General features: G+C 36.0%; 12 protein-coding genes and 1 non-coding gene across 18 annotated transcripts in view; 9 read left to right on the plus strand and 4 right to left on the minus strand.

Annotated features, from left to right (window-relative positions):
- Positions 1-4,867: 4,867 nt before the first annotated feature.
- Positions 4,868-6,460, minus strand: LOC121259523 (geranylgeranyl diphosphate reductase-like). The gene has a single exon (XM_041161139.1). The coding sequence runs from the start codon at positions 6,300-6,302 to the stop codon at positions 4,884-4,886; it is 1,419 nt and encodes a 472-aa protein (XP_041017073.1). The 5' UTR covers positions 6,303-6,460; the 3' UTR covers positions 4,868-4,883.
- A 34-nt stretch (positions 6,461-6,494) lies between these two features.
- Positions 6,495-19,086, plus strand: LOC121259058 (DNA repair protein RadA). Of its 3 annotated transcripts, none has more exons than XM_041160541.1 (15): positions 6,498-7,156; positions 7,434-7,489; positions 8,180-8,238; positions 8,424-8,495; positions 8,907-8,990; positions 10,258-10,365; positions 10,764-10,832; positions 12,157-12,237; positions 12,593-12,658; positions 13,332-13,487; positions 14,613-14,690; positions 16,403-16,441; positions 17,596-17,678; positions 17,917-17,989; positions 18,688-19,086. In XM_041160541.1, the coding sequence occupies exons 1-15, from the start codon at positions 6,648-6,650 to the stop codon at positions 18,856-18,858; spliced, it is 1,704 nt and encodes a 567-aa protein (XP_041016475.1). In that variant the 5' UTR covers positions 6,498-6,647; the 3' UTR covers positions 18,859-19,086. The 3 variants fall into 3 exon arrangements, with proteins under 3 accessions (XP_041016492.1, XP_041016475.1, XP_041016484.1); XM_041160550.1 differs by having other exon boundaries at positions 6,500-7,156; positions 10,764-10,826; XM_041160558.1 differs by lacking the exon at positions 18,688-19,086 and having other exon boundaries at positions 6,495-7,156; positions 17,596-17,723; positions 17,811-17,940.
- A 3,525-nt stretch (positions 19,087-22,611) lies between these two features.
- LOC121259336 (mitochondrial-processing peptidase subunit alpha-like) lies at positions 22,612-28,605 on the plus strand. Its single transcript, XM_041160887.1, is given in 14 exon segments — positions 22,612-22,806; positions 23,633-23,716; positions 23,719-23,871; positions 23,996-24,292; positions 24,891-25,058; positions 25,209-25,376; positions 25,535-25,615; positions 25,800-25,866; positions 26,060-26,157; positions 27,006-27,078; positions 27,190-27,260; positions 27,484-27,533; positions 27,929-28,041; positions 28,125-28,605. Coding segments are annotated over 14 exon segments (1,515 nt in total). The 5' UTR covers positions 22,612-22,767; the 3' UTR covers positions 28,178-28,605.
- A 6,393-nt stretch (positions 28,606-34,998) lies between these two features.
- Positions 34,999-61,972, plus strand: LOC121260740 (stem 28 kDa glycoprotein-like). Its single transcript, XM_041162740.1, has 4 exons — positions 34,999-35,017; positions 60,286-60,707; positions 61,272-61,481; positions 61,641-61,972. Exons 2-4 carry the CDS (start codon positions 60,304-60,306, stop codon positions 61,816-61,818), a joined length of 792 nt encoding a protein of 263 aa, XP_041018674.1. The 5' UTR covers positions 34,999-35,017; positions 60,286-60,303; the 3' UTR covers positions 61,819-61,972.
- Positions 35,006-36,374, plus strand: LOC121260879 (stem 28 kDa glycoprotein-like). Its single transcript, XM_041162945.1, has 3 exons — positions 35,006-35,425; positions 35,582-35,791; positions 35,962-36,374. Exons 1-3 carry the CDS (start codon positions 35,037-35,039, stop codon positions 36,137-36,139), a joined length of 777 nt encoding a protein of 258 aa, XP_041018879.1. The 5' UTR covers positions 35,006-35,036; the 3' UTR covers positions 36,140-36,374.
- LOC121247718 lies at positions 40,410-41,149 on the plus strand. The gene is made up of 2 exons (XM_041146137.1): positions 40,410-40,619; positions 40,760-41,149. The coding sequence occupies exons 1-2, from the start codon at positions 40,539-40,541 to the stop codon at positions 41,147-41,149; spliced, it is 471 nt and encodes a 156-aa protein (XP_041002071.1). The 5' UTR covers positions 40,410-40,538.
- On the plus strand, positions 41,511-43,048 carry LOC121247726. Its single transcript, XM_041146149.1, has 5 exons — positions 41,511-42,247; positions 42,362-42,560; positions 42,693-42,757; positions 42,845-42,866; positions 43,005-43,048. Exons 1-5 carry the CDS (start codon positions 41,582-41,584, stop codon positions 43,046-43,048), a joined length of 996 nt encoding a protein of 331 aa, XP_041002083.1. The 5' UTR covers positions 41,511-41,581.
- Positions 61,973-63,087: 1,115 nt separating the features above from the next.
- LOC121259567 (UDP-glycosyltransferase 74F2-like) lies at positions 63,088-65,433 on the minus strand. Its single transcript, XM_041161201.1, has 2 exons — positions 64,753-65,433; positions 63,088-63,869 (listed from the first exon to the last, which is right to left on the minus strand). Exons 1-2 carry the CDS (start codon positions 65,401-65,403, stop codon positions 63,141-63,143), a joined length of 1,380 nt encoding a protein of 459 aa, XP_041017135.1. The 5' UTR covers positions 65,404-65,433; the 3' UTR covers positions 63,088-63,140.
- A 6,107-nt stretch (positions 65,434-71,540) lies between these two features.
- On the plus strand, positions 71,541-75,591 carry LOC121261671 (profilin-3). Of its 2 annotated transcripts, XR_005939943.1 has the most exons (4): positions 71,541-71,801; positions 72,989-73,126; positions 75,142-75,367; positions 75,451-75,591. XR_005939943.1 is itself a non-coding variant. In XM_041164149.1 (3 exons), the coding sequence occupies exons 1-3, from the start codon at positions 71,679-71,681 to the stop codon at positions 75,274-75,276; spliced, it is 396 nt and encodes a 131-aa protein (XP_041020083.1). In that variant the 5' UTR covers positions 71,541-71,678; the 3' UTR covers positions 75,277-75,420. The 2 variants fall into 2 exon arrangements, 1 of the variants encoding a protein (XP_041020083.1); XM_041164149.1 differs by lacking the exon at positions 75,451-75,591 and having other exon boundaries at positions 75,142-75,420.
- A 946-nt stretch (positions 75,592-76,537) lies between these two features.
- On the plus strand, positions 76,538-76,685 carry LOC121243586. The gene has a single exon (XR_005936190.1). It is a non-coding gene; the product is annotated as a small nucleolar RNA snoR135 (small nucleolar RNA).
- Positions 76,686-82,331: 5,646 nt separating this feature from the next.
- On the plus strand, positions 82,332-83,613 carry LOC121261192. Its single transcript, XM_041163434.1, has 2 exons — positions 82,332-82,774; positions 83,170-83,613. The coding sequence occupies exons 1-2, from the start codon at positions 82,461-82,463 to the stop codon at positions 83,474-83,476; spliced, it is 621 nt and encodes a 206-aa protein (XP_041019368.1). The 5' UTR covers positions 82,332-82,460; the 3' UTR covers positions 83,477-83,613.
- Positions 83,614-104,350: 20,737 nt separating this feature from the next.
- LOC121261112 lies at positions 104,351-105,995 on the minus strand. Its single transcript, XM_041163292.1, has 2 exons — positions 105,768-105,995; positions 104,351-105,554 (listed from the first exon to the last, which is right to left on the minus strand). Exon 2 carries the CDS (start codon positions 105,123-105,125, stop codon positions 104,496-104,498), a length of 630 nt encoding a protein of 209 aa, XP_041019226.1. The 5' UTR covers positions 105,126-105,554; positions 105,768-105,995; the 3' UTR covers positions 104,351-104,495.
- A 5,530-nt stretch (positions 105,996-111,525) lies between these two features.
- The window catches only part of LOC121259916 (protein IQ-DOMAIN 14-like), a 4,107-nt gene continuing 1,850 nt past the window's right edge, over positions 111,526-113,782 (minus strand). For all 3 annotated transcript variants that reach the window (XM_041161727.1, XM_041161743.1, XM_041161735.1), the window contains 3 exons: positions 113,773-113,782; positions 112,364-112,570; positions 111,526-112,289 (listed from right to left, as the gene is read on the minus strand). The exon at positions 113,773-113,782 is cut by the window's right edge. In XM_041161727.1, coding sequence (XP_041017661.1) covers positions 111,723-112,289; positions 112,364-112,570; positions 113,773-113,782 — 784 coding nt within the window. In that variant the 3' untranslated portion in view covers positions 111,526-111,722. The remainder of the gene's footprint in view (positions 112,290-112,363; positions 112,571-113,772) is intronic.

Raw genomic sequence — 113,782 nt, forward strand, 5'->3', positions numbered from 1 at the left:
CACTACAAAGAGCGAAAAGTTGAAAAAGTACCTCCAACAACCAGGGATAGAACGGGAACAAGAGCCCCCTGCCTTGCTCCCGGATGCCCCACGAACGTTGTCGCGGCCCTTCCTGACGCCATTTTTCCTTATCATTGGCCACGAGAAGGCTGGAATTGCGTTTCCGACCCTGAGGCGATGATGAATCCTTTAAGAAATCTCGACCCAACGCATAGGAACGATCGAGGAAGATAGGAACTTCACGATGTTGGCTTTGGTCAACACCACGTTAATCTCAGTGTCGATAGGGTGGGCTGCCACCCAAGCTTGCACGACTGCCAGCTTGGCTTCATCCCTTTGGTTCAGCGTGATGGACAAGCTCTTACTGTTGGGCACATACTGTGAGATCCCTATTTTTTTTATGGGTTTTTAATTATTTATTTAAATATGTTATTGTGTTATTTTATTTATGTTATTTTTAAGTGTATTATTTTATTGTTAATTATTTTGGTATGTTGGTTTTTTTTAATTTCCTTATTATTATTTTTTTTCTTTTATATATATATGTGTTAGTATTTTTTTGTGTAATTTTTTTGTAGTGATTATTTATTGTGGGCTGTGTGTGAGTGTTTGTTTTTGGGCTTGGTGTTGTGTGAAGCCCGAAGCCCAACTCAGCCTTGTGTGTGTGTGTGATTGAGCCGAAACCCATCCCAGCAGGGCCTAGCCCGTGCGGCCTGTGAGAACCCAGCTCCCACTTATCAATACGGTGCCGTTTTGGTCAGGAGCTAGGGCTCCATCTCTTTCCCCCTTGCGCCGTGCTCCTTCTTCTTCCTTTCTTCTAGTTTCTTCTGCAATCTTCTTCTTCTTCCTTCTTCCAGCAGCTGCTGCCAGCACCGTGCGGTCCTTTAGTCACGCATTTTCACCCGCTGCCGCCACCTCTTTCTCCCACTTTCGTCTCGGTGTCGTGTGGTAAGGGGACTCCTAAATGCTCACTGTCCAGCTGCCGCTCCATGCGGCCCCCACCTCCATCTTCCATGGCTTTTCTCGTGTTGATCTGCAGTGCTTTCCGCAACATGCACCATCACACGTCCCTCCTCCACGGCTTGCTGCCCTTTTTGTTCTTCTTCCGCCCGTGCGACACGCGGCTCCTCCCACCGCCATACTTGGCCTATAAATAGGCCACGGGTTCTTCAATTAAAACCTTCCGAGTTCATCATCTTCCTCTCTTGTCTTGGCCATCTTCTATTCTTGTTGATTTGTGTCTTGTTCTGTATTTGTTGGTGAGCTTGTGAAGCATTGCCGAGCTCTGTTTTATTCTAAAATTGTGTAATTTCAAACGGTTTTTGGTGAATTGTTGGTAATTGTTGTGTGCCGCCGTTGAGCCGCCACATTGAGCAACGCCCTTTCGAGTGATCTTTCAGAAATACCCATCTTCATGTGTATGTAATTTCTCAGTTTTTAATAATAAAGTTGTCGTAATTGTATTTTGTAAACTGTCATTTTTGTTGTAACTGTTGATTATAATGATCTGTTGGATTTGGGCCATGGGCCATTAAAGCGTTTGGTTGTAACTGTTGTAATTGTTGGAATTGGACCTTGGGCCGGTTTGGAAGACGGGATATGACGTGTATTATGGAAATGGTGAAATTGTAAATAAATAATTAATTTTATAAATGAATTATATATTCCTATTAAACGATTGAACTGTATATTTATGGTTTTATTAAAATGTGCTGTGATGTTATGTGGTCTGTTGCATTGGTTACTGAATATGTGGGTGCTTGTGTATCACGACCCCAAGCCGAGATGGGGTATTATCTCGGTAGAGCTCCTCTGGTCACTCGGGAGCGTAACAGACTGACGTGACATCTCCTGAGTTGTCGCAGGGCGACAACGGGAACGGACGAGACGGTAACGCTCTCATACCGATTCCGTGACCTTTTGGCTGGCGAGGTTAGGGGATACTTGGCCATGTACGCGCTGGGCGCGGAACTGGGCATCACTTGTTACAAAGTCTCATGCACGAACGTTACCCGTGATGTGACGAAGAGAGCCAAGGTGTGCGGACGGTCCATAGGGGAGACAATGGTGCATGCGTAATTTCATAATAAATATATGATTGGGACCAAAAAATTTTTGGTGTAAGTATAAAAATGGTATTTTTGGAAAGTTGAATGTGGGTTATTATTCTGTCTGTATGGGGACGCGTATTTATATGAATGTGTTTTAAATCTCTTGGATGTTGTTTTGGTTAATTACTTGCTGAGATGTCATAATCTCATAGTAGTGTTTTACCCTACGGTTCCATTTTATGGTGCCGTAGAGTTTGACGCAGAGCCCGAGTATGAACCTGAAGGACCGACTCCGCCAGAAGCTTAAGTTGCTGATATGTTGTTCAGCATTTTGGGATTTGTTTCCCTTATGTTATTTGTTTTCTTTAAATTATCTGTTGGAAGACTGTAAAGTTCTTGTAAAGTTATTTTACTGTTTTTTGTACAATTATGGTACTTAATAAAGAAAAACCTTTTATTTTCTCCGCTGCGAATATTATGTTGTACATTTATTGTATGTTGTACACACTTTGAGCACTGGTTGTTGGGGTGCGTGATCCGTGTGGTCATCATCCCGGTGTCACGAACTCCACACAAATAATACGTGGGGGTCGAGGGCGCCACACATACGACCATATGGCTCGGACTGGGAATTCCTGGTGAACCTCTTCCCCCTTTAGGTACTCTCATCCCGAGTCGAAGACGAAAAAGAATCGCTGATACCAGTCTTTGATGTGGGAGTGCCGTTTTTCCAGTTGGCGATGCGCTTCTCGGATGAGTGCGTCTGGAAGCTACACAAGCTCTCGTCAAAATGCAGCACTCGATGCACCGACAAAAACTCCCGAGCTGTAAAATTGGGGTACTCCTCCGAACCGGAACTAAGCACCCTACGGAAGATCACGCAGTTGACAACTAGAAGTCGCTAGGCGTTCGGATGGAGCTGTGTCGGCGCCAACCCTAGTAAGTTGAGAACGTCCTGAATGGGACGGCAGAACAAAAGATGAAAACCGTTAGTAAACATCAAGGGACAGAGCGCAACCCAAGACGCCATCCCGTTATAGTCCACCGTGGCTACGTGGCGCCCAGGGATCTCTAGAACCACCGACTTTGGAATGTTGTACGCCCTCCTCAACGTGTGGAGGTCATCGGCAGAGACCAATGACTCCTTGCTCTGCCCAACGAAGTATACATAGCAAGTGTTGGAAGATTCTTTGGGAGCCATTCGAACCTGAAAGGAAGAATAAATGAAGTAAGAGAGTGAAGGGGGAAGAACTAGGAAAATAGGCTTGAAGGAAAGTGCAGAAGAATGAGAAGTAGAGATGGCAGAAAATGGGAGAAATGGGGGCTTTATATAGAGAAGGATGCAACGGTTGGCATTCTGCAGACAACGAAACAACCCCAAGGCAGGAACCCAAGGGACGTGCCAGGTCTCGAGAACGCGTAGAGTGGCATCGTGGAATCTAACCGATGTGAACCCACGAAAGCATAAGGAGCAAGTGACGGGCGCATGGGAAGCACTGTCCAACAATATGCAGATCAGTGCGTGGGTGGACTTCCCTTGCCTCGAATCATCAGATAACAAAGGGGTGGGAAGAACCCGAGGCATAGTCAAGTTATAGATGATGCAACTGAACAGTCGCAGGGTGTCAAACGTGCATCAAGGGGAATTGACCTGAGAAAGGCAGAATGAAACGTTTTGAATTCTCACCACGTGTGTTTGGTGGGAATTTCTGGGATACTGTGAGGGAGGCATTTCCTAGGGTTGGGTCAAACCACACGAGCCCAGCCCACGAGACACCAACGGGTCTAAAGGTAGCTTGACAGTAAGAAAACAGTATGAAAAGATAGCATAGGCCAGGTCTAGAAGGGCAAGGTCCACCCATGAAGAAACCCAGAAAGGAGCAGTAAAGTCGCACGCGCGGAACGTGGATCCTTAAGTCAGGAGGCCTGACACCACTATTGGCCGACAATCCACATACACAGTGTCAGGAACAACCCTGGCCCCTAAACATCGACGAATAGACAAACCTAGAAGGTAGATGCACTAAACTGAGACCACGTCTCATTTAATGAAGGTCGAGGACAGACACGCCACAACGTGAACCCAAGACTGTTAGCGGTTGCCACAATCAGGCATGGATGACCTGTAATGTGGCAGAATATCGGGAGAGGGCACGACCTGAATACGGAATAACATCACCACGATCGGATTGCTAGGAGACCACCCAGAACTAAGTATATATACCCCTCCTTACGGGAGAAAAAGATTTTTTGAATACTTTCATCTGAACTTCCTTAAATTATAGACTAATAATCTAAGCTGATTCAGACAACAAATGTATTTCTCATTACCTCTAACCCTTATTTCTCCATATTTGCAGGAATGGATTGACCAATCACGAAGTTCCTCAAACTACAAAACATGACATCACGTTAAAGATGCCCATTATTTAAACTTTATTATTTTCTTATTTGTCTATTTCCTTTTCCAATTGGAATCCCATTTTAATACTTGATGGATATTTGTCAATATATATATATATATATGACCTTCTTTCATATCTGGCAAGTGTATAATATAATATATATTATATATATTATATTACAATATTATAATGAGTTATTTAATGTTTTAAAGTATTATATTATATATATTATATTATACACTTGCCAGATATGAAAGAAGGTCCCTACGAAAACCAGTTCGAAGGAAAAGACAAACGACGAAGGCTGAAATTTATTTTTTCTCGATTGCTGAAAAACTCGATTCCTTCATTTTTTTTCTTGAAAATAGCTGAAAACTACCTAAAAAAACTCGAGTCCCTCCTTTTCCTTTCTGAAAATAGCTGAAAACTACCTTCCAACAATGTTACACCTCGTCAAGCTCCCAATGGTATTACACACCATCTTCACATCTTCCCACCTATCCCCTTCCGCTAATCTCTTGTACAAATAACTGTCAAACGTCATCCGCTGCACGTACTCGTCCCCGCACAGCTCCACCAACGCCTCCCTCGCTGCGTTGCTCCCGTAAAACACCCTCTGCAGCAGGTCCATAAACCTAAATGTGCTTATGTATTTGGCATCCCATGCTTTCAGATACTCCCTCTTCAAGTCCTTCTCCTCGATCATTCTGTCCCCTCCTTCCGATGCCTTCACAATTCCTTCCCCGCACATCCTCCCCGATTTCGCCGCAAAATAGATCCCTTCACCTGAGCATTTGGTTACGTACCCGGCTGCGTCACCCACCAGCGCCACCCGCCCCCGGACCCGTATCGGACGCGGATGTTCTGGTATTGGGTGGGCCTCCACTTTGATCACTTTCCCACCGGCTATCTTTGGCTTCACTCTTTCTCTGATTCCCCTCTGGTAAGCTTTAATATCCTGCTTGGCACGCACCGTGCCCGTGCCCACTGCCACGTGGTCGCATTTGGGAAAGACCCACGCGTAGAAATCGGGCGACACGTCGTTCCCAACGTACATCTCGGCCATGTTCTCGTAGTATGCCATTTTCTCGTCCGGCAGTTTGATCCTCTCCTGGAAAGCGATGGCACAGGCGTAGTCGCCGGCCTTTATGGACTTGGCGACTCGGCTGTTGGCGCCGTCAGCTCCGACCACCACGTCAACGGACAGAGCGTGCCGGGAGTTGTTGGCCGTGTAGTGCACGACGTACGGCGCTGTCGAAGAGGTGTTGGGGACCTCGATATCCGTGACGAGGCCGGAGACAAGGTTAGCTCCACGGGACACGGCGCGGGAGCGGAGGAAGGAGTCCAGTACCTCACGGCGGAGCATGGCGATGAACTCGTTTGCCCGGAGGGTCTTCCCGAAGTCCACGGTGAGATTAGAGGGGGATATGATCCGCATCTGAGTGACTTGGCGGTCGATGAGGTGGGAAGGGATGTCAAACTCGTGGAGCATGCAGAGAGGGATGGCACCACCACAGGGCTTGGCGACCGTGGGTGGGCTGCGCTCGAAGAGGAAGGTCTCGACGCCGCCTGAAGCCAAGGCTTCTGCGGCGGACGAGCCAGCGGGACCGGCGCCTATCACCGCGGCGCGGAGCTTGCGTCCGGGGAGGGGTGCGTTGGTGGACAGGGAGGCCTTGATGCTCAGAGTGTGAGGGTGGGAAATCTCAGTTCTGATTGGGAGGGGAAGTTTGAAGGTGCTGGTGTGTAACGGGTGGGTTACTGTAGCCATCGGTGGCGGGTATTGACTTCTAGGGTTTAGAGAAGAGGAGAGATGAGAAGTGGTTCTTCGTTCCTTTCGCTTGTGCATTGGCTTTAGTAAAGGGACGGAACATTGATGGACTTATTTTGTTTTTTTTAATCCATGAACATTGATTGATTCATTTGAATATTTTATTTTTGGCTTTAGTTTCTTTGTTACAGTAAATATGCTATCTTAATACAATATCAATAAATAAAAATATGTTATTTTATTTTTTGCTAATGCTTTCGGAGCACTCTCGACGGACAAAGACAAGCTGACAAACACCTATTCCGCCTCGATCCTCGGACAAATGTTCAGCACTGTTGTTTTGAAATTGGCGGGTTCCTTGCTTGAAGCAAAACCTTCTTCCAAACAAACCCTAGGAAGCCACAAGCACACTCTATCTCTCGCATGCAAGGCTCGGATATGAGGGCTCTGAGAATCTTCTACCCCTACAAGCACTTCCTCAATCCCTCCCTCCCCAAATCCCTCTCTATTCCCCGCCATGTCCACTCCGTTTTTCCTCTCGCCGCGGAACAATCCAGTACCCTATCCGATCCCGAACCCGAACCCACCGGAACTGCCCCTCGCGTTTGGTCTACTTACAGTAACGACCGGAATGGGGGTCAGAAGAAGCCTACTGGGGTGCTCGTGGACATAGCTCGGAGTAAGAAAAAAGGGAAGGAAAAAGTTTCCTGGGTATGCACCGATTGCGGGCACTCCGATGGGCAGTGGTGGGGCTCGTGCCGCCAGTGCAACACCGTCGGTACGCTTAAGCGGTTTTCTGAAGGGGAGTCTGAGGCTTCGGTTTCGGAGGCTGCATCGCGGTTGTGGCTTCCACAGCAAACCGGAGACGTGCGGCCGTTGCGGTTGACGGATGTGAACAGAGGGATTAATCAGCTGAAATGGCGAATTCCGCTGTAAGCTCTATTTGGATTCTAAGAAAGTATTTAATTTCCTGACAAAAATGTGTGGTCACCTTGGTGTAAATTGAAAAATTAAAGCGAGATAGAGTTGAGTATGAGGTTTTTGTTTTAATTACTTAGAACTAGGAATCAATCACTTGTATTGGCTCTGGTTCTGTAGTCTTTTATTTTTGATAAGTCACTTGCTCTTTTTTTTTTATTATTATTTTTTAATGGTGGAGTGTATATTTCCTTAAAAATATATGAGTTCGTTTCTGTGATTGATACTTAGGTATGGACCTTTCGGAGAAGAAGTCTCTAGGGTGCTCGGTGGTGGTCTTGTACCCGGTTTGTCTCGATTTTTCTCTATTTTTATTATTACAAATGACTTTGAGATCATTCTGCTTTGGTTCTCTCTCCTTTCTTTGTGTGAGAAGAGCTTTGTCCGCTAAAAGTGGATCATTGCTTTTGTTCCCTCTACTGTATGCCATCCACCCAATATGGGACTTGGCAAGGCTTTGCAAAGTGGATACATTGAAGTCCCAGATCTAGTGTTCTATTATCCAACTTTTTTAACTTGTTTATTAAAATATGCATTTCCATATCTAAATTTCAGTTAGCAAACTTTAGAAATACCAGGCACACCATTTCTAAAAGCGAAAAATCACATGTGGCAATGCTTGTGATTTTGGTTTGAACACAGAAATCCATTCTTGGAGATTTGTCTTGTCTTGCTTTGTAGAATTACCGTCTGATGGCTACTTACTTATAAACAAAAAAAAACCATCTGATGGCTAATTTTGGTTTTTCCGTTAAAAGGAGCAGTTTATATACAAGCCCACCTATAAAAAAAATAGTTTATACGCAAGCCTGTTGCATGGTTATTTGGCGCCAACATGAAATCCTGCTTTTCTATCTTCTGGTCTGTGATAAAATATTTGTCATTTATAAAGTCTTTTAGATAACTTAGTTCTTGCTCTTTGTGAAATAGAAATTTCAGTGCTTATTTTAGCTGTGTTTTTCTTTTTGGTTTTGAAGGTTCTTTGGTTTTAGTTGGTGGTGATCCTGGTGTTGGCAAGAGTACACTCTTGTTGCAGGTATACATTTTGTTTTAAGGATCAATTTTCATCTTAATAGCTTTACATTGTAGTTATACTTGTGAGTATTTCTTTTCTTTCATAAATTTGCCAAGGGTACCGGATTTTTCCATACCATTGGTTTCACCTGTAGTCATCTTTTCTCGTTAAAAATTCTGATTTCACTTCTTACTTTTGATTGGAAGATTGCTGCATTAATAGCTGAAGGGCATGATCTTGGTCGACCAGCACCAGTTGTGTACGTTTCTGGTGAAGAGGTCATTTTCTGCATTCTAATTCTTGTTAGGCATATTCTTGTATTTTTAATAAAGCACATGAAAGTGAAATCATAATGGTTGATAGGAATTTTTAGTGATAGCTATTCTGAAAAGCTTAATTTTGTTATATCTAGTTGAAATAAGGGAAGTTTCTAACTATTGCTTTAATTTTTGCTCCATTTAGTTGGGGGGAATGTGGCTTGAAATGTTCCAAAACGGAGCTTAACTTTGCTTATTCTGGAATAGTTCCCATAAGCTTTTGGTGTGTAGACTCTGAACTCTTCAGCGAGTGTAACAAAAAAGTGGAATTTGTGATTTCACCATCTTTGTGTTGCACGATATTTTCACTCCCTTAGAAGTTAGTTACTTTGTTTGTTGCAAGTTTCAAACTGTTGTTTCTTCCCTATGCAGAGTGTGGAGCAAATTGGAAACAGAGCTGATCGAATGACGATTGGAGGAGATGAACTTTTCTTATATTCTGGTACCAATGTTGAGGTGCGTGATTCTGGACTTGACAGTTTTAGTTATAATGTATTTTTAATGATTGCTTTGATCTCTGCTTATCATGTTACACTTACTTATATTGTGTTTATATAATTAACTTATTTTTGCTCAATTTGAAAATTGTCTTGCAATATTTGTTAGTCACATGTTGATGTGCTTGGTTGTTGGCTCCTTTGTGTCTCTGGTTGTTTTTCTCTAACTTCTGTCATTGTTTGTATATTGGACCGTCATAGTGTGTGTTGTGTATGGTGTGGACATGCATGCGTGCTTCCTTACAACTCTTACTTTTAAGTATCAAGTTCTATATATTCGGTTTCTCATTTGGTAATTAGGTGATGTGCCCTAGAAGATATGAGCATTTTGTTGCAGCAAAAGAAAAACAATTACAATAGCCAATATACACAATTATATTAGTAAATAAATGTTTAAAGAAAACACTGATGCATGCCAGATACTCGTGTTTCAAGATATAGGGATCTATATGTAGTATGTTATGCTTAGAAACTCCTAGTAGTAAATCCTTGTCAAGTGCTTTTCTAATTAATGGTGACCGAATCTGGACTTTCGTTAGATGTATGCTAGGGCTCTCACACAAGGACCCAATATTCATTTCCCGTGGAGGAGGCTTTGGAGAGATAAGGCGCCCCCCAAAGCAGCTTTTATTGTGTGGACAGCCTCATTGGGGAAGATTCTCACAACTGATAACCTGAGGAAACAAAGGGTAATCATTGCAGATTGGTGTTGTATGTGTAGAGAAGAGGGCGAGTCTGTAAATCATCTTTTACTTCATTGTGAGACAGCTAGGGTATTATGGTATGAGGTGTTCAGTAGATTAAACTTGGCTTGGGTTATGCCGGAGACGGTGGTGGCAATGCTGGCCAGCTGGACAAATGTAGGAGGTGTTCAACAGATTAAAGCTGTTTGGAAGATGATCCCTATATGCATTATGTGGTGTTTGTGGCAGGAGCACAATGACCAGATGTTTAAAGACAAGGAGAAATCGCTGGAGGAGCTTAAAGTTTTATTTTTTAGAACACTATGTACATGGGCCATTGCTGTTGATTTCAATGGCATGGACCTACATGATTTTCTTCTCTATAATGCGCATACCTAGCCTAGGGGCTGCTTTTTGTATTCTTTTCTAGAATTCTGTACATGGCTTTGCCCATTCTTTGATCAATATAATTTGTTTACTTATCAAAAAAAAAAAAAAAAAAAGATTTATGCTAAAATAATTGCTGTTTTTGCCTTCCTTCAGGATATATTGAACAAAATTCAGCCTCTCTCCCCTCGGGTTCTTATTGTTGATTCAATTCAAACAGTTTATTTGAACGGAGTGGCTGGAAGCGCTGGAGGGTTCTCACAGGTTAGAATGTTACTCTTATACTCTACCAGAAAGGGAAAAAAGTCTGGTTTTAGCTTAAGATGTTTGATATTTATGATCTGCTTCTGAAAATGCTTACCATGGCACAATTTTGTTTGAATATCTTATGTGTACATGGTAATGTTTACACCTAAGGCATTTCTTCCATGCATTTAAATTCGCTTATTGGTCTCGTTAACAACCCAAAAGGTGTTCGATATAAAATTGGTTTCTTTTTCTGTTTATGTGCTCATTTTTTTTTTCTCAGTTTGTAAACATATAGGCTCGCTTTGTACCAGAATAATATTTTTACTGGCCATTAAGTGCACATTTTTTATGTGATTTTATATGTGGGTTTCTGGACAGTATGTGCATGCTGATACTGTTCTGATCTGTGACAGGTGAAGGAATGCACATCAGCATTGCTATGTTTTGCTAAGAAGACTAAAATCCCTGTTCTTTTGGTGAGGATACGTCGTCTAAAATCTGACCGTGTCTGTTTATATTGTTCCTTATTTCATAACTTGATATACATTTGTTACTTATAAAAAAAGGACTTACATTTGCTGAATACTAGGACTTCTTTCCATTAATGCAGTTAGATTTAGGCCTTGTTTGTTTTCACAGTTCATCTCAATTCTTCTCATCTAATCATTACAATTTTTCCAAATTCCCACACAAAATAAAATAAACATTTCGACTTTTTCAAATCTCAAAACAAAAATAATATTAAAAAATATATTCTAACAATATTTTATTCAACTTTTTAACTTTAATCTTAACTCATCTCATCTCATTTGCGAAAACAAACGAGGCATTAATATGTCTATAATACTAGTTCTGCCCCTTTTGGTACTCTAGAATAAGAAAATAAACCGAACTTTTGAATTCTTGGGATACATGTTATCTTTATTTTTCACATCTAGGTTGAAAGTTTAAAGCACATCAGTTCAATGTTTCTGTTAAATCCTTCAAGTTGCATTTTACCGGTTGCTGCAATCGAAGTTTCTTTTGGCTTGTATAGTGCTTTGAAATGGCCATTTTTTGTTGTTTTGAATGATAAGTGCTTCATAATGGACTGGAAGTTAGCAAGATAATTTGTGTGGGTGCTAATGATTTAGTGTTACCATTTGAAGTGAACCCCTCTCTATTTGAGGCCAGAATAATTGTAATAAGAAGACAGCTTTAAATGTTAATATTCACATCATGTTTGTAATCATCTCCTGGTTCTTGTGTTCTTTGACTCTGTCTTGCCAGTTATCAGCTCCTATGTCCTAGTATGAATTAAAAATTATATATGCAACCCTGAATATAACCTTTTTTTTAAAAGAACACAGAGAGGGGAGAGAGAGAGAGAGAGAGAGAGAGAGAGGAGTAATTTTCTCAAGTGTTCAACTTTCTTACTTGTCTTCCTGACTTTTATACAAGCATTTTAAGTGTACCTTCTTTCAGTATGATCAGTTGATAATAATTTCAATTGCGGCTGCTGGTAGGGGAGAGAGAGAGAGAGAGAGAGAGAGAGAGAGAGAGAGAGAGAGAGAGAGAGAGAGAGAGAGAGAGAGAGAGGAGTAATTTTCTCAAGTGTTCAACTTTCTTACTTGTCGTCCTGACTTTTACACAAGCATTTTAAGTGTAACTTCTTTCAGTATGATCAGTTGATAATAATTTCAATTGCGGCCGCTGGTAGGATGTATAGATCTTTCTTGAAATATCGTCTACCAATTTGTTTACATTTCAACTTCCATGATTATTGAGTTTTACTCTTATTTTTGCTCTTCTTGTTGTGCCTTTCAGATTGGACATGTGACAAAATCGGGAGAGATAGCAGGGCCTCGTGTCTTGGAGCACATTGTTGATGTTGTTTTATATATGGAAGTTGGTACCTTGTTACCTTTTCTTTTCCTGGATAGTTGGTAAAGCTGGTACTTGGTCACATTTTAGTCTGCCTTTTTATTTTCTTTTATCAGCATGTAGTCTAGGTTTGGGTCCTTTTGATCCGGCATCATTAAATTCGAAGCACACCCATACTTATCCAAGACTTCATCAAGTTAGCTTGTTGAAGATAAGATATTCCTTACATTGGCAGGCATCATGACTTTTATTTTATTGTCAGCCGAGTGGCTTTTGTCATATATCGTGAATGGATTGCACAATTATGCCTGAAATTGATTGCGCATATTATGGTTATGATGCCAGAAACTGACCACTGATATCTTACATAAATGTTTAGGGGGAGAGGTATTCATCACATCGTTTGCTTCGGTCTGTGAAGAACCGTTTTGGATCCACTGATGAGGTATTTCATGGGTATATGCTATTGCTTCAATCCTATTTACTATATGCATTATACATAATTATAATTTTGTCAAATTCTCTTTCTTTGAGCTCCAACTTGACATTTTCGTTGCATTGTACTCAAATATTAAATGCAGAACTGTGAAGCATTAACTTTATTGTCATATTGTCCTTCTATCCTAATCTTAACCTCTGTTGGTTGGTAGTTTTGATTGTGATGATTGTTATGACATCAAAAAAACTATTTTAGGTTCAACTTTGTGTCTGAAGATATTCTTAATGTATTTTTACTCTTATAAAAAAAGTATTCGAGTCCATCTCCCATGATCCAGCATCTTCAAGTCATAAAAAAATATTTTGAATTGGTAATATGGTAATGAAGTTTAATTTTAAATCCTGTCTTACAGATCTCTGTGCAATCTAAATGGATGATTATCTCTTACTTCCTGAAGTTTTTTTCCCAGAGTGTAATGTTTATATTGCTCTCTGCAATTGTGCATTTTTTGAGCCATGAAGTGTTTTAGAATAGGGCCAAAGGTTGAATATTATCGTCATTTTTCTGAATTGTATTTGCCTACAAATCGATCAGAGTTCCTTACTCATTACTAAATATAACAATTGGAAAAATGTTTTATTCTATCCGTGCTGATGGTAGGCTTAACTCTTGCTCTCAGCTTGGAGTACTTGAAATGTCACAGTCAGGGTTGCAAGCCGTTTCGAACCCCAGTGAGATGTTTTTAAGTGAGCAATACTCAGATTCAGACTTCTTAGCTGGACTAGCTGTTGCTGTAATTATGGATGGATCTCGAACTTTCCTTATTGAAATTCAGGTAGCTATTCTGTAGTTATTTTATTTTTTTTGAATCCTTTGTTGCATTGTGCAATTGACTGCATCTTTCTGTGATATTGGAGTATTTACTTTTTGAGGGTTTTTTTTTTTTATTTTATATTTTTTATATTAGGACTTCCTTTTTGACGAATCTGGAGAGTTTAATGATATGGATTGATAATGGTACTGGGGAACTCTTTTTATGCTTGTCTGTGGATTATTGATGCTGGAGTTATATATGAAATCTACAGATTTCTTTAGTTATATGTGTCTTAGACGTTTACTGCAGTGTGTTGCCTTCCAAATCCATTATTTCATGGTTGTCATAGGGAACACATTTTACACTCCTTAGATTTAATCCTTATGCTGTCATGGCTTCAAAACTATTTAACACTGTAAATAGGTGTTACTTTATTCTAGGTGTGCCTTTGGGTCGGAACAATATTATGGTGTGAAGGCCCTTTGATTTCCCTCTGAAACAGAGGTTTTGAATTTTATCAGGATTAAACCTTGGAGCAACCATATATATATATATTTTTTGATGTCGGGGAACCTCTCCAAGGCAAGGCCCTTCGGACCCACCCTTGCAGAGCAAACCCTGGTCCCGTGTACCGCATTCTTGAAAGTTTCCCTACACGGAATTGATTAAATCGTTGGCTTTTCACCTGGGGGTGTGGTCCCAAATGATTGTTTGCACCCATGAGGTGTTGAACCTTGGACCTTGAAGGGAGTGATACCCCAAGACCAAGGCCTTCACCACTTGGGCCAACCCCTTGGGGTTAGCAACCATATTTTTAATCATGGTTAGTCACTAATCTTTGGTGTTCATTGCATTAGCCTCATCCCGTGTGACATTAGTAGGTCCCTCTTTGTGTAAATACTAAACAAGATGGTGAAGTTTTCAGTGAAACTCTGGAAGGTCGATGAAGATTCCCAAGTTATATAGGTGAACCGTGAATGTTATGGGGGTTTTTTTTTTTTGGTAAATATTGAAGCGCTTACAAGGACATTTTGAACCATATTCATTATGAAGAGAAAATTTTCGAAGCACCTTTTTACACTCTTAATTGCTTGACATCTACACTTCATTTGTCTGAAAAATACTGACTTTTGAATATTTGTGTAGGCATTATGTGCATCTGGGTCGATTGATTCAAGGCAAGTTAATGGCATTCAAGCAAGCAGAGCTGACATGATCATTTCTGTAAGTAAGCTGAAGTTCTTTTAACACTTCATGCTCGTGCAATCATTGCTATGTGGGTCTTTATTCTTTTTATATTCAATATTTCACCAAAATCCCCTTGAATGCTGAGTAATAATTAAGTTGAGAGAATAACTTAGAACCGGTTCGTCTGTCTTATTATAAAAAACAACCCACCAATAAGTGATCGCCACGTAGGCAGTCCATTGAAAAACATCAAAAGCCCTCATCTCCTTTGCTCAAACCCCTCATCCCTGTCTCCTTCGCTCAAACCCTTCATAGCCTCCAGCGTCGCAGCCCCTCAAAGCCTCGGACCCGTCGAAGCCCCTCGAAGCCTCCAGCCTTTCGCAGCCCCCCTCTCAAAGCCTCCAGCCCGTCGCAACCCCTCGAAGCCTCCAGCCGGTTGTTTGTGGTGCCGTACGTCGCCTCCCATTCCAAGACGTCGACGTCTTGATAACCATCAAAAGCAATTATGTCCTCTAATTCATTTTTTCTCAAAACAGGTATTTCTATGTGCGTTGATTCCCTTTCAATTCAATTTGATCCCAATCCTCTTTCCTTCAAGACACAAGTTCATGTGAATCTCATATGCTCTACTCATTCAAGAGCCGTGTTCTCCTAAACGTGCCGCTTTTGTTCTTTGTATAATGTATGTGATTATTGTTTCAACTTCTTTTCTTGGGCTGCGATCAAACCTGGCTCTTCGAGTTGCTGGTTGTTCATGATTTAATTCTTTATTGTGTAATTTTTTATTATCGAGGTGAAACTTAGTGCTTGGGTTCTCTGCCATTGGATGGTGGGTGCGGCGGAGATAGTGGAAACTGGTGGCCGACGGAACTGTTGGGGCTTTGACTGAGGGCACTGGAGTGGGGCGTTCGACGGATCTAAGTTTGTGAAGGGGGCGTTCCTTCGACCGGGTTGAGTTTCAAGAGATGTTTTGGCAGGGGCGTTCGACTGGGGCGTTTGGGAATGTGATGATCCTCATGTTAATTGTGTTGAATCGCTGATGTGGCAGCGTACAATTGGTGGTTGATATTCCCTTAAAAACAGCCGGACCTCTCCAAAGTGGCTCGCTCTGTTAAGTTGAAGGTCCTTTGAGCTATAAAATCCACCTTATCAAATTTTAGTTTTCAAATGCTCAGTGTCACCCTGCTGTTCTAGTCTCACAATACCAAGCTTCGCAGGTTCTGCTTTGTTCCTGTTATCTCAATGATATGTTGAACCTGGTAGCTGCATTCAGCAATCAGATTAGTCCAACCTTTGATTTGTTTATACGATCAAATAGGCCAAAGTGGTTGTCCATCTCCTGACCCTTGGAAAACTAGGAACATAAAGTGGGATTACGATGGCCATGATAAATTTTTAAACTATACAAATTGAAGAAGAAAATTTTTATTGCTATTTTTTCAGAAATTAGAGGAAGATTTAAAACATCCTGTACTGCAAGAAGAGATACGACAAGACCGGAACCTTCAATCCTTCTTTCTAAACTGGGGTGCCCGTTTGGCCGTTTCCATCACTTTGAATCTGAGGAATGAGATCTTTCCTCAAATCTAAGAAAAACTGTTTGGCTCAACTTTCATATAATTTGAAAATCCCAAAAAAAAAAAAGTGGTTCTTATGTTTCTTAAAATATATTTTATCGCATATTTTTAAGCAACCAGAGAGTGGGGCCCAATTTGTGAACTGAGCATATTGAGTCTCTTAAATTGTAGGTTCTTATGAAGCAAGCTGGTCTAAAGCTTCAAGAACATGTAAGTTGCGTCTTCCATAGTACTTATGCTTTGCAATTAAGTTTTCTTCTCTGTATTTGTGGCTTATAATTGGCTTCCGTCAATTAAGTTTAAAATGTTTAAAGTTCTTTCAGGATTTTGGCTTAGAAATGGAAGAGAGAGAGAGTAGTAAAATCTTCCAAATGCTCCAAGGATGTTGAAAAAAGCGAAAACCTTGATTTGTTTTAAAGAAATTAATGTGGAACTATTTTTCTAAGTTTATGAAGTGAGATGAGGGAAACACATCATGATTTTAGGAATGGTTTGGATTCAAAGATGAGTTGAGATGATTTGTGAATAGTAGAATAAAAGTTGAATTAGTTATTATATTTTGTGTGGAAATTTGGTAAAGTTGTTTGAGATTTGAAAAAGTTGAATTGTTTATTATATTTTATGTGGAAATTTGGGAAAGTTGTAATGATAAGATGAGATGAGTTTGAATTCAAATGAGGCGCTGTCATCTTTATCACCAATAGTACACTAATGTGAGAAGGCACGGTAGCTTGTAGCAGATTTTTCAATGAAACTATTTGAATCTTGATCGATTGTCAAATTTGGCACATGGTTCTAAGATGCTAGTCTCCTAGATGAGTCAGATGTAATGGATATTGGGGGTATATAGGACAAAAGAATCCATAAAGAATCTTGTCTATGGAATAACTTAAAAGTAATTTTAAAATGGCATAAATTTAAATTCGTTGTAACAGTATCAGACTATGGATATTGTCAATTGTGATTTTTTTTTTTTCTATATTTTATGTGTTTGTCTATAACTTAATTGTAAAAGCTGTTTTATTATAATTTTACATAATAAAACAGATGATGCAGCTAATGGTGATAATTAGTGCAAAGAAATATGTTAAACCTGTTATGCTATCTTTAAAGAAATTTTAAGGACCTACTTGGCCCATTATTGGTCTTTTTTCTTCATCTAGTTATATATATATATATATATATATATATATATATATATATATATTTATAAGAAGATATTTTATTGATATTGAAATTCTTCATCCAGTTATATTACAAATGGTACTTTCAATTGCTAGATTTTATTGTCTGCTGTACCTGTGTTCATTTTACTTCTGATTCCCTAGTTCTTTTCTATTTTGGTGGGGGGTCTTTTTTGATAGGCAATCTTCTTAAATGTTGTGAGCGGGGTGAAACTGACTGAAACTGCTGGTGATCTTGCAATAGCGGCAGCAATTTGCAGCAGGCATGTGTTTTATGATCTAGTTCACCTTGTTACCTTTTTACAACTATTATACTCTATATCTTGTAAAGTATATATGGGGCTTTACATACTTTATGATAATTTTCGTAGAATTTTTCAAACATTCCACAGCTGATATAACATGTTTTCAAAGCATTACCAGCTTTGAAAGGTGTGGAAAGGATTTTTCTTTTTCTCTCCTTGGAGTTGACTTCACGTGTTTGTGTTGTCCCGTCTTCAGTTTTTTGGAGTTTCCCATTCCCAACAGTACTGCATTCATTGGTGAAGTTGGCCTTGGTGGTGAGCTTCGCACGGTAAGCAGATATTTGATTATCCTTTTCCAGTTATGGAAGCTTCTTTACATTCCATTAGTGGTATTGTTACTTTCAGTGCTTAACATAGCTTTCATGCATAAATTTCCTATGCCCAACCTCTGCCATTCCCTTTTTTTTTTTTTTTTTTTTTTTTGCTGCTGCACTACTGGAAAATAAATTACATAAGGCAGGGAAAGTATTATTTACTGAAGTGAGTAAGTTTGGCAAAGCCAACCCCCAAGGTTGGCTCAAGTGGTAAAGGCCTTGGTCTTGGCAGTATGCTCCCTCCAAGGTCTAAGGTTCTTATCCTCTTGGGTGCAAACAATCTCTAGTGCTCTCGGACTGGGGGATTTTCTCCTTGAATTACCCTAGATGCACTTGCAGAAAATTCCTTGCCGAGGACCTGTGCACCCCCGGAATTAGTTGAACATTTTTTTTGGACACCTGGTACCAACAAAAAAAAAAAGTTTGGCAAAGCCCAAGGACGTTTCTAATGGCCAATTTTAGAGCAAGGCAAAGGACCTAATTCTGATTGCAGACGTTATACCCTTGAAAAACACTTCAGATTGTTGTGGTGCTTAGAATTTCTTTGAGCGATGTGAAGTTAAAGTTACAGGTTGACATCAGCAGTTATTTATTTATTTATTTATTTACTACGTCTTAACAGTTCTATAAACTTTTTTATTTTGACATTTTAGGTAACTAGAATGGAGAAAAGGGTAAACACAGTGGCAAAACTGGGGTATAAAATATGTATTGTTCCCCAGTCAGCTGTGGAATCATTAGGATCTCAAGGTTTTGAGGGAATGGAAGTCATAGGCTGCAGGAATCTGAAAGAGGTTATCAACAGTGTGTTCAGGACGCACTGAAATGAAGCTGTAGATCAGTTTTATTCCCTTTGTCGCATTAAATTTCGTAGATATAAATACTACAGAAGCACCAAAATGTACATACAAATCAGTTTGTTGCCCTTTTCTCAGCCCCATTCTGTTTTTTGGGGTTTTCTTTCATATGATTTGATGTGCTCCATCAGTGATCGCCACCAGCCCATAGGTTACGATCAACATATTTTTAAAGATATAATATCTTTATTAACACCAAGGACCCCAAGATACTTTGTCGTTTTGAACTTTGTCAGAAGAATTTAATGCCAAAAATGTTGTTGCCATGGAAATAAGAGATGAAGCATCTCTCGCCCAGTGCATGATTCAGAAATCTACAATGAAGTGGGGACACGCAGACTCGTGTAAAGCACATCTGTTAGTGCTTGAACCACTCAGATTCTTATATTATGTATTTATCGTATGGTATTTTCACAACCACAGTAAAACCTTATGAATCACTACTTGGCGCAGTGATCACTCGGGTAGGAACTACATGCTATCAAGCAGCCTAAAAAATGAATAAAAAAAAAAAATGATACCCGAAAAGAGCACAACATTCCAAATAAGGAGCCGCTCAAATTCGGAATCTGCTGCTAGCCACTTCGCAAAGCTGTGGTTGCTTCTATGGCATATTGTCCCAAGCAAATTGGAATGCATGTTATTCGTAAGACTTGAGACACAACTGGTTGCCATCTTCGAGTACCTCAATTCCATCGCTAATGTGCTCGCAATATGACAACGTATAGCAAACAACAACGAAGCGGGATAATACAACCAAGCATCTATAGTGCAAGGTCTCGTTTGTTTTCAGGAAACATTTCATCTCATCTCATCTCACTTCATCATTACAACTTTTTCAAATCTCCACACAAAATAAAATAAACAATTTAACTTTTTCAAATCTCAAAACAAAAATAATATTAAAAAATATATTCTAACAATATTTTATTCAACTTTTTAACTTTAATCTCATTTCATCTCATCTCTTATCTGAATACAAACCAGCCCTAAATCTTCTGAGATATCCAGAAACCCACGTCCTGTAGTAGCCTATTTCCAGAACGATTCTGCTAGTCGGGTTCGCATGCGGTCAGAAAAAAAGCTCTTGTCCTGTACCTTAGGTTATTTACTATAACCATGTGCCCATTTTCTTTTGAGTCTTTTCTCAATGTATTCAAATAGTCCACCAACTCCTTCAAGATAAAAGGGCGACTCCGGAATCAACAGTCCACATCTCGGCTAGCAAGAGTCTCATAGATTGCTATGAATCCTGTATGGAAATATCTCAGATACAAGAACTATGCGAAGCTGGTTCAATAAACATTTATTATTATTATTATTATTATTATTATTATATGACTAAGAACTATCGCAAGAGAAATATTCAGTTCTCCTTTCAATGTAAACTCCTTTCACAGGAACATAAAAAAGCACATGTTCAGGCCCAACCCAACAATTTCTTAACAATGGCTATTGAAGGAATGAAGGTTATCAGTGTAGCGGCCCATTAATTTGACGATACCGATACCATTCTCAATGCTTTCTGATTCTATATGGGCTGGCACTAATAGCTCGTTGTGCCTCTTCAACAGCAGTGTTAAAGCCGAAGGACTTGTCGATGACCTGAACCAGAAAGAGTGCAAAAGATCCAAATTCCAATATACAGACATTTTCAGTATCAAATGAAAGTTTTGCATTTAGAAGATGGGTATATGCATGGCTGTCAAATCCCAGAAGTTGATCATGGCTTGAAGAGTACCAGAATGTCATATTATCAATCGTCTTGGGTATTCCTGCCACTGCAACTTTAAGGCCACGCCTTCTAATTTCCTGCATTATACGCTGCTTTATAAATAACTAAACGATATCACCTGCTAACATTTCTAACTCATTGTCAATCCACCGACATAGAAGAGGGCCTCCCTTGTGAAGCCTACGTTTGGGTTTGGAGGATGCTCTCTACAAAGTTAAGACAACAGCATTACCCTCATCCAAAATCATTAACCTTTTTATTTTCTTAGTCGGCTCAATTTCTTCCTGCTATTATTTACCTGCACTGACGAACAATCTCTAATACGGGATGGCTGGAGACTGCCCAACGAGAGTCATCAGTATTTTTAATTTCCTGCATTTTGTTTTTTGTTTTTCTTCTAAATATTTTTTAAACATTTTTAAACATTTTAAAAAATATCAATACAATAATAGTAACTTTCTTAAACATTAAGCAACAAATATTAAAAGTAAAATAAAATATATTAACGATCAAAATGAGGAGATAAAATCATGAGGCATACTATTAGTCTATCATTTTCCAAAAAAAAAAAAAAAAATTATTGAGAAAGTAGTATAAAGGATGAGAGAGCAGCACCAAGAGAAGATATGTGTTCTAATATATCGGGCTTGGATAATCTTGGTGGGCCTGTAGAAGATTGGGTTCGATAAATTTATGCCCAACAGGAATAATGGACTTGCAAAATTTTTTCTATAATAAAACAGTTCTTCTACGTATAGACGGGAGATGTAACCACAGGAGAGTTGTCTGCTAAGTTTGCCAGCCATATAAAAAAAAATTAGATGAAAACAAGTGCGCTCTTCATCTTCGAAGGGAGGGGTGATCTTTGTGGGTCTTGTCTTCGTTTTCGAAGGGAGTGGTGATCTTCCTTACCCTTAGCACATGCACAAACCCTCCTATAACAATATAAGAACAATAACCCCACGAGGCAAATGCCAATTACATCACTCATCACAATCGCAATTAGAGTGCTCTTACTTAACTCTCTTATTTTTTGACTCTTTTCAGCACTATCATCAGGATTATCAAGTACATTCTCTGGCAAAAATGAAATGAAAGAATAGGAACTCACACCAAGTGTATTTGAAGAACAAGTATTCTTCAATGGAGGGGCACACAACCTAGGAATCCCAATAAAAGTTGTTGGCCCTCTGTTCATTAGAGCACCATTTTGGGGTATAGGCCCGCTCAAATTGTTATATGTAAGATCAATATAAACCTTCTCAAGAAAGTTTTCGAGGCTGGCTGAGATTGAACCAGAGAAAAGATTGTGAGACAAATCAACAATACCTTGCAAGGTGGACAAATTTTCCAAGTCACTAGGAATGGAACCATTGAATTTATTGAATGAAAGATCAAGTTTTTCTAGAAAAACTAAATCAGTTCCAAATCCTTCTCGTAGAGTATCAGTGAGATTATTTTGACTGAAATTAAGGATTTTGAGTCTCTTGCATTGAATAATTGAATTGGGTAAAGACCCATTGAAGAAATTATGAAATAAATCTAAGGTTGAGAGATATCTGAGCTTCCCAATCTCACTTGGCACAGACCCAAATAATGGGGAGAAATCGAATGGAGGGAGAGGTGGAGATGAAGGGAGACAAAGGGAGATGATGGGAGGGAGATGTGGAGACGAAGGGAGGGAGACATGGGTATTGGTTTTGATATGAAACACATCGTTTTACAGTAAATACAAAATGGTACATTTCATTTTTCACATCAGCCGTGATTCTCCCGCGCTTAAGCAACCCGGTTGTATTTAGCTTTTTGCATAACAGATATGTCGATCTTGTACATATGGAAAAAAAAAAAAAAAAAAACAAAATGAAGAAAATATATTCATTTCTTCATGAAATTAGTACCCTTAATTATGGTCAAAACAATGCTGACGTGGCCAAATCACGTTGAAAGCCAAAATCCACCGCAGCCATGCTAGCCGCAGCGGATCCAACTCCCCGAAAACCAAACACAAGCCTGTTCTCTTCTATAGAACCGTTCCTTCTCTCTACTCGCCACTCGCCACCTGACTAGAGAGAACCTCAAAAAACCCCTCAGAAAGACCCTGACGTTGTCTGCGAGACTTAACTGTAATCTACATCGTCATGTACCGGGCCGCGGCTTCACGTCTTAGGTCTCTCAAGGTCAGTGCCGCCATCAAACTCTGTCCCCTTAAAAACCCTAACTTTCCGTTTGTTTCTCTGAAAATGCTTGAGAAAAAATTCGTTAAAAAGATTCTGAATCTTCATTACCTGAACGTAAACTATTGCATCTCGAAGTGAAAAGGCCGAGAAGCTATTTTTTCTTCTCGAAAACTTTGACTTGTTCTCGGTTAGATCTGACTTTGGTATTATAGTTTATTCACGTTATTACTGGTTTTGTGATGAGTGGATGTGATTTTTATTTTTTATTTTATCTTTGTTTCTTAAGAGTTTGTGTCGGATGGAGAGCTTAATAAGCGATTTAATTTTGTTTAGTTTAGTCTATAAACGTATAGGATTGGATTACCATTGCGGGACTAAGAGTATAATTCTGCCACAATGTTCTTTCCTATCTGCTTGGTTGCTGGGAGAAGAAAGGAATATAAAGAAAATCAAGTCATGGGCCGTACATTACATGTATATTTTACGTTTGGAGGATTTTTCTAAGCAACACCAAATTCAGCCTTAGGTTCAAATTTTAAATAAGCTTTATTTCTTTTATATGTCTTTTTTTTTTTTTCATATTGGTTTTTGGGCCTTAAAATGTGGGGGGCTATTTTGTGGAAAAAACTTAACAGTTATTTCTGGATTCTGATGGTGGCTTATTTGATAGTGACCCTTCCTTTTCATTTTGTATCCAATTAATTTTTTTGTTCAAGTATTAAAATATGAATGTTGCTAAAGAAAATTCGTTGCTACTGGGCCTTTCTACATTGATGTTTTACTAACTGGCAATTCACCATGCTGTATAACGAAACCGCTTGAGTAGGGTTATGCAGGCACTTTTGGGACCACTAGGTTTGCGACTTCAAGTGCAGTTGCTGAAAAGCAATCTTCAGGGGGTCTCTTTAGCTTTCTCGAGGGGGAAGGTCTGGAACTCTACCTTCCCTGGATATCCCATTTGCAGGCGTGCCCCTCCCTCCTCCACTACCTGATTATGTCGAACCGAGTAAAACTAAGATTACAATTCTCCCTAATGGTGTCAAAATAGCTTCAGAAACAACGCCGGTATGGAAGAAGTGTTGCATCTTCTGTATTCTTTGATTTATTTAACTCCATTCTCATTTTAAATTTCAGTCCTATTATGTTGTTTATAATCCTGATTAACCCCTGGCTGGTTGGTCTTAATCAGAATCCTGCAGCATCCATAGGGTTGTACCTTGATTGTGGTTCTATTTATGAGACACCAGAATCATTTGGGGCTTCACACTTGCTAGAACGAATGGCCTTCAAGAGCACAAGAAACAGAAGCCACTTACGCGTTGTGAGGGAAGTGGAAGCAATCGGCAGTAACATAGGAGCCTCAGCTTCTCGGGAGCAAATGGGGTACACTGCTGATGCTATAAAAACGTATCTTCCACAAATGGTAGAGTTGCTTGTTGACTCTGTGAGGAACCCAGCCTTCCTGGATTGGGAAGTCATTGAAGAGGTAAGAATTGTTATTTCCTCATTATAGATACTCAGAATACAGAACCCCCAATTTACACCAACCCTTGTGGCCTACCGGTACTTCTCCTGAAATCTGGAGGGGGGAGGGAGTTGGTGGGTTGGAGAAGGGTATGGCTTTTATGTAGCCCACCATCAGCAGTTTAAACGATGAAATAATAAAAGGTTTTGGTCTACGTGCAGGTTGGACAATTCTTTCCCAAGTGACATATTGAACTCTGGATGTTATGTAACTGCATTTTCCATTGCATGAAACCAGTTTGGACACTTTGGGAGTTTTATTCTATTTTTCATAGATTAGGTTCAGAAGAAGTACTCTATCGTGCTCCGTTTCCTATATATTTTAAAAAAATGAATTTATCAACCTTTTCCCCCATTGCTTTTTTCATTTCAACATATGCATGAGTTTAGAGACATTTATTTTACCTATAAAAAAAGTTGAGACATAAATATGTATATATGTTTGGAGTTTTCCATGCGTTGTAGCCTTATTGATTTACTGTCCATCTGTTATAGCCAATCCTTTTGTCTATTCTTTGGGTGCAAATGTTCTGATCATAGTATAATGTATGTTCATATAGCTGCAAAAGCTGAAAGCAGATCTCGGAGAACTTTCTAACAATCCTCAAGGCTTACTATTAGAGGCTATTCACTCTGCCGGTTACTCTGGTGCATTGGCAAATCCTCTTTTGGCTCCTGAAGCTGCGCTAAATAGATTGGATGGTACCATTTTGAAGGAATTTGTTGCTGTAAGACCGAGAAACTTTGCGGATAGTGCTTGTTAACTGTTAATTCTTCGTCATTGAAATGGTGTTTGATGCTTCATTTTATTATTTTATTTCCTATCTTTCTTCTGTGTGTTTCTGTTTAATAAATGGTGTTTGATTCTGGTATTTCAGGAGAATTATACAGCTCCTCGGATGGTTCTTGCAGCATCTGGTGTTGAACACGAGGAGTTTCTTTCCATTGCAGAACCACTCCTCTCTGACTTACCAAGCACACACCGTTTTGAAGAACCAAGATCTGTATATGTTGGAGGGGATTATCGTCGTCAAGCTGATATAGGGGTGTGTATCACTCATCATCCTTGGCCATTTTCTTTAGTTTCACCATCCCAGGCCACCTGTTTGTTTTCTCTATTTTCTTTATGGATTGACTGCCTGAGTAAGAAACGTTATTCTGTTTGTCATATTGTTACTTATCCATCAACCCCCCTTGACAGCAGAACACGCACATTGCTCTAGCTTTTGAAGTTCCTGGTGGCTGGCGTAAAGAGAAAGAAGCTGTTCTTGTGACTGTTCTTCAGGTGCTAGATTTTAACATTGACATTTGAATGAGATTTTATGGTTGTGATTATATATTCACCACATAACAATTTATGTCATAACTAGTTCCCCCTCTCCCCCACCTTCCTGTTGGGGCACTGCATGGGCGGGGAATAAAAAATCTGGGCTTAAATGGCTTTGAATTAATCAGTATGAGTGCTGCAGATGCTTATGGGAGGAGGTGGTTCATTCTCTGCTGGGGGCCCTGGAAAAGGGATGCACTCACGACTATGTAAGTTTTAACCCAGGTCTTCTGAGTCAATTTAACTTGAATATATTTTGCTTTTATTCTGGTTTTGTTTTCTTGTCCTTTATGCTTAGACTGTCCTTCTATCGGTTCATTTCTTGTTGAATTTCACTTGCTTTTTATGTATATACAATATCAGATTTTTCTAACATTTAGAATTTGTCTGTATTTAACCCAGATCTCAATGTCTTGAATGAGTACCAGCAGATCCAATCATTTTCTGCATTCAACAGTATCTTCAATCAAACAGGATTGTTTGGAATTTATGCTAGCACTGTAAGGCACAGACTATCTAAACTTGCCATGATTGTAATCAAAATGTTTATTGCATATACACAATCACTGTAGTGTGAATGTGGGTGTGGTTTTGTACGTATGTGTTTATTTCCAAATATCCAATGTTCCTAATTGACGATAAATTAAACTTACCTAATTTTTTTCCGTATAAATTAAACTTACCTAATTGAGTTGGCTAGGATGGTCATTTTATTGTTTATCTTAATTTAAGGTCGCACAATCTCTGTAGTGTGAATGTGGGTGTGGTTCTGTACGTATATGTTTATTTCAAATATCCAATGATCCTGATCGACGATAAATTAAACTTACCTAATTGAGTTGGCTAGGATGGTCATTTGATTTTTATTTTTATTTTTATTTTTATTTTTATTTTTTCTTAATTTAAGGTCCTTCAATGGTGTTGGTGTGATTCTATTCAATGATGTTGGAAATTATGTTCGTCTGCTATTTGCCCATTGTTTTCTTTTAACTAGAATTTGAGGGGTGATGAGGAAAAATCTGACAGATACGAGCTGTTTTTTCACATATTTTTTTCTAGAACATAGCCTTGTGTGTATGCCACACTCATATAAATTCTTCTTATAGATGGATTATTTACAAGACCTTTTTTTTTTGTTTGACTGGATATTGTATTTTGATGTATTGATACATGTTATTAATTTGCTGTATCTTCAGATATTGCATTTTTCTTAGGCCATAATTGGGGTTCAGTTTTAGATTTGCTGACATTATTTAATGAATTTTTGATGATTAGTTCTGTATACAATTTCTTATTGCCACCATTTAATTCTCTACTAAACTTGAGTATGTTCAATTTGTGGACTCAGAGCCCTGACTTTGCATCAAAAGCAGTTGATATAGCAGCTGGAGAATTAATCTCAATTGCAACACCTGGACAAGGTTTGCTTTGCATCCCTCTCATTCTGTGCTTTCTTAGTGAGGTTTTTGTTATTTAAATCCTCTCCATTGTCTTTGCATTTTTTTTTTTATTCTTCTATACCTGTGTGGCAGTTAGCGAGGTGCAGCTTAAGCGTGCCAAAGAGTCCACAAAATCTGCAGTCCTGATGAATCTGGAATCTAGAGTATGAAGATCCTGCCACCCCCTCTCTCTCTCACACATATACGATTTATCCTGTTTGTGTTTTGTGCCATGTCTTGGCATTCTGTTCCCCTGTGCCTAGGGGGGTTATATTGATAGCAGAACATCATTCTTGCGGTTTTCTATTTTATTAGCTTTTTTTTTAATGGATTTGTTGTTTGGTGCTTCTTTATCTGTTATGGGCTTATAATTGCTGTATATTGCAGATGATTGTATCAGAGGATATAGGGAGGCAGATCTTGACTTATGGAAAGAGGTATGCCATGAGTTGTTGGATTCTTTTTCTTTTCTTCTATGCATTCGTGCACAAACTTTTTCATTGTGCAATTTCTTTGCTTCTGTTTTGCTCACATTATAGGGAGGCAATGGGTATGTGAGATTTAAGGAAAACTCATAACCTAGCTGTAGCATCATATAACTTTTTTATTACATGAGATTTTTTTGCGACAGCGGGAGAACTTAATGAAGAAATGGAAGATTCTTGTTTGTGACTATTTCCATATAAAATATTACTATATTTCTTGCGATATTCTCAACAATGGCGGTAATTGTTTCCTATGGGCAAATTACAACCATTCTCTGTACTTCATTAATCTTGCCATCTCAAAATGATTGTAGAATTAGTTGTTATGACATGTTTATACCTTGCAGGTTGCCTGTCGAGCATTTCTTGAAAGCTGTAGATGAAATCACTTTGAAGGATATTACTACCATATCACAAAAGATAATTTCTTCACCTCTAACAATGGCATCATATGGGGATGGTAATTTTCTATTCTTCAAATAATATCTGATCTTTTTCTTTACCTTTTGGTATTGTTAATAAATAAAGTTTCCTTTTGTGCAGTTCTCAATGTCCCAAGCTACGAATCAGTTAGCAGCAAGTTTCATGCGAAATGAGTTCTCTTCGTTTCAAGCATTTTTTAAATAAAATTTTGAAGAAGTGATTTTTGGTGAATATAACAGTTCAGCTGTTCAACAAGTGAATGTTTTTTCACCTAGTTTTTGTCTTTCATGACAATACCAAAATGTCGTACCATTTTTTTTTCGTTCATGCTGTAGAAGAATGCAAACAACCACTATTAATTATGTGGACAAGAGCAAGAGATCAAACCAGCAGGGGAAATGGTTTTGTAATTTTGATGGTTTTGATGTTTCAGACAGTCTTCTCTTGGGCTTGGCCTTTAATTCAGCCACAGATCCTCAGACAAGGTTGTGAAGGGTTTTGTGCATGTGTAAACAGATCGAAGTAGATACAATCAGCCACTATTTTAGCTTTAACGAGGTTAAAATATTGTATACCTCACTCTCTCAGCGTTATTATCGACGGTTTGTGTTGTCACTTCTTCAAGTAAGATCTTCCTTTATTGGGAGAGAAACACATCATGTAAACATGAGTATCATATTCTATCTTTATTGTAGATGATAATACCACATCAGTACAGTGTGAAAGAGGTGGAATGGGAGTGTGGTACATAAAGTAGCACTAAAATAAATGCAAAAACCACCATTCAACCCACGTTAACCCGTTTCTCCTCTTAAATTTAAAACATGCAACCATGGAACATGCTACCTCTCCTGAATGAATGAAAAGGGTTGTCTTTAAGCCCAAAATTTAAATTTGAACCACCATTCAACCGTGATTTCCTGCCCGAGATTAAATTTAAAACACGCAACCATGAAAGTCTCCATGCCAGCGATCTGCAATCCAATATTTTGTGCTTCGATTATATCGGATTTCCTCATGGAATTGTATCCATCTCTTAAATATCGTTGAATTAGAAGGACAATTCAAACAGCCTCCCGGATTGCAGGTACCTTGGGTTTATATTTTTTAGTTGTTTATTCGAGCAGAGAAGAAAAATAAGGATGCATGTATACTTTTCCTTGGGTCGTACCTTTTTTTTTTTTTTTCCCTAACGTGTGGAGCATATTAACAAAAGAGAAATACGAGTTTGCACGTAAGTGTACTCGTAAATTGAGGTGGATTGATATGATGTATTAGATTGTAAAATTATTTTTATTGTAAACAAGGATATGGTAAAAGAGTCATGATAGATTATATTATGTTACGGAATGATGCAGCTGCATTGCCAAACGTCTCACAGCATACACCAGCTGATGCACTACCAAACACCTCCAACAAGATGCAACAGAATTCCCAACAAACTCCCAGCAAATAATTATGTTATCTGTATATTCGTTTAGGGATTGTTCAGTATTTTTACATTACATAATTTTTTCTATAAATAGTAAACTGTACAGCTTAGAAATCATGAGAAATATATATGCAGTATGAATTTTCTTCCCTTCCAATACTCTGTTTTTTAGCTTTCCTTTTTTGCATTTTAGCTAAAGGACTGTCCAGCCTCATCTTTGCCAATTCTGACATGGTATCAGAGCGGTGAAAATGGCCACCATCGATCCTCCTCCTCCTCCTCCTATTACCAAATATACCAACGTTGCAGACCCAACCAACCCTTATAGACTTGAAACATTAGATAATCCTGGCACTGTGCTAGTCACATAACTCCTTACTGTCGAAAATTTTTCTACATGGTCTCGATCTATCCATCGTGTTCTACGAGCCAAGAACAAACTCGGATTCCTAAATGGAACCCTCACCAAACCATCTGACCCTCATAATCCACTTTTTGAGCTGTGGGAAAGATGCAACGATATGGTTGTGTCTTGGCTGCAAAACTCAATTAGCCTACCTCTTCGATCTTCTGTAACATTTGTAGATGACGCCCATCTTATATGGACTGAATAACAGGAACGTTTTTCACCACAAAATGGCCCACGCATCTATGAACTCAAGAAGACCTTGGCAACTCTTACCCAAGATGAAGATTCAGTAAACACATACTACGGTAAACTCAAATCTCTTTGGGATGAATTATGTGTTTATGACCCTTTACCTGTTTGTTCTTGTGGCTCAACCAAGCTTCTTACAGACCGATACCAACGGGATTGCGTCATTCATTTCCTAATGGGACTACGTGACTCCTTCAACAACGTCCGCGACCAGATCATGCTAATCGATCCTCTTCCACCAGTTAACAAAGTCTTTTCATACATCCAACAACAAGAACACCATCGCTTGTTTACATCCTCAGCTCCATCCATTGATTCCATAGCTCTTGCTAGTCGAAAAATATTTTCCACTCCTCCACCACATCCTAGCCGTAAAGAAAAACCATATTGTACACATTGCAGAATCACGAGTCATACATTAGCAAATTGTTATTTTTCATTTCCCGTAATGTTATTTTTCATGAAACACTCTTCCCTTTTAAAACTCCCTCACTTCTTCCCACAACAAATACACTTTCTACCCCTACATTATCACCTAACTTTTCCTTACCTGACCCAAATTCCACATACACGATTCTGCCACCTCCAGAAAATCTTCACACTGAATCACATCGGCACTCATCATATCACGAAATCCCAACAGCACCCTCCCCACCTCCACTTCCGCCACTTCGACGATCCACACGCATACGTAAAAATCCTACCCACCTCAATAGCTACATCTGCCCCTCTCTACCCGTTCCATCTACTTTACAAACAATGAATTCTTCTCATTTGCAGGTGGCTCATGTTCCTAGTGATCCTTCTTCCTCATTGTCTGCGGCAGCACCATGTTCACCTGGTAAAGCTTTCCCTTTATCTTCCACTCTTTCTTTTCACAAATTATCTCCCTCTTATTTTTCCTTTGCCTCTGCCATTTCATCTCCCATTGAACCTTCTACATATGGTGAAGCTCTTAAAAATCCTAACTGGTGTGAGGCTATGAGATTCGAAATAGATGCACTTAAACTCAACAACACTTGGTCTCTCGCTGACTTGCCCCCTGGAAAACGTGCTATTGGTTGCAAATGGATATTCAAGATCAAATATCGTTCTAATGGTAGCATCGAGCACTACAAGGCGCGCTTAGTCGCCAAAGGTTTTACCCAACAAGAAGGGCTCGATTACACCGAAACCTTCTCACCCGTGGCAAAATTAGCTACTGTCCAAACATTATTAGCTGCTGCATCCATTCAAGGCTGGTACCTCAAGCAATTTGACGTTCAAAACGCCTTTCTTCACGACGATTTAGATGAAGAAATATTCATGCGCAAACCTCCTGGTTTCTTAAAGGGATCGTCATCCCAAGTTTGCCGTCTCAACAAGAGTATTTACGGCCTGAAACAAGCCTTAAGACAATGGTACCAGAAATTTTCTAATGCTTTACTTCTCTTTGGTTTTCAGCAGTCCAAAGCCGACTACAGTCTTTTTACTCAACTCAAAGATGGATCATTCACTGCCCTCCTTATCTATGTCGACGATATTATCGTCGCCAGCTCTCACATGGATTCTATTGAAATACTTCAACAATTTCTCAAAGATCATTTCAGAATTAAATCTCTCGGCAATCTCCGTTACTTCCTTGGCATTGAAGTTGCCCGCTCCTCCAAAGGAATTTCCATCTGCTAGCGTAAGTATGCACTCGATATCTTAGCTGATGCTGGTACACTCGGTTCTCGACCCCTCAAACTACCAATGGATCAGAACCTCAAACTTCACAAAGATGAGGGTGATCCTCTTTCGAATCCACTTCCCTATCGGCGCTTAGTTGGTAGACTTCTCTACCTCACTATCACTTGGCCCGATCTCTGCTATTCAGTCCAGCACTTGAGCCAATTCATGACAGCCTCTACGACGACACATCTACATGCTGCTCATCAAGTTTTACGGTACATTAAAAATGCTCCTAGGCAAGGTCTTCTTTTCTCTTCCAGTTCTTCACTTAATCTCCATGCATACTCAGACTCGGATTGGGCATCTTGCCCAGACTCACGTCGCTCAGTTACGGGATTTTGTACTTTACTTGGCCAATCACTCATTTCATGGCGCTCAAAGAAGCATGCAGTTGTCTCTCGCTCCTCTGCTGAAGCCGAGTATAGGGCCATGGCAACAACTTCATGTGAATTACAGTGGTTATCTTATATACTCCATGATTTGCGCCTCTCCATCTCTCTTCCAATAGATTTATACTGTGACAATCAAGCCGCACTCCATATTGCCAAGAATCCAGTCTTTCACGAGCGCACCAAACACATCGAAATGGATTGTCATCTCATCCGCGACAAAATACAAGCTGGTTTCCTGCGGACTTGTTTTATTCGATCTTCTTCTCAGCTTGCGGATGCTTTCACAAAAGCACTTCCATCTTCACAATTTGTTTTTTTTGCTATCCAAGATGGGAATAGAAAATATCTATTCTCCACCTTGCGAGGGGATGTTACGGAATGATACAGCAGCTGCATTGCCAAACGTCTCACAGCATACACCAGCTGATGCACTACCAAACGCCTCCAACAAGATGCAACAGAATTCCCAACAAACTCCCAGCAAATAATTATGTTATCTGTATATTTGTTTAGGGCTAGTTCAGTATTTTTACATTACATAATTCTTTCTATAAATAGTAAACTGTACAGCTTAAAAATCACGGGAAATATATATGCAGTCTGAATTTTCTTCCCTTCCAATACTCTGTTTTTTTGCTTTCCTTTTTAGCATTTTAGCTAAAGAACTGTCCAGCCTCATCTTTGCCAATTCTGACATAGTCGCTGCATCTCCACAAGCATGTTCATGCAGCTGCCTACTAATTAAAACGAATGCTGACATGATTACGTTTCTGCTTTTATATATGTATATGCTTCTCGTTTATTATCGTTTTAAAAAATATATATTGCAGATTTCCATTCAATTTCATATCCACTAAATGTTAAAATTGACAATTATGTTGAATATTTTGACATGAATAATAAACTGGAAATCTCATCATATTCTTGTTCACATGGATTGGATAGATTTAGGAGGAGATCAAATAAAACCGACCATAAAGAGAAATAATTAGTGTGTACACGTGACCATGTGACTTATATTTTATCGTTGGCCTCATCCACTTGAGCATTTGAAAAATTAAAATACTCAAAACGGATGGATAGGCTATTATACGTAAATAAATAAAGTGAGAGAATACCTGTGGCCTTGTGGGACTACTTATCGTTCTGAAATTAATGTATCGTATTTTATGTCTTTGATTACAGAATACTTCTCGTGACCCTTGAAAGAAGAAGAGAAGAGTGAAGAGTTATTGTAAAGCACCATGTATTATCTAATTCATTTGTGTGTTTCATGCTTAGGAAAAAAAAAATGATGTCTTTGATCACGTTGTAAAACTAATTAAAGTTCCTATTTATAATTGATTTCATGATTATTGTTACTTTTCTTTCTTTATTTTATCATTCATAATCATACTGATTAATGTGACATATTTCAAATAACTAAGCAAGTCAATCATTTAAATAAAAAATCTGTTTATTATTAAATATAACAAAATTCAAATGAAGAATTACAAAAATCTGTCTATAGCTGATTTTATGAGATTGATTTGATGCATAGCAGAATTATGTTTTGGGACTGATAGCATTAGCTCCTTCAATTCTTTTAATGGCGATGAAAGAGCATGTAATTGCGGCAATAGATTCCAAAATTTCCAAAAAAAAAAAAAACCCTCAAATATGCTGGTCGATTGCATTGGTTATTGACTATTAGATATCTTCAAGCTGTGAATGCTACCATTCAACTTATGACATCCAACCATGCAGCTAGGAAATGGGTTTCGATCATGTGATCCCTAGAGGCTCTTGTTTCCATCTCTTTTTTTATAAACTATCACATGTTTCGTCGATATTATTTTAAATTACCACATGTTTGGAGTGTATAGTTTGGAGCGTATATATATATATATTAAATTAGCACATGTTTCGTCGATATTATTTATATATCGAAAAAACTAATATAGATGCACTTTATGCCCACTAGACGATCTGTCCCAAGAGCATCTTTTACGTGTGTCAGCATGCAACAGCTACCTACTGTATATACTAAGTGCTTATTCTGTATCTATTTCTTTTTCTTTATGCATGTTTCCTCCAAATTAAACCACGGTTTCTTAGGAAAACACTAGAAAATTCATGAGGTTGTTATTGAATGCTTTTGTCAAACTCCCATCATCCTAGCTAGTTCTACGAGGTAATGAAGTAGTAGTAGTAGTACTAGTCATGTGATCAGTGAGTTTGTGATGGGCTTTCGATTCTACAATAATGGAATTAACAGGTGTCTGAGAATTATTGGTTGCCCCAGACAATGCAGAATAACAATAACAGTCTTTACAGATACGGCCGAAACATTGCATCTGGCCAAAAAAAAAGTTAGTAAATTAATTAAAAAGGAAAAATTATTTGAGTGTCTCAGATTAATCAAGAACAATTGTTCGGCCTAGGTAAATTCCAGACAATATTGAAATCAGGCACAGAAGGTGCCATATACTTTAATGAACAGTAATTCCACCGTCCACCACTTGATTGCATGGTACCTTAGAAGAATGGGGGAAATGACATGAAAGAGTCCACACTATACACTTAATTCCCTTTTGGAGAATATAATAAGAAGAACCAAAGTTTCAACTTCAATCTCAGTAGATTCATGGCACATTCCATGGTCATAATATAATATTGGACCAAAAAGGGTTCCGGGTTAAGCGTACTCGATCAGTGGGTCCACCAAAACAAAGGGCACAATGGTAGTTTAAGAAGGGAAACGAGGTTTCTGATGATCAAGATCAGAGCTAGCCTATTTAAATGGAAGCAATCGGGCATGCTTAATATCACGTAGCAAATAATTAATCAGAGGCAAAATGTGGGCAGTACTCTTCTTTCTTGTTACATTAATGGTGGTGATCTCCCAAGGGTCAGCACTGGGTCTGAACCACCAGATTCACCTTCTCCAGCCAAAATCTGGTTCTTGGGGTCTCCATGTTCCGAATATTTCATGTCTAAGTTGGCGACTTGGGGTGGAAACTCACAATATTATTGGTTGGTCAACGGTTCCGAAAGAGTGCGAAGGCTATGTGGGGCACTACATGCTGGGCAATCAGTACAGGAGGGACTCCAAAGTGGTTGCTTACCAGGCTTTACTCTACGCTCAGAGCCTCAACCTCACCGGAGATGGCAAAGATGTTTGGATCTTTGACGTAGACGAGACTTCGCTCTCTAATCTACCTTATTATGCGGAAAATGGATTTGGGTACGTACATATATACATAGTAAAACAAAACAAAGGTCATCAGGTTTTTTTTTTTTTTTTTCCTTGGCGGGATGAATTAAGCATTGTTTTTTCGGCCCAGGTTATGTGAAATTCATTGCCACGGCCCACGTACTAAGGATTAGATTGAAATTTCAGGGCGGAGCCCTATAATTCTACGCTATTCAACGCATGGGTCCTGAAAGGCACACAACCGGCATTGCCGGAGTCTCTGAATCTGTACAAGAAACTGTTATCTCTTGGGATCAGGGTTGTATTCATAACGGGAAGAGGAGAAAGCCAAAGAAATGTCACGACAACCAATCTAAAGAATGTTGGATACCACACTTGGGAGAAGCTTATACTCAAGTATGCAATTAATCTAGTCAACAATAAATGTTAATTGTGGAATATTATTAATTGCAGTTCTTGTTCACTTTTGTTTCAATATATATATATATATATATATATATATATATATATATATATATATATATTAGAAAATTGACATATATATGTGTGGGGATGTCTGGTTGCAGGTCCTCATCTTATACGGGCGTGACAGCCTTGGTGTACAAATCAAGTGAGAGGAAGAATTTGGAGAAGAAGGGGTATAGAATCGTGGGGAACATTGGTGACCAGTGGACTGATATCTTGGGGCATCATGCTGGCAATCGGACTTTCAAGTTACCCGATCCAATGTACTACATTAGTTGATGCATGGATTACGTACTTTGCAGTATTTGCCATTTGGGACTAAAAGTACAAGCTCATCAGTGCATGCAATAAGATCATTAAAGATTCAAGAGATCTCTATTAATTACCTTTATATATATTATATTCCATGCATACTAAATTGTTAGATTATTGAGCCTAGCTCTCGCTCTTCATGTGATAAATAATTTTATTTTAAACGTACGTACACCATATTTTATCCTCTTATATATATGAGTCCAATTAATTTATTTAATGCGAAGAAAAATGGTATGTTTGGTGCAACTTTCAAATTGGATTGTTCTCGCAATGGGTGAAAATTAATTAAATTTCTATCCCATTGAAATGCCTTTTCTCAATTAATTAACTAAGTGATCACTGTTAATTAAATGACAGGTAAGGTATACATGATGTGAATAAGCACCATTATTGGGCATTAGAGTAATGTTAATTATAAGTTTCAAATAGACAAACTCCTTGTAAGCTCTTTGTAAAAAAAAAAAAATAGGTCCCACTAAAAAAATAGTTTTTTTTATACTTTTTCAAAGTATAATCTATTTTTTTACAAAAATTTATATTAAATTTGTCTATTTAGAACTTTTTCAATTCATTTCTCTTGACATTAATGTTGCTTCATTGATCTCCGTAATCCATGCATCCCTCAAGATTCATGCATGAAGTGTCATTGATCCATGATTCCATACGTGCCATTTTTCTTCGTACCTAGCTAGCTTGCTAATTGTGCTACTTTGCAATTACAAGCTAGTTAGGTCAAATCAAAGGGCCAACGTACACCACTTTCACCTTTTTTTAAAAAAATATAATATTCTAAATCATGCATCTTAGCACATGATGTTAATTAATATAAAAACAGAATTAACACCAAGCATAACTTAAATGTGGAAGAAGACTCGCAATTCGTTCACTTGTATATATTGAGCATTTTTAAGGTTAATGCATGAAGTTTATAACTCGAAGGATCTTTAATAATGATGTTTTTTTTATTTACTTTCTAAAATATAGTTGAACATACTTTTTAGAGGAGTACTACTTCTACAAAAAAAATTACACAAAAGTAATCTCACAAATCGATACGATTTCATCTGATCCGTTAGATCTATTTTATAATAAAAGTAATTTTATAATTAGACGAACCACATCAAGTTATGTCAGTTTGTGAGATTGCTTTTATGTAATCACTTTATTGACTAGAGTATTTTCCTACTTTTTAACATGCAGGACAGCGGATACTTAGGGAATGATCATATGAGATTAAAATTTTGTAAATAGTAGTAAGATATTTTATGAATATTAGTAAGATAGTTTTAGTTAAATATTTATTAGATTTTGGGAAATGAGAGAGAAAAAATTGAATAAAAAATATTATAAAGTTAAAATTTTGTTATAATATTATTTTTTAATATTATTTTTGTTTTGAGATTTAAAAATGTTGAATTATTTTTTGTATTTTATTTAAAAGTTTAGAAAAGTTGAAATGATTAGTTTGGAAAAGTTATAATAATAAGTTTGAAACTGTTTGTATTTAAATCATATTTGAGAATGAAATAAGATGAGATGAGATGAGATGAAAATTATTTACAAACAACCTCTAAGTTTTGAAATGATACAAATTTATATCCTTAAATTTATTTTTAAAAAAGGAGTAAAAAAAAACCCAATTTTTTTTGGGAGCACACCCAATATTCACTATGCTTAGAGCACTTTCATTGGATTAGTTAAAAGTTAAATCCATTGAAAATTTAGCTATTAAACCATAAAATGTGATCACATTGGAATGGCTAAATTTCAAATAATTAGAATTTAGCTACAGTCACTTCTAAAATTATTTTCAAATTTGAAAGGAACTATTCATTCATCAAATACATTTTATATTAATTATTTCTCTCTCCCTTTTAAATGACAATTGAAAAAATATAATTAGAATATGATTACTAATTAATATATAATATTATGAATAGTAAAATATGATAAAATAAAATAAATTCATAATTACAAAAATTAAAATATTTTTGAAATTATTAATTACTCATTATTATATAATGAATAAATGGATAATCTAATGTGGAGATTTGATGTGAATAACCAAAGCTAAATTTATCTTATATTATTTTATTGTCATATAATGAAAAATGACTATTCCAATATAGAGATTTATATGAATAAAATAGTTAAAAGTTAAATTTATCTTATATTCATAAAAAAAAAATATTTTAATTTTAACTAATACAAGAAGAGTGATCTTAGATCGCATCTTTTAGCATGATCAATGGGGCCATTGAGAAAGTTTAATTTGGAAGTCAAAAGCATCTCAGCTCAGTTCAAATTTGAGCTGAGCTTGCCATCCAAACGTATTTGAACCGAGTTTTGTCATTTAACTTAGTTTAAACTGTAGATGGACATAACATGTCTTTCTTTACAGAGATTCCTGACTCTGCATTTAACCCAGCTTTTAATTTTTTTTTACCGGACCGTTATAACTCCTCCCTCTCTCTCTCTCTCTCCCCGTCTCTTTTCCCATCCTTCTTCTTCCCCAACCCATCGACTAGGAAAATAAACCCATTTCCGTAAAATCAAATCCCTCTCCACAGCGACTGCAATTTTGGCACCAAAAATTGTTTAAAATATTTCCCAATTGCAACCTTGAGCTTCAAATTTAGAAAGCTACCGAACCCATAATCGACAGGTTGGAGAAGGAGATGTTTTGTTTCAACGGAAAAGCTTCCACCGTCAACTCCTCCAACGTCTGCAGCCCTCGTGCTCCAACAGTGATTGAAGTTTGAAAATGGGTTGTCCTTCCCTACTGTAAACCCGCTGCAGCCTATGGCTTACATCCTTTTGGCGTGATAAATAAACAATGCCGATTAGAGTGAGCTTGTTCCTTTTTACAAACTGAACTCTGGATCTGCTAAAAACTTTCTTTCCAATCTCTCAACTCATAGGTGCTACTGTAAACCCGTGTGAGTATCTTCTCTGGTCACCTATTTGTTTCTTTGCGTATTGAGGTTCCTATATAATTCCCATGCAGATATCAACCCAAACCACCACCAATTTACTACGGAAGCAAAGGTCCTCCAAGGTCAAGCGGATCAACCGAAGGGTTACCTTGAAGAGATCAGCAATCAGGGTCCTAGGACTCACTCGTATCTGGTAAGCAACAAACTAAACTTTTTGGAAAGCATTTGACTACATGCATTTCAGAATAATTCACTCAAACACGTGGAGTGCAATTTTCCCTAGTCTTATGCAAGATTGGTATCACTGAATCTATGAACAAGTAAACCCTTACATATGTTAATCTGAATGGAAGATTTTGTTTTTATAATATTTGGATTTTTGTTTAGGAACAAGATTTGAACATTCGGCTGGATATTGAATAATTGTGGAAAATATATGTTTTATTATTCTGTTCTTTTTTTTTTTTCAGCTGGGTAGTGAGTTTTCTCGACTAAAAGAGAGAGTTTTGCAACTTTTGTTTTTTTTTTCTTGGAATTAGTTTCAGATTAGTACTTTGGTTTTAATGTAGATTGAGAGTGAATTTACTAATAGATATATTTTAGTTTTATTGGTTTATTGGAGTCAACAGAAAGTTATTATTATTGTTTTTTTACATTTTCTGTAATGAAATCATAGGAAAATTATTAGATTAACAAGTTTAGAAAGGAGTTCAAAACCGACACATTACACCCTCAAATTATTAAAAATAAAATAGTTTCACACCTTCATTTTATATAATATATATATATATATATTTATATATTAGGCTGGGTAGTATTTGTTTCATTTGTGGGTTTTACACCTTCATTCTAATTGCTATGTATGACTTGCAGCCCTACTTTCTATGCTCATCCGGCAGCTCCTCGTACAAGGCATTAAAATATTTTCAGTACAAATACTTTGATATTTATCTTACTCGTAATAGGCCTCGATTCCTTGAACGATATATTACATGCATTTGACTTAAAACACAAAAATAACATTGCTATGCATTTAATATAGTGAAATTTACTAGTTTTGGACTTGATGCATGTACCATGTTTATGATGCATAGCAATACGAAAAAATATGGATTTAAGTGCATTGTCTATTGTTTGCATTGTCTATTTTTTGGATTGTCATTGTTCGCCATTAGCAGCATACCATGGATGACGTAGAGGTTATACGTGATCGTGAACTGTGGTCTGATGGGTTGGAGGAGATGTTGGTTGATATTTTGTATCAAGAAACATTTGAGAGTAAATTGGTGGGGTCCAGAATTACAAACCGTGACACAGACTGACTTGTCACGCGCCTCAATTAACTTGGAATTAGGCCAGTTAATGCATTACAAGTGAAGGGGAAAATTTCCCGTCTTAAGAAGACGCAACGCGAGTTTACAGATTTAATGGGCCAAACGGGGATGGGTTGGAACCCCATCACAAAAACTGTTGTTGCTACGGAAGAACATTGGGCAAACGCGATCCGGGTAAACACCGTCTTCATTTGGCTTAACCGTCATGCATTTGAAATTTCTTGCATTTTTTTATATAATTTATGGCTAAATTTATGATTAAATGCTTTTATCAATTTGTTTCAACTTGTGTAATTATTTTTACCATTTCTTAGGTCCGATCCCAGTGGAAAAAGTACAAGACCAACGGTTGTTCCAACTACGACATCCTCTGCACGATTTTTGGTCAAGCCGTCGCAACAGGGGTCTTGCATTATACTTCAACGCAGGAACCCCCTTCTAGAGAGGAGGAGCAGCACCTGGAGGAGGAATTGAGGGCCCGAGGTCCCGTGTTGGGTAGTGGCATTGGATTAGACTCGACCATTGATTTGGATGACATTTCCATGACTCCATCGACGCAAGGAAGGGTCTCACAGCGAAGGACTCCTCGTAGGCGACGTAGGGACGCAACCGGACCAACATTCTTACCAAAGCTTAGTGCTGCCATACAGACACTTGATGCCACTTCTAAACAACGGGTAGAGTTGGATGCAAAGATGTTTTAACTTTGCAGCTCCAAGCGCAGTAGAGGCGAGGGATTGAATAGTGCGTCGGATGCATGCTTTAGTAGTGTATCACAGTGTATGCAGTTTTTGCAGGATATCACCCCTCCCCTACCACCGGACGTTCATCTTCGTGCAGTAAAAACGTTTATGGATCCTCATGTCCTAACTGTCTTCCAGAACATGACCCCATCGATGAGAATAGATTGGGTTTGGTCACTAGGCTGACCATACCCACTCCGGCCTTGCTATGTTTTTCTAAACTAATGAGACTTTATTTTTATGTTTAACTTTATTAGATGGTGTATGATTTCTAACAATCTTATTCGTGTTGTCTAATTTAAGTTCAAACTTAGTATTTGGTTTTAAATAATTTTGCATTGCTAAGTTCCTGCTCTATATGAATTCCTTTTATTCTTTGGATGACAAATTCATATGCAATATGTAATGTTTAATGTTTGTGTGAACATCTTTTTTTCAAAGGAAGGCATGGACAATGATAGCGATGCGTGGAATGATGACGACAATATCGAGGAGAATGACACGAGTGAGGAGGGATCTAGTAGTAATGCGTCAAGTACATTTGATTTTGATACATGGGCGGAATGGTACGCATGGTCTAGCCGTAACGATGGTATAGAAGAAGCGGTTCTTCTTTTGAGCATGTTGATGGAGGAGCAGCAATCCCATGCCCAACGTTGTATGCCCAGGCCACAACATAACATTGGCTTGCGTGGTTATCTGTACATCATCGCAGTACTTAATGGACATCCTGACACCTGTTACGAGATGTTCCGAATGGAGGTATATGCATTCCGGGCCTTATGTAATCGTTTACGTAGAGATGCTAGCTTGCGTGATTCGTCACGAGAGGTCACGGTTGAGGAACCCTTAGTAATGTTTTGCTACACTGTGGGACATGGTGTCGTTCAACGGAATGCAGCTAACTTGTTTCAACATTCGGTTGAAACTATAAATCGATATGTGTACAACGTAATGCGTGCATTATGTCGCCTATCGCGCCGTGTGATTAAACCGAGCCAGACAACTGGGGTGATGCCTTATATTGAAGGAAATCCAAGACTTTATCCATGGTTCGAGGTAAATATTGGCCATTACGTGATCTACTTTCGTAGCTTAAAATTTTACAAATGTTAAAAACTGTTTGCAATACGATATTTTGGAATTTATGAGAATTTAAAACGAAATCTGCAGAAATGTCATGGTGCAATGGATGGGGTCATGATCGACGCAGCTGCGCCGGCTTCCATAGCAAATGCATATTTAAATCGGTATCACAGGATTACCCAGAATGTCTTGTATGTATGTGATTTCGATATGAAATTCACATTCGTATACGCCGGGTGGGAGGGTACAGCCTATGATGCTCGTGTTTTAATTGATGCGTTGAGGCGTCTGGAGAACCATTTTCCATGGCTTGAAGAGGATAATTTTTACACATTATTTTATTTGTACCTTCAAATTTTGCGAGAATTTGGATTCTTCAAACATTATAAATGATTAATGTTGTATTCTAAATTTTCAGGTAATTATTATCTAGTAGATTCGGCATTTCCCTGTGTCGAAGGATTTATGCCACCGTATCTGAGGGTAAGGTACCACAGATTTGAACGAAGATGCTCTTGTACCTTCCAAGGATATAAAGATCTGTTTAATTATCAACATTCATCCCTTCAGAATGTCATTGAACGAACTTTTGGTATGTTGAAGAAGCGTTTTCGAATTTTAAATTTAATGCCCCCATACCTTCTAACTCGACAACGATATCTTATTATTGCATGTTGTACGATCCATAACTTCATTCGCACAGTTATACCTAATGATTGAAATTTTCTAGTATATAGCAATCCCGATGATTATCCAGGAATGGATGCGGATTAGAGCACCAATGAAGAATCTCATGTTTCTGACATGTCGACTGCATCAACACAAGCGATGGCCGCAACTAGAGATGCTATGGCATTACCTATGTAGGAGCATACTTATGGTCAACAAGGAAACATCTAATTGCTAGTATGGTGTTGTAATCTTTTTTGTTACGTCAGTATGAAACAATAGATTGTCAATTCGGGACCCTTTATTTATATATATCGATGTTTAATATGTAAATAAATTATTAAATAAAATGTGGCCATGCTCCTGGTAGTATTTTTTCCTACTAATTCATTTTTTTTTCTTTTTTTTCTTTTTTTTTAACATTTCAAGAAGGAATTTACATACAGAATGTAGTGAAAATTCCGTTTTTACATGCATTGACTCATTTAAATAATAAAGTGATATTCTTTATTAATTTTGTTATTTGTAAAAAATTAAAAATAACAAAATCAATAAATATTTTATACAATAAAATAAAAACTTTAGGAAAGATGTATAATGGTACTTGGCACTACTAATTTTTCTCAAATCATAAATAACAAATAATAGAAATAATGAAATAAAAGTGATGAAAAATGAAAATAGTGAAATGGTAATATGAAAAATGATATGAAAGGAAACGGATAAAAAAAAATTAAAGAAAAAGTAATATAAAAAATAACAACTTCAAAGAGTACGGAATTGTGAATAATAAATACTATTATAAAAATAAAAAATAAATAAAATAAAACCGGATGGCATCTTTCCATTTTGCATGGTCAAATTTGGCGTTTTAGCTACAGTACCAAGTGCGATAGTATTTTTCCTTTGCTGCATTTTGCCCCAGCTACGAAAAGCATTTCCATTTTGAGCGTTGCTATTCATAAGCTTATACATCACACATCATAATTTTTTTTTATTTTTTTTATTTTTATAAAAATTTTTTAAAATTTTTTTTGATTTTATTATTCTTAAAATAATTGAATTATTTTACTTATAATTCATATACCATACATTTAATAAGAGAATAAAATTTAAAAAATCATAAAAATGATAGTGTGTGGTGTATGTGGCTTAAGAATAGAATTTTTCTTCCATTTTTACTGTAACGTAAACAGTATAAAATAATAAAAATAATAAAAAATTTATTTTTTTTATAAATTTATTTAAATATATTTTAAACTTATTTTAAATAAGATCTATCAAATTTATTCAACAATTTTAATTTATTATTATTTATAAAAAATTTAATAAAATTTAATTGATGTCAACTCATTTCAATATTTAAATATAATCTTATTTTCCCGACGTTAAAAAGTTTTAGGCGGCAAAGATCACGTGCAAGGGATAATTTTAAGTAGATGGCAGACAATATGACATGACGTGAAATGTAATTAATTAGCACGTTTTCACTGATCACTGATCAGTATATTCCTCGCATCGCACATTAATTCGTCGGTTTCCAGGCCTAGACTCATCATTCCATGCAGCATAGCTGGCATTGACATAGTTAGATGCCTCGCTAGCTTAGCCGAGACTGATCACGTGTTAAGCACATTGCAATGGCAGGCGATTGCAAAGTTTAAAATTTAGCTAAAATCTTAATTTTTTTATTATAATTTTAGATTTGGATTAAGTTAATTTATATTGGATTAATTATTTTAAAGTAAAAATAATAATATAATATTATATATTTTAATAATATTTAATTTTTTTAAAAATTTTATAAATATATTTTATATATTTTAATAATATTTGATAAAATTAATCAAAATCACTTAATTAGCAAGATACGGCAAAAAATAATATATATTACAGATATAATAGATATGATAAAATTAATCAAAGTAATTAGAAATGATAGATATCACAGATAATCGAACTAATTGAAGGGCAACTAATAAATAGCAAAATGTAAGAACTTCACCAGATTGCAAAATGTAAGGCACCATGGAGATTCTACTGCTCTTCCCTGCCTTTAAGAAATGTAATCCTTCACTAAGCTCCTTAAATGAAAATGAAAAATCTCAAAATGGTTCATGAGTTTTGAACAAAAAAAAATGTTCATGAAGTAAAAAAACAAAATAGCCCCCAAGTAGGCTACTCTTATTAGTTTTGTAGGCTACTCTTATTACTTCTAGAATGCCAAAATGCAGTACTACTATAATCCACCTGCAAAAGAGAAGAATTCTGTTAAAATAGATTTATCAAAATATTTTTAGGATATTTATAAATGCTCAAGTCAACTCATCAGGTTGTTTAGTCATCTAGTCATGCCAATTCTCGCTCTGATGGAAATTGACAAATAAAATATGCAAGGATAAAGGTAAAGTAGTTTTTTTTTTTTTTTTGTAAGCGGAAACTCACCAAGATAGGCCCTTCAAACTCACCCGGAGGAATAAACACTAGATATATGACTCTACTTTCCATCACTGTATATCAAGTATTTCAAGTGAACTCCTAGTGCAGAACACACCAAATAGCATACCAAATAGTATCATATATATGACTCTACTTTTCCACTTAGCGATGCCATAACATACCAAATAGCAACTAGCATACATACACTCCTTACCAATAAACAAAGACAAGTATAACATTCTGACCCCACCAATCTAGCAAAATGCTACAAAGTAGTTCTCACATGCATAAAAGATAATGCGTGGTACTTAGTCTCCAACATACATAAAGGGGCAGCTAGATACCATAAAGTAGCATGGCACAACTATAAAATGGCAGCTAAATCATGAAAATTGAAACAGCTTATAAACTGCATATGAATAATCTAATGGGGTAGCTAAACAGCGAGCTTAGTACTTGCAAGAAGAGGATTTGCAAACAAACCTGCTATAGTACTTGTTTTTCATGGCACAACTATAGTACTTGTTTTTCATCTATATTTTCAAACAAACCAACCACAACTTACAGAAGATTTGCTTTACAAGAGTCAATTAGAAGATGAACAACTAACCAAACTTTTGCTTCAGCCACTAACTCAATCAATGTAAAGGGTAAAATGAACTCATGAGATTATCCATAAATCTCCACAACTTTGACGCTTGAGGATCCAAGGCATCAAGAGTACTCTCTAAACCAATTAAAAAACTCCGCTTTTGAATTAGCCAAGTAAACAATTTTCACTTTAAAACATGCAAGTTACTTGATCTACTTGATCCAATAGAAAACCTCTTTGAATAGAAATCTCAATCCAAATTCAATTTCCATAGAATAAATTAATAGATAAATAGATAATCCAAGTTACTAACTCATTGAACTCTTCAGCTAAACCAAATATGCATAATCTAGATCTTTAACATGAAACTTATGTGCATCAACAAGTAGATATTTGGAGAAATGTAGATTGTATTGTAGGCCTTGTATAGGACAGAGACGTGCATAGTTTTTGATCAGTTGTTCAACTTTTTCAAGACGACGAAAAACAAAACAATAAAAGAAAACCCAACTCAATAAAAGAATAAATTCCACATCGTATGAGAGTATAAATCGAAACCCAAATCGGAAATCAATTTGTAAGAAATACTCAAATGGTGATTTTGTTGTGACAGATTTGGGGAGGAAATGCGCAGGTCTCTTGTGGGCTGGAAGATGACGGCTTGAACGTTCGATAGAGAGAATAGGGTGTGGACTATAGAAAAAGATGTAGGTCTCTGTATTTTACACGTTTCAAGATGAAGAAAAAGAAAAACGAGGGAAATAGGATGAAGAAAGAGAAAGAACGAGAGAAAGAGAGAGGGCATATGAAATAATAAAATATACTTTTCAATAGTAAACAATACCTCACCAGATATGGAGAGTAGCTAAGATATATTGTAGTAGATATGTCAAACTTGAGAAGTTTAGCTAGGCCAATGCATATATTTTTTCCCCTATTTGCTTTCAATTTGGACTTGCATAGTATTCATATCGTATCAAAACATGTATATTATACTATACGAGTCAAACTACTAACACGATCCGTTAAACTTATCGTGTCAAAATCTCAAACACTAACACAACCTATTAACATAACGAGTCAGGTCGGGTCGGGTCGGGTCGAACCGTTAGTAAATACTACGAAATATATTAGCACGACATAATCTGACCCATTTCAACCCATTTATGTAAAGGGGTTGAACAGATCAGAAATTAACCTGTTTGACCAGATTAAGTTTAGCATAATTTTATATAAATATTAAAACCAAAATACTTATAAAAAATATGAAACTAACTACAAGTCCAAAATTACAATCTAAATAATAAAAATATCAAAATTAAAATTCTAACAATTTTATTTTTAGATATAAGGTTATAATTGTAATTTTAAATTTCTTAACGAGTCATAACGGATTGACCCATTATCAACTCGTTAAGCAATCATGTTTTAACGGTTCAACCCATTAAGATTAAATCTAAACTCATTATTATCATATCGTGTTCGTGTTGGGTTAACGGGTCGTGTTACATATTGTCACACCTACCCAATGGGTGGATTGGGGTCCTTTCAAAAAGTTAACTATCCTACAATATCCACTTTGTGAAAACTATGTAGCACTCTGGGACACTTCATGCATGCTCCACCAACAATGCCTAGAGCCTCAAACTCGACGGGTCAGTTTGGATGATTAGTTGGTGATCGTTTTCCTTAAAATACTTTTTAAAGAAAGCTTTCGTTAAACAATTCTTCTACATACAACCGCGGTGGGGAACTGCGGTGTAATTGGCTAATGCCATGTTAGAGGGTATATTAAAAAAAAAATGAAGAAGAAGATAATGCATGAAAGAAAAGAAACCAACAGATGCCCAAACTTTGTTAGGAGAAAAAGCATAGCAGAGTGGTCATCTTCTACAACTCAGATATGTGGTTGTCTTCGTGATAGGAGAAAAAACAGAGGATTCGATCTCAAATCTGTGCTTCTTCGTGAGTAGGAGAAAAATCAGAGATTGCTTGTTAATCTTCGATCTCAGATCTACCAAATCAAAAAATAAAGAGCGATGCTTTCAGATCCAAATGGACTAACAAAATTTGGATAGCTATGCAAGTCGTCGTGGGTAGGAGAAATTTGGACAACTACAGATTTGCTTTCCAAGATGCATCCCATCTAGATCTGCAAATTTGGACAGCTGCATTTTTTGCTTTCTAACAATTTTCTGCAAATCCAAGGTTCACTAAAAAGGGGCCAATCTGATCGCATCGATTTGCAAGGAATTTGTTAGAAGGATTTGTTAATTCAATTTGGATTATGTTGTCAAGAAGATTGCACCATGTTGTACTATGAAATCCCATGAATTTTTGAACCATTTCCCAGGATCAATTGACTTTTGTAGGTTCTTAGAATATAGATTTGTAAGTTGATAGCTTTTTGTAATAGTTGTTTGACAAAGAAAACATGCTCATGCTTTTCATGGTTTTTATCTTTCCTAAATAATGACTTGCTATGGTGGGCTTTCTATACTTTTCCACCTTTTCTTTCGAAGGGAAATTTGGGTGATATTCTTGCAAAGAAGAATAGGATGAAAAAGGAGAAAGGAGATAATGAAAAGACGGGGACGAAGACGAGGCATTTTGACAAATTGAATGAAATGGTGCCGTTTCATTTATTTCCCATGGGATGCGGTTCCTTAGCATTTCCTCTAGCCGGTTACAAATAGCATTTTTCTTCCTTAAAATACTTTTTGGCCACATCAATATGGATGATTAGTTGGTGATCACACCAAGTTAAGTTAAAGTAAAATGATATTTGGTCTTATAATTTGATCTCTTTAAGATTATTGTTTGGATATTTTATTTTTGTTGATAATTAAAAATAATAATTATTAATGAAATGATGTATTTTTAAAAAATATTTAAATATTTAAAAAAAATACAATTACGCTGTTGATAAGTTAAGAGGTCAAACTCATTGAGCAGCAGCCTAAGCTCAAAATAACCACTCAAGATATAATGAAGCGCATAAAGTGCAAGCTCTGAGGTTATTCATGAAGAAAATAAGGAGCTCGAAGTTGGAGGATTAGAGGATCGTTTAGCAACATTGCACGTACCGTTGAACGGTCGAATGTACGTACGTACATGCAACTCGTGATACAATAATAGTAATTCCAAAAAGCTGGACAAATTAACATGCAAAATGCTAGATCTCCCGCTGGGGTCTAGCAGTATTTCTATGTGTTTTTTTTTTTTAAGTTTTTTTTTTTTATATAAATTTTTTTAATAATTTTAAATATTTTAAAAAAATAAAAAATCATAATATTATTAAAAAATATTTTCTTAATCACGAAATAAAATAAAAAAATCATAATTTTTTATTTTACTTCGTGATTAAAGAAGTATTTTTTAATAATTTTTTACTTTCTGATTAAAGAAATTTTTTTTTAATAATATTCTAACTTTATTTTATTTTTTAAAAATATTAAAAAATTTATATAAAAAATAAGATTAAATAAAATACATATAAAATAATACTATACGAGCTCCCAGCGGGGCTGCAGCATTATCCAATTAACATCATCATTCTGTAGATAAGCTTCAGCTACCTACGTCTTGACCATTGGAATAGAGACATAATGTAGGTTCCGGGCAGTGGGCAGCGTCAGGCTATTTATTACCTTCCCTTAATTCCTATGTACAATTAAGATAGTGTTCGCACAACCTTAATTAGCACCTAAAGGCTAAACGAGCGGGTGGACCTTATATACTCATCTCATCTCTTACGTACATAATAGCATTATTCACAGTACAAAGGAGTCGTGGACCGTGGTGTTGAAACTTTTTTAGAAGAAGAGAATGAATGCAAGGTATTTGAGAAAAGTTCAGACTTCAGACTCAACGCAAACAATCAATACTCACTGAAATTCACACTTTCTCATTACATTTAATCTGCAACAGAATGTCTATATCTAGAAGACTGTATAACAAACTTTACAGTATGTGCCACTCATGTGATGACAGGTGGCTTGAGAGGAAGCGTCATTCGGTTATGAAGGCAGGTTCCAAAATATGCTATGTGCCTTCTGCTGGTGCATGGCTGCTTGAATGTTTATGCGACTGAGTTGGTTGTTGCTGGTGCAGTATGTTGAGCTGCCTTAATACCTTCCCGCAAGTCAAGTGGCACTAAAGTCAAAGTGAGGCTTGATCGTAATAGATGAAAACGTGCAGATGATAATGGTTTGGTCAGAATATCCACAATTTGATCCTTGCTAAACATGAAGGACACTTGGAGTGTCTTGACTTCAACTCGTTATCGAACAAAGTGGTAATCAAACTCAACATGCTTGGTCCAAGAGTGAAACACAGGGTTGACAGACAAGTAGATAGCTCCTAGATTATCACACCACAATATAGAAGAGTGAGTGAGAAAAATACCAAGTTCTTTGACTAAGGATTACAACCAAAGAATTTCACATATTGTGTTCAGGGGTATAACCGGTCTGATCTGGTCTAGTTTTGGACAAAATTTAGGATCGAATCGGTACATACTAGTTTTACATTTTTCAAAACTAATTACGCATCGGTTACCCTCCTAAACCAGTACCTCTAATTTTACCGATTTCCGATCCGGTCCGGTTTTCCATTTATTTAAATGTTATGTACTAATATGTTATAATATATCCTATATACTATGTACTAATATACTATATACTAATTATGATATATTATACTATATACTATAATATATACTACAATATAAGTATAATAATAATATGAGAATAAGAATAATATAAGTATTATATAAGTATTATATAGTATAATATAAGTATAACATAAAGTCTAACACACTAATGTATTTATCAAATTATTTATCAAAATTATAATAGTAACCGTATTATCATACATATATATGATATATTATATTAGTACTATATATTATACTATTAGTCAATAGTATATAGTAATACTATTATTGCTAATATATACTAGTACTATATATTATACTATTATAGTGTTACTACTATATATAGTTATACATTAAAGATATACATTAAAGAATATAATAATACATTAATACTAAATATATATAGTTATAGTGATTTAGTATAACTATATTAGTATAAGTATAACTATAGTCTATATTAGACTATTAGTATTAGTATATATATTAGTATTAGTTATAATGATTATAATAACTATTCATTAGTATTTGTTATAGTGAATTTAATTTATTATAACTAGTAGTATATAGTAATACTATTGGTATTGGTAATACTATACTAATACTAAATAACTATAGACTATACCAATACTAATATAATAATACATTGATATTAAATTATTACTAATACTATATACTATAGTAATAGTGATATTAATACTAAAATATTAAGTTAACTATATTATTATACATATATTATGCTATAACTTTTATCATATATATTATATATCTAAAATATTAAGTTAACTATACTATTATACATATATTATGCTATAACTTTTATCATATATATTATATATTAATATATCATAGTATTATAGTGGTACTACTATAAATTATAATATTATGCTATAACTCTTATAATATATTAATATATACTAATACTATATATTATGTTTAGAATTTATAAAGTCATAAAATGTAATTAATATGATAATATATATTTTTTATATTAATAACATATAATCAAACAAATTACAAATGTTCATATTTAAGATTAGCATTTTATGTTATAAATTATAACATGAAAATATATATAATTATATATATTATATATAAAAATTTCATATATAATTATATATTATATATAAAACTTATATATAAAAAATATTTTGTGTAATATATAAAATTAATTTTTATATATTCTTATTTTTCCCAATCGGTCCGGTCCCAGAAACTATGGAACCAAAACCAAACATGGGTATAGTGACTAGCTTGGAAATATGCATGTTAGTGCGGTGTAACAGATTTAAAATATACTTAGATTAGGAAAGATACAACCCTAAGGAATCCCAAGTAACCTCAATACTTAGAAAATAGTGAAGCATGCCCAAATCTTTAACAAGAAAGTGTAAACTCAAGGAATCAATGAAGTAAAAAATAATCTTAGAGTTTGACCCAGTGACAATCAGATCATGAACATATATCAGTATGTAAAGGCAGCCAAAAGCAATTTTTAACACAAATAAGGGGGAATCAAATCGAGATGCAACAAAACTCAGAGAAAGTAATTTATCAGATAATTTAGAGAACCAAGCCCTAGGAGCTTGTTTCAACCCATACAGTGATTTTCTTAACTTACACACGTGTGGAGGGCAGTCTGGATTCATGAAACCAGGCGGCTGATGCATGAACACGACTTCGTCTAGGTCTACGTGTAAAAATGCGTTCTGCACATTAAGTTGATGAAGGGGCCAGTTCGAGGTCACTGCAATGGAGAGGATGAGACGGATTGTAACAAGCTTAACAACAGGGCTATAGGTTTTGGTGTAATCCAAACCGAGTTGTTGATGGAATCCCTTGGCCACAAGTCGCACTTTGCAGCGTTCAAGGGTTTCATCAGCTCTCCTCTTGGTTTTCAAAACCCATTTGGACCCTAAGATTTTGAGATTGGGGTAGAGGGAACCAAATCCCAAGTCTGGTTAAGGAGAAGGGCTTGGAATTCATCAGACATGGTAGAGAGCCATTCAGGATATTTGTTAGCTTCAGTCATCGAGGAAGGTTCCTCCGGAATAGAGGAAGTGGGGGGAGATGGTGGGGGGCGGGGGGTGGGGGGGAGGTGGTGAGAGACACATAGGGTTTTTTTGAAAGCCATGGGATAGTGCCATCGGTCCTCACATGAGGACACAAGGTATGAGTCTGAAACCGAGTGGTCATAGGGTGGCGAGGAAGGGGTTGGACAGGGTAAGTGGAAGGAGATGAAGCTCTGGTGGGACTGGGTATCGAAGAGGGGATTGAAGGAGTGGGAGAGGTAGTGTTGGCAGAGGTAGGAGACGATGGATTAGGGTTTGAAGGAAAAGATGAACTTGAGATGGGTTGGGGTGGGTCACTTGGATTGGATGATTGAGGAGCTGGGCCATTGGGCTTGGCCGTGTATGGTGAAAGTGGAAAAATGGGGGAACATTTGAAGGAGGCAAGGGAGGATATGTTATTGGGTCAGTGGGTTTGGGCTTAAAGGGAAAGAGTAGCTCATTGAAGAAAATATCTCTTGAGATGTATACCCGGCCCGAGAGAAGGTGGAGGCACTTTTAGCCTTTATGGTTTGCGTTGTAGCCCAGAAAGACACATCTTGGAGTGAAGGTCCAACTTGTGGCGATTGAACGACCTTAGGTTGGGCCAACAAGTGGTCCCAAACACACGGAGGAAAAGATAATCGGTTGCATGGCCCATCAAAATTTTGAATGAAGATTTATTTTGTAGGATTGGAGTAAGCATCTGATTAATTAAATATGTGGCAATTAGGAATGATTCAGCCCAATATTTTTGGGGCATGAAAGCGTGAGAGAGTAATGATAAATCGGTTTCCAAGATGTGTCTATGGTGTCTCTCAATACTTCCATTTTGTGGATGAGAATGAGGGCAAGTGATTCGATGGGAGATGCCACATGAGTGAAAAATAGATTGAAGTGGGCGAAATTCCCCACCCCATCGGTTTGGACCAAAATAATATTGTGTGAAAAAGAATTACTAAAAAATTGGAGAAAATCAATAATAAATAGGAAGAAACATCAAATTTAGCATTCATTGGAAAGAGCCAAACATATTTGGAGAAATCATCTAGTATAGAAAGGTAAAACTGACAACCCATAGTGGATAAAACTGGGGCTGGGCCCCAAACATATAAGAAAATAAGATTAAAGGGCCTAGTGGACCGTGAGGGGGAGGGGGTGTGGGAGTACATCGGCCTTAGCTTGAAAGTAGGTCGAGCAGAAGAAAGGCCCAAAACTGGGCGTGGAAGGGAGCTAAAATCTTTGATGTGTGAGTCGAGTGATGCAGAAGGAGAGATGGCCTAAGCGTTGGTGCCAAGGGAGAGAAGAGGTCCTGGTGCCAAGATGGGCTTATGGAGATAAGGGAGAAGGTGGGACAGAGGGCTCGGATGGCAGAACATAGAGACCATTCTCAATTGGATCTCGAAGGAGCACCGCTTGGAAATGTAAATCCTTCACGAGAAAAAAACTAGAGTGAAACTCAAAGAAAACATCATTATTAAGACAAAATTGTCTAGCAGAAAGTAAATTGCGAGAAAACATGGGAACATGAAGAAGATTAGTCAAGAGAAATTTGCCAGAGGGAGCAGCCGAGACAACATTTTGAATGGGAAGGGTAGACCCATCACCAATTGTCACTTGGTCCGACCCCTGGTAAGACATAGAATCGAGATTGAGGGAAAATGGATAAGAGGTGAAGTGATTTGTCGCAGCCGTGTTAGGAAACTAGTTAGAAGTATGGAAATTTTAGGGTGGGAGATGAGTGCAGTTGGCAGTCAAGAGGAGGGTGCAGGGGACTGAAAGGCATGGTTGAACCTATGGTAGCACGAAATGACAGAGTGGCCTGGTTTGTGACAAAGCTAACAAACTAGGCGAGGATTAGATCGATTGTTGAAATAGTTTGAGGATGGAGGATTACGGCCACCATTACGGCCGCCAAGACGACCACGAATGGCCCATCTGAGAGAACACAGCACGGCCACGAGGGGAGGCCAAGCAGAGAGGGTGGGCGAGTTACTGTATTATTTACAAAGAAAGAAGAACCGTGAGCAAAGATTGGTTCTGATGATAAAGATGAGACTCATGGTTGAGGAGATAGCTATAGATTTGGTGAGGGGATAGAGGATCAGGTCGAGTAGTTAGAGAGGTAGCCATGAACTCATACTCAACACCAAGTTCGACAAGAAGGTAGATGGAGAACTTTTGATCGGTGAGGGTATGACATGCAGCACTAAGGGAAGATGTAAGAGTTTTGGCTTTGTTATAATACTCTGAGATGGATTCAGCTCCTTTTTTTAGAGTAGCAAGCTGATATTGAGTTTGGATGACATGAGCAGAAGATTGGGCTTGGAAAATATTCTGAAGGGTCGTCCATACCTCATGAAAGGTAGTGCAGTCCAAGACCTAAGCAAGAACCGACTCAAGCAAGGAAAAATTAAGGGTAGAAATGAAGAGATGGTCTTGTAAGAGCCAACGAGTATGCTCAGGGTTGGTTTTACCATCGACAAACGCATTGGGTGAAGAAGTAGAACCATCAACATAACCAAGTAGTTGATGGCCCTTGAGGAAAGACACAATTTATGCCTTCCACAGTGAAAATTTATGGATGGTAAGTTTAATGTTAACAAAGTGAGCGGTGGAGTTGAGGATGGAAGAGGAAGGAGATGGGTGGGAGGTATTTTCAGGAGAGGCCATGGAGGAGATGCGACTCTTAGGCTCTATATACCATGTTAAAACTTTAGAAGAAGAGAATGCAGGCAAGGTATTTGAGAAAAGTTCAGACTCAACACAAATAATCAATACTCAATTAAATTCAAACTTTCACCTCATATTTCTTGTACAACAGTGTCTATTTATAGAAGATTGTATAACAAATTTTACAATATGTGCCACTCATGTGATGACAGGTGGCTTGAGAGGAAGCATCATTCAGTTATGAAGGCAGGTTCTAGAATATGCCATTTGCCTTCTGCTGGTGTATAATTGCTTGAATGTTTATGCGACTGAGTTGGTTGTTGCTGGTGCAGTATGCTAAGCTACCTTAATACGTGGTGCATGGAATGTTGGTCCTATTTTCAAGAGCATGTTCATGCAATTACTAGGGCTGAAGAATTTTGACCAAAAGACAGACATTCGGTCTGGACCACAAAGATTCTTGTGGTCGGTTTCAGTCCATTATTTATGGGGCCAAAGGGATTCGGTCTGATCTCAGGATTTGTGATTTTTAGATCGGATCGGATCGAAACCACCGAATTAATATATATTATTTAATATAATAGTTATATAAGTTAATTATATAATTTCTATTTAATTTATTATTATTAATTATATAAAATGTTAAATAATATATACTATCAATTAATAATATATCATAAATCATATGATAATATATGTAGATACATAATACATTCATATATACTCTACTATTTATACTTAATTAAATTAATTAGATAATTGTTTTTTAAATACCTAAGTTGCAAACAATCGTGAATAATTTATGTACAATGAAATTATTTGATATTCATTAATAATATATAAAATGTTAGAATTTTAATTTTTAATATAGGCCATTATTAATAAATATTATACATACTAAAATTTAAGTTAGTAAATAGCAACTATCAACAATATCATAAATATAATTACAGTTAAATATTTATTTAATGAGTTAGTTACAGAATCTACATTAATAATTTACTTAATTTCACTTTTAGTAATTTAAATAATTTTTTATTAATTTATTTAAATAAAAAAAAAATTAAGCCGGACAGATAGCTACCGGTCAAGTCGTTATGAATATTCGATCTAATGCAGGGGAAAAAAATCCTGGACTGGAGGAGTTTGGTCCGGTCTCAAAAATTCTCTCGGGACCAATCGCACTGAACCAAATTCACCCGTAGCAATTGCCTACTCACTAAAATTCAGATTAAAGTATAATGATTTATATATATATGTACTATGTGTGTATTATACATTTTATTTATATGTATTTATTGAAAGGACTCTTTTGTTAACTCAAACGTGAAAAAAAAAGCTCAATTGCAGATGACAGTTTTAATATAATATGATATAATTATAATGTAATCAAATTTTATTAACTCTTTACAGACATAATTTTAAAGCAAACACAATATAATCACGGTGAAAATGGACCATAAAGAGAAATAATTAATAAGTCTGCACACCTGACTATGTGACATATTTATATATTTCATATGGTTGTACCAAACGCTTAAAATAAGTAGGGCCTTATCCACGGACCAGGCGAGTATTTAACATAATAAAACGTACGGATGGACAGGCTGTGACGCTTTGAATACTTGCGAAATTAATATATACTATGCTATCTATTCAGTATCTATCAACTAAGACGTATCGGAAAGCACCATGTATTATCTAATGGAAAATGCTGCATATAGGAAAAGCTTGTGATTTTTTTTTAATTTAAAAAATAATTAAAATACAAAATAAAAAAGTGCATTTTACTGTCGGTAGGAATCATAGGATGCCACACTCGGTGGCCCTAACATCATCAATTATCTAACATGAAAAAATGGTGTGTTTTACGTGCTAAAACTACAGGGGTCGTCGGGCCTGTTGCCCGGAAAAGACCCCAACTGTCCTGAATTTGAAATGCTGCTACCAACCTGGAAAGCATGTCCGGCATACTCTCATGGCTGCAACTGTAAAGTAAAAAGAAAAGGCCAACGTACACGATTTTTTTTTTTTTTTTCTGTAGATATTTTTAACTAGCTGAGCACATGCTAAATTCCAAAACAGAATAAACGCAAGGATTTTCCTAAATATTTTAGAAAGTCGCAATACATTCATGATCATTTAAAAGTACTTTATATAGTTTAATTAAAAATATTATTCAATAAAGTATCTTTATAAGCGATTATTAATATGCAGTTTAATACAATATTAAAAACCTTAAAGAGTTAAAAGAAAATGAATGACTCAAAAGCGGACCCAAATTGTTTGGGGAAACACCCAAAAGAAAAAATAAATCTTCAGTCAGCATATATTTATTGCTCGATCGTTTCTTGGGCGAGAGCAATGGCCCATGGCAGGGCCCTTGAAAAAGTCTGATGGCTATCGCGATACGCAAAGATCGCCTGCTGACAATAATTGAATGAGGATAAATTCTATTTGCAGATCAAGACTGTGTATACAGGCTTTTTATTAAATAAAAAAAAAAAAATATGAACGCCAGAAACGATAGATGGCTGAGATGACATTTTTTTTCATTTGTATTGAGAAAATATTTGGTTTTACCTTGTCATCTTATTTTTATAATTTTTTAAATTTTTATATAAAATATAATAAATAATTAATTTTTTTAAATTTTAATTTAATTTTTTTTAAATCTTAAAATAATAATGATATTAAAAATAATATTTTAATAATATTTTTTTTAATTTTTATCTTTCATCTAAATTATTTCATCTCATCTCTAAATCTAAATTAATCTTTAGAGCGGCTCTATAGCCGAAATTCCGACCGAGATTGCAATTGTATTTTTTAATATTTTTAAGTATTTTTTTAAATTACAATATTATTAAAAATTATTTTCTTAATTATTAAATAAAAAATATTATCAAAACTCTATCGATAAAAGTAATATATTTAAAAAATTGATAAGATTACTTTCTTCTTACTACTTATTTACTATTTTTTTTATTTATTTTTTTAGTTTTTTTATTTTATTTAATGGTTAAATAAATAATTATTAATAAAATTATATATTTTTTTAATTTTTTTAAATGATTAAAAATGGTAAAAAAAATACTTTAAAAAAATGATAAAAAAGTAAATATATTTTAAGTAATAAATTAATAATAAAAAATAATAACCTTATCACTACCCTCTCTTTTATTTAAGCACGTTAATTTCGCTGCTCTTCACACCGCGTAGTACTCCAGCACGGCAGTGACGTGCGGGGACCCTTCAAAACAAATCCCATCCCCGACATATTTGTTGGATTGTATTGGTTAATGAATTATTGACCACTAGATATCTTCGAGTTCTGAAATGCTGCTCGTTCCACCACGCGGTGGAAGTGTTCAATTATTTTTAAGTGGAAGTGTTCAATTATTTTTAAAAAAAATTATAAACATTAAAAAAAAATTAAAATTTTAATGATAAATTTTATTATTTTTTTAAAAAAATACGCAATACTTACCCAGTTCATGATTATTTCTAATATTTTTTTATACTAATCTTGAAAACTTGTGTTTTCCATGTTTTTCTTTTTAAATTTAATTTTAAATTACCACATGTTTCATCGATTTTATGTACAGTTAAAAAAATAATACTTAACCTTTTTAGGCCCTCTAGATGATCTCTATAATTTAGAGCATCTTTTTATGTAAGTCAACATGCAATAGATTAATTAGTGCTTATTCTGTATCCATTTTATATATGTTTTCAAACCATGGTTACTTAGGAAATTAAACACAATTAATAAAATTGAGGCTGTTAGTATTGCATGCTTTTGTCAAATTCCCATTATCCTGGTTCAGCCGTGACTTTTCATGTCAAAATAGACAAGTACTACTGCATGTAAGCTTGATATGAGTTTTTTTTTATTGTAAAATAATGGTAACACTTGTCTGGGTGAATAATTTGTACCCTCGCACAACGTAGATAACATGAATCTAGCATATACAAAAATTATACTTATCATCTTATATGCTACACATCAATATATAATTTATTATTTTTATCATTTTATTTAAACATACGCATATTGATGTGTTAATATATGTATTTAAATAAAAAAATAAAAATGATAAATTATATTTTAATGTATAATATGAGAATAATAAGTAGTATTTCTCATAATAGATATGGCCAAAACATTGCATGGCAGATTAATGATCGATGAAATATTTAATTTTCGGCTTAGGTATATAAATTGCAAATAATATAGAGAAATCAGGAACAGAAGACGCCGTACAGTTATTTATGAACAATGATCATAACGCCGGTACAGTCGACCACTTGATCATTGGTTACTTTGAAGACTGAAGGAAATGATATGGAAGTACTGTCCAAACTATGTATTTCTCTTTCAGAGATTAAGGGATTTTTTGGATATATTGTTCATCTCAACTGATACTATCTAATTATTATATTTTTTTAAAACTCTCAAATAAAATATATAGTAAATAATTTAATTTTTTTAAATTTTAAAATAAAAATAATATTTTATTTTATTTTTAAATTTCATCTTATCTCATGTTAATTCAAGTAATGTAAGTGAATTGAAGACCAAAGTTACCACTGCTTTTGGTATATTGTACGGTCACAGACAGATTTGATCAGAATAAATTTATTCGATTAGATTAATTTTATAACAAAGAATAATTTTATAATCGAAAGAATCACGTCACATCACATTATCAATTTGTAAAGTTAAATTTATTTATTTATTTATTTATTTTTGCTAGAGCATTTTTCCGTATATAATATTGGACACAAAGTGTTCCGGTCGGGTTAAGCGTACACGATCAGTGGTCCACCAAAACAAAGGGCACAATGGTAGTTTAAGAAGGGAAGCGAGGTTTCTGATCGAGATCAGAGCCTATTTAAATGGAAGCAATCGGGCATTAAAATTTAATATCACGTAGTAAAGTTTTCGTTTATGCAGAAAAGGCAAATGTGTCAATCACTAGTCTTCTTTCTGGCCACAATTGTAGTGGTCTCCCAAGGGTCAGAACTGGGTCTGAGCCACCAAATTCACCTTCTCCGGCCAAAATCTGGTTCTGGGGGTGACATTCTTCCTAATGTTTCATGCCTGAGTTGGCGAGTTGGGGTGGAAGCTCATAACATTATTGGCTGGTCAACGGTTCCGAAAGAGTGCGAAGGCTACGTGGGGCATTACATGCTGGGATATCAGTACAGGATCGACTCCAAAGTGGTTGCTAACGAGGCTTTACTCTACGCTCAGAGTCTCAACCTCACTGGAGATGGCAAGGATGTTTGGATCTTTGACATAGACGAGACTACGCTCTCTAATCTGCCTTACTATGCCGAGCATGGATTCGGGTAAGTAGTGAAAATAATTAATTATTAATTATAATTTTTTTTAATAGACCGATGCATAGCAATAGCATCAAATGAGATTAGACCAAGAATAATACACGCGTGTATTATTTTCAACCATATTTTTCAACCAAGAATAATCGTACGATATAATATTTTTCAATCAAGAATAATCGTATATATGTACCCCACGCGACCAGCTGTGAGTCTTTATCATGGGGCCATGCACATCATGATAATATAAGTTGATCTTTAAGTCGCTTTTCTTTTTTTAATTAAGGTTGTTCAAGTATTAACATCCAGTTATGACGCAATTTTAAGGACTCAAATGATTGCATATTCTAAAAATCACCATTTTCTTGATCACAAGAAGAAGAAGAAGAAGAAAACACGTGAGGGGACTTGATCATCGTTGCTTCTGATTTTAATCAAGCGCTTTCTTTTCTTTTATTTTTTCTTGGTAGGATTAATTAAGCAGGACTTGACGTTATTCTTGTTTTTTGGCCAATGGGACGACATGATGAAATGATTCATTGCCAGATACTAAAGATTAGATTGAAATTTCAGGGCGGAGCCCTATAATTCTACGCTATTCAACGCATGGGTCCTGAAAGGCACACAACCGGCATTGCCGGAGTCGCTGAATCTGTACAAGAAACTGTTATCTCTTGGGATCAAGGTTGTATTCATAACAGGAAGAGGAGAAAGCCAAAGAAATGTCACGACAACCAATCTAAAGAATGTTGGATACCACACTTGGGAGAAGCTTATACTCAAGTATGCAAAAGCTAATTAATCTAGTAATTAATTAATATCGATCAGTACTATAATAATAATAATAATGTTTTTAGGAATATATATATCCGGTTGTTGTTATTTTATGACATTTATTATAATTTGTTTTCTTATATAAGTTACACGTATGTTTGGTTGCAGGGGCTCGGCATACTCCGGAAAAACCGCCGTCGTGTACAAATCAAGTGAGAGGATGAACTTGGAGAAGAAGGGTTATAGAATCGTTGGGAACATTGGTGACCAGTGGAGCGATCTCTTGGGACATCATGTCGGCAACCGAACATTCAAGCTACCCGATCCGATGTACTACATTAGTTGATGATCATTAATTGTGTAAGAGATAAAATCAAATCAAGAGTTCGATTTGGTTATTATATTTTATCAACAAGTCTTGCATATATGTCTTCGTAATAATTATCACGACAGTTATCTCTCATTTTATATAAATTAAAGAACTTATGTTTTGTCTTCAATTTATTCAGAATAACAATACAATATTGTTATTTCGTTATATTTGGGACACGACCATGTGAGTAGAAGCCCAATCGTGTCATAAAATGAAGATGTTTGCAAGACATGATCGTGATTCTTAATATATCATGTATCATACCGTGTAGCATTGTTTATCCGGATTTCGATCAAGAAATCCAAGCCGAAATCTGGATTGAGTTAGACCCAGACCAAAATTCGGATGAATCCGAATTCCAGATTCGGATTTAATCCCGATTTTTTTTCTTTTATTTTAAATTTTTTGAAAAGTAATAGAAGGATAAGCAGGAAATAAAAAAAAGTACTCGCTCAAAAACTACAGAATCTCTTCTCAACCACAACTTTCGCATTATGATCAGTACCGTTGCTTTATCAAGTTCTTGCTGCTGATCTAGTCTTTCATCAAGCGTTTGCAACAGTTACAGAATATTATCCACATGTACATTTTTTGAATCCCTCTACTACTACTGCCAACAAGTAGTACTCCACACATCTCCAAAGAATATGTGCAGTATTTTCTGTTTTCATAGTGCGTATATGTAGGGCATTTGTCATCTTGTGTTAGCTTCCTTTTAGCCAAATTTGCCTTGGTAGGTAGTCCGTTATTACACGCTTTCCATAAAAATAATTTGACTGCATTTGGAGTATTCATGCTCGATCCAAATCTTTTGTCTAGAATTCAACATAGAAGAATGCCCTTATTATATATACTTCTTGCTTCTTATTGCTTGTGTGTGTGGAATATATGCACTCTTGGCATGAGTGAACTGTCCGTGCATCTGGGGTATATATATAATGCCATATTACTTTATTTTTACACTCCTCATGTATATTTAGGGACCCCTGTACTATTGCGTTTGCAACCCCTGCATCGAATATATCCTTTATGAGATCAATCTTCCAACTTCTAGTAGCTGATCCATCAATCGAGTCTTTGACAATGGCAGAAAGTGACATTAATCCTCCAGGTGGAGTTTCAATTTACAAAAGAGAATTTGAGAAAGTTGAATTGAATTGTTTATTTTATTTTGTGTGAAATTTGAAAAAATTGTAATGATTAGATGAGTTAAGATGAAATGAATTGAAATGAGAAGAATTGTGAAAACATACGAATCTTTTATTATGTAGCTAGAAGAAACTCGTGTTGGCCTTCTAACGCCTCGTCACTTTAGATACGAATTCATCAATATTCTTGTCCGAAGAACCACCCTCACTTATTGCTGCTACAGCCAAAGCCCTCCATTTCTTGGCATTCTCCTTCATCTCTCTCCCTCTCTCCCCCTCCATTACTTCCCTAATGCAAGATTGAATCTCTTCTCTCCCCACAATGCCATTCTCGTGATCATCAATCTTGACCCTAATTCCCACCTTCCACACATCCTCAACAAACTTGGCATTTGGACTTTGGTCAGTCCACTGTGGCATCCCCACCATCGGCACTGCCAAGCCCAATGCCTCAACGGTCGAATTCCACCCACAGTGCGTGAGAAAGCACCCAACTGCCTTATTCGATAGCACTTCCAGTTGAGGGCTCCACTGCACCATGAGGCCCTTATCGCCTACCTCTTCCACAAAATTTTCTGGGAGGTTTGCTTCCTCTGAGGCCCTGACTACCCACAAAAAATAGAAATCGCTTCCTTTTAAAGCAAATGCCACTTCCTTCATTTGCTGTTTGCTTAAACCGGCCATGCTACCGAACGACGCGTAAACAACAGATCCTGCTGGTTTCCTGTTGAGCCAATTGATGCAAACAGAAGAATCTAATGTGAAAAGATGAAGCCCATAATCAGTGTCCTTTTCGATACGGTTGTCCAAGTAGAAGGATGGAATTGTTGGCCCAATCGTCAGCAATCTGCAAACTTTTGACATGGTATCCACCACCTTGTGATAAAGCACAAACGATCAACGTCTTTTAAAAATAAATAAATAAAAAAATAAATAAAAATAAAAAAATAAAAAATAAAAAATGGCCGGCACCTCTATCATTTTATTAGAAAAAACCGAAAAAACCTCCTGAAGAACAAGGAGAAAACGACGTACAAACTTCCAAAAACCAAAGCCAACAAGACCAAATAATAGACATGCCTAAGAGATAAAACAATAAGAATTAAGCTATAATGTAAACGATCAACGTCAAAACTACAAACTGATTTCAAATCATGAGATCAATATATATATATATATATAGACATATATATTATAATGGTTTTTTTTTAATGCAAAGGGGAGAAAAGAGAGACGCGCGCAGACATAAATATATATATATATATATATATATATATAATTAATCTGGTTAATTTCAAGGGTCTGTATTCACCTGCATAATTTTGTATTGCAACAAGATGCATGTACATATATGTTGATGCATGTACATATAGGAAATATGATTAGAGAAATATGACAAAAAAACCACTGTACGTTTAAACAAAACCAAGATATATAGAGCCTTTTCTTTAAATTACCGTTAATGTTCTAATTTTTTAAAGTTATAATTATCCCATTCAATAGGAAATCTTTGTTAATAGAAAATCTTTACGATAATCGGGAGATCAATAAACAAACGTGTTTTTATAAATTGGACTACTTACCGCAGAGAACAATAAGGTAAACTATCTGCTAATATTTTTTCAATTATGTCATGTGATTTATTTTCATCTATCTTAATCGCTCAACCTAAACTATTGTATCTACCAATCTCTCTCTCTCTCTCTGCGTGTATATATATACGTGTGTGTGTGTGTACGTAGCTAGCATAAGTACTGACCTGAAGCTCTAGCTCATAGAAAGTGTTGACAAGAACCCAATCGGCTTTGTCTGTGTTAGAAAATTGATTTAGCACCATCGCGAAGTAAGCCGGATAGGACCCGGACACAGAGATGAAAGATGGCATCTCCTCAAGGTCAAGCAACGGGAAACCAGGAATGGAGATGGGTGTGGAAGATATGGGGAGCTTCAAGAGCCCGTGATGCGCTTGATAGTATATGAAATTAACAGCACAAGCTTGAGTAAAGAAAGCAGCTCCAGGCAACCCAAACATTTTGGCTACTTCCAAAGCCCAAGGCAAAAAAGCGTCATATATTATGCAATCAATAGGGTTTGCTGTGTCTTTGTGCTTGAGGATGAGGTCGGATAGGGTTTTTGACCCTCTGGCTTCCATGCGGGTGAGATAGGCATGGATGCTTTCGGCTTGGAGGAACCCACCTTCATCATAGCCGTCCGATATCGTTTCAAATTGGACGGAGCCTCCCGGTGAGTTATGGGGCTCCATGGCGTTGTAGATGAAGACGGTGGTGGCTACGGTTGCTTTAAGCCCTTTGGAGGCCAATCTCTTTGAGAATTGCAGCAAAGGGTTTATGTGGCCCTGGCTTGGATAAGGTAGCGCCAAGACATGACCTTTGTATGCTCTGTTTTCCATCTCTCTCTCTCTCTCTCTCTCTCTCTCTCCTTCGATCCCTCTCTCCCAACATATATAACTCTTTTTTATCTCTCTCTCTCACTTGACTTCATTATCGGTTAGGCAAAAAGCTATGGGTCTATTGTTAATTGCGTAACGCATTACGTAAGCACTAATAAAATTTAGGAATATTTTGATAGTTTAGATGTAAATTGAATAAAATATTATTATAATGATAATATTAAAAATAATAATAATATTAAAAAATAAAATTCTAATAATATTTTATTTTATTTTTAATTTTTATTTAAAACAATCTCATCTCAACTCACTCTCCGAACGGAACTTAATTTTCTTGAAAATATGTTTATTGTTTATTTCCAAAATGAGTGGTCAGATTCTCCTTAATGAGTCGGTGCATGTAAAATATTTAATTAAATAAGGTAGAATTAAGGATGTAAAACGATCGGTCCAGTCCAGCCTAGTCCAGGTCCATCATTTTTTTAGGATTGGATCAGACCAGACTGAACATCCATGGGATCAGACCGGTCTTGTCAGTCTGACCTATTTTTTTTCTTCTTTTTTTCAAATAAATTAATAAAAAATTTATTTAAATTACTAAAATAAAATTAAGTGAATTACTAATATAGATTATATAACTAACTCATTAAAAAAATATTTTATATGTTCAATGATATTAAATTAGATGAAAATTATATAATTAATTATACAATTATTATATAAAAATATATTTAAAAATTAAAATATATATTTTCCCAATTCGGTCGGTCCGGTCTAAGGAAACCCCACCTCTGGACCGGACCAAATACCGAAAATTGAGAAATACTTGGACCGAGATCAAAACGGTCGGTTCAGTCGGCTTTCCCAGTCCAGACCGACCAGCTTTCACCCCTAGGTAGAATGTAGAGTATGGCTTCGAATTCAAAACTTTACTCTTATATAATGTAAAATTACTATTTGTTCCAAAAGTTTAAAATAATAGAAAGCTGTACATTTAATTATTTATATTATATTATTAAGAGGTTTAGTCTAATCAAATTGAATTGATTATAAATTGAATCGATTTTAGTGAATTTTTTAAATAATTTATTGAATTATTTCAATCGATCAATTTAAGACAATTTAGACCCGCTCTTGTCAATTTTGATCGATTTAAACGGATTCAAGATTACATTTATTTTTAAGTTATCTAACAAATGATTTTTTTTAATTTCTTGTATAAAAATATGATAAATTAAACATATATTAACATTTATTATTATTATATTCATTTAGAATTGCAAAATAATTGAACAAATAAATTAAGAGATAAATGAGTGTTTTATATTAAATTTATGGTTGTGCATAAAATATTACATTTATCATGTACTCATAACTTAATAGTCTTTATCTTATTTGTATATGAAGAAAAAAAAATATCGAAAATTGATATTAATCCATAAATTATATATTTATTGAAACTATTTAGGTTGATATTATATTTTTATTTAAGCTAGTCAACAAATTTACATGACATTAAAAATTTGAATTGTATTATATATGATTTTTAATTATTTTTTTATCGACATTGACATAATTGATTTAAAGTTATCATAAATCACTTAATTTAATTTATTAAATTGATCGATATATTGAATCCATTTTTTTTCCAGTTCCCAATTTTTTGAATTTTGGTTTATTACAGTATTGACAATGACGGATGATCTCGCGCAAGCCATTATTGACTTCAAACGAGCCTATATAGCCTGGCAAATGTCAGCACCGATTGACCTGACCTGGTTTATCACTGTTTATGGTCGATGTGAAATGGATTTCTTCAAATTTTCGTCGCTAGATTATTACTTTATTATTATCTATTTTTTATTTTATTTAATAATTAAAAAATATATATTAATAAAGTTATATTTTTTTAATTTTTTTAATAATTAAAGATATTAAAAAAATACTTGAAAAATAATAAAAAAATAAAAAAAACTTGAAATATCTTTTGGTAATATATAGATAGTAGTAAGATAGTAATCTTATCACTATCTGTTTGATTGCTCTCTTCGTTCTGAAAATAAATAATTTTTTATGTTTTTAAAAAATTAAAAATAAAATATTTTTTTTTGGGTCTCCTATTGCGTACCGCTGGTCTTAATTTATACACAAGTTTATCAGTTTGAGCAAGAAGTTCCAAGGATTACGGTTACCTCACGAAAGAAGGAAAATGAATAAAAAAAAAGAAAGAAGGGCGCTGCTTAGTACAGTCCCATGCGGGGCACTCCTTTGCAATCCTCATACCGTCATACGTGCGCATGCGAATTCCATTCAAATGACTAAATTATCCCTGCTTTTATTTGAGAGACAAAACAGTGAAAATGAAGTGAAATCAAGATGAGAAAATTTCTATCTCTTGAATCTCTGTCCACTGCCAATGGCCGGCTTCCTCCACCAGTGGTCGAGTGCTCAACTGCCCATCGCCGGTCTCCTCCACCATTGATGGAGTCTTTGGGTTCGTCTCCTCCATTGACGTAAGAAATTTAGAAGCCATACATAAATTTGTTAGCATTTTCCTTTGTTGTTTTTAGAGAATCTGCAGTGTAATGGAAAATGCTAGACATGGATTTTTGTTTTCCTAAGTAAGGCAAGTCTACTTTATTTCCAGGTTGAAGAGATTAAATAGAAATCCATACAGATTTATTGACATTGCAGTTTCAGCCGAGCTGGAGGGGAGGGAGGGCCGAGGGGCGTAGAAAGAATGAAACAAAGAGATGAGTTTATCTGTGCAGTTTTTATTTTTAAATATTTTATACGGGCCATTCAAAAAGGGACATGTGACATCCGTTGAATTATTGTTTTGAACTCTCGGTGCGTCTAACATTTTCCTTCCAGTTATGAGAAATGCAATTCATCATAACCATACGATATTAATAACTAATTTATTATTTGAGTAATACTACGTTATAATTGTGATTTTACTTATATTTTTATAGATTTATTTTATTATTTTTTTTAATTTAAATATTAAATTTCAAATTTTATAATTTTCAACATATCAATAAATAAAATATGAAGAAATAAGTTTTTTATAAAGATAATATTAGCGTGCAGCCTAGCATGCCCACTAGTGTATTTAATTTTTTTTTTCTATTCTTTTATGTTATTTTTATCATTTTTTAACATCTATAATCATTTAAAAAAGAGAAAAAAAATAAATAATTTTACTAATAATTAATTCCTTAACCATTAACTAAAATAAAATAAAAAATTAAAATAATCAAGTGGTAAGTTTAAGGGGCTTCACTAGCATTTTCTTTTTTATAAATTTTTCTTAAATATATTTAACATTTTTGTTAACATCGTGTTTCGTACGCCTTTGGGTCAAGTTTTAGCAACTTAGATCTTCAGAACTAGGCCTGCAAAAATATAGAAGAAGGCAACTGGGAGAGGGTGGCCTTGGGTATGGGGAGTCTCCGATGTCAAAGTCCATAATATCTCTTGAAAGTTTGTAAGTAAGTAAGAGAAACTAGGAATCGGAGAGAGTTACTCATACCTATAAATTGTTATTTATACTGGGGGTCTGGAAGGGAATAGATCATGTTTAACCCTATGGAGTTCGTGTCTTTCGTTCTATTATTATTATCAGAATCCTTTAATGCAGTGTGACTCGATATGCGACTACGTCATTAATGTGGCTTGTAACTCGAGTAGTGATGTCATTAATATTACGTGGTTTCCTGATTTCACTTTATCTTCGGTGGTCTGTCGATGCTCTTGTATTAAAGGATCAAGGGTTTTCCGTATTTTCCGTTATGCCCTGTGCAAATCCCTACTATTAGAATGTGGTCGAGATATGTCACGTTTGTCCATCCCATCACCCAACTATTTGCTTTTCCTTGTAGGCACTTTTTTCATGGGTAAACTTAGATCCTGGGCCGTGTATCGGGCTGAGACCCAATGAACTTGCGAAGTGGGAAAAATCCCCCCTTTACAATAGATTTATTAGTTTTGTGAAAAACCGCATGCAAATCAGTTGGCAAAAATGTCCCTTCTGCGTAGGTTCTTTTACAGAAGACCCCCGGATGGCCTGCTCGAACTGTTATAATTGCATACCCATTGTTTGGTTTCATGAATTGTGCAGTCTTTGATTCGTGCATTTCCGCCGAAGTCTCGCCCGACGGAATGTACAAAATATATTGACATGAATTAATTCATAACTGAGTTACACGAGGATTTCCCATATTTGTCCTTTCTTGCTTCCAGTTTCCGTGAGGCCAAGTGAGAGATAGAGCCAGTTTGCGGAAATTCTATGCGAGTATGATGTTACGTACGATCATGGGCTACCACGACGGTATGAGGGTTGCATGCCCTCTCTATCCATTATCTGTGATCCAACTTTTTCTTAGCCAGCTTTTCTATCTTTCAAAAACTGCATGGTGGAGAACGAAGGACCCTAGAAATAGTGAATCGAAGAGGCTCCTAAAGGCAAATAGCTAGCGGAATTCCTTGTAGCATAAATGTTAATTTATCCATGTCCCTTGCATGTACCACCTCCACTTCCTAATATCCTTCTATGGCTCCTCCTAATCACTGAAAATTTGGATGTACATGTCATCACTTCTTTTAGTTTTGCCTAATCACTCAAAAACTTAACTCTATGCTCGATTAGCTATTTCACTCTATAATAATAATAAAATATTATTATTTCTTAAGTTTTTATCTACTTTTTCAATGAATCTTTTTTATTTATTCTTAAATACTTTTTTTTTTAATTTTTAAATATTTTAATTTTATTTTCATGTTTGTAATCTCCAACAATCTATACATCAAAACTATCAAGATCTTCAAGAAAATAAAATTAATGTTCAATAATCAAAACCAAAGAGAATAAAAATCTTATAATATTTGCCTAAGAGACACTTCTCAACAAATATGTCGAACCACTATAACTAAAGTCAAGTTTGCCTATTCCAACTTTGGTAAAACCTGGCTAACTAAAATAAATTGCCATTCCAATGCCATTGCTCTAAGATGAAGCCATCATCAAACATACCATTTACCATGGGACTCATGGGGGGCATGTTGTGAACATCACGTACTGCTACGTGGGATCCACTTACAACGCTTACATTCCAATGATTTCTTTATCTTATTCTTTAAAATATATCATCAAAATTCATTTTTTTATTTTAGATTCTAATTTTTATAATATATCATAAATCAACTTATTTATTTTTTCTCTATATTATTTAAATATTCTTTTTTAATATTTTTGTATTCATTTTAAATATTTCATCAAACTACTAATAGATTCACAATATCCTCATATCTTTTGATATTTATAATGTCACCCACTCCATATAGAATGTCATTTGAAACTAATTACTCTTTGGCATCATTTGATATAACTGATTGTACCTCAAAACTAGTTATAATTTGTCAATATTTACGATCTCTACTCTCTAGCACTTTTTCCGCACCTAATTGAAAAAGTAGCCTTATTATTAACATCAAGGTTTTTGCGTGCATAAAAGTAAAAGAGGATCATAATTAAACAAAGTGCATGCAAGAGAGTAAACGACAGAGAAGAAAGTGTGGAATGGTGCAAAAGTGACAAGAGCTGAAATGAAAATAAGATAAAAAAAAAGGAAGATGAAATGAAAGAAAAATAATAATAAAAATTTAAGATAGATAAACAGTAACTACTACATGTAGCGGATTCATGATAGATGTATGGAAAATAGAAATATAATAAATGATCTCCTGAAGAGACTTTTTGATCAAATTTGTTTATATTTCAAAAAAAAATTGTATTTTATAAAATCAATTGTGAATGATCTAAGAAAAGAAGATGTGTAAAGAAAGAAAAGTTAAAAATTTATAATTATTTTATAACTTTTAAAATTAATTTATTTTGAAATGATATAATTATATTAACTGATTATAAAATAAATTTTAAAATAATTATAAGAATATTTGTAAGTGTATCATTATAAGAAATTAAAAAAAAAAACAAAAACTGCCACATGTCTATCTGTACGGTCCGAAGCCTGTACATGAACCACTCTCCTATTTCCGAACATGAACGGCTCTCATTCAATCATGTGTTGAATGTACGGCTCAGAGCACATCACCGCCTCCGCATCATAAAGGACACCAATCTCTCGCTCGGCTACTATTTAATAGTATTTATACCTATCTTCTTTGAACCCGAAAATTTTCAGAGGCCGATATTAGGACGAGATTGTTGGGAAAACAGGGTCGGAAAATAAGAACAAGCGAAGAAGATCAAGATGTCGTGGCAAACGTATGTTGATGAGCACCTGATGTGCGAGATCGACGGCCAGCATCTCACCGCCGCAGCCATCGTCGGCCACGATGGCAGTGTCTGGGCACAGAGCTCCAGCTTCCCTCAGGTCATCTCTTCTAGCTACCATTTTCATGTTATCAATCAACTTGTTAGTTTAGTTTTCCACTATTTTTTCCTAATCCTGTTAGATCTAGTAGTTTAGTTTTTCGATTCTTCTGTGATATAGTTTTTCTGATTTTTATCGTTTTTAGCATGTCTGATTGATCTGTTGGTGGATTCTCTCACTTGGCTCTGTTTGTTTCCGTGCAAAATTCTCTTTGCGGAGATTTTTATACCGCGTCAAATAGAGTCGTCTTCTTTCTTTTTTTCACCTTTTTTAGGTTTTGTTTGATCCGCCCAATTTCTGATTGTTTTTAGAGGATCTGTTGTTCTATAATACATTTAGTGAAATTTTTATGATTTGAATGCCAGTATATAACTTCCTTTCGAATGCTGGTTTTGGACTCGGATATTTCGTGAAATGCGTTTGAGCTCTCTTTGGTTTCCGATAATACTTAGGATGGAGAAGAAATTATTAGATGTAATTGTTCTTATATTGTATTGATTCGTGTGATAAATGAATAGATTGTCTAAACTTAGATAACCGCTGTACTAAGATCAGCTGTATGGATGAACACATTAAATGTTTGCATCAAATGCAGTAGGACAGGCATTTATTGGCGGTTGGTTTGTAATGAAATCACATGCAGACTCATTTGGTGAAAATAATAAAATTTGGTGATTATTTTGTTTTGAGATGAAAACGGTAGGTTCACTACATTATGGCAGCCCACTAGTCTCAAGTCTCAACTAATTGTTTAAAACGGACTAGAAAGCTATCCACGAAAAAACTTATCTTTTTTGTTAGTAAATGAAAAAACATTCATCATAGAAAGCTATCCACGAAACAACTTATTTTTTTTGTTAGTAAATGAAAAAACATTCATCATAGCTTGTCTATATGAATTGGATTGTGACATGGATGTAGGAAAATTTTATTTATGATTCAAAATGACATATTCATTTGTACTATTTGAGCCTTCATTTATTATTACTGCATCAATATCTTTGAGTAACTTTATTTATGATAGGGTTTTATAACTGAGACCAAGTGGCCTTCACATTTCAAACCAAGTGGCCTTCACATTTCAAACACATTTTTTTACTTTGAGATTTGCTTCCTTTTCCCTTATATTTGGTGCTAGATGTAGTGGGGGAGCACTGGTATAAGGTTACTTTCCTCTTTATATGCAGTTTAAGCCGGAAGAAATTGCTGCGATCATGAAAGATTTTGATGAACCTGGCTCTCTTGCCCCAACTGGGTTGCACCTTGGCGGCACAAAGTACATGGTCATCCAGGGAGAGGCCGGAGCTGTTATTCGTGGGAAGAAGGTTTTTTAAGCTCTATCTATCCTCCTCCTTTTTACTTTTCTTTTTGTTCAATGTTTATAATACATTGGTCAAATTATTGATAATAGAATTGTCCCTGTTTCTAGTGTTGATCTTAAGGTAGTTTGTGTTATTTGTGGAAAGGTGTTTTAAGCTCCGTTGTTCTTTTCTTTTTTCTTCTTTTTAATTATTCTTGTACATATATTTACGATATATAACCCCTAGAGGTTGCCTCATGTGATAAGAGTCTTGGTCTTGGTTGTATGTTACTTCCAGGTCTAAAGTTCAAACCCTTGAGTTCAAACAATTTTTAGGGGCCATCAGATTGGGAGAGTTTTCCATTGAATTTTCCGAAGTGCACTTGTGTGAAATTCCTTACTAAGAGCCTGTGCACCTCCGGGATTAGTCGGGACTTTGTTCCAAATACCCGGTGCCAATAAAAAATATTATTGACCATATATGATAGTAATGTGTTATTCTTGTTTTCTTCTATCTTAAATTGATCTAGATGTAGCAGCAGTTGTTGCTATAAGATTGAGTGTTCACTGTATCTTAAGAGTGTTAGGGGCATACTGATTAAAAAAAAAAGTGTTAGGGGCATCCTAGTGAAGGGCATGTTACATGTTTCCATATATGTTAGTATGCCAAGTATGTGACACAAAAACATTCTTGAGATCCCCAATATATACTTTGATATCTCGCCCACATAAACTTCCTTGGTGCATTACTTCGTAGCCAATTCTTAGTTGATATTTACTTTAGTATCTTTGAACATCTTTTTAATGTAGATATCTTTCTTGTGCTTTGGGGATTCGACCCTTACGGGGTTCTCTGTTCTCATACATCTTCATGTCCTGGATTTCTCTACTCTACCTTTGCCCCAATACCAATTGCTGGTTTAATACATACTGGATATTTGTGAAACCTTATTGATAAAACCTCTTTCTTAATATTCTATTTTCATTTATTGAAGCGACCAATGATGTTTCAATATGTGGTTGATGCTATAATAATTCTTATGCTCCTTGCGATAATTACTCGGCATCGTAGTTGTTTACCTTTTGACTTCAAAATTCTTAAATTTGGAATCTACCTATTAATTTCACGAATGATACAGTCAACGGCTTTATCTTCTTATTCAAAGGTCATTATGAACCTTGTACCTGGCTAGCCTTTGAAAAAAAATAACAGAGCTCATGCGTATCATGTGTGGGGCGATCTGCAATAATCCTTACTTATCTTTGTTCACACTTTTCTACTCCGTACCGACAACAGCCTCTCGCGTGCACAGAGAAACCAACCCATGGAAGCCAAATTTCCTTGACTTCTACTTTTATGAAGCTTACCACAAGTTTTTTCAACCAATGAGCTGTTATTGTGCATTTTTTTATCTGTAATCATGTCCTGTATCATACAGGCTGTATGACTTTTCATTTTCCCCTGGGACATGATTGCCTTTCCATTTTCCTTTGATGATGAAATTTGCATAATCAGTCTCGGTAAGGGTGCCCGGACCCATTCATTAGTGCGTATCAAATGTCTGTCACAAATTAGGTTCCTTGTGAAGGATGCTAGTTTCAAATTATAACGAAGAAAGTTTCAGAATGAAATCTTTTTTATATTGAAGTAAAGTTTTCGTGATGAACCCGTTTAGTATGTCTAGTTGTGAGTTTAGGACTTGATTGTTTTCGCAGGTAAGATAAGTTGAGATTAAAGTTAAAAGTTGAATAAAATATTATTAGAATATATATTTTTTTAATATTGTTTTTGTTTTGAGATTTAAAAAAGTTGAATTGTTTATTTTATTTTATGTGAGAATTTAAAAAAGTTATAATGATTAAATGAGATAAATTGAGAGAAATTGTAAAAACAAACGAGGCTGAAATATTAGCGACTGCTAATATTCATGTATTATTTTGGTTCACTTGATAGTATTCAATTATGTGGTTGTTGAATCAATTTGAAAGTACTAACTAATCGCATTCTAAATAAGTGGTATGCTGTCTCTCATTTTGCAGGGTGCCGGTGGCATCACTGTGAAAAAAACCGGCCAAGCTTTGATTTTTGGAATATACGATGAACCTTTGACTCCTGGACAGTGTAACATGATTGTTGAGAGGCTGGGGGATTATCTGGTTGAACAGGGCCTGTAGGGTCAAATCATGAAGGTTTTCCTATTGTGATATTCGGTTTTGGGCTTGCGTTTTCATGGACTGGCAGTGGAGTTGTTGCTAAAAATAACCTTTGTTTGGACAGAAACAGTAATTTTTGGCGTTCTAGGCTCCTTTTTATATCTCCAATTCCCACATTCTCTTTAACTCAATGTGTGTATCCATTCCCGTTTTGCTCCTATTGAGTCTGTCTTTTAAATGTTATTAAAATACCCTTGTATTTCTTTCTTCTATATGACGATATGATTTGGACTCTTAAACTGGTAGTTTAGAATAGTATTTCGGCTTGTTATGAAACAAAGTATTGATTTAGTTAGATATTATAGCACCCTTAGTTATAGGAAGACAGTGAAGTCGTCTGCAACTGAGGTATCAATAACATTTTTCAAACGCCCGAAGTTTGCATTTGGAGAAAAATCACCTAATTCTTCTTGATAATAAAGCTTGTACTTAGCATTATTCATTGGTGATATGGGTAGTCTCTCTTGAGATAATGAAGCTTATTTCATGTTGTTTCATGGGTAGAACGGATAGATAATCACCCTTTAATAAAACTTAGTATTTGCCCTACTCCAAATTTGATTCAAGGAAAGAGTTATTCTGCAAGTCTAGAACATATCCCCCATATCACTTATATAGTAAGATTTAATTTATAAGATTTAAATTTTAAAACTTTTATTTCAAATCAAATTATGTCATATAAGTATTTTACTAAATATGTTATCCACACCGACTTAAAAATAGAATTTTTCAAAAAAATTTACTTCAATCCATCTATAGAAGAGAAAATGATTAACTTACAACTTCTCAAGGGTATTTTTGTAAAATTAAAACAAATCTTAATTAAGTGGCATATTTGAATTGGATAATTGTAAAATGAGTCGTAAAATTGTGGTAAGTCTACTATTATTGAAAGGACTAAGGTACGTTGGGTCAAAGTTTTCGCTCCAGTTTAAAGCCCATGACCCACTCGATATCAGGAAAAGGGTACTTTAGTAATTATAGTTCGGAAACTTTGTGAGCAAAACCCTAGCCATCGTCTGCTCTCTTACCTATATAAGTAAACCACTCGCTGCTGCTCTACCCACGGAGTCTGAAGCCTGTAGTAGATTCTGTTTCTCTCCTCTTTCTTTTCTATGGCATCTCTCTTCTTCTTTTCATTTTGTTTGGTTGCTGTTAGTTTCTATCGATTAGATCTGATTTTTAAAGGAAACCCTAAATAAATCTAATTGCTACACAGAGCAGAGCAGGGATTTGTGTGTATCGGCGTAGTGCTGTGACCAGTGCACTCTGTTTCCGAAAGAGTTCCCTGCAAGATCCATCTGGGGAAGGTGGGCAGTTGTATTTCATTTGAACCATTGAAATTTTCAACAATCATCTTCCCCACATCGCCTTTTTTAACCTCTTTTTTTTGTGTCAAACGCAATGGAAAATCTTCTTGTTAATTTTATGCGTTGTTATTATGATAAAGCAAAAATTTCTTCAACCATGGTGCTTTAAATTCCTTTTTTAAAAAACATTTGGAAATTAGTGTCAGAACTGAACTACCCGAAAAAAAAAGGAAAAGAAAAGATATTATTTTTTGTGTGTCGATCCTTTCAGTGGCGAGCCAAAATGAGCAGAAAATTTTCAATGAACCCAAATGAGTTTTGACGGACCAAAAAGTGGAATGTTTAAAGATGTCTGTGAGCCTCCACAAATGTGCCATGCATATTGCTTTTTGTTCGGCATTTTAAGCCTCCGCGAAATTTCCTCGTTTTGAGTAGGAAAATTTAGATACAGATTACATTCCACCGAGATGATGCACTGACGATGGTTTCGCAACTTTTAACTAAATTTGAATCTGAAGAGAGTGATTTTGGTGTTTTTCTAGGTTTTAGAGAATATTGGACTCAACTCAATTTATCAAATTATTATAATTTTTTTTTCAAAATAAAACAAATAATTTAATATTTTAAAATAAAATTAATATTTAATAATATTTTATTTTATTTAAATTTTCATCTCAACTCAGTGACTCACAATTTAAAAACTCTTGACAAGAATTTCTGTTAATCTTCAAATTCCATTTAAAAGATATAAAATTATAAAATTCACCCTTTTAATTTTTATGGCCCGTGGTTACGTTGATGGAACTTGATAGTTAGGTTCGTTTAGTTATATTTAAATAAATGAAAATTGAATAATATTTTTATTTTAAGATTTAAAAAATTGAAATATTAATTATATTTTATATAAAAATTTTAAAACTATTATAATAATGAGTGATAGATATAAAATAAGATAGTCTGTTTAGTTTGAAATAATTTGCTTAGAGTATTGGTATTGAATTAGTTAAATGTCTTTTCATTTTTAAATTTAACAAATATCATTCATATTTGTTCCATATTAAATTAGTTAAATTATTTTCATCCAAACTATAAGTTACAGTAAATCTATTCTTCTTTTCAAATATGAAAAGAATTATAGCAAGTCTAAAAGTATTTTTTAAGATTATTATATTATAGATATAAGATTTTTATTTATATGAGATTTTATTATCTATATACATATGAGATTATTATATTATAGATTGTTAAATTGTAAAAATAAAAATGAATATAATTGTTGAAGATTATTGAAGATTATAAAAATAAAATATAAATTAATTAAAATAATATAAAAAATAAAAAATAATAATATTTTATTATTATAAAGAATGTAATGACTTTAATATAGATTATAAATTTTGAATGATTAGTTAAAAATAAAAAAATTACATATTAATTAAAATTTAAAAAATAAGATGATAAATTCAATACTCTAAACACCAGAGATTATAGAGAACCCAATAGAAAAAGAAAAGAAGTCCCAACCTCGAGCCCGTACCCCTTTGGCCTTCCCCACATAAACCCCTTCCCCTTCCCCTTCCCAACTTCATAGCTCCGTGAATGACGGCGAAAGGTTTGATTGCTGAGCAAAATGAGAAATGCGAATTGCGTTCTTCTGAATATTCAATACGTACAGTGGTCATTGACTTTTGGAAGCTTCTAGTCTTGGCTTGATTTTGGGTGTTGAGAAAAACGAGTAATGTTTGTAAAGTGCTTTGTTTGCTCATCTCATAAACATTGAAAATCCTCCAAGGTTGTAATTTTAATCGTCTCCCATTTCTTTTCGTATTTCTCAGCTACCAAACAGAAAATAAATATTTAAATAATTTCATTTACAGTGGTTATTGATCACCGTCGAAAGAAAAAATCTTTTTCTTATATTTATTTTCAGCTATTTCTATCTAGATCTGGGCTTCCATCTAAGAAAAATGCTTGCTTTTTGAAGCATAGTGCTTTGAGGCAAAGAACAGTGGGTGCCTATGGAATCAAAAGGAGAAACTAGAGTGAGTGTCCTAAGAATTTAAGATTTAACTTGTAATTTGCCTATTGTTTAGCTGATCACAAAAACGGGAGCTCGATATCTCACTTTAGTTTGGATGAGGAAGAGGACACGAGAGGGCTGTGAGTTTTTCTCTAGGGGTCGAGGTCCATCCGTGGTGGCTAGGGGCCTCGAGTTCCTTCCTACACGTGGCTCGGGGGGTTGAGTTGCCGTCAGGGATGAGTGTGCAGTCAAGATCTCAGTTATGGATAGGGATGGAGTGAAAGACGAATACCGTAATAGAGGCGCGGGAGGGTTGGGTTGTGATGAGTTCATCAGGTGTAAGCAACTCTACAATATGAAAAATAGAACGCTAATGTGGAGGCCTACTATTGGAGGGTTGTTTATTGAGTAACAACAGCCGGATTGGCTTTTAGGTTTTCTCATAGCCTTAACTTTTGTCTAGGTGAATTCATATTAGATTAGTCATCTTAAAGTTAAAATAATAATATAATATTATATATTTTAATAATATTTTATAAAAAAAATTGTAATATTTTACAAATACACTTCATATATTAATTAATAATTTAATTTTTATTTAAAATAAGGTAGAAAATAGAATTATATATTAATTAATATATTAATTTTAATTTCATAATTTAATTATTATTAATGAAATAGAATAAGCTAGAAAATAACGGATTATTTATCAAAATTGAAATAGATAATATAGACTTTAAAATAATTAGATAATATAATGGTATTGGAAATTATTAAAATATTATTGTCTAGCCAAAGATGACTAGAGAGCTTAATTTAGTGAAGCGCATATGTTGAGTTTTAGTGGTTTGGTTACTCCAATATAGAGAATTTTACACATATCTAGTTAAAATATGAAGATGCATTAGCATTTGGCTATATTCCAATATCAATGATGTACAAGTAATTTTCGTTCTAGGGAGAGTACAATGTTGTTGTCTCTGAACAGTGGAAATTGTTTAGGATTTATACTAATTTTAAATTTTATAAATATAATATATTTAAAATAATTTTATACAATTATAACTTAAAATAGATCGTTAATTAAAATCAAGAAAAATGCTACTTTACCTACTTATTTTGTCTCTTCATTTTGACATCTCAAGTATTTTAATTTTTTTTATTTAATAGTTAAGGAAGTGACTATTTGTATATTGATTTTTTTTATATTTTTTAAAAATATTTTAAAATGTTAAAAAATTTTGAATTAAAACATTTTAAAAAAATATTAAATTTGACCTAACGATCAGATTGAAGCGGGCTAGTCTCTGCCTACTCTTGAAATCAATTGCAAACTTGAGAATCTGAGATCGCAAAAATTTATAGAAAACGGTGTTTCTCTTTTGCTGTTTTTATTTGGACTTTTGGCCCATCAACATTGCCGGAAAATATTTATTTATTTATTTATGTCCAAAACACTCCTTCGAAGGTTTCGAGCAATTTGGGAAGTGATGATTTAGAATTGAACGAAAGTGAGAGACGAAATTAAAGAATTACTTCTAGAAATTTAAAATTGAAAAGAAGACGTCTTTGAAGAGGAATAAAGGAACACTCTTTTAATTAACCAAACGCAATGCTTTACTCTTTTTTTTTTTTTTTTTGTCTCCTTTGAGAGGGTTGTTTTATATATCATATTTTTATTTTATTCTCATCACGATATATTGTATATAAACTCTTAGGTCCATTTTTCTTTATTTTCTTCATATTTTTAAATAAGAATATTAAAAATTAATGAATAACGTAAAATCAAGTCATCTTTGAAATTATAATTTAATAAATATCACCTTAAATTAAATAAGATAAGATAGAGGGATAAGTAAATTATTAGGTGTCCTTCCACGTTTGTCAAAGATATACAAAGTCCTTTAAAGTTTGCTTTTAATAATGTTGATAATGGCATTCGATATCAAATTTGTAGGGTGTGGATAAGATTGAATGGCCAGGTCTACCTAATGACTCATGTTCATGAGAAGTTCCATCCAACGCCATCTATCTCTACCTAAACCTTCTTCAAGTAGTCTTCCGGCGCGTGTGTCTATTTGCTTATCAGTATATTACATAATTTTATCACTTAAATTACAATTAAATCTTGCATAAATTTTCAAGTAATCTTATTTTTCCTCTTAGATTTTCATCACCTTCAATCGCATTGGTTGATATAAATAACTTTCAATTTAATACAAGTCTCTAAACATTGATGAAGTGGTATTTTTTCTATATCAGATGACGTTATATCAGTAAAAAAGTTGAAACTTCTTAAAATAAAATTTCATATTTTTTTTTTTTAATGGTATGATCGAATCTTTGTGGTAAGATATTAATGTCTTATTTGTTTTCGTAGATGAGTTAAGATTAAAGTTAAAAAGTTGAATATAATATTATTAGAATATATTTTTTTATTATTATTTTTATTTTAAAATTTAAAAAAGTAGCATGCATATGTGTACTCCAAAACTAATTTAATACTTACTCACACGTCATTAATTCCTATATTCTTCAAACCTTATTAAATACGTACAACGGAAATGATATCGCTCTTAAAATTGTGACCAATCCTCCGTTTCAACAGTAAACTCTACAAAGGTATCAGCTTTACAGCAAGCAAGATGAAATCCACCGCTAGAAATCGAATCGACACCAATTAAGAGCCTAGAAGAAGTAGAAGAAAGAAAATTCCAGTGTTTATCTTTGAACGGTCCGAAGGGCTGCGTATAAAATTGGAAACATATCTTTCTCTTATTTTCTACGTAGGAGCTGAAAAAGAACATTAATTTGATTAAAAAATTATAAGAAGAAAAACTTGTTTGTCGTTTCAAATCTGACTAAAATCTCTTGTCCCCTATATATGATCCTTGGAAAGAGGGCAACCCAATCTCATGTTGGACTTAGCCAATACGTACCTACCTAATCTATGCATCCAAACGGATCACGTGTACTTGCTATTATGTTTAGAACAACCTTTTTGACAAAATAAAAACAATATAAAAATTGACAAAATGATGCTCACAGAATTAATGCAGATTTGCAGATAGGGTATAGATGGGGGGGTGGGGGGAGTGGGGACACATAATAGATGATGGATTCAACGCCATAATGCTTATCTACTTGCCCCCAGTACAATCAACAGCAATGGGCAACGTCAAGGAATCCAAACCATAAGAGAAGATAATGTCGAATCTTAGGATAAGGCAGGCAATGAAACAAAACTATTTACAAATTGCCATTCAATGGGCTACCTTGGTGATATTCCAACTTCAAAGTTCAAGGATTTTGCATGCTCCGGTTGTCGTCATTCGACACTTGTTCCACGGGATCGAGAAGTAATATTTGCTGATTATAGTTTTTTTTTTTTTTTTTTACCCTCCCTTTATTCATATTTTTTAAGATTTTTTTTTTTCTTTTAGTATATATATCTATTTTTTTTTTTATCGTTTTTGTTTTTGGTTGTTGTGGGTGTGTGGGATCACTATCATGGAGCATACGATCACTACACACGTGGCTCTACTTCACCTCAAAATTATGGAATTTCCAAGCACCAGGTGTCGTAGCACCAAATTTCCTAAAAGTTATACCGTATCTAATCCACGTTGTGTTCATACATACGCGCGCTACGATCTATATATATATATATATATATATATATCAATATGGTATGGTAACCAAAGAAGCGTCCCAACTCCCAAGCTCATGCGTGCAAGACATAAAGCGTTGGCTTATCTTTTGAAAGTTGAAACCATCATCGTATATAAGCATCTTTCAAAGCTCCATTGCCATCGATGGGTGAAGGTCGAAAACAACTACTTAAAGGTTCAAACACGCCGCCATACAATCACGAGCAAGCCAAAGATAAAGATTATCGGTGGGTGATCATGGAAGGTCATGATAATGATGATGATAATAATAATAATTATGGCGGATCATCTGCATCTAATTCCCTCGAAGACTCCGTAGTTTCTCTTGGATCAATATCATCCTCAGACATGGTGGATGATGCATCTTCAACATCAAATTCATGTTCTTCATCCTCACATTCAAGTGTTAGTGGACCTTTGTATGAATTGTCAGAGCTCATGGCCCAACTACCCATCAAGTAAGTATAGCTTCAACAACTCCACTCCAGCAAAAGTTCTGAGGAGGGATATAAGCTTTTGGAACTACAAACTCTTTTCTGTATTGGCATGAATAGTTGCCCACCAAGATTTTCAACCATATCGGCGTTTATCTCAGTAGGAGTTATAATTTTGAGTCTATCACCTTGATTTGGCACTAATCATCGTATCTGGTCTAGGATTTTGTAATAAAAAAATTGTTATAATGTTACCAAGGTAGACTTCCTTGGGTAGCAGCCTCTCCAGAAACTAAAACTATATATGCACGTACAATTTCTGAAAGGCTGAAAAGCACGTACCAAAGCTGCTTCTTGCAAAATATTCGAGCTCTAGAGCTTACAGAAGTTGTAATATATATTTATATATGCATGCGCAGGAGATCAGGACTTTCCAAGTACTTTGAAGGCAAGTCTCAGTCTTTTACATCTCTTTCGAGCGTGATGAGAATAGAAGACCTTGCAAAGAAGGAAATTCCCTGTAGAAGAAAAATAAAAGCATGTAAGAGCTATGGAGGTGGCTTGGATAACCACAAACAATACACCCTGCCGAAGGCAACCATTTCTAAGAAGGCATCTAGAGGTTCATTGTCATCTTCGTCTTTTTCAGGCAGGAGAGGAAGTTTCTTGGGTATTAGTAGGCCCCCTCCAATCCCCGCACAGAAGATCAACTTTCGATCTATATAAATACCATGATCATCTGGTGAACAAGCATTTTTTTTCTTTCAAGTGGAGGTTTTTTTAGGCTAAGGAGCAATGTATTCAGGGAAAGAAAAACTCATGTTGTACAAAAAAAAATAATGATTATTTTTTTTTGCGGCTTATTTCTTGTAGTCTCCCAACATCCAGATTAAAAATTCGATTGTTATGAATCCACTTTAGCGCTCTGGGAAAAAAAGAAAACTACTTCTAATAAGAACCTAGTAGCTAGGACTGATCAGCTAGGACAAGTTCATCTGTTTTTATCCAAAACTGACACAATGACTCCATCTTATACGATTCTCAGAAAGAATTTATTCAGTTCTTTTCTCTGCTAGCTAGGATCTTCGAATGACTAATCTTTCCCAATCATGTGGGGTTTACTAGGCTGCCTTTCGGTCCCAAAAAGTAGAAGCTAGCTGGGCTAAACTCATTTTTCACACGATAAGAAATGTTCCTTATACTACGATTCCAAAACTTTTTCAAATGACTAAACAATTCGTCTGTGTTACTATGGAGTCCTCTCAATTGACACATCCCAAAGAGAATAATCTTCGGCTGGAAAAGGGAAGCCTTTTTTAGTATGCTTAAGCAAATTAACCCCTGAACATGGTAGCTGACTCAATATGTCTTGCTTTTCGATCGGTGACCTATAAATATTATAATTCAATAATCTCGGCCAGATATAACAAAACAGTACTACTGGGCCTTTACTTTGGTGGGAAGCGCACCGATGGTCAAACTACGAAGAGCAAGCTCTGCGTCTAGTACAAATTTTGTACATGATTAATAATTAGAGTATCATAATTAAATAATTTCTCCATGAAAATATAACTAGCTAATTATAAGAAATTATTGATTGAAGTACTTCCACTTTTATATAGGCCAGTCTTCCACTGAAGTTTTTGGAGTTGCACCTAACATCTGATCATTGCAGTCTCTCTCAATTATAGTTACTTGTTAATGGAATCCACTTCATGACCAACAATTCACTCAACATTTTCAACTTGTGCAATGCATAATGCCCATTATTATCACCCTGGAAAGAGGACAACGTCCAACCTCCAACGTGTTACAGACTAAGTGCTATGAAGCAGATAGATAAGACAGGAAGATAAAGAAAGGGATAAGAAACAAATCTATGAAAGACAAGTCGGTGGTAAAGATAGTCAAAGGTTCATTTTCGTTGAATCACAATCCAAAATTACAAGAAATCTTGTTCCTAAGATTAACGACTGCTCGGTACTTATACAGTCAGGAATGTTTGACGGCCTACTCCTTGAAAGTTTCAGGCCAATATAAGAAGGCTGAAACTTGAAATAACAGAGGATGCTGTTCCAACCGGGCAACATCTGCTAAACAACAGAGGTGACAGAGTAACTCATGGAGACATTACTGGGCGATTGCGGATTCTGCTTGATCGCCTTGCCGGAGTTGTGATTAGCTGCGCTTCTCCACCTTTGCCCCCCTAGCTATTTTGATACACAAACAGACAAGATAAAAGCTGGTATCACAAGGAAAATTGTTAGTGGGGCGTGTTTGTGGCATTTTTGTTTTTATAAATCATGCCAATAGCTCCTGCAGCCGACCCCCCTCCCCTTCCCGCCCCAATGCTATAAGGGTTGGGGGACAAGGCCCAAGCCCACCCGGCTACCAATATGTTTATATCTACATCCGCCCATTGGTATTGAGTCTCAGCCTCTCAGACCCTCTCACTCTAGACTCTTAGGCCTCGTTTATTTTCATAGATGAAATAAGATGAATTGAGATAAATTAAGTTGATATAAAAGTTAAAAATTGAATAAAATATTATTATAAAATATTTTTTTAATATAATTTTTATTTTGTGATCTGAAAAAGTTTAATTATTTATTTTATTTTGTATGAAAATTTAATAAAGTTGTAATGATGAAATGAGATGAGTTGAGAGTAGTTGTGAAAACAAACGAGGCCTTAGCCTCTCTCATTCGTCATCGTGGTCATCAAGGCCCGAAACCCCTTTTCTCTCCTTCTTTGTAAGTATCTCAAGACCGAAACCCCTTTTTGTTTGTTTTTTATTTTTTACAATGGACTAGGGAGGATGGGGTTATTTCAATACAAGGTGGGTTGGGTTTTGGATGTTGTGGAGTTTGATTGGTGTTTGTGTTTGAACTTCGGTGCATGTAAATGTAAGTGTTTTTCATTTGATTTTGGTTCAATTTTAAGTTAGGAGCTCATTAAGGGCTTTGGATTATGAAATCCCTAACCTATTTTATTTCGGGGGTTTCAATTAGGGTTTTGGGGTTTCATTTCAAAAGTCCAAAACAGTTTGGGATTCCAATTTCAAAACCTCAAAACAGTATAGGATTTCAAAAGTGAAACAATGTATGATTTGTATGATTTTAATTTTTATGTGATTTTTGAATCATGTTATTGTCAAGTGTTTGATCGTTCCTTGAATCCATGGATTGTTCATCAAGTCTGAATATTAGCACTAGTGCTAACTCCCCTACCTCTTCTACCCTTAACATTACCCTTGCCCCTACCCTACACCCCTGGGTCCACCAAAGAAAAAACTTGTTTCCATCATGTGGAAACCCCAATGACTTATAAGCAAAGTGTAATTATTGTGGTAAATTTTTGTGGATTTCACTATAAATTAATGATATGGTACATCTTAGTTGAAAAGCCATTTAAAAAAGCTTTGCAAAAAGAGACTAATAAGTCGTTCTTTGCTGGGAAAGAGTCAACCTAGATTGAAGATTGAACTTAAGAAGATGACGTATAGGAGTAACGGGGGAAGTATGTTGAAGGGGTTTGTGAAGTATGATCCGAAGGGGTGTGGGACTTATTTCACTCGTGTGATCGTAATAGACGAGCTACAATTTCAGTTTGTGGAAGGTGAAGGGTTTCAAGCCTTCGTTAAGTACTTGGAACATAGGTTTAATATTTCTTTTCGCCACACGGTGGTGAATGATGTTCTTAAATTATATGATGTATAGAGAGTTTTGTTAAAAAACTTATTGAAAGGTCAAAGAGTTTGCCTCACCGCTACACGGACATCAGTCCAAAACTTGCACTATATGTTTTGGATTGCTCATTTTGTAGAAAATGATTGGTAGCTAGTTACACACAAAAATTCTCAAGTTTTGTTTAATTATCAATCATACTCCATTGAAAAGGGGTTGAATCTACAATAAAGGAGTGAGGTTTTGAGCAAGTGGTGACAATAACAATTGATAATGTCTCGTCCCTCTTCTAACGATACTACCGCACTTAAGTATATGAAGAACAAGGTTAGAGAGGATTATATATCAATATTGGGTGGTGAGTTTTTGCATGTTGTATGTTGTGTACATATCTTTAATCTTATTGTGACTGACGGTTGAGAGATGTTCATGAGTCGGTTGCAAAAGTAAGAAATGTTGTGAGGTTTGTGAGATCTTTGCCAGTAACTCTTGAGAAGATCAAGATCTTTGTTCGCGTTACGAGCAAATATAGAAGTTCAAGATCTTTGTATTGATATTCCTACAAGATGGAATTTAACATTTCTTAGGTTGGAAATGGCAGAGCAATATAGAAAGGGCCATAAGCAATACGTCTACCACTTTGAGGAGGACGAAGGGAGATCGGGTAGCCCACCGATTATAATTGGGATAATATCTGATTTTTTTATTGAATTTATGAGGCTTTTTTATGACTAGGTCCTTGTATGTAATGGCCAATGAATACCTTCAACAAATCTATCAGGTTAAAGAGTGCATAAAATGTGAAAGAGAATGTTGATCCTACTTTATGGATTATGGCAGCATGAGGCTCAAGTATGAGGAATATTGAGAAGATTTGAGTAGGATCAATGTTTCCCATATTCACCTATTGTTCTTGACTTGAAGTACAAAATTGATAGCATGTTGTATGGCTTGGAAAGCGCTAGTGGGAAGGGATGGGCAATGGGTTGATCAACTCTTGGTAAGGGTTAAAGACACTATCAATAGGTTGTATGATGAGTTCATCGCATTCATGAGTGTTACATAGCATTGCCTCCTCCCAAAACAAATATGCCGAAAAAGCATACGTAGGGTGAAAGGTTTGGTGATAGTTTTGAATTTTGAAAGAATTTAGACAGTCAGTCAAACTTGAAGAGATATTAGTTTGATAATCTTAGCTTTCCAATGCCCCTAAGTCCCCTCCCTGCCGTGAGGGGATTAGACAACAGAGACTATTGCAACACCAACTACTGAACTAACTTTCAGCTCATTTAGTTACCTAGGTTGTCAATAGCATAAATACCATGCATTCCAATAGTAGGTGCTCATAACTTGCTTACTCTGGAATGAGGATAAATTTGTAATAGGTTTAGATTAATATGTAATAATATATACTACTTGTAAATTATTAGTTAGAACTTAAAGTTTAGCAACTTTAATAGAGAACATTTTTTAAGTTTATGTTTTATGTATTTAATTTTATGTTTTATTCAAATTAGGTTTTGGGTCGAATTTGGGTCAAAAAAGGATTCTAAACCCAAAAAATGGCTCAAAAACAAGTTATGTGCCTATTGAAGCTCACGGTGGCCGGACGGACCTGGGGTCCAATCCACTCCCCAACATCCAGATGGCACTCACCCTTGGGGGGCAGGGCCCAAAGCCTAACTTGGTAGGCCCATATAGGGCCAGGGGCCACCCGTCGGAGGGTGTACCCCTACCAATAGCCACTTAAGTTGGTAAAAAATAGGTTGGTCCATTATTATTAGCACTAGTAGTGGGGGTGACATCCAATCGACGTTCGCCTAGTGGAGAGAAATTATATATGTTAATTTTTTATATGTATGAACTATATATAGATGGAAAAATAAATTAATATATAGACCAATCATACCATATTATTATATCCATCCAATCTAGTAATATACATACTAATATATCAACTAAACATCTGAAAATAAAATAATATATGCATCAACCATAGTAATATATATCCTAAAGAAATTTGATACAAGTTTACAAAATGTAGTTTGATAGAAGTTTCGAAAATGAAGTTAACTTTACAAAATCATAGCATTTTACAGGTTGATCAGCATGTTTTATATTTTTTTATAGAATCATTTGAGAGGATATTAAATTTTTGTGGCGCTATTCTTTCAGTTGGTCTATATATGCACCATGTTGGATTATCCACTCTTTTTATGCGAGGTTTCTTTGGCCACATAGTTTCCAAGAATGGCAGATGGTCCTAGATGATATGAGTTGATAAATCATGCTGAACAACTAGTGCTTCTTCTGTAATTGCACCAAATATCATTGTAACTAATTGTCTTATACCATCATCGACTTCAACATATGCTCGACAATTATTAGCAACAAAAATATAGTTATGTGTTAGGATGCATAGAAATTATATGTTAAATTTTTTAAGTGAGTGATGTAAACTAAAAGTTTAGGTAGAAAATCCCAGTGGGCAAAATGAACCTGGTTTAGAGGACTTCCTACCAAAGTTTCTTATATTGCTTGGAAATTTTGGAACAGCGGCTTATTGATGGGAATCTTAAAAAAATTGGTATTTATCTAGCATCAAGATGTTATTGTTGTGTGGATGGACGTGATGTTGAATCAGAAGAGCACTTATTTGGTGCTGGATTCTTGGCTAAAAAAGTTTGAGAATTCTTCTTGAAGAGGTTAGAGGTTAATTATAGAAGTCGACAGAATATTTATGATCGTGCTTCTCTATGGTGGTCGAAAGCTAATAGTTCTTCTCAACTGGGGATTGTACATGGGCTTATGCCGTGTCTGGTTATTTGGGGTTTATAAGTGTTTAGATGTAAGATTTCTATGGAGAATCAGATTGTCTCTTGGGAGAAGATTGTGTCGGCTATTTTACTCCAGATTCAGAATGTTTTTTTGAAGCCGTTCAAGCTTAAGGCATGTTCATCAGGACCATGGCTTGCTGCAGAGTATTAGATGCCCGATTATCACACCGAATCATATTAAAGCTAGAGCTTTTGCTTGGCAACATCCAAAGCGTGGGTATCGGAAGCTAAATACAGATGGCTGTTCGTTGGGGAATCCTGGGTTGTCTGGGGGGGGGGGTGGTGTGATTCGGGATCATAGAGGTGATTTTGTGGTTTTGCTCACCGCTATCAACATCAGACTAATATAGTTGCTAAATTATGGGCTTTAAGGGATGGTCTCAGGTTATGTAAAGACTTTGGGCTTTCAGGAATTATGGTTGAGATAGATTGTTTGATGGTGGTTTCATGGATTCAACGTGGGGCATGTTCTCATTGGTATTTATGGGATTTTTGGAAAGAGGTTATTGATCTTCTTCAAAGTGTTAATGCTAGTATTTGCCATGTTCTTCAAGAATGTAATATGGTGGCGAATTATTTTGCCAAAGAAGGAGCTCATAACTCGTGTATGGATCTTCGGGTTCATAGTCATCTTCCTCGTAGACTTAAAGGATTGTTGTGCCTTGACAAGTGGTATTTACCTTATGTGCGCCTAAGATGAGGGATGCAGCTGATTGTATTCTTTAGTTGGAGCTGATTGTTTCTAGTTTTGTTTGTTAGAGTGCTGATTTAGTCTGACTTTTTTCTGGTTTGTCATTCTTTGAGTTTAAGGTTGTTGATGTTTGGTCTTTATTGGATTTTACCATGTTACCACGGTATTCCTCCACCATAAGTGAGGGCTTTTAATAAATTTGAGAAGAGGTCACTCATGGACATGTAACATTGTCTCTTTAAAAAAAAAAAAAAAAGGTTTAGGTAGAAAGTACATATTGTGGTTGTATGTTTACAATGGTAACACAAAAATGTTTCATTGTATTCATAGCTCATTCGTTTGTTACATCCAATGCAAAACATATAAAAGAAGATTTTTTGGAGATCAACCACATTTATCTTCCCTTTTATCCAAAATTTTGGTTTCTACATGTTATTTTAACAAATATTAGAATTATGTTGTTGTAATATTCCATAGTTAGCAAAGTATTGTTAAAAATATAATTTTACCATCATGGGTTGTGAAGTTTCTGTAGTTCTGCAACATTAGAAATGTTGGTTCATGAATGGACACTATGAGTGGAGGCAGATGCGTGTGTTGGATCCAAACATTTTGTAATCATGTTTTTAAGTAAGGAATCATTGAGTGTTGCCTCGAAAATTTTTTTGAAAAAAATATTAAAAACAAAGACAAAAATTTTGAAAATGTAATAATTGTATCTTGAAGTAATGAATTAATAAATGTTTGTCTTAAAATTAAAGAAAAAAAAAAGCAAAACATGTATTACCACTTTTGCAATGATGCTACGTCAAAAATCATAGGATTGATTGTAAACACATTTATTGGTCGGGATGACAAAGTGGTAACACACTTATTGGTGTAGGCATATTATATAAAACCAAAATATAAAATTGTAATTTTTTAATAATACTATTGTAAGAGGTGACTTCTAACCGTTTAGCAAGAATGATTAGTTTAGCTTCAATAATTTTTTAAATTTGTTCACATTCAGCATCAACAAATAGAAGCTACATGGTCAAATATATAGGATTAAAGCTACAAAATTGAAGTAAGAGCAAACAATAGTTGAATGTCAATAGATGAAATTAGAAATAAATTAATATTGAAAATGCAATAAGATAAGATAAATAGATAATTTAAAAAATATGTTTACCTTTGATCAATCATATATATTTCTTGCAGCATTGTGGGACCATTTGCAGTATTTACTTCTCTAGCTGGCTCAATGTATAATACAATTGCCAAAAAAATTAATAAATCATGTTCAAACTTTTTAGTTTGTTAATAAACATGGTTATGAAAACATTTGAAAATTTTGAATAGACATTTACTTATTTTTGCAATTGAATCTTTATATTGAATCTTTACTAATCATTGCATGTCGGCCTCTCACATTGTCAGGGGGTTGGCAGCTTTTATTGTGGACGGCTAGGAGGCCATAAGAGAACTAAGACCTTCGTACGATGACCCAGACTGCCCTTCAGTGTGCTCGCGGTGAAAGGGAAAAGAGGGAGCAACTAGAGTGAGAGTTGAAGAGGGTACGACTTGCCTTGAAGGAGGAACGCAGGAAAAGTAAGAAACTTGATCGCTGCCGAAAGAGGCTTAAAAGGAAAGCGAGGAAGTGAGGGAGGACGGCAAGCGGTTGCTCAACTTGTTACAGACCTTCGGGCGACCTATCTCTTGTGCAAGAGGTCGCCTCTCGCTTGGACAGGTAGCTGGAGTTCGTCCTGGGCGTTCGCAATCTCGCGTGAGGGCATGGGTGCGCCGAGGTCCGCAGGTCGATGCGGGACCACCACTTGGGGAGTCCACAGCTGCGTTCGAAGACTTTCGCAAAATATTTGTGGAGCCTGACCTTACCCATATTTCTGTTGAAGGGGCAGCTTTCACGTTCAGTCGTGACTTGGGAAGGAAATAGATCTCTGATGCTTTCCCGAGTCCTGTCGTTCCAGCAGCACCGAACCTGTTGCTCCAAATCTGGAGGACGCCGCTCCCAAAGTTCCTGAGGGGCGCTGAGGCAGAACGTCACCACGTCCAAGCTCCCTGGTGCCAATGCAGCTCCTTTATTTTGCTATTCCCTTTCTTTTCTTTTTGTCGAATGTATATACCTCGACTTGTATACAACTTTTCAATGAAATTATTTCACACTTTTGTCGTGCCAAGCTACTTGTCTTTACTATGTTTTCATTTCATGCTTTTCTTTCCCTTTTTTTTTTTTTTTGTGTGTGACTGGCCTAAGGGGTTTTGCCACAAGAATTTGCAGGATTCCTGACTACCCCGCTAGCCATCTGTTCATCCGTTTGTGATGCCTTCGTTCACCCTTATTAGGCAGTCGTCCTCTCGGGACCTTCATGCAATTTTGCTTAATGAGGCTTCAGTTTGCTACGCCTCCAAACTTTCTGTCGCGTTTAGCTAGCTTTCGTTGTGTATGATTATACTTAGTCGTTTTATGTTGTAACTTTCTCTCCGTAACTCTGTGGCCTCATGTTGTAGCTGGCGATGATTAATGATATTACATTTTATTGATTGTATCCGACTATTTGTCTTTGCACATTTTTCTCAGTTGTTTCTTTCTTCTCTTTCTTTTGTGGTCAGTTTGGGGGGTTTGGATACAAGAAATTACGAGCTCAGTGTTAGGCGGAGGAGTGTTGTCGCCACACAGGGTCTTACGGTCCACCCCGCCAATACCTAGCCTATCCTTGACTACCCCATAGGCCGATAGCTTTCCAACCCTTGTTACTCTTGTTCGTCTTTCTTGTGTTGTCATTCTCCTGAGACCTTTAGCGACTTTGTTCGACGCGGCCAACGTTTCTTCACATTCTCCTTATGCCAATTTCCTCTTTTGATGTTCATCTTTCAATTGGGCTTTACCCCGCTTAATCCTTATGCCGACTTTGTACGCGGCCATTTTGTGTCATCGTGCTTTATTTGGGCATGAAGTCGTCTCTGCGCCCTTCTCGCGTAGTTGGATATGAGTAGGCTGGGTTGCTTTTTGCCACTATGATGGCCAAGATCAATTTTTTCGGATAGCCGTGGGGCTGATCCCGCTCTCCATCGTTGAGAGACAAGGTGGCCTCTGGCTCAACCCATCTCCTTAGTTCGCTGGGAGGTAAGCTATCCGGGCAGTTTAGAACTATACCTGTCCTTCTCCGTTGGCATTTTGTATTTGATCCCTGGTTGGAAAACAAGGATGCTATCACCATTTTGTCCTTAAGGGAAAGAGTTAATTTTGCAAACTTGGGCCTCATGGCCTATGTCGCGATGTGCTCGTTGATTCCTATCTTGTCGCTGATGTTCGTATTTTTTGGTGCAGTATTCGGATAGTCGAACGACCTGGCCCGCTCTCCATTGGGGAGAGGTCAGGACGTCTTAGGCCGACTTGCACCTTTAACCCCCGATGAGGTAATTTCTTTGGACGGCTATGGGCCGGTTTGTTCTTTGTTGCGATGGGAGTCGGAATAAATATTTGGGCAGCCTAAAGGCTGGACCCTCTCTCATCCACGGAAGGGTCCGAGCGGCCTCTGGCTAGACTCATCCCTGTTACCTCACGGGGAGGTAATTTGTTATAGTAATTTGAGTCAAAACCCGCTCCCGCTCCCGCTCATTGACACCGTGTAACCCCTTACTCTGACTTTTCCAATTTGGAGATTCCGTTCACGTCGAGTAGTCGAAAAACTAGGCGTGCACACCATTAGGTAGAGGTCGGGATGCCTCAAGTAAAATTTGGGCCTTTGATTCTCCTAGGAGGTAACTTCTTTAAACCGCCGTGGGGCTGGTGCGCTCTTTTGTCGCAATGGGAGTCGGAATAAGTATTCGGGTAGCCTTAAAGGCTAGGCCCGCTCTCCTCTCCGAGAGGGTCCAAGCAGTCTCTAGCTCGACTCACCCCTATTACCCCATAGGGAGGTAATTTGTTCGGACAATTTGAGACTTGACCCGCTCCTGCTCGTTGACATCATTAGGAAATGTAGGATTTGGGTCGGGCTGGATCTACGCTCCTCTACTGAGAAGGGGTAAAGATAAGTATTCGGACAGTCATGGAGGCTGGATATGCGCTCCTCTGCGGAGAAGAGGTATTGTAGCCTTTGGCGTAACTCATCTATTTTTGTCCCACGAGGAGGTAAGTTTTCGAGTAGTACCTTTTGGCCTACCTTTTCCTTTGGTACCCCACAGGGGAGGTAACTTATTCGGACAGTGATGTGGCTGGTCCGCTATTCTTTATGATTGATCGGTAAGTTATTCCGGCCACTAGGGGGGACAGAACCCGTTCCATCTCGGGAGGGATAGAGTGGCCTTCACAGACTAAGGCCTACCAGGGCTCTCCAAGTAGTGCATGGCCTACTCTTTCCCGAAGGTGCTGTCCAGGATAAGTCCACCATCATTCTACTTCAGCTCTTGAATGTAGCATTCTCGTACCAAAACCTATTCACCTCGAATTCTCCCTCTCTACGGGGAGTCGAGAACTCCATCTTGAGGTGATAGGTTGATGTGACAACCCACAAACTGTTCAGGGTGGGCCTTGATGATGGCATTGTATGGCGATGGGATCCTCACCGTAAGGAAGTCGACCATGATTGAGGCCTTGCAGGGGGCACTGCCAATGAGGACCGACAGTGTGATAGTTCCCACATGCTAAGCCATACTTCCTGAAAAGCCCTTCAATGGCATGGGGCGAAATGCAGCCGGGCAAGGGCTCTCCAAGCAGTTCATGGCCTACTCTTTCCCAAAGGTGTTGTCTGAGGTAAGTCCACCATCCTTCTACTTCAGCTCTTGAAAGTAGCATTCTCTTACCAAAACCTATTCACCTCGGATTCTCCCTCTCTACAGGGAGTCAGGAACTTCATCTTGAGGTGATAGGTTGACGTGACAACCCACAAACTGTTCAGGGTGGGCCTTCCAATGATGGCATTATATGGTGATGGGATCCTCACCACAAGGAAGTCAACCATGATTGAGGCCTTGCAAGGGGCACTGCCAGTGAGGACCGACAGTGTGACGGTTCCCACATACTAAGCCATACTTCCGGAGAAGCCTTTCAATGGCATGGGGCGAAATGCAGCCGGGCAACATCATTCGCACCCTGGTGAAGGCCTCCCAGAACAAGATGTCCGCAGAACTCCCGTTGTCAATGAAGATTCTGCGGGTGGTGAAGTTGGTGACCAACATAATCACCATTATCGCGTTGTCATGGGGTATAGGACCCCTTCCTCATCGGCCTCCATGAAGGAAATGACTAGGGTAGGCTCACCCCTTCGATGCTTGGCGAGATAGTACTCGGTCGAGTACACCTCGTGGTACTGGGCCCGCCTAGTGTGTGCTTTTCTGCTTGAAGAGGAAATTTCCCCCACCCACAAATCCTCAAGCTATGGTTTGGATTTCTCCAAGTGGAGCTCCCCCCTGTGGTGGCAAATAAGGACGATCTTGCTGTAGCCCCTGCTCTTGTGGTCGTTGTCGGGACTGTCTTCCCTCATGAGCCAATCGACTCGATCCATGCTCCTATCTCTGGGCCAGGGGATAGCGCTACATTGTCCACTCCACAAGCTCCCTTCTCTTTTTCTGAGAGAAGCAATCAACGGTGTTATGCGAGGTGAACATGTGGTATGTGTAGTAACGGCGTGCAATACCCCGGTCATCCTCTTCGCGGGCGGCGAAAGTGTCGACATCATGGATGGTGAATGTGGGCAGGTCGAACCGAGGTCTTGGTCCCCTCGTCGGGGCTTCCTCCCTCATCTTGTCTTGGGAACTCTTCTCCGGCTTCTCGTGGGTCTTAGCCTTAGCCGGGGCCTTCATCTTCCTCTCTGCTCACTTCAGCTCCTTCTTTCTCAGTTTCGTTAGGGCTAGAAGAGTGTCAACGGCATTGATGAAATTTTTGGCTAGATCCATGACCTCCCGCAGCGTCACAGGAGCCCTTATTGCCAGTTTAGCCATAAATTGGGATCGAGGCTAAACCCCTCCTAGAAGCGCCGCCAAGGTTATTTTCTCATATTGGTCATCAGTAGTCATGCACTCCTCATTTAACCAAGTCAGGTAAGAATTTAGGCTCTCATCCTCCCTCTGTTTGATGGTGAGGAGGTACGCTGCTGGGCACCGCCTCCTTCGACTTGACATGAACTGAGTAAAAAACAACCTGGCTAACTAGCCAAAACTGTCTACGGATTCGGGCATCAAAGACCCGAACCATACTCGTGCTGGCCCTTTCAGGGTCAGTGGGAATGCTCTACATGCCACCTCACCCAGGAAGCCATGCAGCATCATGTGAGCCTTGAAAGTTTCTAGGTGCTCAAGTTGGTCCCTTCCTCCGTCGTACATTTCTATGGTTAGGACCCTAAACTTTGGTGGTAAAGGCAAAGGCATCACCTCCTCCGTGTAGGGTAGATCGGTGCTCATGAGCTATTGGTCCACCGATGATGATGTACTCACCTTCCTTACGATCTTCTCATTTTTTTTTTTTTAGATTATGGAGCTCATCATGCATGTTCTTTTGCTTCTGGTCCAATCTGTGTGTTCTCGGACCCCATGTGCTCACTATCACTGGGCTTTGCTTCCTCATCCTACACCTGTTGAGATTTTCTAAGTCCTTCATTTTTCTTGCGAAGCGTTTGCACCTTGTTGGTCAGCTTCGTCACCCACTCCCTCCATGATATAGATTTCGTGATTTTTCAAATTTGGCATATCACCAAGTCTTCGCCCGGGAGGGGGGGACTGAATATGGATTAACAGAAAGAATGGCCATGAGTTGAGCAATAATTGATGCATCCAATCATCTTGAATAAAAAATACGATTCTTCAACTCACTTGTAAATAAGAAGGATGTCCATAAAAAAGAGTCAAATCATTAATATAATGATAGATTTGTCCTTGAGCCCGAAATTTATTTCTTCTGCAGAGATCTTTATCAAATCTAACTCAAAAAGATGTAAACGCAAATTTGTTATTATATGTGCGCTCTAGGTTAAAAATGTGGTAGTCTCAACTGTGTTTGAACAAAATAGATAATAAAATTGATCAGGAACATCGTTTGTAGCTAAATCAAAATGTAAAGCATACCAAGAAACAAATGATAGCCGGAAAAGGTGAGAGAAGAAATCCAACAAATTAATAATACCAACTAACCTGACAAAAGTTAACAATAAAAAGTTAAAATTCATATTTTTGTTTATATTTTGTATAACAAAGTACAACAACAAAACTAAGAACATCACATATTCAACTTGAATAATACATGAATTTAATTAAAAAATACACAAATAAAGTTTCATTTCTGTTTTTATAATTTTGTTTTCTTTTTGTTGAGATATTTGTTAAAAAGAATAAATGTTTATAGTCTTAACAATAAATGTAACAATAACAAAGAGAAAATTTCGAAACAAAAGTGTCCAACTACATAAAGGTTTTTTTTTTCCCGGATGACTTGACACCTCTTTTTCACTAAAAATAACAAATTCTATAATTTGAAACATTGATTGTATTCTCTAATAAAAAAATAAATATATCCAGAATATTTCTTTTGTTTCAGAAAAATAAAGAGAGAGAAATATATGAAAAAATATTTTTTAAAAAAATAAGAACGTTTGAAATATTAAAAAAATTTCAACATTCATCATTTAATATTTTATTAAAAAAATTTCATTTATCACATTATTTTTAGGAACAAGAGAACCTTTCTGGATATATTTTGTTTTTTTGTTATGATATGTTTTGTTTTTTTGTAGATCAATAAAATTTTCAAATTATTAAAACTTCAATTTTTTTATGAAAATACCTGAGAAACCAAATAAAATCATAAATAACAAGTAGTTGCATAAACGAAAATCTATTTTTTCACAAAAAATCGAAAAAATGCAAACTTTAACATGCAAATAAACATTTAGCGGCATGAAAAAAAAAAAAAAAAAAAACCAACCAACCAACGCCAAAAGGGTAAAACCCATGAAAGAATATATTTTTTCACAAAAAATACAAAAATCCACAACATGCAAACCTCTTACATACAAAGGAATGACGTATCTGCAAATCCAAATAGAGAAAGCCAACAAGTCCATGTAAAATCTCCAAGCCAATAGCATGAAAAAAAAAATCCAATGCTGCACAAAACAAACCTAAAGAGACACCCAGAGAAGATAAAACATGCAAAGAAGAGAGAAGACGAAGAAAGAAAGCAGATTGCTTTCGGAGAAAGAAGATGTAGAGAAGACGAAGATAAAAGACAGAGAGAGAAGATGAAAAGGAAATGAAAAAGACTAGGAGGAAAAAAAGAACTAAAGCTACCCACCCTCTGACACAGCTGCATCCAAAGACCAAAATGCCCTCACTTAAACGGACACAAAACACCAAAACAAAAGGATAGAAAAGACAAAACACACAAAAAACAGATCACACACAAAGGACAATTCACTGTTCACAGCTATCTCCACTTATTATATATGGTATAGATATAGGTATATTCGTTGGGGCATGTTGTGTATGCAAACCATCATCATCTTTCTTTCAACAAATAGCAAATTACAGGAACTATAAATGGCTTACCTCTTCTTTCACAATCTTCCTAGAAGTATATCTTGCACATGAATGAGAATCCATCGTACAGGAATCGAATGGACTTTGCTCCTTGACTTCTCCGTGGAAACAGAATACTCGCTCTCAGAGCTACTTACCTCTACAAACACAAACTCCCCGAGCAACTAAATTGTTGGTGCTCGGCTTTCGTTATTATCTTTGAGAGACTCCTCCATTGCATGAAAAGATGAATAACTCACGAAAGAGTCAAAACCTTCCATGTATATCTCTTCCCTATTACAAAGCCCTGAGCTATGCTTCTCTGCTATGACAAATTCAATATGAGGATTTACAATCAAAGAAGGCTTTGGGGTCATAGAAAGAATCATTTCCAATAGTTTTCTCTTTCTCTACCATCAGAGATTCAAAACAAGGCTTTGCAAATAGACAAGAATCCTTCAATGAAGTTTTCATACGCTTAAAGTGGAAACCCCAGACCAAAAAGGCAACAATCACAGAAAATATTGAAGCCCTAATAATCGCTTTCAGTAACAACAATTCGATTTCCAAGTACTTCGTTAGGCTATCCTCCAAATTTCCTTCTGCTTCAAGAATGAGAATCTTGAAGTTTGTATCACCATTGCCCATTCTCTCGGAGCCGATAATCTCACCGGCTATGATAGTGAGATTTTCCATTCCGTCCATTTTTGTTTCAATCATGTCTTCATCTCCAGCTTGCTCACTGTGAACTTCTTCAACTGGCTCCACTATAGAATCATTTTCTATTAGAGCAGTCCAACATCAACTTATCTCATGCAAATGTAGCAACTCGTGGCATCCTCCAAGATGCTGATATGCAACCAGATCCTATATCCAATGGACACATCTCATATGATAATTGTTCAGGCAATTTACTAAATAGTCCCATTCATAGCTGAAGTACTTTGTACTATTATGTAAATTTACAGGTTGTTAAGATAGCTGTATAGCATTAGAATATTCTTTTGTTAGTTAGGATTTGTTTTGTTTCATTCCTGTATAAAGCAACAGCGTCATGTACAGAGCAATAATCAATTTTCACGCAAAAGCATCTTCAGTAATTCTTCTCTGTTGTTCCCTCGTGCTTCTTCTCCTGTAATTCTTACATGGTACCAGAGCTCGATACAGAGTAAGAATTTTTTTTTTTTTTTTTATCAATGGCACTTTCCCTAAACCAAAATCAACCTCAGACCCCCTTTTTTATGCATGGGAGCGGTGCAATGACCTTGTGGTCTCCTGGTTACATAACTCCATAAATTCCTCTCTCAAATCCAGCATCGTTTTGGTGGACAATGCTGCTCAAGTCTGGAAAGAACTCCAAGAACGATTCACTCAATCTAATGGTCATCGCATTTTCCAACTCAATAAGGCATTAACAGGTTTGACTCAAGACAATGATTATGTTTCTGTTTATTTTGGCAAACTTAAGACTCTATGGGATGAGCTCCATATGTATGATCCATTGCCTGACTGTTCTTGTGGCAAGCTAGCTATTCTTCTTGATCGCTATCAAAGGGATTGTCTAATCCAATTTCTTATGGGCCTTAATGATTCATTCAACGCCACTCGTGATCAAATTAAGATCTTGGACCCCTTACCTCCCATCAACAAAATTTTTTCTATGGTTCAACAACAGGAAATGCAACATCTCATGGTGTCGAACCTTCCTTCTACTGAAACTATGGCGCTTGCTATTAACCGACCTTACTCATCATACAAACCCTTACCTCAATCTCTCCCATCATCCAAACGAGAAAGACCATTTTGTACCCATTGTAAAATTTAAAGCCACGCTCTTGAGGTTTGCTTCAAAGCTGGAAATGCTCAACCCCCAACCTGCACGCACTGTCATATGACAGGACATATAGCTGTAAAGTGCTATAAACTGCAAGGGTACCCACCAGGCCACAAGTTTCATGGCAAAACCAAGCAATACAATGCATCTGCTAACATGTCTTCTCTCGACCAAGAAGAAGAAATTTCAGATGCCAAGATGACCCTCACTAGGGATCAATACTAGAAGTTGTTGGCTCTACTACAACCAATGGAGGCCTCCATTGTTACGCATGCAGTAAATAATGTCCAAGCAGATTATTCACACTCACCCACCATGAATGGTATCTCCTCACCTTCATACACACACATTCCTTGGTTAATTGACACAGGAGCCACAGATCATATGATCTGTAACACCTCCCTTTTTTCTTCAATAACATCTTCTGTTTCATTTGTTGTTAACCTACCCAATAGTCAAACAGCTCATGTTTCCCATATTGGTACTGTCCATATCAACCCGAAATTAATTTTACACAATGTCTTATATGTCCCTTCATTTCACTTCAATTTGATTTCTGTCAAATAGCTAATCAACTCTTTCTCTTGTTGTGTTCTTTTCCTTTCACAATTTTGTTTTATTCAGGACTTTTTGTCATGGACCACAATTGGCATGGGTGAGATGAAAGCTGGACTTTACAATCTGATTCCTACTCAAGTTCCTCCTTCAGCACTTTTCGACCACTTTTCCATTTCATTACACAAAAACATTTCTGTTTCAGCAATTTTCAAGGATGTAAATCTGATCTCTAATCTCTGGCATTGTAGGTTGGGTCACACTCCTACTTCCAAAATACATGTAATCAAAGATCCTTGCATTAGTAATCATATTTCTAATGTTTCTGATAAAAATCCTTGTCTTGTTTGCCCACTTGCAAAGGATCATCGCCTCCCATTTCCTGATAGTACTCATCAAAGTAAAAACATTTTTGAACTCATACACTGTGATATATGGGGACCCCATTCCATTACAGCGTATGATGGCACCAAATATTTTTTAACAATCGTTGATGACTATTCTCGGAGTACTTGGATATACTTGCTTAAAACAAAATCTGATACCAGAAAATGTATTAAGGGTTTTTGCAATCTGGTCAACACTCAATTTCAAACCAAAGTTCAAATCCTTCGCAGTGATAATGGTCTTGAGTTTCAAATGATTGAATTCTTCAACAACCGAGGCATTATTCATCAACGAACTTGTGTGGAAACTCCACAACAAAATGGAAAGGTTGAACGTAAACACCAACATTTACTAAACATAGCCCGAGCCTTAAAAATCCAATCCAACCTCCCTCTCTTATATTGGACAGATTGCATACTTACAGCTACCTACATTATTAACCGCATTCCCAGTCCATTACTTTCAAATAAAACACCTTTTGAGCTTTTGTTTAACAAGCTTCCTACATACTCTCACATGAGAATATTGGAGTGCCTTTGTTTTGCTTCCACCCTCTCCCACAATCGACAAAAAATTGATCCAAGAGGTCGGCATTGTGTTTTCCTCGGTTACCCCTTTGGTATAAAAGGATACAAATTGCTTGATCTCAATACCAAATCTATTTTCTTATCTCGGGATGTTACATTTCATGAACATATTTTTCCCGTTCATCAACAAACCCCCTCTACATCCCCTCCTCTTCCCTTAACTTTACCCTCTCCTTATCCCATGCAAACTGTCTCATTACAACCTTCTCCTTCTCCTAACACAATTTCTTCTAACTCCACATCAGACATATCCTCTTCACCTTCATCACCTATACCATCCTCCCCCACTTCTCCCCCTCCCAATTTTCCTGCCACATTACCACCTGCACCCTTATCTTCCACAAATTCTTCTCTCTTATCCTACCCAGCACTTCCATCCCGTCCCTCCCTTCGCAGATCAACTCGTGCCAGATCAGTTCCTAAATTTTTACAGGACTTTCATTGTCAACAAGTCAGTTCCATCTCATCCAACCAACCCGTGGACATGGCATCAGCTCATCCAGGTATTCATTTTCCACTTTCTTCTTCTATTTCTTACGCACGTTTATCACCTTCATTTGCTTTATTTTCTTCTACCATTTCTTCACAACAAGACCCACAAATCTATAAACAAGCGGCCAAGGACCTTGATTGGTGCAAAGCAATGGAAGCCGAAATTGATGCCTTATAACTCAACAAGACTTGGGTCCTTACAGATTTACCTCCTGGGAAGTCTCCAATTGATTGCAAGTATGTGTATAAAACCAAATACCATTCTAATGGTCCAGTTGAAAGGAAGAAAGTACGATTAGTTGCTCGCGATTTTACTCAGCAAGAGGGAGTGGATTATCATGAAACATTTTCCCCAATTGCCAAAATTATTACAGTCCGAACCTTGCTTGCCTTGGCTGCCATTAAAGGATGGCATTTACAACAGTTTGTCGTTAACAATGCGTTTCTTAATGGGGATTTACATGAAGAAATATATATGAAGAAGCCCCCGGGATATACTAAAGGTCAACCTAGACAAGTTTGTAGACTGCTCAAAAGTCTCTATGGCCTCAAATAGGCTTCACGACAGTGTTACGATAAGTTCTCTCAATCTCTGATCAATTTTGGTTTAAAGCAATCCAAAGCTGATTATAGCCTTTTTACTTGTATCACTACTACTAATTTCACAGCACTACTTGTTTATGTTGATGATATAGTAGTTGCTAGCAACTCCCTTACCTCCATTTCTCTTCTTAGAAATGTTTTGAACACCCATTTTCGCATCAAAGACCTCGGTTCACTAAGGTATTTTCTAGGTATTGAAGTGGCTCGTTCTCCCACAGGAATTCATCTTTGCCAACGGAAATACACTCTAGACATATTGGTCGATACTGGTAACCTTGCTTCTAAACCACATAAACTCCCCATGGATCAAAACCACAAATTAACCAAAACCTCTGGAACTCCTTTATCTGATCCCACCCCTTATAGCCAACTCATTGGTAGATTGCTTTACCTTACCCTCACTAGACCCGACATAAGCTATCCCATTCAAGTCCTGAGTCAATACATGGATCGGCCTTCAACTACTCATCTTGCTGCAGCTCACAATGTGCTACGCTATCTTAAGAATGCTCCTGGCCAAGGCATCATCTTGTCTGCTGCTTCTTCCATCCAGCTCATTGGATATTTTGATTCGGACTGGGCTTCTTGCCCAGACACTAGCAGGTCTGTAACTGGTTTTTACATTTTCTTGGGACAATCTCTCATTTCTTGGAGGTCCAAGAAACAAACTGTCGTATCCCGGTCCTCTACCAAGGCTGAATACCGGGCCATGGCTTCTATATCTACTGAACTCACTTGGCTAAGGCAATTGTTGACTGATCTTGCCATCTCTCACCCTCAAGCAGCAGAATTATTTTGTGACAATCAAGCCGCTTTGCACATTGCATCTAACCCGGTGTTTCATGAAAGGACAAAACACATTAAAGTGGATTGTCATCTTATAAGGGACAAGATACAAGAAGGCACACTTCGGACTACTCATGTTCCTACACAGTTGCAACTTGCTGATATGTTTACCAAGTCCTTGCCCTCTCATTTACTCTACTCACATATCTCCAAGATGGGAGTAGCTAACATCTACTCTCCATCTTGCGCCGCGGGGGAGGGGGGGGGGGGGAGAGACAACATCAACTTATCTCATGCAAATGCAGCAACTCGTGGCATCCTCCAAGATGCTGATATGCAACCAAGATCCTATATCCAATGGACACATCTCATATGATAATTGTTCAGGCAATTTACTAAATAGTCCCATTCATAGCTGAAGTACTTTGTACTATTATGTAAATTTACAGGTTGTTAAGATAGTTGTATAGCGTTAGAACATTCTTTTGTGAGTTAGGATTTGTTTTGTTTCATTCCTGTATAAAGCAACAGCGTCATGTACAGAGCAATAATCAATTTTCACGCAAAAGCATCTTCAGTAATTCTTCTCTGTTGTTCCCTCGTGCTTCTTCTCCTGTAATTCTTACATTTTCTTCTTCAAGAATATTTGCAATATCGGATTCTATGATTTGGCGATCCTCTCCATCAAACGTGGATTGTGCCTGATAATCCTGCAAAGTCTCAAACTTTTGTATAGTTCTTTACCAATTTGTAACTCAGAATTATCAATCACCATGTCAGAAAAACCCCTTTATCTTCACCATTTCATGGTCACGATCTTCGTCAATATCTGCAGCTTGTGGCTCTGTCATTTCACGCAACTCATCAACTGTTCCCTTCTTTCTATCTTCAACTACCTCTAAAGCTTTACATTTTGCACCCTTTAGATATATTACTTCATTGAGCTCCTCAGCAATGTCTACTCCTATTTTCACATCTTCAACCATTTTTTGTTCCTCAATCCTATCTCTCTGGTATCCACGAACCAAATCCAATTGTATGTCTTCTGCCTGATCCCAAATGTCACTTCCACTTTCAAGTCTCATAGCCAATAAAGCTTCCGACGTATGGTTTAAAATCTTAAGGTACCCACCTTTATTAAGACCCTCAAAAGGTGAAGTTGCTGGAGAATTCATTGAAGATATATAAAAGGTAGAAAGAACGAAAAGAAAAGACCAAGCTAAAAACTCCAGCACCCTTTTCAAGCTCCTACCTCTCTCCTCCTCTACCTCCTCAATTTTCGTCTTCTTGCTGTAAAGATCCTTCGCGAGATGAAGGCAAAGAGCCACGACCACAAACCGAGTCAGATTCCTCCTCACTAGCTTTCCCAAATTCAAAAGAACCACTTGTACTAATATACGTCCCATATTTTCCTCCTGTGATCTCTTTTTCTCAACGAAGAAAAATCTCACGGCGCCTATTCGGCATGTACCGGCGAAATTTAGGTCGTGGAGAAAGAAAATTAGTTAGCGGATCATAGGGTCGCAAAGAAACATCAGCAACAAGAGCATTCTCCCCATTGTCATCAGATTCAAACCCCTGCGGCGATGATACATCGGAAATATCGGTTCCGGGGTTCACAAAAGTGATTTTTTATTCAAAAATCGAGGTCTTTTGGATATGGGAATCGGAGAACATCGATTCCGGGGCTGCATTCCTTTCGCCTAAGATTTTCTTTCTGGGGACAGCGACCTTGCTAGCTGCAGATATGGTTCGGGACATGTAATGCTGTGGGATAAATTTCTTTGTGGTCTGAAGGTTAGAACCCATTTCTCGATGGCTTTGATCGTTCTCATCTGAAATTAAAACGATAACATTTCTTTGTACAAATGTGTGAACGGTTCAAAGAACTGAGAAAAGTATACATATAAATCTGTTTTATGATTTCAAAAAAGAAAAAGATAACTTCAATCAAACCAGTTACTAAGACTAAAGTTTTTCTTGCTTTGGATTTGTTATGATTTCTTGAAAACCAAAAGATACGAGACGGGGAAAAGAGAGAGGTTTACCTGACACTGAGACTCTTGGAATTCCAGGAGCTTTGATAGACATCGATGATGATGCCCCCTTATTGTCCCCGAAATGGATTTTTTTTTTACCTTTTTTCACTAAAGAATGTTTCACGAACTCCGTCAAATAACACAGAAAGGGAATTTTCTTTTTGTGTTCGTGATTATCTCTCTTTGATGCAATCAAACTGTCACGAATAAAGAAGAGCGTGGAGATATGAGCGTTAAGGCAAGCGCATGATCTAACAACTAGTCGAAATTTCCGATTTTGAAAATTTATTCGACCGTTGGAAGTGCCAGTGGCTCAACGGTAAAATGCAGTAAATACGCAAGTTAATTAATCACCCATTACAAGCTTTCAAGGGCCTGCCTTATTAGGTTCCAAACCGGGAGTAGATAGTTGGGCCTGGAATTGATCTATTACTAGGGCCTCGTTCCAAGTGATGGGCCGAGTTGCAATTTAACAGACTGAAACAAAGGCTACTTCGTAAACACGAAAGAAAGTTTTTAGTGGCTCGAGTGGAAAAGAAATAGGTAGAATGAAAAAAACCGTTATAACATTTGAGTAAAGGGATTCAGTCGAGGTTGTGTAACTACGATTTATTTTTTTTTAAGTGAGATTTATTATTAAAAAATTAATTTTTTTTATGTAAATTTTATATTAACTCATTTTTTTTTTAAATGAATGTTTGACGCTTCTGCTATAACTACAAATATTATTTATCGTAACATTTAGTTTCGTTTGGTTATTAAACTCATCTCAACTCATCATTACAACTTTTTTAAATTCCAATATAAAATATAATAAATAATTTAATTTTTTTCAAATCTCAAAATAATAATAATATTAAAAAATAATATTTTAAGAATATTTTATCATCTCAACTCAATTCAGTTCAACATCTAAATGCAGATTTGTTGCAAGCTTTCCAATAACACTAAATATTAGAAGAATGGCATAATATATTTCTATAATACATTTCATTTATAAATATCAAAAATTGATAAATAATATCCTCATCACAAACCAATAGGTCTGGGAGATGATCTAGGCCATTTAATCTTTACAAAATTGATACATCATAACTTTTGGTAGCTTGAAAGTGAAATGTGTTACTTGGGATAATTCCCACTAAAATGAGACAATATTTTTAAACATTTTTAAATATTTTTTAAACATTCTTAATTATTAAGAAAATAAAAATATAAATTCACTAATAATTGCTTCTTTAATCATTAGAAAAGAAAATTAAAATATAAGAATTGACACATTTGGTGGACACATTTGAAAATCACACTATCATTTTCCTTTTTAATAAATCCATCCATATTTATACGTTTTTCTATTTTGAAAATACTTGAACTAATTTTGACTGATTTTAAAACATAATAAATAAGGAATGCTTTTGTTTAAAAGAATTATTCTCTTTTGGCTCTTAAAAATAAATATTTATGATGTTTTTATTTTTATAATATTCTGACTTGATTATTGAAGGAGACTCCTCAAAATCTCTCCCATCTCACCTTCTTTCCATGTTTACAATAACAGCAAACTCAAAACATGATAAATCTTGCTGCAAGCCGGTTTAAAGGATGAAGTTTCTTCATTCTTGTATCTTCCAGAAACGCATGATACCCGTATTTCTCTGTTATATGTAATGGGGAACGTCAAATGTTTTTTGTTAGCAGACAACATTAATTTCCTCAATATTTTATAATAGACAAATGCTTTAGGTAAGGAAAAAAAAAAAACATAAAACAGTAAGGATGTGTTTGGATGTTGAAGTGAGTTGAGTTGAGTTGAGTTGAGTTGTGATGATAAAATATTGTTAGAATATTATTTTTTAATATTATTATTATTTTAAAATTTGAAAAAGTTGAATTGTTTATTATATTTTGTATTGGAATTTGAAAAAATTGTAATAATGAGTTGAGGTGAGTTTGGTAACCAAACACACCCTAAATCTTCAAATTGACGCAGCTTAACAAGGTACATTAGATTGTAAAATTATTATTTTTATTATAATAAAATTTAACGAATAAGACTTATCATATTTCTATTTGTATATTTCATATTTATACTGATTGTTCTTCAATACACACATGCAGTAATGAGTCGAGATAATGAGAACGAACGGTTAAAATTTTTATAAAAATTTTAATGTACCATTATTTTAATGTATTTCTTGTCCACTTCGATAAGTGGGTTGTGGTCGGTGATGGACCATACTCTTTATGTTTACGTGAGCATAAAGCAAAAGCAAAAAAGAAAAGAAAAAGGAAAGGAAAAGGAAGAAACAACATGATTATTCTTTATGGTTGTTGATTGTTTAATGTTGGTTACAGGGCATGACACCGACCAGTGGTTGTCCGGTTGGATTTTAGGACCACATCTACAAAACTGTGCATCGAACCGCTTACCCATACCCTAACAATCTGCCATGGTATCCCCCATCTTGGATATATCAAACACCTGCAGCTGCTCATTATTTTATATTTGTTGAATAAATCATGTAATTCCCCTTATTCAATTTTTATTTTTTATTTTTTTCTGATAAGGAATTAAATATTGGCCATGGTTCTTGATAATTTTATGAAGAATTCACAAAGGGAGGCAAATCATGGTCTCTCATGCATGGAACCACATGGAAATAAGTCTCTTAGGTCCTGTTTGGATGATAAAAGTGTCTCATCTCGTTTCATCAGTATAATTTTTTAAAATTTTTATATAAAATATAATAAACAATTCAACTTTTTTAATTTTTAAAATAATAATTAACTGAAACATGAGTAAAATGTGAAACTAACTCATTGTTCTAATTTCATATGTAAGTGTAGTATGCAGATTTTACAATATAACATATGTAATGTGTCTACAAATATATGGCTTGTTACTTAAAACTATTCACGAAGACTATGTGCTTATAATGTTCATAAAAAATTAAAGGCTATGTTAACCACAAAACCCTTCTTTCTCTCCACAATCAACGGTCCAAAGAATGGCAAGAAGCTTTGGGTGCCCAAGAAAATGGCTAAGGTCTAGTGGTTGAAACCTTATAGCATATTCAATGAATTAGTTAAAAGTTAAATTCATTGAATATTTAGTCATTAAATAACAAAAAAGGATCACAATGAATTAGTCAAATTCCAAATAATTGAAATTTAGCTACAGTTACATTCAAAATAATTTCTAAATTTAAATATTCAAGTTCATAGGCCAAATTCTTATTTTATAAATTATTTCTCTCTCCAGCAAACTAACATGTCCAGTTTTTAGAAATATTTGTTGAATGGATACTTTCTTCAAGTGCACGGATTTATGGATTATCTGTCTAAATTTGATAAAAAAAAAATATAATTGGATGGGAATGATAAAAATTAATAAAATATGATAAAAAAAAGTAAATTAATAATTAAAAATTTTAAATTTTAAATTTTTTTTAATTATTAATTACTCATTCCTATATAATGAATAAATGGATAATCTAATATAAAAATTTAATGTAAATATCCAAAGTTAAATTCATTTTATATTATTTTATTGTTATATAATGAAAAAATAATTATTTTAATATGAAGATTTATATAAATAAAATAGTCAAAAATTAAATTTATCTTATATTCATAAAAAATATATTTTAATTTTAACTAATTCATGGAGAGAGGGCTCTTAGACAATTCGAAATGACCTACCATGCTGGGTGCCGACAAAAGACCGGTGGGAGTTGCTCATTGTAAAATCTATGTATTCAGAATAGTGCGGGGCACATGAAACTTTACAAAATAAACCATAATTTACTAATTTAGGCCATCCACTTTCTTATTTTCCCCAGAATGGCAATAGTATCCATCCTCTCAATGCCTAAGGACACGTTCCGAGATGGTCAAAGGTGGACTTTTGGGCTGCTTTCCAACTTCGTAGTTTCCCATCTAAATGGGAATTTGAAGAGTAATTAATGCGTAATTTGACTAATTACAACTTTTACACACACATGCACAAGCACCTTACCTTCTCTTTTTCAAGATTCAAAAAAGTTTCAAACCACGAAGCTCTAGTTCTAGGATCTAAACGAACCCTAGATTTGCATTGAATAAACAAATGCAATAACCTTCATTTTGATCCGATCATCATGTCAAGTGCTTTTTCAAAAGCATGGGCATCTTTTTTAATGCACGGCGGGATGACGAAAGCATAGCCGCTGGACCAAAGAGAACGGGCCACCCATATTCTCGTATGAAGCACTCCAAATAAACAATTGCATTAAAAAACTTGTATTGTCAGTGTTTGGATCATGAGAGACATGTTAATTAGGAAAACACCGCTTCAAATCTCTGTCCAGTCCTTCTCAACGTCTCTTTCTTTCTTCTGTTTAAAAGATTAGAAACATTTGCTTTTATTTTTACAAAAATAGATATGATGTTTGAATAAATATGTTGGGAAGATGAGATATCTGGATTTTGAAACTGGACATAAAGGTAATTCGAAGCAAGACACGAGGGTTGAAGACAGGACTGCGAGGAGAATAGCTTATCGACGCGCTCCACGAGATGGGGCATATGGATATGGATGATGTATGGCTTATGCCTAAAGGTTGGGATTTGGGGGTGATAATAATTCAGTCAAAAGACCGGCACGTTTTTCCAAATTACCACTTGTAATGAATTTGTTTCTTTTCTTTATTTAAACCCGAAAGCATGTGAGCCATCAAAAGCTGATGCAAGCAAAGCCCAGAAACCCATCAATGAAATAAAAGCTCTAATCATTGCTGATAAAAAGTTCCATGAAGAGGTCCCACACTTTCGCTTTCTCATTTAATTGGGTTGCATTTCTGTTCCATGTTCGAAATTTCGAAACCTTGGTCATTGTCTGTTTGAAGCTTAGACTTATAAATGCATGCGAGAAAAAATTGGATGGACCGTACAGGCACACACAATTCCCAACTGTAGAGGCATGATATAGTTAAGTAATTAGAAATATTCATTGCAACCTTTTTCTTTTGGATGTTCCATAATAGCAAGGTTGGAAGATGTTTTTTTTAATGGTTGAACACAGCAAGTAGCTGACTGAGCTAGTTTGTTATCTGTCAGCCTCTAGATCTTGAGTACTCATCTGCTGCACAGAGATTTGAAGTGAAATTTGAAAGCATGCAACTGTTTTGACATATATGCTTTTCTACCATTTATGGAAAATGGAAAAGAATAAAGGGGCAAATTAGAGGAAAAGAGACCAAAGGAAACACTAGCTTGCTAGAATATGATTTTAATTGATTTTAAATGATTTAAATAAAATAAAATAAATATTTTATTTAATATTATTATTATTTTAAAATTTAAAAAAATTATAATAATAAAATAAATCGAGCGTGTTATATTCAAACGGATGGTCAAAATCCAATTAAAGTACCCTTTAAAAGGATGATGATATTTAGCTGCAGAGAGAGATGAACCAGTTCACTAGCAAATGTAAATCAAGCTTTGTCCTTTGATAGACAGCTGTATCGGTGGAACCTACAAGGAAACTTCGTAGGGATTTGAATTGGTGGGAAGCTAATGGCACTCAAATACCTGAGGAGTTGTGCTGGCAAACATTAAAAAAGGTTTTCCAAGTGTCTTGACCGTGCTAAGAGAAACAAGGTCTCCAATTTTTTTATTGGAAGCAATAAACCATCCGATTCTGCAGTATTTTTGAAGTATTAATCTTTTTTTGGTAACACGGTTTTGAATCATGTATTTCAGATCTAATATTAGGAAGAAAAAAAAAACAAGCCCTTTCATTTCATAAGGCATAATTCAATAACTGTTTCAGAAGAATTTACAGGACCTTTTAGCTTTATCCTATTTGTTGTTGACGATGAAGTAGAAAAGCAAGCTTAGAGAATCATTTAAAACTGAAACAACCCAAACATGTTCTCTCTGAATGACAAGGAGTACCTCCTAGCAAGTAGCAACAGTATCTCATAAATCTTCCTCTTCATCTCGTGAAGAAGACCGCTGCATTCTAACACTGCTAATGCTATTTCTTGCTGCCATGATTTCATTCAGTGAAAGCCTCTTCTTTGGCATAGGCTCGGGTCTTTGCTTTGGTGCACTGTGAGACCTCAATTTGGCCTTAAAAGATTGTGTACTTGCCATATAGTTTGGGAAGTTTAAGTATGGTCTAAAGAAGCTGTCTCCACAGACACTCTTGGCCGGTGTAGCCGGGGCATTAGACTGGATGGAATTACCAAACCGAGGAGTGCTCTGAGCAGTAGCGAACCTACATTCCTCACCAGTGAAGTACCATTCATAGTCTTGAATGTTTCGAGCAGGAATTGGACAAGGAAGAGGTGATGAGATTGTATGGTAAGGCAGGTCTTCACCACACTCAGACAACACCGTGTTGATTCTCCTAGATCTTGATCTGGGTTTGCATGTGTCAATTTCCACAATTTTTGGGCTATCTTCGAATGCATTCATTGAAGCTTCATATGATGTCCATAACCTTTTGCTGTGAAATTCACTTCTTGCTTCGTCAAATCTCTCCTGCAATCAGAAACAAATCAATTAGATACTAACTTCTACACTACACACACACACACACACGGAATCGGTCTTACAATAGATCTTCGGGGTCGAATTTCAGGATGAAATCTATTCTCTTTGTTGAGAGAACGACGGGCACGCTGTGAGCGAACTGCAGCTTGAGCTCTTATAAGAGCTTGCATGCTATGAAGGGTTGCAGTAGCCCGTTTTCGGACAAGATAGCCTCTAACAAGAGCCTGTAATTTGACAAGTCCTTTCAGAGCTCGAAGCGCTTTCCGGGCCTGACAGTGAACGGAAACTTTCAGTAAAAGATTACGAATCTTCTGTAAAAAAAAAAATAAGGGGCAATCTTTGCATAATTCATAAATGTCACGGTTCCATACAAACTTGGTATACGGGACAAGGTGCCTAGAATGCATGACATTTATGTAGTACCCCAAGAACAACATCGTGGAGAACGCAAAGAAATGCCGAGTACAGAAGAAAACGCACAATAAGAAACAGGAAGACCAATCTAAGAACCAAAAAAGTGGGTCCGTTTAGATCTCAAATCCATCTCTACTCATCTTATTTAATCATTATAATTTTTCTAAATTTCAACACTAAATATAATAAACAATTCAACTTTCCTAAATCTCAAAATAATAATAATATTAAAAAATAATATTCTAAAAATATTTTATTCAATTTTCAATTTTCATCTCAAATCAACTCAGTTCAGTTTAATATCTAACCGCAGCCTAAATGGTGAAAGGAACAAGCACCCAAATTGAATCATGAAAAGCAAAAGGAATAACAGAGATGACCCGGATCGGAAAAACAAACTTTCAAATTTCAAAATTTCAGATTCTCACAATATCAGTATAGGGGATCAAAAGGGAAAAAGAATTCGAAGCAGAATGATTAGCCAAGTCAACATTAAAAAAGTGAACAACACATGTACCATCTTATTGACCCACGAGCACTTGTACTGTTCCATTGGCATTTTCAAACGGATAGTTACTACTCTATTACTACCCATCTACTATTCAAGTGTATTTTTTAAGTTTTTTTAATTTTTTATCATTTTCTTTTAAATATTTTTTTAATATTCTAAATCATTAAGAAAAAATTAAAAAATATATATAATTTTACTAATATTCACTTCTTTAATCATTAAGTAAAATAAAAAATTAAAAAAAAATCAAATATAAAAAAAAATAGTAGATGAATAATAATAGAGTTGTAACCCTATATCATTCTTTTCAAATTAGTTTTCATACTTTTGAGAAAGAAATTATACCAACGAAAACAGTGGTTGCAATGACACACTTATGAGACTGCAACAGACATGTCTAGAGGGATTACATCACAATGTGAAAAAACACAAACAATCACATCGAAAACAGAAAAGATTTGGAATACTTGATTAGTCCAGTTAAACTATGAGATCAATGAGGTTCCAAAGACGAAAGAAAACAGACAAAATTGGAAACCTACTTACCAAACAACCC

The sequence above is a fragment of the Juglans microcarpa x Juglans regia genome, chromosome 1D (genome assembly GCF_004785595.1).
Source record: "Juglans microcarpa x Juglans regia isolate MS1-56 chromosome 1D, Jm3101_v1.0, whole genome shotgun sequence".
NCBI classification, from domain to species: domain Eukaryota; kingdom Viridiplantae; phylum Streptophyta; class Magnoliopsida; order Fagales; family Juglandaceae; genus Juglans; species Juglans microcarpa x Juglans regia.

Excerpts from the sequence above, each read along its gene's own strand:
- LOC121259523 (XM_041161139.1), bottom strand. The coding sequence starts at position 6,302 with ATGCACAAGCGAAAGGAACGAAGAACCACTTCTCATCTCTCCTCTTCT.
- LOC121259058 (XM_041160541.1), top strand. The coding sequence starts at position 6,648 with ATGCAAGGCTCGGATATGAGGGCTCTGAGAATCTTCTACCCCTACAAG. Across the intron at positions 8,496-8,906 it reads TGTACGTTTCTGGTGAAGAG|AGTGTGGAGCAAATTGGAAA; the intron begins GTCATTTTCTGC and ends TTCCCTATGCAG. Across the intron at positions 17,679-17,916 it reads GCGGCAGCAATTTGCAGCAG|TTTTTTGGAGTTTCCCATTC; the intron begins GCATGTGTTTTA and ends TCCCGTCTTCAG.
- LOC121260879 (XM_041162945.1), top strand. The coding sequence starts at position 35,037 with ATGTGGGCAGTACTCTTCTTTCTTGTTACATTAATGGTGGTGATCTCC. Across the intron at positions 35,426-35,581 it reads TATGCGGAAAATGGATTTGG|GGCGGAGCCCTATAATTCTA; the intron begins GTACGTACATAT and ends TTGAAATTTCAG. Across the intron at positions 35,792-35,961 it reads TGGGAGAAGCTTATACTCAA|GTCCTCATCTTATACGGGCG; the intron begins GTATGCAATTAA and ends GTCTGGTTGCAG.
- LOC121247718 (XM_041146137.1), top strand. The coding sequence starts at position 40,539 with ATGGGCCAAACGGGGATGGGTTGGAACCCCATCACAAAAACTGTTGTT. Across the intron at positions 40,620-40,759 it reads ATTGGGCAAACGCGATCCGG|GTCCGATCCCAGTGGAAAAA; the intron begins GTAAACACCGTC and ends ACCATTTCTTAG.
- LOC121247726 (XM_041146149.1), top strand. The coding sequence starts at position 41,582 with ATGCAATATGTAATGTTTAATGTTTGTGTGAACATCTTTTTTTCAAAG. Across the intron at positions 42,248-42,361 it reads GACTTTATCCATGGTTCGAG|AAATGTCATGGTGCAATGGA; the intron begins GTAAATATTGGC and ends CGAAATCTGCAG. Across the intron at positions 42,758-42,844 it reads TTATGCCACCGTATCTGAGG|AATGTCATTGAACGAACTTT; the intron begins GTAAGGTACCAC and ends TCATCCCTTCAG.
- LOC121260740 (XM_041162740.1), top strand. The coding sequence starts at position 60,304 with ATGCAGAAAAGGCAAATGTGTCAATCACTAGTCTTCTTTCTGGCCACA. Across the intron at positions 60,708-61,271 it reads TATGCCGAGCATGGATTCGG|GGCGGAGCCCTATAATTCTA; the intron begins GTAAGTAGTGAA and ends TTGAAATTTCAG. Across the intron at positions 61,482-61,640 it reads TGGGAGAAGCTTATACTCAA|GGGCTCGGCATACTCCGGAA; the intron begins GTATGCAAAAGC and ends GTTTGGTTGCAG.
- LOC121259567 (XM_041161201.1), bottom strand. The coding sequence starts at position 65,403 with ATGGAAAACAGAGCATACAAAGGTCATGTCTTGGCGCTACCTTATCCA. Across the intron at positions 63,870-64,752 it reads TCTATGAGCTAGAGCTTCAG|GTGGTGGATACCATGTCAAA; the intron begins GTCAGTACTTAT and ends CTTTATCACAAG.
- LOC121261671 (XM_041164149.1), top strand. The coding sequence starts at position 71,679 with ATGTCGTGGCAAACGTATGTTGATGAGCACCTGATGTGCGAGATCGAC. Across the intron at positions 71,802-72,988 it reads AGAGCTCCAGCTTCCCTCAG|TTTAAGCCGGAAGAAATTGC; the intron begins GTCATCTCTTCT and ends CTTTATATGCAG. Across the intron at positions 73,127-75,141 it reads CTGTTATTCGTGGGAAGAAG|GGTGCCGGTGGCATCACTGT; the intron begins GTTTTTTAAGCT and ends CTCATTTTGCAG.
- LOC121261192 (XM_041163434.1), top strand. The coding sequence starts at position 82,461 with ATGGGTGAAGGTCGAAAACAACTACTTAAAGGTTCAAACACGCCGCCA. Across the intron at positions 82,775-83,169 it reads ATGGCCCAACTACCCATCAA|GAGATCAGGACTTTCCAAGT; the intron begins GTAAGTATAGCT and ends ATGCATGCGCAG.
- LOC121261112 (XM_041163292.1), bottom strand. The coding sequence starts at position 105,125 with ATGGGACGTATATTAGTACAAGTGGTTCTTTTGAATTTGGGAAAGCTA.